This window comes from Trichosurus vulpecula, chromosome 3 (assembly GCF_011100635.1).
Source record: "Trichosurus vulpecula isolate mTriVul1 chromosome 3, mTriVul1.pri, whole genome shotgun sequence".
In the NCBI taxonomy this organism is placed as follows: domain Eukaryota; kingdom Metazoa; phylum Chordata; class Mammalia; order Diprotodontia; family Phalangeridae; genus Trichosurus; species Trichosurus vulpecula.
Window position 1 is genome coordinate 407591481 of NC_050575.1, and position 106386 is coordinate 407697866.

The 106386-nt window shown below is 41.2% G+C and overlaps 4 gene segments (V, D, J or C); all 4 read right to left on the minus strand.

The window, feature by feature from the left end:
• Window positions 1-1446: 1446 nt before the first annotated feature.
• LOC118842754 lies at window positions 1447-2045 on the minus strand. The segment is given in 2 exon segments: window positions 1447-1763; window positions 1991-2045. Coding segments are annotated over 2 exon segments (372 nt in total).
• A 14202-nt stretch (window positions 2046-16247) lies between these two features.
• LOC118842755 lies at window positions 16248-16839 on the minus strand. The segment is given in 2 exon segments: window positions 16248-16564; window positions 16791-16839. Coding segments are annotated over 2 exon segments (366 nt in total).
• Window positions 16840-22603: 5764 nt separating this feature from the next.
• LOC118842756 lies at window positions 22604-23201 on the minus strand. The segment is given in 2 exon segments: window positions 22604-22920; window positions 23147-23201. Coding segments are annotated over 2 exon segments (372 nt in total).
• A 6752-nt stretch (window positions 23202-29953) lies between these two features.
• LOC118842757 lies at window positions 29954-46802 on the minus strand. The segment is given in 2 exon segments: window positions 29954-30270; window positions 46655-46802. Coding segments are annotated over 2 exon segments (465 nt in total).
• Window positions 46803-106386: the final 59584 nt, after the last annotated feature.

The following is a 106386-nucleotide window of genomic DNA, read 5'->3' on the forward strand; positions in this document are numbered from 1 at the left end:
TCGAAGGAAGCTACTCTCACTCATGTGACAGGGAAACGCAGATAGCAGGGTTCCCCCAGGTGAGGTGATCTTGGCCTATTATAGATTTTTGTTTGATCCTCACAAGAACCCTGAGAGGTAAGTATTATTATCATTGCCATCTTACAGGCAGACAGGATGAGTGACTTGCCTAGGGTCACAATGCTAGTAAGTGTTTGAGGGTGGATTTGAACTTGGGTCTTCCTGACTCCAGGCCCAGTGTATGATCCATTGCACCAACTAGCTGCCTCTAGGTAATGATAGTTGTTTAAGTGTATAATTGATAAACTATTACTGGAGGCAACTATTTTTCCCATACTAGAGATTTTCAAGAAAAGGAATGAGTAAATGAGAGTCTTTTTGAAAGTATGAGTGATAAGACTTGGCAACAGGTTGGTTATCTTGGGTGAGTGTAAGAGAGGAGTTGAGGATGGCACTCAAGTTAGGATCCTAGGGATTGCATGGATGGAGAGGAATAGGAAAGCTTGAAGAGGAGGAATGGGAGTGGCAATGTTGGGTGTTTCTTCATCCAGGAGTTTTCTATCTCAGTAAAAGTACATGTGTGGCCATTCCACCATTTTATGGAAAATAAAATCAAAGCAGGAAACAGGAATGGTTACTTGGGGTAGGACCACCATGGGGACATGTAAGGACTGCCTTCAGGCATCCAATGGGCTGTTCCAAGGAAGAGGAGTGTGAGTTGTTCTGCCTGGTACCAAACCACAGAAAGAGGAACAAAGAGTGGAAGGCGCAGCGAGGCAGACTTTACATGTAAACTAAGAACAGACTCCCTGGCAATGAGAACCATATAAAAGTGTAACTGATGATCCATTGTGGGAGGGGGTAATAATAATAATAATGATAGTTAACAATTCTATAGTGCTTACTAAGTGCCAGGCATGGTGCTAAGCACTTTATCATTATTATCTCACTGGATCCTCACAACAACCATAGCAGTTGGTGCTATTATGATTCCCATTTTCCAGATGAGAAAACTAAGGTGAACAGAGGTTAAGTGACTTGCCTAGCATGACACAGGTAGGAAGTGTCCGAGGCTGGATTTGAACCCAGGTCTTCTTGACAACATGCCTGGATCACCCAGCTCCCTAGGCAGCTACCGTCCTGCTCTGGAGATCTTCAATCCAAATCTGAGGATTTGGAAAGTGGATTTTTCATCAGGTAAGGGTGAGCATTAGAGAAACCCACTTCTGGGGTGTTTTCTCATTATTTAGATTGCATCACTCCACGATTCTTGGCTGGCAAAGAAATCCCAGTTAAACAGCCTGTCACAGCCACAGCTTCTTCCTTTGAGACCTAGAAACCTCCCCCTGAGGCAGCCCAGGCAAGCTGCCCCTGACACAACTGTGGCGAAGGAGAAGACCCTGGGCAGTAATGCCTCCCTCAGCAGCTGCCTGGACAGGTTTTTGTTCAGAGCTGTAGCACTGTGGGAGGCCATCTATATTCCTGGTGACAGTAGCAGACTGCACCATCCTTAGCTTCCACATTGCTGATTGTGAGAGAGAAATCTGTCCCATAGCCACTGCCACTGAACCGCGATGGGGCCCCAGAGTGCAGGGTGGAAGCATGTCTAATGATGAGCCTGGGAGCCTGGCCTGCTTTCTGTTGGTGCCAGTGTAGGTTATTGCTAATGCCCTGACTGGCCCTGCAGGACAAGGTAACTGTCTCTCCTGGAGACACAGACAGGGAAGCTGGAGACTGGGTGAGCTCAATGGCCCCTCTGGCATCTGGAATCACAAACACAAGATAAATAGTGAGAAAATGAAGGTCTCTACTGAAAGCAGGAAGAATCTCTCTGACAGTTTTGAGAATTAAACTTTCCTGTACTGGACCTTGCCAGACCCATGATCACCAGTGAAAAGCCCCCTTTTCTCTCTGACCCTCAGAATCCCACACATTCTGAGTTCTCCCCAGAGGGACAAAAGGCAGGGTTGTCTCTGCTCTCCTGGCTCACCTGGGATCAAGAGCAACCGGACAAAGAGCAGCTGAGCCTGGGACCCCATCTCCATGTGCCTGAGCTCTGAGCTGCCCAGTATCTTCCTCCCCAGCTGCCTTTTTGTAGCTGCTCTCCTCAGTAGTTTCAGGGCCTGGGAGTGAGCCATGCAAAACAGCTCAGGGAGGGAGGCTTCTGCCCAAAGGACAGGCCCCAGTGATCTGGCCTCTTGGATAGCCCAGAAGCCTGAGCTGTGTGAGTGCAGCATTGCCCTTCTGGCACTCTGGGTTGGGGGTATCACTGTGGTGTTAGATCCTACCCTGTCCCCATGATCCCTGAAAACCCCAAAGATGGCAAGAAAGCTCAGGACCAGCCTGGGACCAGCCTGGAAGTGATTCACATGTGTGTCCAGTGACTTCAACAGGGTTACCCTCCTCTCTAACCTCAAGTGCCCTCCTACCACTCATGAGTCTTATTACCCACCCTACTAATTCACAGTGATTGTTATGAGTGTCTGATCATCATGAAGCATTTATAGGCACCAGAGTCAGTATGAGAGAAGAGAGTCATTTCCTAGTGTTTATATAAATATTGTAGGATTTTCTGCCCACGTGCACCATTACCTCAGCTACTGAAGAAAGTTCTTGTTACCAAAGTCCTTGGCAATGGCACATGGTTTGAGCCTCAAACGTTGAGGTAGTTTGATTAGGAGAAATTGCATTAATGAAGGGGAATTACCATCACTTTGCTGCTGCACCCTGAGAACCATGAGAACTTTCCACGTACCTTGCGGCTGAAATCTCCACTATCAGATTTCTTTCTCTATTGCAGCATGAGCTCCTGGAGAGCAGGGGCCATCTCACTGCTCCTCTTGGGTCTCTATCTCTCAAGAAAGTGTTTTGTCCATCAAAAATGGCCTATAAGAACACAAGCTTTGCTTGGCTCCCTATACACTAGGGAAAACTCATTTTTCTTCCTCATTGACTCTACCCGGATGATCTGGGAACATTGGGGCATGAATTCTCATGCCAACAGAGTAGCCACAGGGTCCTTTAAAAAGCATGTGGGTAGGGCCACTGGGTGGCACAGATGATAGATCACCATCTTTAGAGTCAGGAGGACCTGAATTCAAATGTTACCCCAGCCATTTACTAGCTGCCAGGCTGTGTGACCCTGGGCAAGTCACTTAACCCTGAATGCCTTAAAAAAAATTTTTTTTAAAAGCCCCTAGGGTCACATGATTCACAATTTAGAATTTGATATACATGTTAAGGGAAACTTCCCTCACCTAGACCATAACATTCCCCATCAGTCAGTGGCCTCTCCCCAGAAACTTGGCCAGGTTTCCCCCAGGTCATTACAGCTTCTCTCAATCACTGCTCCTTTCTCTAGCCCCTCAGTGGTTCCCTGGTGCCTGGTCATGGCTGGTCCCAGTAGCTGTCCAGTAACTGTCCCTCATTGCTTCTCCCCATCTTTGTTTCCTGTCTCTGTGCCCCCTGCACAGCCATCCGCAGCTCACAGGAAATGAGAGGCCTTTTGTTACAGTCAGACACTGGCCCCTGGTGTCAACAATCCTCTCCTCCTCAGCCTCCAGCGGACAGTTTTCTCTTTTGCTCCAGGATCAGATCTATTACGCTACTGGGTTGTTGGCAAGAATAGAGAGGGTACTTTTACAGATTAGAAATGTACCCCCAAAGAAGAGTATGTCCAGTATTTTGAAACCAAGGCTGACTAGATATGCCTAGGTGATGCAGTGGATAGCATATTGGACCTGGATTCAGGAGGGCCTGAATTCAAATCCAGCCTCAAACACTTCCTGATAGTGAAAACCTGGACATTTTTCCTCTGTCTATTTCAGCCTCGTCATCTCTCTATTGGGGTTAAAAATGGCACCTCCCTCCTGGTGTGCATGGAAAGACTTAAAAGACTTAAGAACACGTTGCAAACTTTAAAGCACTATAGACATGCCGTTGTTTTTGTTGTTTTTATTATAATTTTTGTTTCAAAAAAGTACCCATAGAGCAATAAACTCCATACAAGAAATATTCGTTTTGATGTCTGATCATTTTAATGTTTTCTTTTGCTTTTTAATCGTATTTACTAATAAATATATCCTTGTCACCTTCTCGGGTCAGCAAGACCTACTTCACAAAGATTTTTTTAAAAAGGAGAAAAAACAGCTCAGCAAAACCAAACAGTGTTCACTTCTGACATTATGTGCAATATAATGTAAGGCAGTAAAGAAACATTGTTGCTCATGTGTAGAAAAACTGGAGGGTTGATGATAAAAGTAATCAATGTTACACGTTTAAATGTTACAAATAACTTTAAAAAAGGAGCAGGACACACTTTCACATTTAATCTTCATTACTACCACTCTTCATATCACTTTCTTAAGTGTAGATCAGGGTTGTCCAAAATGTGACCATGAGACCCACTGTGGGATTTATGCGGCCCGCCTACAAGCATAGAAATTTACATAAATGCTTTAGTAAACAAAGCCGAGCTACTGGAGAGCTCTCGCTAAAATGGCAAATCAAAATATATTGTCTATTGTTTCCATAAAAACCTGGGCTAGACAATCAACAAAACAATAAATCAAGCACTTATTTTGCTGATATCAGAGTTGAAAATGTTCATCCTGAAAATTGAACAACCAGCTCATGAGGCCCAGTTTAAGGTGGCTTCAGCACAGCCCTGAATACAATCTGAGCTCTGTTGCTGTTGGGAGAGATTGCCCAGCCTCGTTGTGTCCTGGATTCTGCCCACCTTCCTAAACCTCTGTCCCAGACAGGCAGCTACTGCTGCCCCAAGAATAACTCTCCATTTTTATTTCACAAGGAGAGGTTGGACATTTTACAGAGGGGTACATGTGAAGAGCATCGTAGTAAAACAGCAACAGTTTATCTGCTCACTACTATTTTGGAGAAGAAATTGTAGAGAAATACTAGGAAACTAGAGAAGTCTCTCTAAACTAAATCAACATATACTTAGCTACTCATTGCCTTCAATTCAAAACTGGGAATCCCTTAAAATGGTGGAAAATATCTTAGAATGTGTGGATTAGGCATGAGGAATGAAAGAGTTAAGGAATCCTCATACCTCATGCCTTCATATTTTCTTTGAGAAAAGACATAGTAGGAGCTGGACACTTTAAAGTCACAAAAATAAGATGCTTATCATATTTTCCAGAGACAGGAAATTATTCATTACTGATGTAAGACTCCTGGTCAGACTCCTGATTTGTTTGAGCAAAGGTGAAAGGTGAGACATGTATTTAATCCCATTCCATCTTGACATATTTAAATGAATTATTGACAGTGAAAGTAAGGTGGCAGAAAATGACAAAGACATCAGTTACAATGATGTCATATGAACGTTCAACCCATGAAACTCTATTGTCAGACAAAGAAGACCAAAAGAGACTAAAAAGTGCCCCGAAAGGCAGCAGATATTTAATTTCATTGACAGTCAAGGGCAATAACAGTTGGATTGTAAGTATATTTGCAGAATTTTCTGAAGAAGAATTATGAGCAGTATCACCTCATTGATGATGATGATGGTGGCGGTGGTAGTGGTGGTGAGAGAGAGGGAGAAGCAGATTGAGGAAAAAATGAGCTCAAGACACAATTTGACAACGTCCAGAGGCTATTTAGGGATAAGAGTAGATGGAGAGAAGGCAGGAGTTAGACTTCATCCTTATTTTAGAGATGAGAAATCTGATGAGAAGAATAAATTTGCCTAAGGTCTAGTAAGTGGCTGGCTACTCATTCAAACCCATTTCTTTTACCTTCAAATCCCTGCCCCCCCTCCCACCCATTCCCACTGCCTCATACTGGAGATGGAGTGCCAGGTATAGGCCATTGCATGTAGACCAGCTTCACTAGAATTTGGAATTCATGAAGGAAAGTAATGTGCAATAAGCCTTGATTAATAGGTTGGAACCAGATTGTGGAAAACCAAAGAAATGTGTCTTTTTGGTGGGGAGTGGGGAATGGATATGGATAAAGGAATGAGAGAGAGGGGAAGGGAGAATATTTATATTTTAAAAACAGATCATTATTGACATCTTTTATTTCTATAACTCGTAACTTCTTGGCTAGTCTCTATATTACACTGGTGTGATTGTGATGCCAAGAGAGTGAGGAAGGGCCCATGAGATTGACCCTTGAGATGAACTTCTGTGAGGACAGGACAAGGGGAGTATCATAGGATTAATCGATTCACAAATCAATTAACATGTAGTAAGCACCTAATGTGTGCTAGGCTGTGCTAAGCACTGAAGGTTCAAAATGAGGCTCAAGACCCCCTGCCCTCAAGGAGCTTTAGTCAAACCCATTGGTTTGGTTCTTTCTCCCCTAGCATTTAGGCAGACTGTGTATGTGGGAGGGGAGGAGTAGAGGATGTTATTTTTTTCCAAAAAGTTACTTACAAGTACATATTCTATCCTATGAATATTTTGCTTATTTTGCTTTTAAAATTTTTTTATTTTTACATTAAATTTTTAATATTTATTTACAAATGTATCCCTGCCTTACAGCTACTCAGTAAGATACTTCTTAAAACAAAAACTAAAAAAAAGGGGGGGGAAATATTTTTAAATTGCTTTTCTTTTCAACCAGGAGGATCCATCCATATGGATCCATCAATGAATTACATATTATGCCTACTTCATTTTGATTTAAATATTTTATATCTTTTATTTTTACATCAATTTACAAATATATCTTGGCCTATTCCTATACTCAAAGGAATGTAACAAATACTAAAAAGTAAGAAGTCGGAGGAGACAGTTCAGTAAAACCAACCAGTAAATCAACACAATATGATACAAAGGCAGAAGGTCCAATTTCTCAACTCCTTTTCCAGGACAAGCTTGGTCAGTCCAGTGATGAAGCATTTAGTTTTGTTGTGATGTTCTTGTTTTCATTTACATTTACCATGTCTCATTTTCCTCATGGTGCCTAGAGAAGTCAATGGAGAGACACATGGCAGGGAAGCAGAAACAGAAACAAGGAATTATTAAGAAGGAATAGATTAAAACAAGTCATCCAAATGTCAGCTTAGAAATTATGGCATGTGGCAAGAGAACAGGACAATGGCTGGATGATCCATATGTCCCACTGTGTTCTAGTGAATTCCATCAAAGTGAAGAAGGTTCCATTGGTTTGGGGGGCTTTGCAGTGAACCTAGGAAGGACATGACAAAAAGGTATAATTGCATGGGCATGCGTGGCAGAGTTGTCATCTCCAGAGCTGGAAGGACCAGAATGCAGTTGGAGAGACTGTAATGTTTGTGGTATTCTGCATAAGATAAATCACAACTAAACATAGTCAAACAAAATGAATCCACAGAGTAGCCATGCCTGAAATGTGTGTCTCTGTCTTTTATGTCTATCCCTTCTCTGTCAAGAGGTGGGCAACCCACTTCCTCATGGGTCCAGGGTGTTCTAGTCTTGCCCTGGTGAGAGCAACTCTTGAATAGTGCTTTCCCTCCTGGGTGCCCCATTTTAGAATGGACTCAGACAGGCTGGTGTCCAGCCAGAACAAGGTAGCCAGGATGGGGAAAGGACCAGAGGCCAAGAGGAGGAAGGTTGTCTGAAGGAAAGAGGAATGCTTACTTGGGGGAGGATCACCATTGGGACATGTAAGAACTGCCTTCAGGAATCCAATGGGCTGTTCCAAGGAAGAGGGGTGTGACTTGTTCTGCCTGGTACCAAACCCCAGAAAGAGGAGCAAAGAGTGGAAGGCACAGAGAGGCAGGCTTTAGATGTAAACTGAGAACAGACTCCCTGACAATGAGAAACATGTAAAAGTGTAACTGATGATCCATTACTGGAGGTCGTAATGGTAATAATGGCTAACTTTTATTTTTTTGTCTTTTTTATTTTTAGTTTACAACACTCGGTTCTATATAATTTTGAGTTCCAGATTTTCTTCCCCCTCTCCCCACCTCCCTCCCCAAGACGTCATGGAATCCAATATATCTTCTACAAATAACTTCGCATTGAACTTACTTACAAACTAGTCAAGTTGTGAAAAAGAATTATGACCAATGGAATGAATCATGAGAAAGAAGAAACAGAACAAAAAAAACCCCAAAAAACTAAAACAAAAGAGAGGAAAAAAAGGGAAAAAAGGGGAAAAAAGGCTGGTATGTAGTGTGCCTCAGTCTGCATTCATACTTCATAGTTCTTTCTCTGGATGTAGATAGCATTCTCCATTGTGAGTCCTTTGGAGTTGTCTTTGCACCTTGTGTTGCTGAGAAGAGCAAAATCTATCAGGGTTAGTCGTCACAGAATCCATATGTCTGTGGTTGTGTATAATGCTCTCCTGGTTCTGCTCTGCTCACTCAGTATTATATTGTGTAGGTTTTTCCAGGTTGTTATGAAGTCCATATCATCCCCATTTCTTATAGCACAGTAGTATTCCATTACATTCATATACCACAACTTGTTCAGCCATTCCCCAATTGATGGGCATCCCATTGATTTCCAATTCTTAGCTACTACAAAAAGAGCCGCTATAAATATTTCTGTACATATGGGACTTTTTCCCACTTGTGTGATCTCTTTGGTATACAACCCTAGAAGCAGCGTTGCTGGGTCAAAGGGTATGAACATTTTTATAGTCCTTTGTGCATAGTTCCAAATTGCTCTCCAGAGTGGCTAGATCAGTTCACCAACTCCACCAGCAATGTAACACTGTTCCAATTTCCCCACATCCTCTCCAGCATTTATCATTTTCCTGTTTTGTCATTTTAGCCAATCTGACAGAAGAGATGTGGTACCTAAGAGTTGTTTTGATTTGCATTTCTCTAATCAGTAGTGATTTAGAGCATTTTTCATATGCCTATAAATATCTTTAATTTCTTCCTCTGAAAACTGTCTGTTCATATCCTTTGACCATTTCTCAATTGGGAAATGACTTGTATTCCTATATATTTGGCTCAGTTCCCTGTAAATTTTGGAGATGAGGCCTTTATCAGAGACACTGGTTGTAAAGATTTTCTCCCAATTTTCTGCCTCCCTCCTAATTTTTGCTGCATTGGCTTTTTTATACAAAACATTTCAATTTAACATAATTAAAATTATCCATTTTGCGTTTTGTAATGCTCTCTATCTCTTGTTGTGTCATGAATTCTTTCCTTTCCCATAAATCTGACAAGTAAACTATTCCTTGCTCTCCCAAATTGCTTATAGTATCAGCCTTTATTCCTAAATCATGAACCCATTTTGACTTCATTTTGGCATACAGTGTATGATATTGGTCTATGCCCAATTTCTTCCCTACCATTTTCTAATTTTCCCAGCAGTTTTTTTTGAAATACTGAATTCTTAGCCCAGAAACTGGATTCTTCTGGTTTATCAAAGAGTAGATAGCAATAATCATTGACTACTGCATCTTATGTACCTAACCTATTCCACTGATCCACCACTCTGTTTCTCAGCCATTACCAAGTACTTTTGCTGCTTTATAGTACAGTTTAATATCTGGTATGACTAGGCCACCTTCCCTAGTATTTCTTTTCATTAATTCCCTAGATATTCTGGACCTCTTGTTCTTCCAGATGAATTTTGTTATTATTTTATGCAGCTGTGTAAAATAATTTTTTTTGTAGTTCAATTGGTATGGTGCTGAATAAATAAATTAATTTAGGTAAAATTGTCATTTTTGTTATATTAGCTCAGCCTAACCACGAGGAATTGATGTTTTCCCATTTATTTAATTCTGACTTTATTTGTGTGAAGACTAGTTAGTAATTATGTTCATACAGGCCCTGGGTTTGTCTTGGCAGGTAGACTCCCAAATATTTTATAATATCTACAGTAACTTTAAATGGAATTTCTCTTTCTATCTCTTTGTTAGTAATGTATAGGAATGCCGAGATTAAGTGGGTTTCTTTTTTATCCTGCAACTTTGCTAAAGTTGTTTATTGTTTCAAGTGTTTTTTTACTTGATTCTCTAGGATTCGCTAAGTAAATCATCATACCATCCACAAAAAGTGACAATTTAGTTTCTTCTTTGCCTATTCTATTTCCTTCAATTTCTTTTTCTCCTCTAATTGCTACAGCTAACAGTTCTAGTACCAAATTGAATAATAGGGGTGATAATGGACATCCTTTTCTCACCCCGATCTTATTGAGAATGCCTCTATCTTATCCCCATTACAAACAATGCTTATTGATGGTTTTACATAGATGCTATTTATAATTTTAAGGAAGGCTCCATTTACTCCTATGCTTTTCAGTGTTTTTAATAGGAATGGGTGGAATATTTTGTCAAAGGCTTTTTCTGCATCTATTGGGAAGATCATTGGTTTCTGCTAGTTTTGTTGTTGATATGATCAATTATGCTGATAGTTTTCCTAATGTTGATCCAGCCTTGCATTCCTGGAATAAATCCTACCTGGTCATAGTGTATTATTGTTGTGATAAGTTGCTGCAATCTTTTTGCTAATGTTTTATTTAAATTTTTTCGCATCAATATTTGTTAGGGAAATTGGTCTATAATTTACTTTCTCTGTTTTGACTCTTCCTGGTTTGGGTATCAGTACCATATTTGTGTCATAAAAAGAATTTGGTAAGACTCCTTCACTTATTTTCCCAAATAGTGTATAAAGTATAGGAATTAATTGTTCTTTAAATGTTTGATAGAATTTACATGTTAAACTATCTGGCCCTGGAGATTTTTTTCTAAGGAGTTCATTGATGCCTTGCTCAATTTCTTTTTCTTAGATGGGGTTATTTAGGTATTTTACTTCCTCTTCTGTTAACCTGGCCAATTTATATTTTTGTAAATATTCATCCATTTCCTTAAGGTTGTCAAATTTATGAGCATGCAGTTGGGCAAAATAATTCCTAATTATTGTTTGAATTTCCTCTTCATTGGAGGTGAATTCACCCTTTTCATTTTTGATACTGGTAATTTGGTTTTCTTCCTTCTTTTTTTTAATCAAATTGACCAAAGATTTATCAATTTTATTGGTTTTTCATAAAACCAGCTCTTGGCTTTATTTATTAATTTAATAGTTTTTTCATTTCAATTTAATTAATCTCTCCTTTGATTTTCAGTATTTCTAATTTGGTATTTAATTGGGGGTTTTCAATTTGTTCTTTTCCTAGCTTTCTCGGTTGCATGCCCAATTCATTGGTCTACCTTTTCTCTATTTTATTCATGTAAGCATTTAGAAATATAAAACTTCCCCTAAGAACTGCTTTCACTGCATACCATAAGTTTTGATATGTTGTCTCATTGTTGTCATTTACTTGACTGAAGCTATTAATTGTTTCTATGATTTTTTCTTTAGCCCACTCATTCTTTAGAATTAGATTACTGAGTTTCAAATTAATTTTTAGTTTATTTTTCCATGGTTCTTTATTACAAATAATTTTTATTGTATCATGATCTGAAAAGGATGCTTTGACTACTTCTGCCTTTCTGCAGTGGATTGTGAGGTATTTATGCCCCAGTACATTGTCAGTTTTTGAGTATGTGCCATGTACCACTTAGAAAAAAAGTACATTCCTTTTCATCCCCATTCAGTTTTCTCCAGACGTCTATCATATCTGTCTTTTCTAAAATTCTATTCACCTCCTTAACTTCTTTCTAGTTTATTTTGAGGTTAGATGTATCAAGTTCAGAGAGGGGGAGGTTGAGATCCCCCACTATTATAGTTTTGTGGCCTATCTCTTCCTGTAACTCCCTTAACTTGTCCTCTAAGAATTTGCATGCTATACCCCTTAGTGCATATATTTTAAATAATGATATTGCTTCATTGTATATGGTGCCTTTTAGCAGGATATAGTGTCCTTCCTTATCTCTTTTAATTAGATCTATCTTTGCCTTTGCGTTGTCTGAGATTAAGATTGCTACCCCTGCTTTCTTTACTTTGGCTGAAGCACAATATATTCTACTCCAGTCTTTTACCTTTACCCTGTGTGTATCCCCCTGTCTCAAATGTTTCTTGTAAACAGCATATTGTAGGATGATGGTTTTTAATCCATTCTGCCACACACTTCTGTTTTATGGGAGAGTTCATCCAATTCACATTCACAGTTATTATTACTATCTGTGTCTTTTTCTCCATCCTATTTCCCCACTGTTTACTCTTTTATTTCTCCCTTCTCCCTTCTACTCCTCAACAGAGTTTTGCTTTTGACCTCTGCCTTCCTCAGTTTACCCTTCCTCTTGATTCCCCTCCCTTATCTAACCTTTTTTCCCTTTCTACTTCTTCCTTCCCTTCTGACCACCCCCCTCCCTTTTCTTTCCCCTTTCCCCTCCTTTTGCTTGTAGGACAAGTTTGATTTCTATACTTATGAGGGTATCCGATGACAGTAAAGTTCGAATACTGCTCTTCTCGCTTCCTTCATTCACTCTACTGTAATGTGTTTTTGTGCCTCTTCATGTTATGTAATTTACCCTTTTTCACTACCTCCTTACCTCTTCTCCCAGAACCATCTCTTTATATCTCTTCATTATATTTTTATCATTATATCAGTTATTTTATACTGACACCCACAGTCTATGTATATCCCTTTCAACTGTCATAATACCTGTACTATTCTCAAGATTCACACACACACACGCACACACACACACACACGACATATGTAAAACAAAATAATCCTATTTAAGGATGTAACTAATTTGCCTTATTGATTAACAAGGGGTTCCCCCCTCCCATTTTCCTTTTTATGTCTCTCTTGAGTTTTGTATTTAAAGATCAAATTTTCTATTGAACTCTGGCCTTTTCATCAGGAAGGTCTGGAATTCCCTTATTTCATTGAATGTCTGTCTCCTTGCCTGGAAAATTATGTTCAGTTTTGCTGGGTAGTTGATCCTTGGTTGTAGTCCAAGCTCCTTTGCCTCTCGGAATGGTATATTCCAATTTCTCCTGTCATTTAATGTTGAAGCTGAAAGATCCTGCATGATCCTGACTGTAGTTCCATGATATTTGAATTGTTTCTTTCTAAGTGCTTGCAGTATTTTTCTCCTTAACCTGGTAGTTCCGGGATTTGGCTATAATATTTCTTGGAGTTTTCAATTTGGGATCTCTTTCAGGGAGTTTCAGGGAAGATTCTTTTGATGATGATTTTACCCTCTGGTTCTAGTACCTAAGGGAAGATTTCCTTAAGGATTTCTTGGAAGATGCTGTCCAGGCTCTTTATTTCATGGTGGCCTTCTGGTAGGCCAATAATTCTTAGATTGTCTCTCCTGGATCTGTTTTCCAGATCAGTTGTTTTTCCAATCAGATATTTCATGTTTTCTTCTATTTTTTCATTCTTTAAATTTTGTTTGACTGATTCTTGAAGTCTCATACAGTCATTAGCTTTTACTTGCTCAATCCTAATTTTTAATGTAATGTTTTCTTCCTTTAGCTTCCCTATCTTCTTTTACATTTGGTTGATTTTACTTCTCAATGAGACATTTTCTCCATTTGTATTCTGATTCTCCTTAACCATTTGGCTGATTTTACTTTTTAAGGATTTGTTTTCATCAGTGAATTGTTTTTCCATTTTTTCTTTTACCTCCCTAATTTGGTTTTTAAAGTCCTCCTTGAGTTCTTCCAGGAATGCTTTTTTGTCTGGAAACCAGTTCACTTTCCGTTTTGAGGTTTCAGATGTGGGTATAGGGTCCATGCTGTCCTCTTCTGAGGTATTTTGATCTTCCCTGTCTCCATAATAGGAATCAATGGTCTTTGAAAGGTTCTTAGTGTGCTTTTTCATGGTGGTTTTTCCCTCCTGTCTTCTAAACTGGATCTCTGCCTCTGGGGCTCAGAGGGCTCTGTCTCAAGTTTCTTGTGTTGGGATCTGTGGGCCTGCTCACTGGCTTTATGTGCTATGGCCTCTGGTTTCATGAGGTATGGGGGAGGGGTGGTCTGGCTGCTGGCAGTCTCCTCTTCCCCAGGACTACTCTACAGCACAGGTGGCCTCAGCTGTTATCTGTGCTGGTGTCTGCCACTTCCCCTGGCTATGTGAAGGCATGTCTAGGGTCCTGGTGTTGACATTTGCTAACTCCACCCCTCCCCCTGCTCCGAGGCTCAGTTACTCTCACTGTTCAGCTGAGGTTAGGGCTGCTGGGACATCTCTCTTCCAGCACTAGTCTCCTTCCTCCACCACAAGAAGGGCCCTGTCCCCAACTTCTCTTGCTATATGGCTACTGAAGTCCCACTTCTGGCTCCTATGTGTCCCAAGGTAGTGTTCCCTGCATGGTGGGGGGAGGGAAGGAGAGCCAATTTACCTGGCCATTATGACTCCTAGAAGTTCAAGAAGGTGAGTTTCAAACCTTTAGTCTGTATGTGGTGTGGAGGCCTCCAGGGTAGTTAGTCAAGAGTCCACAGGCTCTGTGCTGGTGTCACCTGTAGCTCACACAGACTCCCGTCGTGGGCTGAGAGGCCTGGGGCTCGATCGCGGCTGTAGCTGGTACTTCTGCCCTGGGTTTGTTCCTGCTCTGGTGTTTCCCTAGTCCAGCTCTCTCCCAGACTGGTGCACTGGCTGGATTCCTCTGCTGTTCCTCATTGGTTTGGTCTTGTACCCTTCCATGTGACCAGTGCACCTGCCTCTCTGAGTTGACTAGAGCTCCAGTAGTTCCTTCCTTTTACAGCGCCATCTTGGCTCTGCCCCCTTGATACATTTTTCCACATCAGCTTATAAATTAATCTCTGCCTGTTCCTATACTCAAAAATATATAACAAATACTAAAAGCATAATAAGCAGGGGGGGAACAGTGCCGTAAAACCAACCAGTACATCAACACAATATAACACAAAAGGCAACATGTCCAATTTCTCAACTCTACTCCCAGGACAACCTCGGTCTTTCCTTTGATGAAGCATTTAGTTTTATTGCGATGTTTTTGTTTTCATTTACATCTTTGAAGTCCTTATCTGTCTTGTTTTCCTAGTGTTGCTTACAGAAGTCAATGCAGAAGCTTATGGCAGGGAAGAACAAATGGAAACAAAGAATTTTTAAGAAGGTGTAGATTTAAGTATATCATCTAAATATATTGGATGATCCATATGCTCCACTTTATCCCAGTGAAGTCCAGAAAAGTCAAGAAGGGCCGCAATGGTTTGAGGGGAGTCCTGGAAGTGCACTTAGGAAGGACATGACAAAATGGGCATCACCGTATTTGCATGATGGTGGGGTTGTCATCTCCATAGCTGGAAGGACCAGATTCCAGTTAGTGTTGGACAGACCACAATGTTTTCATGGTATTCTTCTTTAGTGAAACCATAAAACAACATAGTAACCCACTTCTTCATAGGTGCCAGGGTGTTCTAGTCTTGCCCTGGTGAGAGCACCTCTGGAATAATGCTTTCCCTCCTGGGGGCCTATGTTAGAATGGACCCAGACAGGCTGGTGTCCAGCCAGAGCAAGGAACCAGTACAGTGAAAGGACCAGAGGCCAAGAGGAGAAAGATTGTCTGAAGGAAACAGGGATGCTTAGCTTGGGAGAGGACCACCCAGGGGCCATGTAAGAACTGCCTTTGAGCATCCAAAAGGCTGTTCCAAGGAAGAGGGGTGTGATTTGTTCTGCCTGGTACCAAACCACAGAAAGAGGAGCAAAGAGTGGAATGTGCAGAGAGGCAGGCTTAAGATGTAAACTGAGAACAGACTCCCTGGGAATGACAACCATGTAAAAGTGTAATTGCAGAGCCATTACTGAAGGTGGTAATAATAATAAAAATGGATATTTCTATAGTGCTTACTAAGTGCCAGGCACAGTGCTAGGCACTTTTACTGTTATTATCTCACTGGATCTTCACAGCAAAGCCAGGAATTGATCAAATTATGATTCCCATTTTCCAGATGAGAACACTAAGGCAAACAGAGTTTAAGTGAGTTGCTCAGCATGACACAGGTAGGAAGTGTCTGAGTCTGGATTTGAACTCAGGTCTTCTTGATAACATGCCTGGCTGTACCCACTGCATCACAAAGTGCCCTGGGTAGGTAGTCCTTCATCCCTGGAGGTCTTCAAGCAATATCTCTATGAATTCTTGCTGAAGATTTAGAAAGGGGATTTTTGATCAGCTATGGGTTAGAGAAACCCACCTTTGGGATGTCATCTCATCATATAGATTGTGTCACTCCATGATTCTTGTCTGGGAAAGAAATCCAGCTCAGAAATGGTCATGGCCACAGCCTCTTCCTCTGAGAACTAGAAACTGCTCTCCCCTGAAGCAGCCTAGACAAACTGCCCCTGACCCAGCTGTGGGGAAGGAGAAGGCCCTGGGTAGTGATGCCTCCCTCAGCAGCTGCCTGGGCAGTTTTTTGTTCAGAGCTGTAGCACTGTGGGAGGCCAGTTATTGCTCTGCTGACAGTAGTAGACTGCAGCATCCTCAGCCTCCACATTGCTGATTTTGAGAGAGAAATCTGTCCCAGAGCCACTGCCACTGAACCGTGATGGGGCCCCAGAGTGCAGGGTGGAAGCATATCTAATGATGAGACTGGGAGCCTGGCCTGCTTTCTGTTGGTACCAGTGTAGGTTATTGCTAATGCCCTGACTGGCCCTGCAGGACAAGGTAACTGTCTCTCCTGGAGACACAGACACAGAGGCTGGAGACTGGGTGAGCTCAATGGCCCCTCTGGCACCTGGAATCACAAACACAAGACAAATAGTGAGAAAATGCAGGTCTATACTTGAAGGCAGGAGGAATCTCTCTGACACTTTTGAGAATTAAACCTTCCTTTACTGGACCCTAACCCCATGATCACCAGTGAAGAACCCCCTTTTCTCTCTGACCCTCAGAATCCCACACATCCTGAGTTCTGCCCAGAGGGACAAAAGGCAGGGTTGTCTCTGCTCTTCCTGGCTGACCTGGGATTGAGAGCAAGAGGACAAAGAGCAGCTGAGCCTGGGACCCCATCTCCATGTGCCTGAGCTGTGAGCTGCCCAGCATCTTCCTCCCCAGCTGCCTTTTTGTAGCTTCTCTCATCAGTAGCTTCAGGGTCTGGGAGTGAGCCATGCAAAACAGCTCGGGGGGGGGGCAGGCTTCTACCCAAAGGACAGGCCCCAGTGGTCTGGCCTCTTGCATGGCCATGAACCCTGAGCTGTGTGAGTGCAGCATTGCCCTTCTGGGACCCTGGAATGGGGGTATCCCTGTGGTATTAGATCCTACCCTGTCCCCATGATCCCTGAAAACCCCAAAGATGGCAAGAAAGCTCTGGCACCAGACTGGGACCAGCCTGGCTGTGATTCACATATATGTCCAGTGACTTCAACAGGGTTACTCTCCTCTCTAACCTGAAGTGCCCTCCTACCACTCATGAGTCTTTTTACCCACCGTACTAATTTACAGTGATTGTTATGAGTGTCTGATCATCATGAAGCATTTGTATGTGTTAGAGTTGGCACAAGAAAAGGAAGTCATTTCCTAGTGTTTATATAAATATTGTAGGATCTCCTCCCCATTTGCACAATTACCACAACTACTGAAGACATTGCTGGCTACCAAACTTCTTGGCAATGGCACATGGTTCAGCCTCAGCCATTGAGGTAGTTTGGTTAGAAGAAATTACATTAATGAAGAGAAATTGCCATCACTTTGCTGCTGCACCCTGATGACCGTGAAGCCTTTCCATCCAAGTTGCCGCAGAAATGTCCACTGTGGGACATCTCCTCATAATGAGGGTGAGCTCCTGGAGAGTAGGGAGCTTCACCTGGGTCTCCAGCTCTTAGCACAGTCTTTTTTCCATCACAAATGCCTAATCAGTATTTTTTTTTGATTCGTTGACTTATTAATTTATGAAAAGTGCCCTGTCTTTGGATGGGCCCTTACACTAAGGGAAAACTCATTTTTCTTCCTCATTAACTCTATACAGAAGATCTGAGAACATGGCTATGAATTCCCATGTGAACAGAGTAGCTTCAGGATCCTTTAAAAAGCACGTAGGTATGACTCCTGGGTGGCACAGATGATAGATCACCATCTGTAGAGTCAGGAAGACGAGAATTCAAATGTGACCTCAGCCATTTAGTAGCTGTCAGGCTGTGCCACCCTGGGCAAGTTACTTAACCATAACTGCCTCAAATTTTTTTAAGAAACCCCTAAGTTCACATGTTTCATAGTTTAGAATTTGATATACAAGTTAAAGGAAACTTCTCTCACAGCAGCCTCTCCTCAGAGACTTGGCTAGGGCTCCCTCAGGGCATCAGAGCTTCTCTCCATTACTGCTCCTTTCTCTTGTCCCTCAGTGGCTCCCTGGTGCCTGGTCATGGCTGGGCTCAGTAGCTGTCCAGTAACTGTCCCTCATTGCTCCTCCCCACATTTGTTTCCTGTCTCTGTTCCCCCTGCACAGTTCAATAGCCATATTCCGCTCACAGGAAATGGGATGCCTTTTCTCACAGTCAGACACTGGCCTAGTCCTCTCCTCCTCAGCCTCCAGCAGACAGTTTTCTCTTTTGCTTTAGGGTCAGATCTATTACTCTACTGGGATATTGAGAACAATAGTGGGGATACTTTTACAGATTAAAAATGTACCCACATACAAGAGTGTTTCCATGATTTTGAAACCAATGCTGTCTAGAGATGGCTAGGTGGTGCAGTGGATAGGGTACTGGACCTGCAGTCAGGAAGGCATGAATTCAAATCCATCCTTAGACACTTACAGGGTGTGAAATCCTGGAGGAGCCACTTTATCTATTTCAGCTTCCTCATATCTATATTTGGGTCTAAAATGGCACCTGCCTCCTAGTGTGAATGAAAGGAGCTAATATTTTTAAAACACTTTGTAAACTTTAACTTTAAACTCCTAACCCTCTCCCTCAGTCAGCCAGCTGCTGGTACCCCAGGAGTAACTCTCCATTTTTATTTCACAAGACTGGGCTTTACAGTGGGGGATGTGTAAAGAACATCATAATGAAACAGTTGCAGTTTTTCTATTCACTATTGTTTTGGAGAATGAATTGTAGAGCAATTCTAGGAAACTTAAGAAATTCATCCTAACTAAATCAACATATAATATGATACTCATTTTCTTCAATTAAAAATTGGGAATCACTTAAAATGGGGGATCATGTGTTAGAATATGTGGATGAGGAATAAAAAATGAAAGAGTCAAGGATTGTAGACTACAGAGAATCCTCCTCCCTCTAGAGCCTTTGTATTTTGTTTGAGAACAGATGTAATGTAGGAGCTGGACAGGATAGGCACCAAATAAAGTGACATAAATAAGATACTGACCATAATTTACAGAGACAGGAAATTATTTATTACTGATGCAAGACTCTTTCCTGTATCAGTTCCCTGTATGGTCAGAGCACTTTTTGTCTGAGCAAACAACAGAGGTGAGATATGCATTTAAAACAATTCCATCTCGACATGTTCAACAACTTATTGACACTGAATAATCAGGTGACAGAAATTGATGCCTTCATCAATTCCAATGACTTCATATGACTGCTCACTCTATGAAACTCTATTGTCATATGAAGGAGACCAAAAGAGTCTAAAAAGCACCCCAAAGTGGGGAAATACTTCATTTATTTGCCAATTGGGCAAAGATGGAAGTCAGCGGGCAATAACGGTTTGGAGTATAAGGGCATTTACAGAATTTTCTGAAGAAGAATTATAAGCCGTATCACCTCATTGATCATGATGATGATGATGATGATGAGAGAGAGGAAGAAGCAGACTCAGGGAAAAACCAGCTGAAGACAGTATTTGACAATGTCCAGAAGTTATTTAGGGATAAAAGTGGGTGGAGAGAAGGAGGAGGAGGAGAAGGAGGAGTTAGATTTCAGCCTCATTTTAGAGATGAGAAAACTGACAAGATGAAGAAATTTTCCCAAGGTCTAGTAAGTGGCTGTGCTACTAGTTCCTTTACCTTCAAATTCTCCCCACCCTCTGCCACCTTTTCCACTCCCCTTCCCTGGAGATGGAATACCATGTATAGGCCATTACATTTAGACCAGATTGACTCGAATTTAGAATTTATAAAATAGAGTAATGTATAATGATCCTTGATTAATAGGTCACAACCAGATTGTGAAAAACCAAAGAAATGAGTCCTCTTGGTGGGGAGTGGGGGAATGGGTATGGAGCAAAGAAAGAGGGTGAGGGGGAGGGAGAATACTTATTTCTTAAAAACAGATCTTGATTGACACCTTTGTTTCTATAACTCTTAAGTTCTTGGCTAGTCTCAATGTTACACTGGTGTGATTGTGATGCCAAGAGATTGGGGAAGGGCCCATGAGGTTGACCCCTTGAGATGAACTCCTATGAGGACAAGACTAGGAGGGCAGTACAGGATCAATCAATTCATAAATCAATTATCATGGAGTAAGCATCTAATGTGTGCTAGGCACTGGAGGTTCCAAATGAGGCTAAAGACCCCTTGTCCTCAAAGAACTTTATTCAAGCCCCATGTGTTGCTTCTTTTTCCTCTACCATTTAGGCATGCTGTGTGCATGGGAAGGGAGGAATGGAGATTTTTTTTTCAAAAAAGCATATACAACTACTTATAAATTCTATCATATGACTATTTTTCTCATTGTGCTGTTTAAATTTTTTATTTTTACTTAAACTTTTAATATTAATTTACAAACATATCCCATCCTGTTCTTCTGCTCAGTAAGACCCCTCTTAAAACAAAAACTAAAAAAAGAGAAAGGGGACAATGTCTTAAATTTGTTTTTCTTTTCAACCAAGAGAATCCATCCATATAGATACATCCATAAATGCTATATTATGACAAGTTTATTGTGACTTAAATTTTTTGATATCTTTTTTACATCAGCTTATAAATTTAGCTCTACCTGTTACTATACTCAAAGAAATACAAGAAATGCTAAATGGTAAAACCAAGCAGTAAAACAACACAATATAACGCAAAGGGTAAAGGTCCAGTTTCTCATCTCTTCTCCCAGGATAACCTTGGTCATTCCAATGATGAAGCATTTCTGTGTGGCTGTGATGTTTTTGTTTTCACTTACATCACTGAGATCCTTATCTGTCTGGTTTTCCTAGTTTTGTTTAGAGAAGTCAGGGGAGAGGAATCTGGAAGGGAAGAAGAAACAGAAACAAAGAATTATTAAGAAAGGGTAGATTAAAATATATCATGCAAAATCTCAGCTCAAAACTATGGCAGGTGGGGCAGATAGGTGGCACAGTGAGTAGAGCACCCACCCTGGAGTCAGGAGGACCTGAGTTCAAATCCGGCCTCAGACACTTGACACACTTACTAACCATGTGACCTCGGGCAAGTCACTGAACCCCAATTGCCCTGCCTTCCCCTCTCCAAAAAAAAGTAAAATAAAAAAAGTATGGCAGGTGCCAAGAGAACCAGACAATTGTTGGATGATCCATATGCTCCACTATGTCCTGGTGATGTCCAGAAAAGGGAAGAATGGTCCCAATGGTTTGGAGGGAGCCCTGGAAGTGCACTTACGAAGAACATGACAAAAGGGGCATCATTGCATAGGCAGGGCTGACAGAGTTGCCATTGACACACCTGGAAGGACCAGACTCCAGTGAGTGTTGGGCAGACTGCCATGCTTTCATGGTATTCTGCCTTAGTGAAACCATAAATCAACACAGTCAAACAAAATGAATCCACAGAGTACCCATGCCTTATATGTATGTCTCTGTACTTTGTGTCCATCCCTTCTCAGTTGAGAGGTGGGTAACCCACTTCATCATAGGTCCCAGTGTCTAGTCTTGCCCTGGTCAAAGCACCTCTGGATTAATGCTTTCCTTCCTGGGTGCCCCACTTTAGAACGGACTCATACAGGTTGGCGTCCAGGCAGAACAAGGCAGCCAGGTTGGGAAAAGGACCAGAGGCCAAGAGAAGGAAGGTTGCCTGAAGGATACTTGGGGGAGGACCACCAAGGGGCCGTGTAAGGACTGCCTTCAAGCACCCAAAAGGCAGATGGATATGACTTCTTCTGCCTGGATGCAAACCACAGAACAGATAAGCAGAGAGTGGAAGATGCAGTGAGGCAGGCTTTAGGTATAAACTGAGAACAGATTCCTTGGCAACTGAGAACCATGTAAAAGTGTAACTGATGATCCATTACTGGAGGATGGCAATAATAACAACAGTGAACATTTCTCTAGTGCTTACTAAGTGCCAGGCACAGTGGTAGGCACTTTTACTGTTATTATCTCACTGGACCCTCACGACACCCCTAGTGGTTGGTGCTATTATGATTCCCATTTTCCAGATGAGAAAACTAGGGCAAACAGAGGTTAAGTGACTTGCCTAGCATGACACAGCTAGGAAGTGTCTGAAGCTGGATTTGAACTCAGGTTTTTTTGATAACAAGGCTTGCTGTACCCACAGCATTACCCAGCTCCCTTGGTAGCTAAATCTCCTGCACTGGAGGTCTTCACTCAATGGCTGTAAGAATGCTTGTTGAAGATTTAGAAAGGGGACTTAGGGTCAGCTGTGGGTTAGAGAAATGCACTATTGGGATGTCATCTCATCATTTAGATTGTGTCACTCTATGATTCTTGTCTGTGAATGAAATCCAGCTCAGAAATGGTCATGGCCACAGACTCTTCCTCTGAGAACAAGAAACCTCTCCCTACCTGAGACAGCCCAGAGAAGCTACCCCTGACCCAGCTGTGGGGAAGGAGAAGGCCCTGGGCAGTGATGCCTCCCTCAGCAGCTGCCCGGGTAGGTTTTTGTTCAGAGCTGTAGCACTGTGGGAGGCCAGTTATAGGCATGCTGACAGTAGTAGACTGCAGCATCCTCAGCCTCCACATTGCTGATTTTGAGGGAGAAATCTGTCCCAGAGCCACTGCCACTGAACCGTGATGGGGCTCCAGATTGCAGGGTGGAAGCATATCTAATGATGAGCCTGGGAGCTTGGCCTGCTTTCTGTTGGTACCAGTGTAGGTTATTGCTAATGCCCTGACTGGCCGTGCAGGACAAAGAAACTGTCTCTCCTGGAGACACAGACACGGAGGCTGGAGACTGGGTGAGCTCAATGGCCCCTCTGGCACCTGGAATCACAAACACAAGGTAAATAATGAGAAAAATGTAGGTCTGTACTTGCTGCAGGAGGAATCTCTCTGACAGTGTTGAGAATGAAACCTTGCTGTGCAGGGCCCTGCCCTCTTGATCACCAGTGAAAAGCCCCCATTTCTCTTTGACCCTCAGAATCCCACACATTCTGAGTTCTTCCCAGACGAATAAAAGACAGGGCTGTCTCTGCTCTTCCTGGCTCACCTGGGATCCAGAGAAACAGAACAAAGAGCAGCTGAGCCTGGGACCCCATCTCCATGTGCCTGAGCTCTGAGCTGCCCAGCATCTTCCTCCCCAGCTGCCTTTTTGTAGCTGCTCTCATCAGCAGCTTCAGGGTCTGGGAGTGAGCTATGCAAAACAGCTCAGAGAGGGAAGCTTCTGCCCAAAGGACAGGCCCCAGTCATCTGGCCTCTTGAATAGCCTGGAACCCTGAGCAGTGTCAGTGAAGCATTCTCCTTTTTGACCCTTGGATGGCAGTGTCCCAGTGGTGTTAGATCCTATCCTGTCCCCTTGAGCCTGAAAACTTCAATGGTACCAAGAAAGCTCAGGACCGGACTGGGACCAGCCTGGAAGTGATTCACATATGAGTCCAGTGACTTCAACAGGGTTACCCTCCACTCTAGACTGAAGCACCCACCCATTATTCATGATTCTTATAACACTCTCTACCAATTCACAGTAATTGGTATGAGTGACTGATCATTCTGAAGAATTTGTAGGTATTAGGGTCAGCACTACAAAAGGCAATCATTTCCTAGTGTTTATATAAATAGTATAGGATGTTTTCCCCCATTTGCACAATTACCACAAATACTGAAGACAGTTCCTGCTACCAAAGTCCTTGGAAATGGCACATGGTTCAGTCTCAGACACTGATGCAGTTTGAATATAATAAATTACAGTAATGTCGAGAAATTACAATCACTTTCGTGCTGCATCCTGAGGACCTTGAGGCTTTGCCATCCAAGTTGCAACTGAAATCTCCACTGAGGGACATGTCCCCATATCATAGATTGACTTGTATCTCCAGCAGCACAGTGTTTTGTCCATCACAAATGCCTAATTGGTATTCTTTTAATTCATTGATCTATTCATTTATGAAAAGTGTCCTAGAGGAAGATGATCTTTGGATGGGCCCTTATACACTAAGGAAAACTCATTTTTCCTTCCTCACTGACTGTACACAGTTGACCTGGGAACATTGGGATTTGAATTCCTGTGTGAACGGAGTAGCCACAGGATCCTTTAAAAACCATGTAGGTGAGGCCACTGGGTGGAACAGATAATAGATCACCATCTGTGGAGTCAGGAAGACCTGAATTCAAATGTGACCTCAGCCATTTAGTAGCTGTCAGGCTGTGTGACCTTGGGCAACTCACTTAACCCTATGGCCTCCAATTTTTTTTTAAAAACCCCTAAGGTCATATGTTTCACACTCTAGAATTTGGTATACAAGTTAAATAAAACTTCCCTCACCTAGACCACAATGTCAACCATCAGTCAACAGCCTCTCCTCAGAGACTTGGCCAGCACTCCCCCAGGGCATCAGAGTTTCTCCATATCACTGCTCCTTTCTCTTGCCCTTCAGTGGCTCCCTGGCTCCCAGTCATGGCTGGGCTCAGTAGCTGTCCAGTAACTGTCCCCCATTGCTCCTCCCCATCCTTGTTTCCTGTCTCTGTCCTCCCCTGCACAGTCCAATAGCCATCCTCAGCTCACAGGAAATGAGAAGCCTTTTCTCACAGTCAGACACTGGGTCCTGGAGTGAGCAGTCCTCTCCTCCTCTGCCTCCAGCTCATAGTTCTCTCTTTTGCTCCACGATAAGATTTATTACTCCACTGGGATACTGAGAAGAATAATGAGGATACATTTATAGATTAAAAATGTACCCCCAGAAAGAGTGTTTTCATGATTTTGAAACCCAGACTATCTAGAGATGGCTAGGTGGTGCAGTGGATAGGGTATTGGGCCTGGAATGAGGAAGGTCTGAATTCAAATCCAGCATCAGACACTTACAGGTTTTGAAACCCTGGAGAAGTCACTTTTCCTCCGTCTATTTCAGCTTCCTTATCTCTATATTTGGGTCTAAAATGGCCCCTGCCTCCTAGTGTGAATGAAAAGAGTTAATATTTTAAAAACACTTTGTAAACTTTAACTTTAAACTCCTAACCCTCTCCCCCAGTCAGCCAGCTGCTGGTGCCTAAGGAGTAACTCTCCATTTTTATTTCACAAGACTGGGCTTTACAGTGGGGGATGTGTAAAGAACATCATAATGAAACAGCTGCAGTTTTTCTATTCACTATTGTTTTGGAGAATGAATTGTAGAGCAATTCTAGGAAACTTAAGAAATCCCTCCTAACTAAATCAACATATAATACACTAATTTCCTTCAATTAAAAATTGGGAATCACTTAAAATGGGGGAACATATGTTAGAATATGTGGATGAGGAATAAAGAATGAAAGAGTCAAGGATTATAGACTACAGAGAATCCTCCTCCCTCTAGAGTCTTTGTATGTTCTTTGAGGAAAGATGTACTAGGAGCTGGACAGGATAGGCACCAAATAAAGTGACAAAAATAAGATACTGACCATAATTTCCAGAGACAGGAAATTATTCATTACATGCCTTTTCACAGCCAGGGGAAATGGCAGATACCAGCACAGATAAGAGCTGAGATCACCTGTGCTGTGGAGCAGTCCTGGAGAAGAAGAGACTCCCAGCAGCCAGACCACCCCTCCCCCACACCTCATGAAACCAGAGGTCATAGCACATAAAGTCAGGGAGCAGGCCCACAGATCCCAAGACAGGAAACTTGGGACAGAGGCCCCTGAGCCCCAGAGGCAGAGATCCACTTTAGAAGACAGGAGAAAAAAAAACACCATGAAAAAGCACACTGGTGATGTCCAGAAAAGTGAAGAAGGGCCCCAGTGGTTTGAGGGGAACCCTTGCAGTGAACTAAAGAAGGACATGACAAAAGGGGCATCATTGCATGGGCATGCATTGTGGAGTTGTTGTCTCCATAGCTGGAAGGTCCAGATTCCCATCAGTGTTAGGCAGACTGCAATGCTTTCATGGTATTCTGCCTTAGTGAAACTATAAATCAATATAGTCATACAAAATGAATGCACAGAGTACCCATGCCTGGCATGTATGTCTCTGTACTTTGTGTCTATCCCTTCTCTGTTGAGAGGTGGGTAACCCACTTCATCATAGGTCCCAGGGTGTTCTAGTCTTGCCCTGGTGAGAGCAACTCTGGAATAATGCTTTCCCTCCTGGGTGCCCCATTTTAGAATGGACTCAGACAGACTGGTGTCCGGCTAGAACAAGGCAGCTAGGATGGGGAAAGGACCAGAGGCCAAGAGGAGGAAGGTTGCCTGAAGGAAACTGGGATGCTTAAGTTGGGGGAGGACCATGATGGTAACATGGAAGAACTGCCTTCAAGCATCTAAAAGGATGTTCCAAGGAAGAGTGGTGTGACTTGTTCCGCCTGGTACCAAACCACAGAAAGAGGAGCAAAGAGTGGATGTTGCAGCAAGGCAGGCTTTAGATATAAACTCCCTGGCAGTGAGAACCATATAAAAGTGTAATTGATGATCCATTACTGGAGGTGGTAATAATAATAATAACAGTGAACATTTCTATAGTGCTTACTAAGGGCCAGGCACAGTGCTAGGCACATTTACTGTTATTATCTCACTAGACACTCACAACAACCCTTGGAGTTCATGCTACTATGATTCCCACTTTCCAGATGAGAAAACTAAAGCAAACAGAGGTTGAGTGATTTGCCCAGCATGACACAGCTAGGAAGTATCTGAGGTTGGATTTGAACTCAAGTCTTCTTGATGACATGCCTGGCTATACCCACTGCATCACCCAGCTCTCTAGGTACCTAGCGTCCGTGCTCTGGAGGTTTTCAAGCAATGTCTATAAGAATACTTGTTGAAGATTTAGAAAGGGGACTTTCGGTCAGCTATGGGTTAGAGAAACCCACGTTTGGGATGTCATCTAATCATTTAGATTGTGTCACTCCATGATTCTTATCTGGGAAAGAAATCCAGATGAGAAATGGTCACAGCCACAGGCTCTTCCTTTAAGACCCAGAAATTGTGCTTTGTAAACTTTAACTTTAAACTCCTAACCCTCTCCCTCAGTCAGCCAGCTGCTGGTGCCCCAGGAATAACTCTCCATTTTTATTCCACAAGGCTGGGCTTTACAGTGGGGGATGTGTAAAGAACATCATAATGAAACAGCTGCAGTTTTTCTATTCACTATTGTTTTGGAGAATGAATTGTAGAGCAATTCTAGGAAACTTAAGAAATTCATCCTAACTAAATCAACATATAATACACTACTGATTTCCTTCAAATAAAAATTGGTAATCACTTAAAATGAGGGAACATATGTTAGAATATGTGGATGAGGAATAAAATTGAAAGAGTCAATGATTGTAGACTACAGAGAATCCTTCTCCCTCTACAGCCTTTGTATGTTCTTTGAGGAAAGATGTACTAGGAGCTGGACAGGATAGGCACCAAGTAAGGTGACATAAATAAGATACTGACCATAATTTACAGAGACAGGAAATTATTCATTACTGATGCAAGACTCTTTCCTGTATCAGTTCCCTGTATGGTCAGACTACTCATTTGTCTGAGCAAACAACAGAGGTGAGATATGCATTTAAAACAATTCCATCTCGACATGTTCAACAACTTATTGACACTGAATAATCAAGTGACAGAAATTGATGCCTTCATCAATTCCAATGACTTCGTATGACTGCTCACTCTATGATACTCTATTGTCATATGAAGGAGACCAAAGGAGACTGACAAGCGCCCCCAAAGTGGGGAAATACTTCATTTATTTGCCAATTGGGCAAAGATGGAAGTCGGGGGCAATAACGGTTTGGAGTATAAGGGCATTTACAGAATTTTCTGAAGAAGAATTATAAGCCGTATCACCTCATTGATGATGATGATGATGATGAGAGAGAGGAAGAAGCAGACTCAGGGAAAAAACAGCTCATGACAGTATTTGACAATGTCCAGATGTTATTTAGGGATAAAAGTGGGTGGAGGGAAAGAGGAGGAGGAGAAGGAGGAGTTAGATTTCAGCCTCGTTTGAGAGATGAGAAAACTGACAAGATGAAGAAATTTTCCCAAGGTCTAGTAAGTGGCTGTGCTACTAGTTCCTTTACCTTCAAATTCTCCCCGCCCCCTGCCACCTTTTCCACTCCCCTTCCCTGGAGATGGAATACCATGTATAGGCCATTACACGTAGACCATATTGACTCGAATTTAGAATTTATAAAATAGAGTAAAGTATAATGATCCTTATCTGTCTGGTTTTCCTAGTTTTGTTTAGGGAAGTCAGGGGAGAGGAATCTGGAAGGGAAGAAGAAACGGAAACAAAGAATTATTAAGAAGGGGTAGATTAAAGTATATCATGCAAAATCTCAGCTCAAAACTATGGCAGATAGGTGGTGCAGTGAGTAGAGCACCCACCCTGGAGTCAGGAGGACCTGAGTTCAAATCCGGCCTCAGACACTTGACACACTTACTAACCGTGTGACCTTGGGCAAGTCACTGAACCCCAATTGCCCTGCCTTCCCCTCTCCAAAAAAAAGTAAAATAAAAAAAGTATGGCAGGTGCCAAGAGAACCAGACAATTGTTGGATGATTCATAAGCTCCACTGTGTCCTGGTGATGTCCAGAAAAGGGAAGAAGGGTCCCAATGGTTTGGAGGGAGCCCTGGAAGTGCACTTATGAAGGACATGACAAAAGGGGCATCATTGCATAGGCAGGGCTGACAGAGTTGCCATTGACACACCTGGAAGGACCAGACTCCAGTGAGTGTTGGGCAGACTGCCATGCTTTCATGGTATTCTGCCTTAGTGAAACCATAAATCAACACAGTCAAACAAAATGAATCCACAGAGTACCCATGCCTTATATGTATGTCTCTGTACTTTGTGTCCATCCCTTCTCAGTTGAGAGGTGGGTAACCCACTTCATCATAGGTCCCAGTGTCTAGTCTTGCCCTGGTCAAAGCACCTCTGGATTAATGCTTTCCTTCCTGGGTGCCCCACTTTAGAACGGACTCATACAGGTTGGCGTCCAGGCAGAACAAGGCAGCCAGGTTGGGAAAAGGACCAGAGGCCAAGAGAAGGAAGGTTGCCTGAAGGATACTTGGGGGAGGACCACCAAGGGGCCGTGTAAGGACTGCCTTCAAGCACCCAAAAGGCAGATGGATATGACTTCTTCTGCCTGGATGCAAACCACAGAAAGATAAGCAGAGAGTGGAAGATGCAGTGAGGCAGGCTTTAGGTATAAACTGAGAACAGATTCCTTGGCAACGAGAACCATGTAAAAGTGTAACTGATGATCCATTACTGGAGGAGGCAATAATAACAACAGTGAACATTTCTCTAGTGCTTACTAAGTGCCAGGCACAGTGGTAGGCACTTTTACTGTTATTATCTCACTGGACCCTCACGACACCCCTGGTGGTTGGTGCTATTATGATTCCCATTTTCCAGATGAGAAAACTAGGGCAAACAGAGGTTAAGTGACTTGCCTAGCATGACACAGCTAGGAAGTGTCTGAAGCTGGATTTGAACTCAGGTTTTTTTGATAACAAGGCTTGCTGTACCCACAGCATTACCCAGCTCCCTTGGTAGCTAAATCTCCTGCACTGGAGGTCTTCACTCAATGGCTGTAAGAATGCTTGTTGAAGATTTAGAAAGGGGACTTAGGGTCAGCTGTGGGTTAGAGAAATGCACTATTGGGATGTCATCTCATCTTTTAGATTGTGTCACTCCATGATTCTTGTCTGTGAATGAAATCCAGCTCAGAAATGGTCATAGCCACAGACTCTTCCTCTGAGAACAAGAAACCTCTCCCTACCTGAGACAGCCCAGAGAAGCTACTCCTGACCCAGCTGTGGGGAAAGAGAGGGCCCTGGGCAGTGATGCCTCCCTCAGCAGCTGCCCGGGTAGGTTTTTGTTCAGAGCTGTAGCACTGTGGGAGGCCAGTTATAGGCATGCTGACAGTAGTAGACTGCAGCATCCTCAGCCTCCACATTGCTGATTTTGAGGGAGAAATCTGTCCCAGAGCCACTGCCACTGAACCGTGATGGGGCTCCAGATTGCAGGGTGGAAGCATATCTAATGATGAGCCTGGGAGCCTGGCCTGCTTTCTGTTGGTACCAGTGTAGGTTATTGCTAATGCCCTGACTGGCCGTGCAGGACAAAGAAACTGTCTCTCCTGGAGACACAGACACGGAGGCTGGAGACTGGGTGAGCTCAATGGCCCCTCTGGCACCTGGAATCACAAACACAAGGTAAATAATGAGAAAAATGTAGGTCTGTACTTGCTGCAGGAGGAATCTCTCTGACAGTGTTGAGAATGAAACCTTGCTGTGCAGGGCCCTGCCCTCTTGATCACCAGTGAAACGCCCCCATTTCTCTCTGACCCTCAGAATCCCACACATTCTGAGTTCTGCCCAGAGGAATAAAAGACAGGGCTGTCTCCGCTCTTCCTGGCTCACCTGGGATCCAGAGAAACAGAACAAAGAGCAGCTGAGCCTGGGACCCCATCTCCATGTGCTTGAGCTCTGAGCTGCCCAGCATCTTCCTCCCCAGCTGCCTTTTTGTAGCTGCTCTCATCAGCAGCTTCAGGGTCTGGGAGTGAGCTATGCAAAACAGCTCAGGGAGGGAGGCTTCTACCCAAAGGACAGGCCCCAGTCATCTGGCCTCTTGGATAACCCAGAACCGTGAGCTGTGTGAGTTCAGCATTGCCCTTGTGGGACCTTGGGATGGGGGTATCCCTGTGGTATTAGATACTACCCTGTCCCCCTGAGCTCTGAAAACCTCAAAGGTGGCATAAAAGCTCTGGACCAGACTTGGACCCGCATGGCAGTGATTTACATATATGTCCAGTGACTTTAACAGGGTTACCCTCCATTCTAGACTGAAGCACCCACCCATCATTCATGATTCTTATTGCACTCTCTACCAATCACGGTAATTAGTATGAGTGCCTGATCATCGTGAAGAATTTGTAGGTATTAGAGTTGGTACAACAAAAGGAAGTCATTTCCTAGTGTTCATACAAATATTGTAGGATTTCCTCCCCATTTGCACAATTATCACAACTACTGAAGACATTTCTGGCTACTAAAGTCCTTAGCAATGGCACATGGTTCAGCCTCAGCCACTGAGGTAGTTTGATTAGAAGAAATTACATTAATGAAGAGAAATTACCATCACTTTGCTGCTGCACCCTGATGACCGTGAAGCCTTTCCATCCAAGATGAAGCTGAAATCTCCCCTGTGGGAAATCTCCCCATATTGCAGGGTGGGCTGCTGGAGAGTAGAGACCATCTTAGAGCTTCACTTGGGTCTCCAGCTCTTAGCACAGTGTTTTGTCCATCACAAATACCTAATCAGTATTTTATTTTTGATTCATTGATTTATTCATTTATGAAAAGTTCCGTGTCTTTGGATGGGCCTCCAATTTTTTTTTAAAAACCCCTAAGGTCATATGTTTCACAATTTAGAATTTTATATACAAGTTAAAGGAAACTTCTCTCACAGCAGCCTCTCCTCAGAGACTTGGCTAGGGCTCCCTCAGGGCATCAGAGCTTCTCTCCATCACTGCTCCTTTCTCTTGCCCCTCAGTGGTTCCCTGGTGCCTGGTCATGGCTGGGCTTAGTAGCTGCCCGGTAACTGTCCCTCATTGCTCCTCCCCATGTTTGTTTCCTGTCTGTTCCCCCTGCACAGTCCAATAGCCATACTCTGCTCACAGGAAATGAGAGGCCTTTTCTCACAGTTAGACCCTGGCCCCTGGTGTCAATAATCCTGTCCTCTGCCTCTAGCTGACAGTTCTCTCTTTTGCTCCAGGATCAGATCTATTACTCTTCTGGGATGTTGGGAAGAACAGTGGGGATACTTTTACAGATTAAAAGTACCCCCCCCCCACCCCAGACAAGAGTATTTCCATTATTTTGAAACCAATGCTGTCTAGAGATGGCTGGGTGGTGCAGTGGATAGGGTACTGACTTGGAATCAGGAAAGCCTGAATTCAAATCCAGCCTCAGACACTTACTGGTTGTGAAACCCTGGACAAGTCACTTTTCCTCTGTCTATTTTAGCTTCCTCATGTCCATATCGGGATAAAAATGGCAAACACCTCCCAGTGTGGGTGTGTGGAGGAAAAGTATTAATATTTTATAGAATATTTTGTAAACTTTAACTTCAAACTCCTAGCATTCTCCTCCAGGCAGCCAGCTGCCAGTGTCTCAGGAGTAGCTCTCCATTTTTATTTCACAAGAATGGCCTGGGCATTTTACAGAGGGGCATGTGTAAAGAACATCATAGCAAAACAACTGGACTTTATCCACTCACTATTGTTTTGAAGAAGAAACTTTAGAGAAATTCTAGGAAACTTAAGAAATCCTTCTACACTAAATCAACATATGATTACCTACACATCTTCAATTAAAAATTGGGAATCAATTAAAATGGAGGAAAATATGTTAGAATATGAGGAATAAGGAATGAAAGAGTCAAGGATTGGAGACTACAGAGAATCCTCCTCCCTCTAGAGCCTTCGTATTTTCTTTGAGAAAAGATGCTGGAGAATCAGGATATTATTAGCACCAAATAAATTAAAAATAAAATACTGATCATATTTTCCAGAGACAGGAAATCACTCACTCCTGAGGTGAGACTCATTACTGTTTCACTTCAGACTGCTTATTTGTTTGAGTAAATGAGAAAGGTGAGACATGCATTTAATCCCATTCCTTCTTGACATGGTCAAACCTGCTGTTGACAGGAAATAATCAGATGGCAGAAAATGACACTGGCTTCAACTGAAATGAGTTCATATGAACGTTAATCCCATGAAACTCTATTGTCATATAAAGAAGACCAAAAGAGACCAAAACATGCTAAAATAAGTGGGGAAATATTGAATTTACTTCCGAAGTGGACAAAGAGGAAGTCAAGGGCAATAACAGTGTGGATTATAAATTCATTTCCGAAGGAGAATTTAAAGAAGTATCATCTCATTGATGGTGATGATGATGATGATGAGAAAGAGCAAAAAGCAAATTAAGGAAAAAACCAGCTCAAGACACAATTTGACAATGTCCAGAGGCTATTTAGGGATAAAAGTAGATGGAGAGAAGGAGGAGGAGGAGGAAGAGAAGGAGGAATCAGATTTCAGCCTCCTTTTAGAGGCAAGAAAACTGACGATGAAGAAATTTGCCAAAGGTCTGGTAAGTGGCTGTGCTACTGGTTCAAATCCAGTTCCTTTACCTTCAAATCGCCACCCCACCTCCCCTCCCCCCCCATCCCCAACCCTTTCTCAGTGCCCCACCCTGGAGATGGAAGGCCATTACACCTAGACCAGATTGACTAGAATTTAGAATTCATAAAGGAGAGTAATGTGCAATAAACCTTGATTAATAGGTTAGAACCAGATTGTCAAAAGCCAATTGAATGAACTCTTGGTGCAGACTGGGTGATGGATATGGAGAAAGGAAGGAGGGGGAGGGGAAGGAAGTATACTTATTTTTTAAAAACAGATCTTTATTGATACCTTTTGTTTCTATATCTCTTAAGTTCTTGGCTAGTCTCTATGTTACACTGGTGTGATTGTGATACCAAGACAGTGAGGAAGGGCCTTGCACAGTAGATTGACCACATGAGATGAACTCCTATGAGAACAGGGCAAGAGGGGTGGCATAGGATCAATCCATTCATAAATCAGTTATCGTGGAGTAAGTACCTAATATGTGCTAGGCACTGGAGGTTCAAAATGAGGCTAAAGAACCCTTGTCCTCAAAGATCTTTAGTCAAATGAAATGTGTTGATTCTTTCTCCTCTAGCATTTAGGCAGGGTCTGTGTGTGGAGGGGAGGAATGGGGATTTTTTTTTCCAAAAAAGGTGTATAACTACTTATAAATTCTATCATATGACTATTTTGCTTATTAATTTTTTATTATGTTAAATTTTTGATATTAATTTATAAACATATCCCATCCAGTTCTTCTACTTACTAAGACTCCTCTTAAAATAAAAACTAAAGAAAGAAAGAAGGGGCAATGTTTTAAATTTGTTTTTCTTTTCAACAAAGGGAATCCATCCATATGGATCCATCCATAAATTCTGTATTATGAATACTTTATTTTGACTTAAATTTTTGATATATTTTAATAAATTCTTTATATTTATTTTTAATTACAATTTTTTTATTTTTAGTTTACAACACTCAGTTCTGCATGATTTTGAGTTCCAGATTTTCTTTCCCCCCTTTGTCCCCCTCCCCAAGACAGCATGGAATCTGATATATTTCTACATATAACTTCGCATTAAACTTATTTACACAGTAGTCAAATTGTAAAAGAAGAATTATGAGTAATGGAATGAATCATGAGAAAGAAGAAACAAAACCAAAAACACAAAAACAAAAGAGAAAAAAAGACAAAAGAAAAAAAAGGAGAGCAAATAGTTTGCCTCAATCTGCATTCAGACTCCATAGTTCTTTCTCTGGATGTAGATAGCTCTCTCCATCATGAGTCCATTGGAGTTGTCTTTGAACCTTGTATTGCTGAGAAGAGCCAAGTCTATCAAGGTTAGTCATCACAGAATCAATATATCCATGGCTGTGTATAATGTTCTCCTGGTTCTGCTCCACTCACTCCGCATTATATCACATAATCTTTTCCAGTTTATTATGAAGTCCATACCTTCCCCATTTCTTATAGCACAATAATATTCCATCACATTCATATACCACAACTTATTCAGCCATTCCCCAATTGATGGGCATCCCCTTGTGTTGGCAATTTCATCTTGCCCACCTGGCACACGATATTGCTTCAAAGTAATTATTTTAGAAGGTTCGGGCAAAGTGATTGGATCCATCTTGATTTTCCCCACTAAGACTGCATTAATGCCTATTTTCCTCACAGCAAATTGGTATTTCCCTTCGGGTAAATTTAAGGTCATACCCTTCAATATATCTATTCCAATGATGTATTCGGGAATAGGCACAATAACCACACTATATTCTTTGTTGGGCAATTGCCCAATTTTCATCATTAATTTAACTTGCCTGGCTGATATTTCAGTCCCTCCTAGTCCTGTAATGGTAATAGGAGTTCCATGGCTGAACTTGTCTGGATTTCCATAAATAAGGGTAGCCTCGGCCCCAGTATCTATTAATGCCTCAGTTACCATACTTGACCCATTTTTCCAATATATGGTCAAGTTAATGTGAGGTCTGCAATCCAGCCTGTGTATCTCCTTAACTTGGACTGGGGCTCGGCCTGTTCCCTAGTATTCCCTTTCTTGTGATTCACTTGGGTATGAAGGTTCAACGTCTGTAGCATTTGCAGGAGCAGTTCTTATTTCCCTATCTCTCCTGTTATCAAGTCCTTTATCCTGGTACATTCTGTACAATTCATTGGTTGGAATGCCATCTATCATTTCAAAACTTACCCCTGCTCTCAATAGAGCAGTAAACATTTCTTTCCTTGTTACTCTCTTTTGGCACCAAGTTTGCTGGTTATTCACCCTTCTCTCTCGAGGAGATCTATCCCTTCCCCAGTCACCTAAGTCATGTAACTGTAAAATCTTATTTATCACTGTTGTAAGATGGCTCCCTACTTCCCCAAGTAATAAAATCAAAATTAGTTGTTTATAAGCAGGGGGAGCTGTCCTAATTATTAAATTCCTATGAGGCAGTCCCATTGGATCATTGTAATATTTGTCTGCAGTTCCTATCATGATAGCAGTCTTCATTACCTCCTCCTTTAGTCTCATGATACAATCTCTAAGTGAATACCAGGGTCTGTGCTCAGTGGGCCACATAGAATCAGTAGCATTCTTATTGCATCCCACAGCGGCTAACGCCAACAGAGTAGTCCTGCTATCACCATCTCCTTGCTGATGATGTTCCCTAAAAGCTTGTTGAACTAGAGGATCATGGCTGATACCTATGAATCTCATACAGTCCCTCTTATCTACTGATATTCCACTGGCCCCTTGATCACTGAGTCTTACCATCCAAGGTATTAATGGTTCTCCTATTCCTTGGCTGAATCTACTCAAAATATCTGTGACCTCTTGCGGTGAAAAATCTTCCTGAATTTCCCTTGTAACTGAATCTTCACCTGGGGTTTCTGTCTTCCTCCTTTGTATGGGTCAAGCCCTTGTCTGATCATTTAACCATCTCCCATTCTCTGTGTGAGGGATGTCCTGAACCCTAGTAGTGTTTTGTGCCTCAGCCCCTAACGTTGTCTCATTTTCCCCCCACTCACTTCCCCTGCCACCATGGCAAGGACGAAGCAGGCAGTCAGGCTCTGTCTGGGCTGGGTTGGAATGCACTCTTGGCTTATTTGGTCTCCTGTTGCTCCTAGCCACATTAATAGAAAAGTTCTCATTTGAGTCAGTTTGTTCTCCTGCTATCTGAGATTCCCCTTCTTGCTGTGGGGTAGGAGTGCCCCCATCTCTTTCACTTAATCTCAATCTTTTGTATACTAGCCGGTAGGCTGATAACACTATCCAGCTTTGCCTAGATAGTGATGCCCCTGACTGAAACCCAACTTCTTGTAAACACCTTTCCAAATCCCTAGGATCTCCCCTCTGTAGCCTTGGTTCCCAGTTTTCACAGGGTCCAGCTTTTTTAGCCAATTCTTTTGCTAGGGAGGAATAAATTAGATCCTCCCACCCTGGGATATTCATCTCTTCTTCTGAAATTCTTCTGCTTCTAAATAGAGATCTTATACCTAGCGATCCCATCCTCATCGCCAAATGTATTAGGAGGGCAGAGTTTATAATCTCAAAGAGGATCATATATATATATATATATATATATGTCTGAAAGGTTTGGAACCGCTGGATATAAGAAACTCTCAAAGTAGGAGGCAGAAGAATCAAAGCATATATTTAGGCTCCACAGTAACCAACCCATGAACCAGCATCCCCATTTTTACGTATTGATCAAAAGCTTCCAGGCCCAATAAGTACGCCTCACAAGAGTAACCAGGAGGCTACAGAGAAGCATGATGGTGTAAAACAAAATCATGCTTCCCCCTCTATGGTAAAAAGATTACCCATTGGCCTCAAGTCCTTGTTCAGCTTCTTCCCGTAGGTCAGCTCTGCTACTGGCAGCTCCTGATTCAGCTTTGGCTGTGGCTGTAGCTATAGCAGCCTCTGGCTCCAACGGAAGCTGTTTTTAACCATCCGGCTTCTGTGGGGGTGTAAGGTTTGCCGGGTTAAGCACAGGTTCGTTCAATCTGCTTAAGCAAGGTGAAGGGGTTGACCAGGAAAGCACAGGTTCTTTCCATCAGCTTAAGCAAGGTGAAGGGGTTGACCAGGAAAGCACAGGTTCTTTCCATCAGCTTAAGCAAGGGAAGCAAGGTGAAGGGGCCGACAAGCTTACTCCAGTCCAACATACAAACAGCATTCAGTTCAGGGGAAAAAGCCAAACTAGTCAAGGGCACTTGTTGACTAAGTGCTAAGGAGCCCATTTTTGGTTGCCAACACACCCCTTGATTTCCAATTCTTTGCTACCACAAAAGAGCCACTATAATTTTTTTTATTTTCTATATTTCTAATAATACATTATATTTGTAGCTTTGTATTATATTATATATTATATTGTATTTATATATTTTATATATTTTTAAAAATACATACAGGTCCCTTTGCCACTTGTGTGATCTCTTTGGGATACATCCCTCGAAGTGGTATTGCTGTGGCAAAGGGCATGCACATTTTTTTTCCCAAGGGAAAAGGCAAAGTTTATTAAAGGTTTGCCATAATGGGTTGTCTTAAGAAATCCCACCCTTTGTGACACCTGTTTTCACAAGCGGGCCAGATTCAATCTGCTGAGCTAGATTGAATCTGAGCTTCTTCATGGAGGCAAGATGAGACTTATATACACAAAGATTGTGGGAGGGATTGAGGGGTGGTCTGGGGTGACTAGAGGAAGGGTTTAGGGAGCTTCTTGAGGAGGAGTCTAAGGAGGAGCTTGATGGGACTAAGATGAAGTGAGACTCCAGGGTGGGAAATAGTTGAAGGCTACCTGGTGATGAGACAATAAGAGAGCTAGGGTAACTGGGCTAGGGTATAGATATTTTGATCAGGATTAAGTGTGGGAAGCAGCTGGACAGTGGAAGGCTAGGCTAGGCAGAGACTTGGACCCAATGATAATGCAAGGCCCGTGGCCTTAGGGAAAGGCCACATCCAGTTGGAAGACTCAAAGAGAGTTCAAGGGGCCTCCCAGAGACTGTAATCCATCAGGTTCAAAGGGGTTCCCAGATACTGTAACCTCATCATTCCCCCCTCAAACAAATAGGACCCAAAGTCTTTTGGGGTACAAGGGGATTCCTACAGTCTAAACCCCATCATTTCCCTCTTAAACAAATGGGACCCAAATTATTTTGGGGTAAAGGGCAAAAGTCTCAGTTTATGAAATTTCTTCCTGCTGGCAAGGAGGGGTAGAACTGTCCCTGTCTCAATGGGTCCCATTCAAGGGGTACATAGTCTGAGCAGTCATCTGGAAGTTGATGTCTTGGAGCCTGCTGGAGTGATCCCTTTGTGATACAGCCCTAGAAGTGGTATTGCTGGGTCAAAGGGTATGAAGATTTTTATAGCCCTTTAGGCATAGTTCCAAATTGCTCTCCAGAGTGCCTGGATCAGTTCACAACTCCACCAGCAATGTAACAGTGTTCCAATTTTCCTAATCGTCTCCAGCACTTATCATTTATCAGTTTTTTCATTGTTAGAAACATACTCACATTGTCTAGGAATAAGCAAGACTCGTTGGGAAGTCAGGAACTTTTTAATTATAGTTTACATTTATTGCCCCCTGAATAAATGGGTACCTCCCTGAACAGAGTACAGGAGAAAGTACAAAGGACTCAGATGGAAGCCAGTCCTTTAATAGACCCTCACCTTGAATCTCCCGTCAGGCTTTTCATTGGCCAGATAGAACCCCCTGACTGCCTAGGTCATGGTCTCCTCAAATGGCTCATTTAAGCATGCATAAAAGCCTCTGACCTTTCACCTGACCCACCTGAGACCAGGTTTCTGCTAAAGCTGGAGTGGGGGAGGGGGGAAAGATACACCTTCAATTCTGTGGAAACAAAACCCGTCCTCCCATTTCTTACAGTCATTTTAGCCAATCTGACAGGAGAGATGTGGTACCTAAGATTTGTTTTGATTTGCACTTCTCTAATCAGTAGTGATTTCAAGCATTTTTTCATATCTCTATAGATATCTTTAATTTCTTCCTCTGAAAACTGCCTGTTCATATCCTTTGACCATTTCCCAATTGGGGAATGACTTATATTCCTATAAATTTGGCTCAGTTCCCTGCATAGTTTAGAGGTGAGGCCTTTATCAGAGACACTGGTTATGAAAATTCTTTCCCAAATTTCTGCTTCCCTCCTAGTCTTTGTTGCATTGGCTTTGTTTATACAAAAACTTTTCAATTTAACATAATCAAAATTATTCATTTTGCATTTTGTAATGCTCTCTATCTCTTGTTGTTTCATGAATTCTTTCCTTTCCCATAAATCTGATAGGTAAACTATTCTTTGCTCTCCCAAATTGCTTATAGTATCATCCTTTATTCATAAATCATGAACCCATTTTGACTTTATTTTGTTATATGGTGTAAGATATGAGTCTATGCCCAGTTTCTGCCCTACTGTTTTCCGATTTTCCCAGAAGTTTTTGTGAAATAGTGAATTCTTAGCCCAGAAGCTAGATTCTTTCAGTTTATCAAAGAGTAGATTGCTATAGTCGTTGACTACTACATCATGTGTACCTAACCTATTCCACTGATCCACCACTCTGTTTCTTAGCCAGTACCAAGTACTTTTGATGACTGCTGCTTTATAGTATAGTTTAATATCTGGTATTCCTAAGCTACCTTCCCTAGTATTTTCATTAATTCCCTAGATATTCTTGACCTCTTGTTCTTCCAGAGGAATTTTGCTATTATTTTATCCAGCTCTATAAAATAATTTTTTTTGTAGTTCACTTGGTATGGTGCTAAATAAGTAAATATATTTGGGTAAAATTGTCATTTTTATTATATTAGCTCGGCCTAACTGTGCGCAACCGATGTTTCTCCATCTATTTAGATGTGACTTTATTTGTGTGAAGTGTTTCGTAATTATGTTCATACAGGCCCTGGGTTTGTCTTGGTGTGTAGACTCCCAAATATTTTATATTGTCTACATTAGCTTTAAATAGAATTTCTCTTTCTATCTCTTGCTGTTGGGCTTTGTTAGTAATGTATAGGAATGCTGAGGATTTATTTGGGTTTCTTTTATAAACTGTAACTTTGCTAAAATTGCTTATTATTTCAAGTAGTTTTTTACTTGATTCTCTAGGATTCGTTAAGTAAATCATCACATCGTCCGCAAAAAGTGACAATTTAGTTTCTTCTTTGCCTATTCTACTTCCTTCAATTTCTTTTTCTTCTCTTATTGCTACAGCTAACATTTCTAGTACCAAATTGAATAATAAGGGTGATAATGGACATCCTTGTTTCCCCCCTGATCTTCTTGGGAATGCATCTAGCTTGTCCCCATTACAAATAATGCTCATTGATGGTTTTAGGTAGATGCTATTTTTAATTTTAAGGAAGGCTTCATTTATTCCTATGCTTTCTAGTGTTTTTAATAGGATTGGGTGTTGAATTTTGTCAAAGGCTTTTTCTGCATCTATTGAGATGATCATTGGTTTCTGCTAGTTTTGTTGTTGATATGATCAATAATGCTGATAGTTTTCCTAATGTTGATCCAGCCTTGCATTCCTAGAGTAAATCCTACCTGATCATAGTGTATCATTCTAATGATAAGTTGCTGCAATCTTTTTGCTAATGCTTTATTTTAATTTTTTGCATCAATATTCATTAGGGAAATTGGTCAATAATTTTCTTTCTTTGTTTTGACTTTTCCTGGTTTGGGTATCAGTACCATATTTGTATCATAAAAAGAATTTGGTAGGACTCCTTCTCTGCCTATTTTCCCAAATAGTTTAAAAAGTATAGGAATTAATTGTGCTTTAAATATTTGATAGAATTCACATGTAAAACCATCAGGCCCTGGAGATTTTTTCCTAGGGAGTTCATTGATGGCTTGCTCAATTTCTTTTTCTGAGATGGGGTTATTTAGGTATTTTACTTCTTCTTCTGTTAAGCTGGGCAATTTACATTTCTATAAGTATTCATCCATTTCCCTAAGGTTGTCAAATTTATGGGCACACAATTGGGCAAAATGATTCCTATTGCTTTAATTTCCTCTTCATGGGAGGTGAATTCACCCTTTTCATTTTTGATAGTGGTAATTTGATTTTCTTCTTTCTTTTTTAAAATCAAATTGACCAAAGATTTATCAATCTTATTGGTTTTTTCATAAAACCAGCTCTTGGTTTTATTTATTAATTTAATAATTTCTTTTTACTTGAATTTCATTGATCTCTCTTTTGAGTTTCAGTAACTCTAATTTGGTATTTAATTGGGGATTTTCAATTTGTTCTTTTTCTAGCTTTTTCATTTGCATGCCCAATTCATTGATCTAGTTTTTCTCTATTTTATTCATGTAAGCATTTAGAGATATAAAACTTCCCCTAAGTACTGCTTTTGCTGTGTCCCATAAATTTTAGTATGTTGTCTTGTTGTTGTCATTCTCTTGAATGAAGTTATTAATTGTTTCTGTGATTTGTTCTTTGGCCCACTCATTCTTTAGAATTAGGTTATTTAGTTTCCAATTAATTTTTAGTATATTTATCCATGGTTCTTTTTTACAAATAATTTTTATTATATCATGATCTGAAAAGTATGCATTGACTATTTCTGCCTTTCTGCACTGGACTGTGAGGGTTTTATGCCCCAGTATATGGTCAGTTTTTGAGTATGTGCCATGTGCCACTGACAAAAAGTATATTCTTTTTTATCTCCATTCAGTTTTCTCCAGAAGTCTATCATATATGCCTTTTCTAAAATTCTATTCACCTCCTTAACTTCTTTCTTGTTTATTTTGAGGTTAGATTTATCAAGTTCAGAGAGGGAGAGGTTGAGGTTCCCCACTAGTATAGTTTGGCTGTCTATTTCTTCCTGTAACTCCCTTAATTTCTCCTCTAAGAATCTGCATGCTGTACCACTTGGTGCATATATGTTGAATAATGACATTGCTTCATTGTTTGTGGTGCCTTTTAGCAAGACATAGTGTCCTTCCTCATTGCTTTTAATTAGAACTATCTTTGCTTTTGCTTTGCCTGAGATTGGGATTGCTACCCCTATTTCTTTACTTTAGGTGAAGCACAATGTACTATACTCCAGCCTTTTACCCTTACCCTGTATATATCCCCCTGTTTCAAATGTGTTTCTTGTAAACAACATACATTATGGCTTTTAATCCATTCTGCTATATACTTCTGTTTTATGGGAGAGTTCATCCCATTCACAATCACAGTTATGATTACTAACTGTGTCTTTTTCTCCATCCTATTTCCCCTCTGTTTATGCCTTTATTTCTCCTTTCTCCCTTCCCCTAATCAATAGAGTTTTGCTTTTGACTGTGGCCTTCCTCAGTTTACCCTCCCTCTTGATTCCCCTCCCTTATCTAACCTTTTTCCCCTTACTACTTCTTCTTTCCCTTCTGACCACACCCCTCCCTTTTCTTTCCCCTTTTCCCTCCTACTGCTTGTAGGCAAGTTTCATTTCTGTACTTATCAGGGTATGTTATTCCTTTCTTGAACCAAATCCGATGAGAGTAAAGTTCAAATACCGCTCTTCTCCCTCCCTTCTTTCCCTCTACTATAATATATTTTTGTGTCTCCTCATGTGATGTAATTTACCCTTTTCTACTACCTCCTTAGCTCTTTATATCTCTTAATTATATTTTTATCATTATATCAGTTATTTTATACTGATACCCACAATCTATGTATATCCCTTTCTATTGTCATAATAACTGTATTATTCTCAAGATAGACATATGTATTAAACATACATAAAACAAAATAATCCTATATAAGGATGTAACTAATTTGCCTTATTAGTTGACAAGAGTTCCCTCAACCCCCATTTTCCTTGAGTGTTGTATTTGAAGATCAAATTTTCCATTGAGCTCTAGCCTTTTCATCAGGAATGTCTGGAATTCCCTTATTTCATTGAATGTCTATCTCTTTTCCTGGACAATTATGCTCAATTTTGCTGGGTAGTTGATCCTTGGTTTTAGTCCAAGCTCCTTTGCCTTTCAGAATACCACATTTCAATTTCTCCTGTCATTTAATGCAGAAGGTGAAAGATCCTGTGTGATCCTGACTGTAGTTCCATGATATTTGAATTGCTTCTTTCTGAATACCTGCAGTATTTTCTCCTTGACCTGGTAGTTCTGGAATTTGGCTATAATATTTCTTGGAATTTTCAATTTGGGATCTCTTTCAGGGGGTGATTGGTGAATTGTTTTGATGACGATTTTGCCCTTTGGTTCTAGGACCTTGGGAAAGTTTTCCTTAAGGATTTCTTGGAAGATACTGTCGAGGCTTTTTTTATCATGGTGGTTTTCCAGTAGGTGAATAATTCTTAGATTGTCTCTCCTGGATCTATTTTCCAGATCAGTTGTTTTTCCAATCAGATATTCCACGTTTTCTTATATTTTTTCATTCTTTAGATTTTGTTTGACTGATTCTTGATGTCTCATAGAGTTCCTAACTTCTACTTCCCCAATTCTAATTTTTAAAGTATTGTTTTCTTCCTTTAGCCTCCAAATCTCCTTTTCCATTTGGTTGATTTTACTTTTCAATGAGACATTTTCCCCATTTGTATTCTGATTCTCCTTAACCATATTACCGATTTTACTTTTTAAGGATTTGTTTTCATCAGTGAATTTTTTTTTCATTTTACCATTTTTTCTTTTATCTCCTTTATTTTGTTTTTAAAGTCCTCCTTGAGTTCCTCCAGGAATGCTTTTTGGTCTGGGGACCAGTTCACTTTCCCTTTTGAGGTTTCAGATGTGGGCATAGTTTCCATGCTGTCCTCTTCTGAATTGGTATTTTGATCTTCCCTGTCTCCATAATAGTCTTTGAAAGCTTCTTAGTGTGCTTTTTCATGGTGTTTTTTTTTCTCCTGTCTTTTAAAGTGGATCTCTGTTTCTGGGGCTCAGGGGCCTCTGTCCCAAGTTTCCTGTCTTGGGATCTGTGGGCCTGCTCCCTGACTTTATGTGCTATGGCCTGTGGTTTCATGAGGTGTGGGGGAGGGGTAGTCTGGCTGCTGGGAGTCTCTTCTTCCCCAGGACTGCTCTACAGCACAGGTGGTCTCAGCTCTTATCTGTGCTGGTGTCTGCCATTTCCCCTGGCTGTGAAAAGGCATGTCTGGGGTCCTGGTGTTGACGTTTGTTAGCTCTATCCCCCTGGGGCTCAGTTACTTTCATTGATCTGCCGAGGTGAGGGCTGCTGGGATATGTCTCTTCCAGCAATAGTCTCCTTCCTCCACCACAAGAAGGGCCCTCTCCCGAAATTCTCTGGCTTTGTTTCTCCCTTGGTCATGTTCTCTTGGTTTATTCAAGGGGGGGATGAGAGCCATTTTACCTGGCCATCATGGCTCCCAGAAGTTCAAGAAGGCTAGTTTCAGACGTTTAGACTGTGGGTTGGAGGCCTCTGGGCTAGCTGCTCCCACAGTCACAGGCTCTGTGGTGGTGTCTCCTGTAACTCCAACGGACTCCCATCCTGGATTGAGAGGCCTGGGGCTCGATCCTGGCTGTAGCTGGTACTTCCACCCTTGGCCTGTTCTTGCTCCAGTGTTTCCCTCATACAGAGCTCTCCCAGACTGGGATGCTGGCTGGATTCCTCTGCTGTTTCCGGTTGGTTTGGTCTGGTTCTCTTCCATGTGTCCAAGTGCTCCTGCCCCTCCCAGTCTCCAAGTGGCTTCCAGCTTTCTCAAATCTGCTCAGATTCACTTTTTTAGATGTATCTGACAGAATTTGTGAGAGCTCCAGTAGTTCCTTCCTTTCACAGCACCATCTTGACTCCTCCCCCTTGATATCTTTTTTACATCAGCTTATAAATTTATCTCTACCTGTTCCTATATTTTAAAAAAATATACCAAATACGAAAAAAATAATAAGTAGGGGGTAACGGTTCAGTAAAACCAACCAGCACATCAACGCAATATAACAGAAGAGGTGAAACATCCAATTTCTCAACTGTACTCCCAACAACCTCTATCTTGCCATTGATGAAGCCTTTAGTTTTGTTGTGATGTTTTTGTTTTCATTTGTATCATTGAGGTCCTTATGTTGTTTACCTAGTGTTGCTTAGACAAGTCAATGGAGAACCATATGGCAGGGAAGAACAAATGGGAAGACAGAATTTTTAAGAAGGTGTAGACTAAAGTATATCTTGCAAAATGTCAGCTCAAAACTATGTCAGGTGGCAAGAGAACCAGAAAACTCTTGGATGATCCATATGCTCCACTGTGTCCTGGTGATGTCCAGAAAAGTGTAATTGATGATCCATTACTGGAGGTGGTAATAATAACAATAATAGTGAACATTTCTGTAGTGCTTACAAAGGACCAGGCACAGTGCTAGGCACTGTTTGGTATTATTATCTCACTAGACACTCACAACAACCTTAGGAGTTCATGTTATTATGATTCCCATTTTCCAGATGAGAAAACTAAAGCAAACTGAGGTTGAGTGACTGGCCCAGCATGACACAGCTAGGAAGTATCTGAGGCTGGATTTGAATTCAAGTCTTCTTGATGACATGCCTGCCCGTACCCACTGCATCACCCAGCTCTCTAGGTAGCTAGTGCCTGTGCTCTGGAGGTTTTCAAGCAATGTCTATAGGAATGCTTGTTAAAGATTTAGAAGGGGGACTTTTGGTCAGCTATGGGTTAGAGAAACCCACGTTTGGGATGTCATCTAATCATTTAGATTGTGTCACTCCATGATTCTTATCTGGGAAAGAAATCCAGATGAGAAATGGTCACAGCCACAGGCTCTTCCTTTAAGACCCAGAAATTGCACTCCTCTGAGGGAGCCTGCACAAGCTGCCCCTGACCCAGCTGTGGGGAAGGAGAAGGCCATAGGCAATGATGCCTCCCTCAGCAGCTGCCCAGGTAGGTTTTTGTTCAGAGCTGTAGCACTGTGGGAGGCCAGTTATAGCCCTGCTGACAGTAGTAGACTGCAGCATCCTCAGCCTCCACATTGCTGATTTTGAGGGAGAAATCTGTCCCAGCGTCACTGCCACTGAACCGCTATGGGGCTCCAGATTGCAGGGTGGAAGCATATCTAATGATGAGACTGGGAGCCTGGCCTGCTTTCTGTTGGTACCAGTGTAGGTTATTGCTAATGCCCTGACTGGCCCTGCAGGACAAGGTAACTGTCTCTCCTGGAGACACAGACACAGAGGCTGGAGACTGGGTGAGCTCAATGGCCCCTCTGGCACCTGGAATCACAAACACAAGACAAATAGTGAGAAAATGCAGGTCTGTACTGAAAGCAGGAGGAATCTCTCCGACACTTTTGAGAATTAAACCTTCCTTTACTGGACCCTGTCCCCATGGTCACCAGTGAAGAACCCCCTTTTCTCTCTGACCCTCAGAATCCCACACATTCTGCCCAGAGGGACAAAAGACAGGGCTGTCTCTGCTCTTCCTGGCTCACCTGGGATCCAGAGCAACAGGACAAAGAGCAGCTGAGCCTGGGACCCCATCTCCATGTGCCTGAGCTCTGAGCTGCCCAGCATCTTCCTCCCCAGCTGCCTTTTTGTAGCTTCTCTCGTCAGTAGCTTCAGGGTCTGGAAGTGAGCCATGCAAAACAGCTCGGGTAGGGAGGCAGGCTTCTGCCCAAAGGACAGGCCCCAGTGGTCTGGCCTCTTGCATGGCCATGAACCCTGAGCTGTGTGAGTGCAGCATTACCCTTCTGGGACCCTGGAATGGGGGTATCACTGTGGTGTTAGATCCTACCCTGTCCCCATGATCCCTGAAAACCCCAAAGATGGCAAGAAAGCTCAGCACCAGACTGGGACCAGCCTGGCTGTGATTCACATATATGTCCAGTGACTTCAACAGGGTTACTCTCCTCTCTAACCTGAAGTGCCCTCCTACCACTCATGAGTCTTTTTACCCACCGTACTAATTTACAGTGATTGTTATGAGTGTCTGATCATCATGAAGCATTTGTATGTGTTAGAGTTGGCACAAGAAAAGGAAGTCATTTCCTAGTGTTTATATAAATATTGTAGGATCTCCTCCCCATTTGCACAATTACCACAACTACTGAAGACATTGCTGGCTACCAAACTTCTTGGCAATGGCACATGGTTCAGCCTCAGCCATTGAGGTAGTTTGGTTAGAAGAAATTACATTAATGAAGAGAAATTGCCATCACTTTGCTGCTGCACCCTGATGACCGTGAAGCCTTTCCATCCAAGTTGCCGCAGAAATGTCCACTGTGGGACATCTCCTCATAATGAGGGTGAGCTCCTGGAGAGTAGGGAGCTTCACCTGGGTCTCCAGCTCTTAGCACAGTCTTTTTTCCATCACAAATGCCTAATCAGTATTTTTTTTTGATTCGTTGACTTATTAATTTATGAAAAGTGCCCTGTCTTTGGATGGGCCCTTACACTAAGGGAAAACTCATTTTTCTTCCTCATTGACTCTACACAGTTGACCTGGGAACATTGGGATTTGAATTCCCATGTGAACGGAGTAGCCACAGAATCCTTTAAAAACCATGTAGGTGAGGCCACTGGGTGGCACAGATAATAGATCACCATCTGTGGAGTCAGGAAGACCTGAATTCAAATGTGACCTCAGCCATTTAGTAGCTGTCAGGCTGTGTGACCTTGGGCAACTCACTTAACCCTATGGCCTCCAATTTTTTTTAAAAAACCTCTAAGGTCATATGTTTCACACTCTAGAATTTGATATACAAGTTAAATAAAACTTCCCTCACCTAGACCACAATGTCAACCACCAGTCAACAGCCTCTCCTCAGAGACTTGGTCAGCACTCCCCCAGGGCATCAGAGTTTCTCCATATCACTGCTCCTTTCTCTTGTCCTTCAGTGGCTCCCTGGTTCCCAGTCATGGCTGGGCTCAGTAACTGTCCAGTAACTGTCCCCCATTGCTCCTCCCCATCCTTGTTTCCTGTCTCTGTCCTCCCCTGCACAGTTCAATAGCCATATTCCGCTCACAGGAAATGGGATGCCTTTTCTCACAGTCAGACACTGGCCTAGTCCTCTCCTCCTCAGCCTCCAGCAGACAGTTTTCTCTTTTGCTTTAGGGTCAGATCTATTACTCTACTGGGATATTGAGAACAATAGTGGGGATACTTTTACAGATTAAAAATGTACCCACATACAAGAGTGTTTCCATGATTTTGAAACCAATGCTGTCTAGAGATGGCTAGGTGGTGCAGTGGATAGGGTACTGGACCTGCAGTCAGGAAGGCATGAATTCAAATCCATCCTTAGACACTTACAGGGTGTGAAATCCTGGAGGAGCCACTTTATCTATTTCAGTTTCCTCATATCTATATTTGGGTCTAAAATGGCACCTGCCTCCTAGTGTGAATGAAAGGAGCTAATATTTTTAAAACACTTTGTAAACTTTAACTTTAAACTCCTAACCCTCTCCCTCAGTCAGCCAGCTGCTGGTACCCCAGGAGTAACTCTCCATTTTTATTTCACAAGACTGGGCTTTACAGTGGGGGATGTGTAAAGAACATCATAATGAAACAGTTGCAGTTTTTCTATTCACTATTGTTTTGGAGAATGAATTGTAGAGCAATTCTAGGAAACTTAAGAAATTCATCCTAACTAAATCAACATATAATATGATACTCATTTTCTTCAATTAAAAATTGGGAATCACTTAAAATGGGGGATCATGTGTTAGAATATGTGGATGAGGAATAAAAAATGAAAGAGTCAAGGATTGTAGACTACAGAGAATCCTCCTCCCTCTAGAACCTTTGTATTTTGTTTGAGAACAGATGTAATGTAGGAGCTGGACAGGATAGGCACCAAATAAAGTGACATAAATAAGATACTGACCATAATTTACAGAGACAGGAAATTATTCATTACTGATGCAAGACTCTTTCCTGTATCAGTTCCCTGTATGGTCAGAGCACTTTTTGTCTGAGCAAACAACAGAGGTGAGATATGCATTTAAAACAATTCCATCTCGACATGTTCAACAACTTATTGACACTGAATAATCAGGTGACAGAAATTGATGCCTTCATCAATTCCAATGACTTCATATGACTGCTCACTCTATGAAACTCTATTGTCATATGAAGGAGACCAAAAGAGTCTAACAAGTGCCCCCAAAGTGGGGAAATACTTCATTTATTTGCCAGTTCGGTAAAGATGGAAGTCAGCGGGCAATAACGGTTTGGAGTATAAGGGCATTTACAGAATTTTCTGAAGAAGAATTATAAGCCGTATCACCTCATTGATCACGATGATGATGATGATGAGAGAGAGGAAGAAGCAGACTGAGGGAAAAACCAGCTCAAGACAGTATGTGACAATGTCCAGAAGTTATTTAGGGATAAAAGTGGGTAGAAAGAAGGAGGAGGAGGAGAAGGAGTAGTTAGATTTCAGCCTCATTTGAGAGATGAGAAAACTGACAAGATGAAGAATTTTTCCCAAGGTCTAGTAAGTGGCTGTGCTATTAGTTCCTTTACCTTCAAATCCTCCCCCCACCCCCACCACCACTTTTTCCACTCCCCTTCCCTGGAGATGGAATACCATGTATAGGCCATTACACTTAGACCAGACTGACTAGAATTTAGAATTCATAAAGGAGAGTAATGTGCAATAATCCTTGATTAATAGGTCACAACCAGATTGTGAAAAACCAAAGAAATGAGTCCTCTTGGTGGGGAGTGGAGGAATGGGTATGAAGCAAAGAAGGAGGGTGAGGGGAAGGGAGAATACTTATTTCTTAAAAACAGATCTTGATTGACACCTTTTGCTTTTATAACTCTTAAGTTCTTGGCTAGTCTCTATGTTCCACTGGTGTGATTGTGATGCCAAGAGAATGAGGAAGAGCCCATGAGACTGACCCCATGAGATGAACTCCTATGAGGACAGGACTAGGGGGTAGTATATGATCAATCAATTCATAAATCAATTATCATGGAGTAAGCACCTGATATGTGCTGGGCACTGGAGGTTCCAAATGAGGCTAAAGAGCCCTCATCCTCAAAGAACTTTATTCAAAACCCCATGTATTGGTTCGTTCTCCTCTACCATTTAGGCAGGCTGTGTGTGTGGGAGGGGAGGAATGGAGATTTGTTTTTTTCAAAAAAGGGTATAAAACTACTTACAAATTCTATCATATGATTATTTTGCTTATTGTGCTTTTTAAATTTTTTATTTTTATGTTAAACTTTTAATATTAATTTACAAATGTATCCCATCCTGTTCTTCTGCTCAGTAAGACCCCTCCTAAAACCAAAACTAAGAAATGAGAACGGGGACAAGGGTTTAAATTTGTTTTTCTTTTCAACCAAGAGAATCCGTCCATATAGATACATCCAGAAATGCTGTATTATGACTCCTTGATTTTAACTTAAATTTTTTGTTATCTTTTTTACATCAGCTTATAAATTTATCCCTGCCTGTTACTATTCTCAAAGAAATATAACAAATACTAAAAAATAAAAAGTATGGGGAACAGTTCAGTAAAACCAACCAGTACAACAACACAATATAACACAAAGGGTAAAGTTCCAGTTTCTCATCTCTTCTTCTAGGATAACCTTGGTCATTCCAGTGATGAAGAATTTCCATTTTGCTGTGATGTTTTTGTTTTCAATTACATCACTGAATCCTTATCTGTCCTGTTTTCCTAGTTTTGCTTAGAGAAGTCATCAGAGAGGCATCTGGCAGGAAAGAACAAATGGAAACAAAGGATTATTAAGAAGGGGTAGATTAAAGTATATCATGCAAAATTTCAGCTCAAAACTATGACAGGTGGCAAGAAAACCGGACAACAGTTGGATGATCCATATGCTCTACTGTGTACTGGTGATGTCCAGGAAAAGGAAGAAGGGCCCCAATGGTTTGGAGGGAGCCCTGGAAGTGCACTTAGGAAGGACACAACAAAAGGGGCATCATTGCATGGGCATTCCTGGCAGAGTTGCCATCAGCACAGCTGGAAGGACCAGACTCCAGTGAATATTGGGCAGACTGCCATGCTTTCATGATATTCTGCCTTAGTGAAACCATAAATTAACATAGTCAAACAAAATGAATCCACAGCGTACCCATGCCTGATATGTACGTCTCTGTACTTTGCGTCCATCCCTTCTCAGTTGAGAGGTGAGCAACCCACTTCATCATAGGTCCCAGAGTCTTCTAGCCTTGCCCTGGTGATAGCACCTTTGGAATAATGCTTTCTCTCCCGGTTGCCCCACTTAAAATGGACTCAGATAGACTTGTGTCCAGCCAGAACAAGGCAGCCAGGGTGGGGAAAGGACCAGAGGCCAAGAGAAGGAAGGTTGCCTAAAGGAAAAATGGATGCTTAGCTTGGGGGAGGACCACCATGGGTACATGTAAGAACTGCCTTCAAGCACCCAAAAAACAATTACAAGGAAGAGGGATATGACTTGTTCTGCCTGGTGCCAAACCACAGAAAGAGGAACAAAGGATTGAAGGTGCAGAGAGGCAGGCTTTAGACGTAAACCAAGAACAGACTCCCTGGCAATGAGAACCATGTAAAAGTGTAACTGATGATCCATTACTGGAGGTGGTAATAGTAATAATGGTGAACATTTCTCTAGTGCTTATTAAGTGCCAGGCACAGTGCTAGGCACTTTTACTGTTATTATCTCACTAGACCCTCACAACAACCCTAGGAGTTCATGCTATTATGATTCCCATTTTCCAGATGAGAAAACTAAGGCAAACAGGCATGAAGTGACGTGCCTAGCATAACACAGCTAGGAAGAGTCTAACTCTGGATTTGAACTCAGGTTTTCTTGATAATATACATATCTATACCCACAGTATCACCCAGCTCCCTAGGTAGCTAATCCCCCTGCTCTGGAGGTCTTCACACAATGGGTATAAGAACACTTGTTGAAGTTATAGAAAGGGAACTTTTGGTCAGGTAAGCGTTAGAGAAACCCACCTTTGGGATGTCATCTAATCATTTAGATTGTGTCACTCTATGATTCTTATCTGGGAAATGAATCCAGCTGAGAAATGGTCATGGTCACAGCCTGTTCCTCTGAGAACTAGAAACCTGCCCCTGAGGCAGCCTGCATAAGCTGCCCTGACCCAGCCGTGGAGAAGGAGAAGGCCCTAGCCAGTGATGCCTCCCTTAGCAGCTTGCTGGGCAGGTTTTTGTTCAGAGCTGTAGCACTGTGGGAGGCCATCTATATTCCTGGTGACAGTAGTAGACTGCAGCATCCTTAGCTTCCACATTGCTGATTGTGAGAGAGAAATCTGTCCCAGAGCCACTGCCACTGAACCGCTATGGGGCTCCAGATTGCAGGGTGGAAGCATATCTAATGATGAGCCTGGGAGCCTGGCCTGCTTTCTGTTGGTGCCAGTGTAGGTTATTGCTAATGCCCTGACTGGCCCTGCAGGACAAGGTAACTGTTTCTCCTGGAGACACAGACATGGAGGCTGGAGACTGGGTGAGCTCAATGTCCCCTCTGGCATCTGGAATCACAAACATAAGTGAAATAGTGGGAAAATGCAGGTCTGTATTTAAAGAAGGAGGAATCTCTCTGACAGTTTTGAGGATTAAACCTTCCTGTACTGGACCCTGCCAGACCCACGATCATCAGTGAAAAGCTCCCTTTTGTCTCTGACCCTCAGAATCCCACACATTCTGAATTCTGCCCAGAGGGACAAAAGGCAGGGCTGTCTTTGCTCTTCCTGGCTCATCTGGGATCCAGAGCAACAGGATAAAGAGCAACTGAACCTGGGACCCCATCTCCATGTGCCTGAGCTCTGAGCTGCCCAGCATCTTCCTCCCCAGCTGCCTTTTTGTAGCTTCTCTCATCAGTAGCTTCAGGGTCTGGGAGTGAGCCATGTAAAACAGCTCAGGGAGGGAGGCTTCTACCCAAAGAACAGGCCCCAGTGATCTGGCCTCTTGAATAGCCTAGACTCCTTTGTGAATGCAGCATTTCCCTTTTGGGACACTGGGATGGGCGTATCACTGTGGTGTTAGATCCTACCCTGTCCCCATGAGCCCTGAAAACTTCAAAGGTGTCAGGAACACTCATGACCAGCCTGGCACCAGCCAGAAAGTGTATGTATCCAGTGACCTCAACAAGGTTTCCCTCCATTGTAGCCTGAAACATCCACCCATCACTCATGATTCTTCTTCCCCTCCCCACTGGTTCGCAGTGATTGCTATGAGTGTCTGATCATCAGGGAGGAATTTGTAGGCATTGGATTCAGTATAAAAGAAGGGAGTAGGTTTTGGGGGCGGAGCCAAGATGGCAGCTGGAAAGCAGGGACCAGCCTGAGCTCCCTGCCGAGCCCCTCCAAAAACCTATAAAAAATGGCTCTGAACCAATTCTAGAACGGCAGAACCCACAGAACAGCAGAGGGAAGCAGGGCTCCAGCCCAGGACAGCCCGGATGGTCTCTGGGTGAGCTCTATTCCACACGGAGCTGGGAGCTGGGAGCTGGGAACGGAGTGGAGCAGAGCCCAGTCTGAGCGGCGTGGACGATCCAGACCAGAAGCCGGGCGGAGGGGGCCCTAGCGCCCTAAATATGTGAGCTGCGGCAGTTACCAGACCCCTCGACCCACAAACACCAAAGACTGCGGAGAAGGTTAGTGGGAAAAGCTGCGGGAGTGGAAGGAGTTCGCGGTTCGGCTTCCAGCCCCGGGGGCAGCGGAGGTGGGGCAGCTACAGCTGTTGTTACTTCCGGCTCCAGGCCCACCTGGTGGGAGGAATTAAGTGGCGGATCACAGCAGGGGTGCACAGCTTGCCGAAGATCTGAGCCCAGCCTGGACTGGGGGTCCTTGGGGAAGGAGGAGTGCGGCTCTGACAGAGCTGGCACCTCCCCCCCAAAACGTAGAACATAGAACTCTGTAATCTACAAGCAGTCATACCCCACTGAAAAACTCAAGAGTCAAGTTAGTTGGTTGGGAATATGGCCAGGCAGCGAAAACGTGCCCAGATTCAGTCTCAGACTTTGGATTCTTTCTTTGGTGACAAAGAAGACCAAAACATACAGCCTAAAGAAGACAACAAAGTCATAGAGCCTACAACCAAAGCCTCCAAGAAAAACATGAACTGGCCCCAGGCCATAGAAGAACTCAAAAAGGATTTGGAAAAGCAAGTTAGAGAAGTAGAGGAAAAATTGGGAAGAGAAATGAGAAGGATGCGAGAAAACCATGAAAAACAAGTCAATGACTTGCTAAAGGAGATCCAAAAAAATACTGAAAAATACACTGAAGAAAACAACACCTTAAAAAACAGACTAACTCAAATGGCAAAAGAGCTCCAAAAAGCCAATGAGGAGAAGAATGCCTTGAAAGGCAGAATTAGCCAAATGGAAAAGGAGGTCCAAAAGACCACTGAAGAAAATACTACTTTAAAAATGAGATTGGAGCAAGTGGAAGCTAGTGACTTTATGAGAAACCAGGATATTATAAAACAGAACCAGAGGAATGAAAAAATGGAAGACAATGTGAAATATCTCCTTGGAAAAACCACTGACCTGGAAAATAGATCCAGGAGAGATAATTTAAAAATTATTGGACTACCTGAAAGCCATGATCAAAAAAAGAGCCTAGATACCATCTTTCAGGAAATTATCAAGGAGAACTGCCCTGATATTCTAGAGCCACAGGGCAAAATAGAAATTGAAAGAATCCATCGATCGCCTCCTCAAATAGATCCAAAAAAGAAATCTTCTAGGGATATTGTTGCCAAATTCCAGAGCTCCCAGATCAAGGAGAAAATACTGCAAGCAGCCAGACAGAAACAATTTGAGTATTGTGGAAACCCAATCAGAATAACCCAAGATCTGGCTGCTTCTACATTAAGAGATCGAAGGGCTTGGAATGGGATATTCCGGAGGTCAATGGAGCTAGGATTAAAACCTAGAATCACCTACCCAGCAAAACTGAGTATCATGTTCCAAGGCAAAATATGGAGTTTCAATAAAATAGAGGACTTTCAAGCTTTCTCAGTGAAAAGACCAGAACTGAATAGAAAATCTGACTTTCAAACACAAGAATCAAGAGAAGCATGAAAAGGTAATCAAGAAACGGAAATTGCAAGGGACTTACTAAAGTTGAACTGTTTTGTTTACATTCCTACATGGAAAGATGATGAGTATGATTCATGAGACCTCAGTATTAGGGTAGTTGAAGGGAATATGCATATATATATGTATATATGCATATATACATGTTTATGTATATATATAAGTGAATGTGTATGTATGTATGTATCTATGTGTATATGTATGTATGTGTATGTATGTGCATATATATATATGTAAAAGAGAGAGAGCAGACACAGGGTGAGTTGAGGATGAAGGGAAGATAGCTAAAAGAAATAAAATGAAATTAAGGGATGAGAGAGTAACATACTGAGAGAGGGAGATAGGGAGAGATAGAATGGGGTGGATTATCTCCCATAAAGGTGGCAAGAGGAAGCAGTTCTATGGGAGGAGGGGAGAGGGCAGGTGAGGGGGGAATGAGTGAACCTTGCTCTCATCAGATTTGGCCTGAGGGGGAATACCATACATACTCAGTTGTGTATCTTACCCCACAGGAAAGAAGAGGGAGGAAGATAAAAAAAAAATAAAAGGCGGGGGGGGGGGGATGATGGAGTGGAGGGCAGATGGGGGTGGAGGTAATCAAAACAAACACTTTGGAAAGGGGACAGGGTCAAGGGAGAAAATTCAATAAAGCGGGATGGGTTGGGAAGGAGCAAAATGTAGTTAGCCTTTCACAACATGAGTATTGTGGAAGGGTTATACATAATAATACATGTGTGGCCTAGGTTGAATTGCTCAACTTCTTAGGGAGGGAGGGTGGGAAGGGAAGAGGGAAGGGAATTTGGAACTCAAAGTTTTAAAATCAGATGTTCAAAAACAAAAAAAGTTTTTGTATGCAACTAAAAAATAAGATACACAGGCAATGGGGCGTAGAAATTTATCTTGCCCTACAAGAAAGGAAGGGAAAAGGGGATGAGAGGGGAGGGGGGTGATAGAGGGGAGGGCTGACTGGGGAACAGGGCAACCAGAATATAAGCCATCTTGGAGTGGGGGGGGAGGGCAGAAATGGGGAGAAAATTTGTAATTAAAACTGTTGTGAAAATCAATGTTGAAAACCAAATATGTTAAATAAATAAATTGCATTAAAAAAAAATAAAAAAAAATAAAAATAATTGGACTACCTGAAAGCCATGATCAAAAAAAGAGCCTAGATATCATCTTTCAAGAAATTATGAACGAGAACTGCCCTGATATTCTAGAGCCATGGGGCAAAATAGAAATTGAAAGGATCCATCGATCGCCTCCTCAAATAGATCCAAAAAAGAAATCTCCTAGGAATATTGTCGCCAAATTCCAGAGCTCCCAGATCAAGGGGAAAATACTGCAAGCAGCCAGAAAGAAACAATTTGAGTATTGTGGAAACCCAACTAGAATAACCCAGGATCTGGCAGCTTCTACATTAAGAGATCGAAGGGCTTGGAATGCGATATTCTGGAGGTCAATGGAGCTAGGATTAAAACCTAGAATCACCTACCCAGCAAAACTGAGTATCATGCTCCAAGGCAAAATATGGATTTTCAATAAAATAGAGGACTTTCAAGCTTTCTCAGTGAAAAGACCAGAACTGAATAGAAAATTTGACTTTCAAACATAAGAATCAAGAGAAGCATGAAAAGGTAATCAAGAAACAGAAATTGCAAGGGACTTACTAAAGTTGAACTGTTTTGTTTACATTCCTACATGGAAAGAGGACATGGATGATTCATGAGACCTCGGTATTAGGGTAGCTGAAGGGAATATGCATATATATATATATATGTTTATGTATATATATAAGTGAATGTGTATGTATGTATACATCTATGTGTATATATATGTGTGACACAGGGTGAGTTGAAGATGAAGGGAAGATATCTAAAAGAAATAAAATGAAATTAAGGGATAAGAGAGCATCATACTGAGAGAGGGAGATAGGGAGAGATAGAATGGGGTGGATTATCTCCCATAAAGGTGGCAAGAGGAAGCAGTTCTATGGGAGGAGGGGAGAGGGCAGGTGAGGGGGGAATGAGTGAACCTTGCGCTCATCAAATTTGGCCTGAGGAGGGAATACCATACATACTCAGTTGTGTATCTTACCCCACAGGAAAGAAGAGGGAGGAAGAAAAAAAAAATAAAAGGGGGGGGATGATGGAGGGGAGGGCAGATGGGGGTGAAGGTAATCAAAAACAAACACTTTGGAAAGGGGACAGGGTCAAAGGAGAAAATTCAATAAAGCGGGATGGGTTGGGAAGGAGCAAAATGTAGTTAGTCTTTCACAACATGAGTGTTATGGAAGGGTTATACATAATGATACACATGTGGCCTAGGTTGAATTGCTCGACTTCTTAGGGAGGGTGGGTGGGAAGGGAAGAGGGGAGAGAATTTGGAACTCAAAGTTTTAAAAGCAGATGTTCAAAAACAAACAAAAAAAAGTTTTTGCATGCAATTAAAAAATAAGATACACAGGCAATGGGGTGTAGAAATTTATCTTGCCCTACAAGAAAGGAAGGGAAAAGGAGATGAGAGGGGAGGGGGGTGATAGAGGGGAGGGCTGACTGGGGAACAGGGCAACCAGAATATAAGCCATCTTGGAGTGGGGGGGGAGGGCAGAAATGGGGAGAAAATTTGTAATTCAAACTATTGTGAAAATCAATGCTGAAAACTAAATATGTCAAATAAATAAATTTAAATTAAAAAAAAAAAGAAGGGAGTAATTTCCTAGTGTTTATGTAAATATTGTTGGATCTTTCCCCCCTTATCTCCACAATTAACGCAGCTACTGAAGAAACTTCTTGCTACCAAAGTCCTTGGAAATGTGCATGGTTCACAAATGGTTTCACTCAAAGTAATTACATTAATGAAGAGGAATTACAACCACTTTGCTGCTGTACTCTGAGGACTATGAGGACTTCCCATCCAACTTGCAGCTGAAAACTCCAAAATGGGACATCTTCCCCCTATAGCAATGTGAGCTCTTGGAAAGCAGGGACCATTTCATAGGCCTGCTTGTTCTCCCTCTCTTAGCACAGTGTTTTGTCCATCACAACTGCCTAATCAGTATTTTTCTAATTCACTAATTTATTCATTCATGAAAAGGGCAGTAAAACAACCCAAGCTTTGGCTGGGACCCTATACAGTAGGGAAAACTAATTTTTTTTCCTCACTGACTTTACACATGCCATCTGGGAACATTGGGGTATGAATTCCCATGCAATGGAAGTAGCCACAGGATCCTTTAAAAAGCACTCAGATTGGGTGGCACTGGCCTTAGAGTCAAGATGCCCTAAGTTCAAATCTGGTTTCAGCCATTTACTAGTTTTTCGAGAAGAAAGAAATTCTAGGAAACTTGAGAAATCCTTCTAAACTAAATCAACATATAATAATTTACTCATTGACTTCAATTAAAAACAGAGAATCTCTTAAAACGGGGGAAAATGTGTTAGAATACTTAGATCAGGAATAAGGAATGAAAGAGTCAAGGTCTGCAGACTATGCAGAACCCTCATACTTTTTAGAGCTTTCATATTTTCTTTCAGAAAAGACATAGCAGGAGCTGGACTTGAAAAGCACCAAATAAAGTCACAAAAAAGATATTGATCATATTTGCATAGACAGGAAATTGTTCATTACTGTTGTAAGACTCCTTCCTGTATTAGGTCTCTGTATAGTCAGACTACTGATTTGTTTGAGGAAACAAAGGTGAGCCATGCACTAATTTCTTTCTTTCTTTATTTAGTTTCTAATTTATTTTATTTATTTAATATTTTTAGTTTTCATCATTGATTTTCCCAAGAGTTTGAATTTCAATTTTTTTCTCCCCATTTCTACCCTCCCCCACTCCAAGATGGCATATATTCTGATTACCAAGTTCCCCAGTCACCCCTCCCTTCTGTCACCCCACTCCCTCCATCCCCTTTTCCCTTACTTTCTTGTAGGGCAAGATAGATTTCTATGCCCATTGCCTGTATATCTTATTTCCTAGTTGCATGCAAAAACTTTTTTTTTGAACATTGGCTTTCAAAACTTTGAGTTCCAAATTCTCTCCCCTCTTCCCTCCCCACCCACCCTCCCTAAGAAGGCAAGCAATTCAAAATAGGCCACATGTATATTAAGTAAAACCCTTCCACAAGACTCATGTTGTGAAAGACTAACTATATTTTGCTTCTTCCTATCCCATCCCCCTTTGTTCAATTTTCTCCCTTGACCCTGTCCCTTTTCAAAAGTGTTTGCTTTTGGTTACCTCCTCCCCCTATCTGCCCTCCCTTCTATTGTGCCCCCTTTTTATCTCTCTTCTCCTTCTTTCCTGTGTGGTAAGATACCCAATTTAGTGTATATGTTATTTACTCTTCAGGTCAAATCTGATGAGAACAAGATTCACTCATTCCCCCCACCTGCTCCCTCTAACCTTCCTACAGAACTGCTTTTTCTTGCCACTTTTATGCGAGGTAATTTACGCCATTCTATCTCCCCCTTTCTCAGTATATTCCTCTCTCATCCCTTAAATTGATTTTTTTAAGATATCATCCCTTCATATTCAACTCACCCTGTGCCCTCTCTCTCTCTCTCTCTCTCTGTATATATATATATATATATATATATATATATGTGTGTGTGTGTGTGTGTGTGTGTGTGTGTGTGTGTGTGTATGTGTGTGTGTGTGTGTGTGTGTATATATATATACACACACACATATATATTTGTAGTGGATTTTACCCTCTGGCTCTAGAATATCAGGGCAGTTCTCCTTGATAATTTCTTGAAAGATGATATCTAGGCTCTTTTTTTTAATCATGGCTTTCAGGTAATCCAATCATTTTTAAATTATTTCTCCTGGATCTATTTTCTAGGTCAGTGGTTTTTCCAATTAGATATTTCACATTGTCTTCCATTTTTTCATTCGTTTGATTCTGTTTTACTATGTCTTGATTTCTCATAAAGTCACTAGCTTCCACTTGCTCTAATCTAATTTTTTTTTGAATATTTAAATGCAATTTATTTATTTAACATATTTGGTTTTCAGCATTGATTTTCACAACATTTTGAATTACAAATTTTCTCCCCATTTCTACCCCCCCCCCCACTCCAAGATAGCTTATATTCTGGTTGCCCTGTTCCCCAGTCAGCCCTCCCCTCTATCACCCCCCTCCCCTCTCATCCCCTTTTCCCTTCCTTTCTTGTAGGGCAAGATAAATTTCTACACCCCATTGCCTGTGTATCTTATTTTTTAGTTGCATATAAAAATTTTTTTGTTTTTGAACATCTGATTTTAAAACTTTGAGTTCCAAATTCTCTTCCCTCTTCCCTTCCCACCCACCCTCCCTAAGAAGTTGAGCAATTCAACCTAGGCCACACATGTATTATTATGTATAACCCTTCCACAATACTCATGTTGTGAAAGGCTAACTACATTTTGCTCCTTCCCAACCCATCCCGCTTTATTGAATTTTCTCCTTTGACCCTGTCCCCTTTCCAAAGTGTTTGTTTTGATTACCTCCACCCCCATCTGCCCTCCCCTCCATCATCCCCCCCCCCCGCCTTTTTTTTAATTTTTTTTTTTATCTTCCTCCCTCTTCTTTCCTGTGGGGTAAGATACCCAACTGAGTATGTATGGTATTCCCCCTCAGGCCAAATCTGATGAGAGCAAGGTTCACTCATTCCCCCCTCACCTGCCCTCTCCCCTCCTCCCATAGAACTGCTTCCTCTTGCCACCTTTATGGGAGATAATCCACCCCATTCTATCTCTCCCTATCTCCCTCTCTCAGTATGTTACTCTCTCATCCCTTAATTTCATTTTATTTCTTTTAGATATCTTCCCTTCATCTTCAACTCACCTGTGTCTGCTCTCTCTCTTTTACATACATATATATATATACACATACATATACATATATATGTATATATATACATACATACATATATAAACACACATATACATATACACATACATACACATACATACATATACACATAGATATATACATACATACACATTCACTTATATATATACATAAACATATATACACATATACATATATACATATATACACATATATGTATGCATATTCCCTTCAACTACCCTAATACTGAGGTCTCATGAATCATACTCATCATCTTTCCATGTAGGAATGTAAACAAAACAGTTCAACTTTAGTAAGTCCCTTGCAATTTCCGTTTCTTGATTACCTTTTCATGCTTCTCTTGATTCTTGTGTTTGAAAGTCAAATTTTCTATTCAGTTCTGGTCTTTTCACTGAGAAAGCTTGAAAGTCCTCTATTTTATTGAAACTCCATATTTTGCCTTGGAACATGATACTCAGTTTTGCTGGGTAGGTGATTCTAGGTTTTAATCCTAGCTCCATTGACCTCCGGAATATCGCATTCCAAGCCCTTCGATCTCTTAATGTAGCAGCTGCCAGATCTTGGGTTATTCTGATTGGGTTTCCACAATACTCAAATTGTTTCTTTCTGGCTGCTTGCAGTATTTTCTCCTTGATCTGGGAGCTCTGGAATTTGGCAACAATATTCCTAGGAGATTTCTTTTTGGGATCTATTTGAGGAGGCGATCGATGGATTCTTTCAATTTCTATTTTGCCCTGTGGCTCTAGAATATCAGGGCAGTTCTCCTTGATAATTTCCTGAAAGATGGTATCTAGGCTCTTTTTTTGATCATGGCTTTCAGGTAGTCCAATAATTTTTAAATTATCTCTCCTGGATCTATTTTCCAGGTCAGTGGTTTTTCCAAGGAGATATTTCACATTGTCTTCCATTTTTTCATTCCTCTGGTTCTGTTTTATAATATCCTGATTTCTCATAAAGTCACTAGCTTCCACTTGCTCCAATCTGATTTTTAAAGTAGTATTTTCTTCAGTGGTCTTTTGGACCTCCTTTTCCATTTGGCTAATTCTGCCTTTCAAGGCATTCTTCTCCTCATTGGCTTTTTGGAGCTCTTTTGCCATTTGAGTTAGTCTGTTTTTTAAGGTGTTGTTTTCTTCAGTGTATTTTTCAGTATTTTTTTGGGTCTCCTTTAGCAAGTCATTGACTTGTTTTTCATGGTTTTCTCGCATCCTTCTCATTTCTCTTCCCAATTTTTCCTCTACTTCTCTAACTTGCTTTTCCAAATCCTTTTTGAGTTCTTCTATGGCCTGGGGCCAGTTCATATTTTTCTTGGAGGCTTTGGTTGTAGGCTCTATGACTCTGTTGTCTTCTTTAGGCTGTATGTTTTGGTCTTCTTTGTCACCAAAGAAAGAATCCAAAGTCTGAGACTGAGTCTGGGTGCGTTTTCGCTGCCTGGCCATATTCCCAACCAACTAACTTGACCCTTGAGTTTTTCAGTGGGGTATGACTGCTTGTAGATTACAGAGTTCTATGTTCTACGTTTTGGGGGGGAGGTGCCAGCTCTGTCAGAGCCGCACTCCTCCTTCCACAAGGACCCCCAGTCCAGACTGGGCTTAGATCTTCCGCAGGCTGTTGCACTCCTGCTGTGATCCGCCACTTAATTCCTCCCACCAGGTGGGCCTGGAGCCGGAAGTAACAACAGCTGTAGCTGCCCCACCTCCGCTGCCCCCGGGGCTGGAAGCCGAACCGCGAACTCCTTCCACTCCCGCAGCTTTTCCCACTAACCTTCTCAGCAGTCTTTGGTGTTTGTGGGTCGAGGGGTCTGGTAACTGCCGCAGCTCACATATTCAGGGCGCTAGGGCCCCCTGCGCCCGGCTTCTGGTCTGGATCGTCCACGCCGCTCAGGCTGGGCTCTGCGCCACTCCGTTCCCAGTTCCCAGCTCCGTGTGGAATAGACCTCACCCAGAGACCATCCAGGCTGTCCTGGGCTGGAGCCCTGCTTCCCTCTGCTGTTCTGTGGGTTCTGCCGTTCTAGAATTGGTTCAGAGCCATTTTTATAGGTTTTTGGAGGGACTCGGGTACGGAGCTCACTGTAGTCCGTGCTTACCAGCCGCCATCTTGGCTCCGCCCCCTCTAATCTAATTTTTAAGGTAGTATTTTCTTCAGTGGTCTTTTGGACCTCCTTTTCCATTTGTCTAATTCTGCCTTTCAAGGCATTCTTCTCCTCATTGGCTTTTTGGAGCTCTTTTGCCATTTGGGTTAGTCTATTTTTTAAGGTGTTCTTTTCTTCAATATTTTTTGGGTCTCCTTTAGCAAGTCATTGACGTGTTTTCCATGGTTTTCTCGCATCACTCTCATTTCTCTTCCCAAATTTTCCTCTACTTCTCTAACTTGCTTTTCCAAATCCTTTTTGAACTCTTCCGTGGCCTGAGACCTGTTCATGTTTTTCTTGGAGGCTTTTGATGTAGGCTCTTTGACTTTGTTGACTTCTTCTCACTGTATATTTTGGTCTTCTTTGTCATTGAAGAAAGATTCCAAAGTCTGATTCTGAATCTGAGTCTGTTTTCACTGCCTGGCCATGTTCCCAGCCAACTACTTCACCCTTGAGTTTTTCATTGGGGTATGACTGCTTGTAGAGTACAGAATACTTTGTCCCAAGCATGAGGGGATGTGCTGTTCTTTTCAGAGCTTTTTCTACACAGCAATCTCTGTCACGCCAGCACTCCTCCAACCCCAACAACACCAACCCTGACCTTGACTCAGATCTGAGCAGGCTCTGCACTCCCGCTGGGATCTGCCACTTAATTCCTCCCATAAGATGGGCCTGGGGGTCGAAGCAACTGCAGCTTTAGTCCTCAGAGCTGCACCACCTCCGCTGCCCCCGGGGCAGTGGCCAAACAGTGAACTCCTTTCACTCTGTCCTCGCAGTTTTTTCCCACTAACCTTCTCTGTTATCTTTGGTGTTTGTGGGTTGAAAAGTCTGGTTACTGCCACAGCTCACTGATTCAGGGTTCTCGGGCCTGTTCTGCCCAGCTCCCGGTCTGGTTGTTCCGGGCACAGTCCACCCTGGGCTCTGCTCCACTCTGCTCCCAGCTCCCTGCAATAGACCTTACCCCACGACCATCCAGGCTGTCCTGGGCTGGAGCCCTGCTTCCCTCTGCTATTTCGTGGGTTCTGAAGTTCTAGAATTTGTTCAGAGCCATTTTAAAGGTGTTTGAGGCGTCGTGGGGGAGAACTTTAGGCCAGTCCCTGCTTTCCAGCCGCCATCTTGGCTCAACCCCCTCTGAGCCATGCATTTAAAACAATTCCATCTTGGCTTATTTAAATGAGCTATTGACAGTGAGAAATAGGATGGCAGAAAATGAGAAAGGCATCCATTACAATGAGTTCATATGAAAGTTCACCCTATGAAACTCTATTGTCATACAAAGGAAACCAAAGAACAAAAAAATGAGCAAATATTTAACTTGCTTGCCAAGTGAAAAAGATGGAACTGAAGGGCAATACCAGTTTAGATTATAAATTCATTTGCAGAATTTCCTAAAGAATAATAAGCCTTATCACCTCATTGACTATGATGATGATAATGATGATGAGACAGAGAGACAGAAAGACAGAGCAGTAGCAAGAGTGAGAGCAAGAGCGAGAGACAGAGAGAGAGAGAGAAGAGAGAGAGAGAGAGAGAGAGAGAGAGAGAGAGAGAGAGAGAGAGAGAGAGAAGCAGATTAAAGAAAAAAACCTGCTCAAGGCACTATTTGACAGTGTCCAGAGGCTATTTAGGGATAAAGTAGATGGAGAGAAGGAGGAAGAGGAAGAGCAGAAGGAGAAGTTAGATTTCAGATTAGAGATGAGGAACCTGACAAAATGAAGAAATTAGCCCAAGGTCTGGTAAGTGGCTGTGGTTCAAATGCAGCTCCTTTAACTTCACATCCCCAACCCTCTCCTTTTTCCCCTGCCCCACACTGGAGATGGAATGCAGTGTAACCTAATGTAACCTAAACCAGTTTGACTAGGATTTAAAATTCAGAAAGCAGAGTAATGTACAATAATCCTTGATGCATAGGTTACAACCAGATTATGAAAAAACAAATAAATTAGTTTTCTTGGTGAGGAGTGGGGGACGGGTATGGAGAAGGAAGGAAGGGAGAATATTTATTTTAAAAATAGATCTTTACTGACATCTTTTGTTTGTATAACACTTAAGCTCTTGGCTAATTCCATATGTTATACTGATGTGATTGTGATGCCAAGAGAAAGTGCCTAGCACATGAGATTGACCCCCAGAGATGAAACTCTATGAGGACAAGACAAGAGGGGTACCATAGGATCAATCCATTTATAAATCAATTAACATATACTAAGCACCTAATGTGTACTAGGCACTTGAGGTTCAAAACTCGGCTAAAGACCCCCTGCCCTCAAGGAACTTACAATCGGGTGAGGGAGACAGCATGTAAACTAATGTGTACAAAGCAAGCTGTATACCTGATGAATTGGAAATAATTATAAGAGAGAAGGCACAGAATTAAGAGGAATTAGAGAAGGCTTACTGTAGAAGATGGGATTTTAGTTATGACTTAAAGGAAGTCAGGGAAGTCAGTAGTCAGCATAGAGGAGGGAGAGAGTTGCAGGGCTGGGGGATAGCCAGAGGAAATGCCCACAACTGAGAGATGGAGAGTCTTGTTCTTGCATCAGCCAGGAGGCTGCCATCGTCAATGGTGTCACTAGATAGAAAAGTATGTGGTAGGAAGTGAGTTGTAAGAAGATTGAAAAGGTAGGAGGGAGCTGGGTTATGAAGAGCTTGGAATGTCAAAGTGAGCATTTTGTATTTGCTCCTGAAGGCAGTAGGGAGCACCTGGAGTTAATTGACTTGGGGGATGATGAGTTTGGTTACAAGATCAGATCTGCACTTTAGGAAAACCTCTTTAGTGCCTGAATGTCAGGTGGACATGGTTGAGTTTTCAGTGTATTTTACCCTGTCCTAAACAAAGATAGCAATATCTCATGGTCCTATGCTTTAGTTAAACCCAGTGTGTTGTATTCTTTCCTGGGCAGGTCATCTCTGGAATACTTTGGGTTTTTTCCAGTTCCAAGTGTCCCATGGTAGGAGGAACTGGGAAAAGCTGGAAGGCAGCCAGAGAAATAGTCAGGATGGTGAAAGGATTGGAGCCCATGTTGGGTGAAGATCACTAGAAGGAACCAGGGTTGCTTAGCCTGCAGAATCTACATGGGACAACAGAAGAGACTGGAGGGTAACCTTCCAGCATTCAAAGGTTTATCATGTGATGGAGGCATATGGCTTGTTCTGCTTGGCATCAATGGCAGAAAGTCAGGCATTGGGGAGAAGCTGAAGAGAGGCAGATTTCATAGTTGAAGTAAGGACAAGGTACCTATGGAAGAAAACAAGCCTTTCCTAAGCACCTACTATGGGCCAGGCACTGTGCTAAGTGATTTACAAATACAACAGTAATTGCCCTGGTCCCCACAGCCTGAAGGCCAGGTATCTTATATCTCCTCCCTTTCCCAGAATTCTCTGGTACCTTTAAGGTGTGTTGGGTGTGTCTAGGCTCTCTGCCATTGGCTCTAGCCCCCATGGATGATATTACCTGCACATGTAAGATGGTCTTCTACCCTCCAGTTTCATTTAGCCATTAACAGTCAGCTTAGCTTTTCCAAAGAAATATTTACTTCAAATACATAAATATATCATATATATATATATATCATATAGGGCTTCATCTTCTCTTTCCCTTCTTCTTACACACAGACACTCACACACACACACACACATACACACACACATTCACATACTCTCTCAGTCTCTGGGGAGGGGCATAGGTTCATAGTTTAGCTTAATTCCTATAAAATACAGTCCCTAAACCCAAATCCCCAGTCCCAGTTGGGCTCACATCCCTTGACCCATGGCATCTGAGGGTTTCCTTGCCAGGTTGGCAGGCTGCCAGATCCTGCTTGGGATCCTGGATCTTTAGACACCATGAGTTGAACTCCTGATCCAGTAGAGATCACCACCTGCCCCTTGAAGAAGATCAATGCCCCAGGCCTGAGGGCAAAAGACGGGCAGAAGAAGGAAGCACAGCCTCCTTTGCTTTCACCCCTTCAGCTCATTGCACCCAAGCAATGGATGAGCAGTAAGCTTCACCTTCTGGTGAGCATCTCAAAAGAGCAGCACCAGGAAAGAGAGGCACTATTCAGTGTGGCCCCTTTCAAAGTTGCAGCATATTCCTATAATTGAAGGAAGCTACTCTCACTCACATCACAGGGAAATGCAGATAGCAGAGTTCCCCCAGGTGAGGTGATCTTGGCTTGTACAAAGAAAGCTGTATTATAGAAATACTATTTTTTCTTTGATCCTCACAACAATCCGGGGAGTAACCATTATTATCAATTCCATCTTACAGTGGAGGAACCTGAGACAGATAGGGTGAGTGACTTGCCCAGGGTCACAATGCTAGTATCTGAAGGTGGATTTGAACTTGAATCTTCCTGACTCCAGGCCCAGTGTTTGAGCCTTGTTCAAATTAGCTGTCTCTAGGCAATGATAGTTGTGTAAAGGTGTAATTGATAAACTATTACTGGAGGTAATTATTTCTACCACATTGGAGGTCTTTAAGAAGAAGGGTTAGCATGTAAGAGAGCCATTGTGAAAGTATAAATAAAACCTGGCAACAAGTTGGTTATCTTGAGTGAGTGTGAGAGAGGAGTTGGGGATGGCACTCAAGTTTCATCATTTTATGGGAAATAAAATCAAAGCAGGAATTTGTCAATCTCAGTATTTTCATCAGGGGCCTGAAAAATTCCCCCCTTTTAGCAGCCCAGACAATCTGTCTCTATTCCAGCTGTGGGGGAAAAACTGAGCCATGTCTCTTCATTCAATAGTCCTCTATTCCAATAAAAGTCATTTTTGTACCCTGCATGATTAAACTCAGATTTGCAGAATAAGGTGTCCCTGGGGGTTTTCAGATTATTGCCTTTTGGAATATTGTTTTCTGAGATTTTCTCTGCTTTTTGCTAGAAGCTGCTAGGTCTTGTGTGATATTGAGTTCCTTGGGACTTGAAATGCTTCCTTTCTGGAGTTTTGGCACATTTTTTTCTTTCATATGGATGATATGAATTTTAGGCATGATATTCCTTAAACTTTTCTCTTATGCTACAAATCTGAGTATAACCATGCAGGGCACAAAATGGATCTTTAATGGAATAGAGGACTATCAAGTATTTTAGATGAAGAGATAGAACTGAGTAGAAACTAAATAATTAAACATATGAAAATGCTACATGAATTCTAGTTGCAATTATTATTATTATTAAATCTGGTGGGGTTAAGATCCTTGCTTATGAACACAGGGGCAATAGAATTAGATTGAAACCATTTCATATGCCTAAAATCCAGTGATCTATCAACCAAGAGACTCAGCCCATTGAGTTCTCTTTCAAAATATACTTTCCAGAAAGAGTTGCCATCACTTGTGAACTCATATTTACCTAACAAGAAGGAATGAATACACACCCCAGAATCAATGTGTCTTCAATGCAGCAAACAGTCCATGTTGGGGAATAAGAAGGGATAAGGATGTTGCAGTAGGGGATGAAAAGTATGGGAGAGAGTTCATGGCAATGAAACAAGAGAGTTTGCAATGACTACAGGGGGTCTTTGAGAACCAAGAGGGCTTCAATTTGATATGGGATGGAATAATATTTGACGATGGTGCTGATATCCTCTGGGTAGGAGGCCTGAAAGGGAGAGTCCCAGAGCTGGGACCATGCAGTAGACTTCTTGGAAACCCTCATTGTTGTCAAAGCCATTCATTCTTTAGCAACTATAAATCTTTGCTAAACTGCTCCATAATGACAAGTTAAACTAATCCTTAGGATGGGGTTCGAGGATTCAGAAAGTATCTAGAAGCAGTAAGACAGCCCTTCCTCTGTCAATGCAATTTGATTTCCCTAGTACTCGGGGGGGTATCAAGCACAAATAATCATGAATGCCCACCTGGCCCTGAAGGTGAGCACAAGGATGTGGACAGGAGCAGGTAGAAACTATCCACAGGAGAGTAAATGGGGAGGTGAACCCAGAATAAAGCCATGGGACCCTAGAGTCTCCCAGCACTTTACGGTCCTGCTTATTTAATGGATTCAGCCATACAAAGAGCCAAAGTCATGAATGTAGACAGAATAAATTTGTCCCTCATAAGTAGGGGTATAGGAGGTTATGAGATAGGTGATTTGTGGAAAATTTCAAGCTAAAGCTGCCTGATTGAGGCCACTTTCAGGAAGAGTTTTTGATAAAGCCCTGGCTACAATTTTTATGCCTCTGGATCCTAATATTTTCTGAGTCATTGCCCACTTATCTTCAAGCCATATTTAATGGCAAGTCTACAACAAGCATTTATCAAGTGCTTACTGTGGGCCATGGACTGCGCTATGTTCTGCTGATACAAATACGAGGAGTAAGGGCCTGCCTTCCAGCAGCTTACTTTCTAATGGGGGGGGGGGAGACAAGATATAAAAGAAAGCTGAAAAGGGGAAGAGGTAGGAGGAGGAGAGAAAAGTAAAAAAATTCAGTGTTTTTAAGGTGGATTTTAGTGTGTGTAAGGGGATTTTTATTATTCTTTCTTAGAGGTTAGTTTCCAGGACCCATGTCCATAACGATCTCTAGTTCCCAGGTGTTAGATAATATTTCCTGGCTCATAACTTGTACACATCTCCACCGCACTTGCCCAGTGTTATATAGTGATAAATAATATAAACATTTGTGCTTAAATTGTAAATACCCACTATGACTGTGCAGTGAGATATAGGGGTAAGGAAATATAAAATTGTGAGGCTAATGTTGGCAAAATGCCTTCTTTGTTTATTGCCCTATAAATCAAGTGGGCACTGGGCGATGACTAGGGATTTTGGATAATGCACAGAGGAATTCATGTATTTGCCTCAACCGGACCCCATTGAAGCTTGAGGGGAGTTAGGTGAGTGCACAACCTGGAATGCTTTGCCTGCCTTGACTGACCCCATCTAGATGTGAGGATTGTTGGCCTCCCTTCTTGCCTGCTCCTGAGAGATGGATGATTAGGGGATCTTGTAGGCATTGCTCCTCCCATTATCAGGAATCCATTGAGAAGAGTAGACTAGAATAAAGTCAGCTTATTTAACCCCTTCAGAGTTGTCTGCCTGTCTTTCTGGCTGCCCAGATCAAGAGTGAACCTGTGCTAGAACACCTGGTAGCAGCCCTCCCTTTACCTGCCTTACGTTTGGCGTAGTCAATGCAACCTGTGTGTTTACCTGTTGGAGGTTGGAGTCCAAAAACTCCTGTGCCTACTATCCAACATTTAGATTGCATCCTGGAGAGGAATGAAAGTCTGGCAGACCTGGGTGCCTTCAATGGAGGTTCTGAGAGGAGCCATCCAACCAGAGGAAGAGGCCCCCTGGGGCAGTAGCTAATTCCAGTGCATAAATGCCAGGGTTAGAGTGAGCTTTCAGGATGAAGAGGTTCCTGGGGCATGGGAAGGAAAGTCTGGAGTCAAGTCTGCAGAGTCCTTTAGGTTCCTGAAAGCATCCTCACAAAGACTGGTTCTTAGATTCTGGTGAAATGAAAGGCTCATGGGAAAGAAGTGAACCTTATTTAACATAGGAAAAAAGAAAGAGTCAGTTTGAAATTGCTGAAGTGAAAGAAGACAGTTCTAGGCCACTGCATCCCCCAGCCCTTCTTCTTTTAAGCATGGCCCTTGTTCACAACTGCCAAGGAAGAAGCCCCAGCTGGGGGAGCTAAGCAACAAGGAGTTTTTGGTTGTGGCCTGAAGCACTGTGAGAGGCCAGTAATGGTCCTGCTGACAGTAATATCCTGCAGCATCCTCAGCCTCCACTCTGCTGATTCTAAAGGTAAAATCTGTCCCAGAACCACTACCGCTGAACCGAGCAGGGACTCCAGCATGCAGATTGGTGGAATGATAAATCAGGAGCTTGGGAGCCTCCCCTGATTTCTGTTGGTACCATTATAATTCATCACTAACACTTAAACTGGTCTTACAGTGAATGGTGACTCTCTCTCCTGAAGACACTGACAACCACTTTGGAGAATGAGTCAATACGACAACCCCCATGGCACCTGGAATAATAAATGGAAAGATAGAAAATGATCAATATGATTTCATGGTCCTGGACTGTCACCTCAGAATGAGCAAAGAGGTGAATAGGACAGATTTTCTTCCTCTCTCATAACCTCCTATAGATACATTCTCTTACCTGAGATCCAGAGCAAAAGACACCAAAGGAGTTGGGCCTGACACCCCATCTCCTGCTCTAGCCTTGGATGCTGTGGAACAGAGACCCCACCCATGATCTGGCATTTATCAGGGTCTAAGCAACTGGGCCTGCCCCTGAGGAAACATGCAAATCAACAGATGTGGGGAAGGGAAAGAAGAAAGGCAGAATGAAATGAAGACCTTTTCTTTCAAGCATCAGAAATATCAATAGTTTTAACTCATGAAAGAAATTATAGTCCTGTCTATTCCCCACAACAGTGGTGTCAAACTATGGGCTGTCTAATAACTTCATTTTAAAATGGAATGTTATCAATATTTTATTGCAATTTTCATTACATCTTAATAATATAATCATATTATATAACATTTTTATGCTTTAATTATGTCAAAGTATATTTTATAATGTATTTACATAATTCCATCTCAATTACATTTTTAATCTTTCCCTTATCCTCTACTTTTTATTAATTATTTTTTTTAGTTTATAGCACTCAGTTCTACAAGTTTTTGAGTTCTAAATTTTCTCCCCCTTCCACTCCTCCCCCCTCACCCCCCAAGATGGCATGTAATCTGATATAGCTTCTACATATACCTCACATTAAACTTCTTTCCCCAATAATCCAATTGTAAAGAATTATAACCAATGAAATAAACCATGAGAAAGATGTAACAAAACCAAAAATAAAATAAAATTTTAAAAAAGAGAGCAAATAGTTTGCTTCAATCTGCATTCAGATTCTGTAATTCTTTCTCTGGATGTGGATAGCTTTTTCCATCATGAGTCTTTTGGAGCTGTCTTAGAACCTTGCATTGTTGAGAAGAGTCAAGTTTATGAAAGTTAGTCATCACAGAAGCAATGTCTGTGTGGTTGTGCAATATTCTCTCAATTCTGCTCCCTTCACTCATCATCAGAGTACATAAGACTCTCCAGGTTCTTATGAAGTCCATCTGCTCCTCATTTCTCATAACACAATAGTATTCAATTACATTCATATACAACAATTTGTTTAGCCATTCCCCAATTGATAGACATCTCCTTGATTTCCAATTCTTTGCCACCACAAAAGGGCTGCTATAAATATTTTTGCACATACAGGTCCTTTTCCCCCTTGTATGTTCTCTTTGGGATACAGCCCTAAAAGTGGTATTGTTGGGTCAAAGGGTATGCACATTTTTATAGCCCTTTGGACATAGTTCCAAATTGCTCTCCAGAATGGTTGGATCAGTTCACAACTCCAACAACAATACAATAGTGTTCCAACTTTCCCACATCTTCTCCAGCATTTATCATTTTCCTGTTTTGACATGTTAGCCAATCTGACAGAAGAGATGTGGTACCTGGGAGTTGTTTTGATTTGTATTTCTCTAATCAATAGTGATTTAGAGCATTTTTCATATGCCTGTAGATCTCTTCAATTTTTTCCTCTAAAAACTGCCTGTTTGTATCCTTTGACCATTTCTCAATTCGGGAATGACTTGTCTTCCTATAAATTTGACCCAGTTCTTTGTATATTTTAGAGATGAGGCCTTTGTCAGAGACACTGGTTATAAAAATTCTTTCCCAAATTTCTGCTTCCCTCCTAATCTTGGTTGCATTGGCTTTGCTTGTACAAAACTTTTTAATTTAATGTAATCAAAATTATCCGTTTTGCATTTAGGAATGCTCTCTATCTCTTGTTTCGTCATAAATTCTTCCCTTCTCCATAAGTCTGACAGGTAAACTATTCCCTTCTCTCCCAAATTGCTTATAGTATCAGCCTTTATATCTAAGTCTTGAACCCATTTTGACTTTATTTTTGCATATGGAGTAAGATATTGGTCTATGCCCAATTCCTGCCATACTATTTTCCAGTTTTCCCAGAAATTTTTTTTTTTGTGAAATAGTGAGTTCTTATCTCAGAAACTGGACTCTTTGGGTTTATCAAAGAGTAGATTACTATAGTCATTGACTACTGGGTCTTGTGTACCTAACCTATTCCACTGATCCACCACTCTATTTCTTAGTCAGTACAAAGTACTGATGACTGCTGCTTTGTAATACAGTTTAATATCTGGTATGGCTAGAGCTCCTTCCCTAGCATTTATTTTTATTAATTCCCTTGATATTCTAGATCCTTTGTTCTTCCAGATGAATTTTGTTATTATTTTATCTAGGTCTATAAAATAATTTTTGGTAGTTTGATGGTGTGGCACTAAATAAGTAAATTAATTCAGGTAAATTGTCATTTTTATTATATTAGCTCAGCCTAACCACGAGGAACTGATGTTTTTCCATTTGTTTAGATCTGACTTTATTTGTGTGAGAAGTGTTTTGTAATTGTGTTCAAATAGTTCCTGGGTTTGTGTTGGCAGGTTGACTCCCAAATATTTTATAGTGTCTACAGTAACTTTAAATGGATTTTCTCTTTCTATCTCTTGCTGTTGGGCTTTGTTACTATTATATAGGAATGCCACAGATTTATGTGGGTTTATTTTATATCCTGCAATGTTGCTAAGGTTATTTATTATTTCAAGTAGTTTCTTACTTGATTCTCTAGGATTCTCTAAAAATATCATCATATCATATGCAAAGAGTGATAGCTTAGTTTCTTCTTTGCCTATTCTAATTACTTCAATTTCTTTTTCTTTTCTTATTGCTAAAGCTAACATTTCTAGCATCAAATTGAATAGTAGGGGTGATAATGGACATCCTTGTTTCACCCACTGATCTTATTGGAAATAAGCTTATCCCCATTACATATAATGCTTGCTGATGGTTTTAGGTAGATGCTACTTGTCATTTTAAGGAAGACTCTGTTTATTCCTATGCCTTATAGTGTTTTTAATAGGAAAGGGTGTTGTATTTTGTCAAAAGCTTTTTCTGCATCTATTGAGATAATCATATGGTTTCTTCAAGTTTTGTTGTTGATATGATCAATAATGCTGACAGTTTTCCTAATATTGAACCAGCCTTGGATTCCTGGAATAAATCCTACCTGGTCATAGTGTATCATTCTAATGATAAGTTGCTGTGATCTTTTTGCTAACATTTTATTTAAAATTGTTACATTAATATTCGTTAGAGAAATTGGTCTATAATTTTCTTTCTCTGTTTTGGCTCTTCCTGATTTAGGAATTAGTACCATATTTGTGTCGTAAAAAGAATTTGATAGGATTTCTTCTTCACCTATTTTCCCAAATAGTCTATAAAGTACAGGAATTAATTGTTCTTTAAATGGTTGATAGAATCCACATGTTAATCCATTTGGCCCTGGAGATTTTTTCCTAGGGAGTTCATTGATGGCTTGCTCAATTTCTTTTTCTGGGATGGGGTTATTTAAATACTTTGCTTCCTTTTCTGTTAATCTGGGCAATTTATATTTTTGTAAATATTCAACCATTTACCTAAGATTATCAAAACTTATGGGCATACAGTTGGTCAAAATAATTCCTAATTATTGTTTTAATTTCTTCTTCATTGGAGGTGAATTCACCCTTTTCATTTTTGATACTGGTAATTTGGTCTTCTTCTTTCTTTGTTTAAAAATCAAATTGACCAAAGGTTTATCAATTTTATTGGTTTTTTTCATGAGACCAATTCTTAGTTTTATTTATTAGTTCAATAGTTTTCTTGATTTCAATTTTATTAATCTCTCCTTAGGTTTTCAGTATTTCTAATTTGGTATTTAATTGGGGATTTTCAATTTGTTCTTTTTTTTAGCTTTTTCAGTTGCATGCATAATTTATTGATCTCCTTTTTCTCTATTTTATTCATATAAGCATTAAGAGATATAAAACTTCTCCTAATAACTGCTTTCACTGCATCCCATCAGGTTTGGTATGTTGTGTCATTATTGTCATTCTCTTGAGCAAAGTTATTGATTGTTTCTATGATTTGTTGTTTGACCCACTCATTCTTTAGGATTAGATTGTTTAGTTTCCCATTAGTTTTTAGTCTATCTTTCCATGGTCCTTTATTACAAATAATTTTTATTGCATCATGATCTGAAAAGGATGCATTGACTATTTCTGCCTTTCTGCACTGGACTGTTAGGTTTTTATGTCCTAGCATATGGTCAATTTTTGTGTATATGCCATGTACCACTGAGAAAAAGGTATATTCCTTTCTACCTCCACTCAGTTTTCTCCAGAGGTCTATCATATCTACCTTTTCTAAAATTCTATTCACCTCTTTAACTTTTTTCTTGTTTATTTTGAGGTTAGATTTATCAAGGTCAGAGAGGGAGAGGTTGAGCTCCCCCACTAGTATAGTTTTGCTCTCTATTTCTTCCTGTAACTCCCTTAACTTCTCCTCTAAGAATTTGCATGCTGTATCACTTGGTGCATAGATGTTAAGTAATGATATTACTTCATTGTCTATGGTGCCTTTTAGCAGGATATAGTTTCCTTCCTTACTGTTATTTAATTAGATCTATCTTTGCTTTTGCTTTGTCTGAGCTTAGGATTGCTACCCCTGCTTTTTTTAACTTCAGCTGAAACACAATATATTCTACTCCAGCCTTCTACCTTTACCCTGTGTGTATCCCCCTGTTTCAAATGTGTTTCTTGTAAACAACATATTGTAGGATTATGGCTTTTAATCCATTCTGCTATCCACCTCCATTTTATGGGACAGTTCATCCCATTCACATTCACAGATATGGTTACTGTCTGTGTCTTTTTGTCCATACAACTCCCCACCCCATTTATGCTTTTATTTCTCCCTTCTCCCTTCCCCTCCTTGAAAGAATTCTGCTTTTGACCTCTGCCTCCATCAGCCTCCCCTCCCCAACAACCCCCTTCTTTATCTTACCCTTTTCCCCCAATATTTCTTTCCTCCCTTCTAACCACCCCCCTTTTCCCCCTTTCCCCTCCTACTGCCTATAGGACAAGTTGGATTTCTCTACTTATCAGAGTATGTTATTCCCTCCTTGAACCAAATCTGATAACAGTAAAGCTCAAACACTGCTCATCTCCCTCCCTTCTTTCCCTCTACTATAATATGTTTTTGTGCCTCCATGTGATGTAATTTACCCTTTTCTATCTCCTTACCTCTTCTCCCAGAACAGTCCCTTTCCACACCTTAATTATTTTTTTATCATCACGTCAGTTAATTTATACTCACCCTCTCTGTTCTATGTATATCCCTTTCAATTGTCATAATAACTGTACCATTCTCAAGATTGATATATATAGTATACATACACATATAAATAAAACAATATAATCTTACATAAGGATATAAACAATTTGCCCTTATTTAATAACAAGGTTCCCCACCCCATTTACCTTTTTATGTCTCTCTTGGGTTTTGTATTTGAAGATCAAATTTTCCATTGAGCTCTGGCATTTTCATCAGGAAGGTCTGGAATTCCCTTATTTCATTGAATGTCCATCTCCTTGCCAGAAAAATTGCATTCAATTTTGTTGGGTACTTGATCCTTGGTTGTAGTCCAAGCTCCTTTGCCTTTCAGAATATCATATTCCAATCTCTCTGATCTTTGAATGTATAAGGTGCAAGGTCCTGTGTGATCCTGACTGTAGTTTCACGATATTTGAATTGTTTTTTTTTCTGGCTGCTTGCATTAATTTCTCCTTGACATGATAATTCTAGAATTTGGGTATAATATTCCTTGGAGTTCTAAATTTGGGATCTCTTTCAGAGAGTGATTGGTGGATTCTTTCTATGACTATTTTACCTTCTGGTTCTAGAACCTCACAGCAGCTTTCCTTGATGATTTCTTGGAAGATGCTGTCTAGGCTCTTTTTTTCATCATGGCTTTCTGGTAGACCAATAATTCTTAGATTATCTCTCCTGGCTCTGTTTTCCAGGTCAGTTGTTTTTCCAATGAGACATTTTACTTTTTTCTATTTTTTCATTCTTTAGATTTTGTTTGATTGATTCTTGATGCCTCATAGAGTCATTAGCCTCTACTTGGCCAATTCTAATTTTTAAAGAATTGTTTTCTCCTTTTAGCTTCTGTACCTCCTTTTCCATTTGGCCAATTTTGCTTTTCAAGGAGTCATTTTCTCCAATTAGGTTCTATACCCCCTTAACCATTTCACCAATGTTACTTTTTAAAGATTTGTTCTCAACAGTGATTTTTTTTTCCATTTTTTCTTTTACCTCTCTAATTTGGGTTTTAAAATCCTCCTTGAGCTTTTCCAGGAATGCTTTTTGGGCTTGAGACCAGTTCATATTCCCGTTTGAGGTTTCGGATGTGGGTATAGTGTCAATGCTGTCCTCTTCTGAATTGGTATTTTGATCTTCCCTGTCTCCATAATAGGAATCAATGGTCCTTGTTTTTCTGGATTGCTTCTTCATGGTGGTTGTCTTTTTCTAGCTTTTTAAGTGGATCTCTGCTTCTGGGACCCAGGGAGCTCTGTCCCTAACTTCTTGTGTTGGGAGCTAGAGGCCTGCTTACTGACTTTGTGTATTGTGGCCTCTGGTTTTGTCAGCTAGAAGCTACATACTGCTGCAGCTCACCTGATGCTGAGCTGAAGCTGGCTTGTGAGTGCCCGAGACTGAGGCCGAGTGAATTCTTTCTGAGTTTCCCTGGTGGGTCACAGTGTGAGATGTGGGGGTGGGGTGGTCTGGCTGGTGGAAGTCTCCTGTTCCCCTAGGGCTGTGCTATATTGCATGGGTGGTCTCAGCTGTAGGTCTACACTGGTGTCTGCCAATTCTTCTGGTTGTGCAAAGGCATGCCTGGGGTTTTGGTGATGGCACTTGTTGGCTCCACCCCCACTGGAGCTCAGGAACTCCCACTGGTCTGCCAAAGTGGGGCTTGCTGGGATACCTCCCTTCCTGCACTGGTCTCCTTCCATTACTGCAAGAGGGGCCTCTTGAGCTAAAAGACTGGTGAACACCTACTTCTGGCTCCTCTATTCCAGGGTTTCTCCTAGGGCAGTATTCTCTGGGCTTATTCGAGAGAGGGACTGGAGCTCTTAGAGTTTACTGAGTCATCATGGCTCCCAGAAGCTCAAGAAGGTGACTTTCAAACATTTTTACTGTGGGCTGATAGTACCAGTAGTAGTTGCTGCTGCTGCAGGTTCTACACTTCTGTCTCAGCTAGCTCCAAGTCCCGTCCTGGGCAGAGAGGCCTGGGAATCACCACCATAGTTGCCAATTTACCCCTGGGCCTGCTCTTGCTCCCGCTCTGGTATGGTTTAGTTCCACATGCCCAGTGCTCTCCCAGCCTGGTCTGCTGGCTGGGTTCCACTGCTACACCTGCTCTGGTATGGTCAGGTGTAGTTCTGTGCCAGGCACTCTCCCAGTCCATCAATCTCTCCCATCAACCCTGCAGACTCTCCATGGCTGGAAATCTGCCACACTGTCTTCTAGTGGCTTCTACTTCTCTCAAATCTATTCAGATTCACTTTTTGAGATGTATCTGACAGAATTTGTAAGAGAGCTCTTGTAAATCACTGGTTTTATGTTAGGGGCGCTCTGGACCTGGGCCCCCCCCGAGAGGGAAGTGAGACGCCAGGGAGTCTGGACCTGCTGACGCAGCAGTGCCTGTGTGGCTTCTGTCACGTCAGTACCGGGGCGGCTCCAACTGGAGGAGCTCCACCCTCGGGGAGGAACTAGGGAGGAGCCAACCCGAAACTCCCAATATAAGGCGCTCCCCAGAAAGGGTCAGTGGGATTTTGTGTAAGATTTCTGGTACGCCATTGCAATAAACCTGCTTGTCGCATTCCGGTGGCTGTCTGGTGATTCTCCTCTCGCGTCCCCCGGGAGGAGCCGGAGACGTCCGAAGACCCGTGGGCAGGGTGAGTGTGAGGCGGTAGTCGGGGAGTACGGGGTGCTATTGTGGGGCACACCCGTCCGGCCGCCGACAGTTTTACTCCGCAATCTTGGCACAGCCTGCCTCAATTACATTTTAATCTAATTTGAGATCTGCAGCTTCTCTGCAGATCTACTCTAAACAACTTTTCTTTATTTCTCTGGGTACTAAGTATAGACAGCTACAGGTAGAGGAAAGGGCATTCGACGTCAAATTAGAAGCCATCACTTCATATCCTGATTCTATTCCTGCCTGCCTGTGTGACCTTGCAACAGTTATTTCAACTGATCCTTATATTCATAGAATCATAGAGTTTGAGTATTTGAAGAGATCCCAGTGGCTCTCTTGTCTCATATACACATACAGAAATTCTCCCAATAATATATCTGGCAAGTGGTCATCCAATCTCTGCTGGATGACCTCCAAAGAAGGGACCCCAGTCAATACCTCATTCCACATTGGGATGACTCTAACTATTAAGAAATTTAATTATTTATTTTTGGTTCCTGATATCAAGATATAATGCACCTCTTTCCATTTCCTTGCTTTGTTCCTTGTTTTATGCTCTGGACTGAACAGCATAACATAATCCTTCTTCCATATGAGATCCCTTCAGATACTTAGTGCTAGCATGACATCCCCGCCCCCACCACCCAACACACAAAAAAATGTTTTTTTTCTCCAGATAAACATGTTCAGTTCCTTCAACTGATCCACATATGAAATAGACTCAAGCTCCTTTACCAGTGATGTTCACAGTAGGCCAGCGTTATTGAGTGCTGATTCTGTGCCAGGCCTTTCCCTCTGATACTTTAGCTTATTAATGACTTTTTCCAGCTAGGGCACCCAGATTGAATATAACATTCCAAATGAGATATGGAAAGGATATTTACCTCTTTAGTGGGGTTAGCACCTTCCCATTGCTGAAGGGTGATTTCTCTTTTTTAGTATTTTATTTTCTCCCATTTAGGTGCAAAAACAGTTTTTAACATTCATTTTTAAAACTTTAAGTTCCAAATTTTCTTTCTTCCTCCTTCCCCATTCCCCACCTGCCCCATTGAGAGGGAAAGCAATTCTATGTAGATTACGCATGTGTAGTTATACAAGACATGTTCATAATAGTCATGTTGTGAAAGAAAACATATACAAAAAACTCAAGAAGAATAAAGTAAAATAAGTACGCTTCAATTTGTATTCAGACACCATCAGTTCTTTCTCTGGGGTTGGATAGCATTTTTCATCATAAATCCTTCAGAGTTGTCTTAATCATTGCATTGCTGAGAAAAGCTAATTCATTCACAGCTGATCATCTTACAGCAATGCTGTTATTCTCTACACTGTACATTTCACTTTGCATCAGCTCATGCAAGTCTTTCCAGGTTTTTCTGAGAGCATTCTGATCATCATTTCTTATAGTACTACAGTATTCCATCATAATCACATACCTTAGCTTGTTCAGTCATTCCCCAATTGATGGACATCCCCTCAATTTCTAATTCTTTGCCCCCAGAAAAGAACTGCAATAAATATTTTTGTACATATAGGTCTCTTGTTTTTATCTTTTTCAGGATATAGACCTAGTAGTGGTATTGCTAGGTCAAAGGGAATGCATGTTTTTATAGCCCTTTGGACATAGTTCCAAATTGCTCTACAGAGTGGTTGAATCAGTTCACAACTCCTCTAATAGGGAATTAAAGTCTCATTTTTCCCATATCCTCTCCAACATTTACCTTTTTTGTTCTATTAGCCAATCTAACGGGTATGAGGTATGATCTAAGGAGAGTTGTTTACTACCCTCTTGGCCTGTGCTCTGGCCTGTGAGCAACCACAAGCACTCTTTTCTGCCTTATTCTGAGAATAGGTTCCCCCCTCCACTGCTGCCACAAACTCTGCTATGCCTGTGTTCATCCTTGCCTTGGGACTGCCACCCAGAGTATGGGCAAAGCAGCAGAGTCCTGCCTCAGTGCTAGCAAAGCGTCCTTTGTAATTTGACTCCCTTTCTGTCTGTGGGCTTAGCGCTTGGGAAGCAGCTGCTGCTGCCAGTAATTCAGTCACTTCCAAGACCTGCTCCATGTTTGCTGTGACTGGGGCTATGCTGGTGTAGCCTTTGACCCATAGATAGCCCTCAGGGCATTCTAAAAGCTCTTGGGATCACTACTATTATTGTATAACTGAATGTCATCTACCTTCTTACTGAGCCAACAATCCTGCATCTTTTTAAGCCTTGTTTGTACTTTACTTTTGAGGGAATTAAATGATGCCTTCTTTGAGACAGATGAATTAGTCTTCTGGTCAATTCTGTGATGTTTGTGAGTGTTCTGTCCCAGATGAGTAAATGCGGTGCTGTGCACCAAATCTCTGAAGGCCATACTTCTTTTCTGCTCCACTGTTGCCAATTGTGTATTGGCTCAGCTTTCCCTCCAAGTTAGCAATAAACTGTTCATGCATAAAGAAATACTTCAATCGGTTGAAATTAGTCTTCTGGTAGTCATCTTGCCTTGGTGACACCGCTTTGTTGAATGTGAATGTTTAGCTTGGAGAGGATAAGTCTATGATCAGTTCAGCTTTCTGCATTCCACATATGGCCTTTGTTACTCTCACATCCTGTCTCTTCTCCTTACAGTGACATCTCCAATAAATGCCAATGCTTGCTGGAAGGGTGCATCAATAAAGTTTTGTTTCAACCTTAAAAGCTGTAAGAGTTCTGATCAACACAACTATTAACCATGATTCTAAAGGATGAATGATAAAGTATGTGTTCTGTTTCTGACAGAAGAAGAATTAGTTGCATAATGTGTTATAAATTTTTGGACATGAACAATATGAGAAACTGTTTGACTTGTTAGAAAGGTTTTCTTTTCTTTTCTTTTTCCAGTGATGAGGATGTGAGGGAGAGAAAACCATTTTTTGTTCATTGAAAAAACACAATTTAATTTTAAATATGTTAAATCTAAGCTGTTTGCAATTCCCTGTTAATTCACACTGGTCTCTTTAGACAAATAGTTTTTCTTCCCCATTAAAAGTATTTCCTTTTGTGTGTTCAGTATTTCATCTTAAGCATCCCCTGTGACTCCTAAGATCACTTCCTCTATAGAAATTTAGTCCATGGTATCCTAGCTATGTGAAACCTTTAAAACACGTTTTCTTAAAATTTAAGGTATAACTGAGACTATCTCATAAATCAGGTATGTGTCCAGATTTCCTCTCCTACTTCATGGACTCAAGAAGGGATATTTCCCTTCCTTATAGATTTCCCATCATTTTCACCCCTCCCAGTTAGGGAGAATTAGACCTGGAATGGAGTTTCCTCCTTTTGGTTCCTCTGTCTTTTGAAAGATGAAAATTATCATTAAGGCCAGTCATGAAATTATTAGAGGCTCTGCTTTTGGCATATAAAGAGATTTCAAGCAGATATTCAGATAACTGAAGTCCCCCTGCCCCATTACTACATGGCATGCCTCTGAGCAAAGAATGTGATCTATTTCTCCATCTCATCTATTGCTTCTTTCTTGACAAAAATTATGGGGAAATTCAGAAGCTGCTAAACAAAAAACAAGAACTCCAGAGTTGACCAGTAGAACAATTCAGTTGTTTCCAAGAAAGCAGCATTTAAGTCCATCCAAAATAGACCAGGTGGTCTATTTTAATGGCAAAAACACTTGAGATTCTCCCTCTATTGACCTTTGCTCAAATATTCTCAGGAGTATTCCCCATTCTATTTCCTGGATTGCCTTACATTAGTATACCTTCTTAATATAAAATTTCATTCTATATATGCCTCTTCCCTAACTGCCCTGTTACTTTTGAGTAATACATAGTATAGTTGTGAGTTTTGTTCCACTATTACAGTGATAGCTGGGGACAAATTTGCTTCCTTTTGTTGTAGGTTTTTTTTTTTTCCTTATCTAAGCTTTGGCCTTTTGTATACAGACATTAGAAACCATGAGTTTTCTATTGGCTCTTTTGTAGAAGTTTACTTCTTATTTACTATTCATGCATATCTCAACTTCTAATCTTAGTTCATTTTAGCTACTCTCAATAGTATCTAGCTTGCTGCTGTTACTTCTGTTTGTTCTTCATTCTCAAAGAAGACCATGATATCAGGGAGGTGATGCCATGGCATTCAAGTGAATTGTATTTAAGTGAGGGAGGGCTGTGCAAGGTCACCAGCCTCACTTTCTCCTCTGGATATATCAAGCTTAAGGAATACATGAAGGTAGTTTTCTCCCTCCTGCATTCTTTTTAGTTTAAATCTTTTTTGATTCAGTTGCAAGATACTCATCAAATACATTTTTTACCAGCCTTGTTTAAGTATATTCCAACTCCAGCCAGGAATCTGTTATCCTTATATTCTAAGTGTTGGTCAAGAAGTTCAAATATCATTCTTAGGCACTATTTTTTTTAGTCTGCTGTTTACTTCCTTAATTAATTCTTCTCTTCTGCTTCTTTCGCTTTCAATGGACAACAGTGAGAAAAAAAACATCTGTGACCCCCATGACCTTTAGCTTCTTATCCAAGACTCCATGCTTGTGAAATGTTTTTTGGTTACTTCTGGAAGTATCATTGGTGCATCCATGAATCACCACAAGTCAGTACTTGTGTTGTTTGATAAGATTTGAGATAATTTCAGTTATATCTTGGATATGTGGCTCATAAAGGCAATAGGCAATATTACTGCTATCCATTTGATAAATAGCCATCTCAGTACCCCAGAGTAAGAAATGTTTAAAAACTACTTTTTTTCTCCCCATGATGGCTTAATTTATTGATGTCTGTGGCTTTACTATATATCATTGTTTTAGAGGACAAAGTTTTTTCCTCTTCAGAGGATATCTCTTCATGTCTGTCTTTCATTATGATCCTAATTTATGTAATGAAGATATTGTTGTTGATGCAGTATTAAAGGGTGTACTTAGGAATAAATGTTACCACTCCTGGCTCATGCATGCCTGCATTCTTTCAACTGCTGTTCTTTACTTCTTTTATATCTCTCTTTCCTCTTCTCTCCTTTCACTTTCCAATAACCTAACAAAGGTCAATGCTTCCATCTTCTATCAAAGATTCTAGACACACACACACACACACACACACACACACACACCCCTTCTTTTCCACTAAAGCTCTGAGTCTGTTACCTCTGGGAACATTTCCTTCTCCCTACTAAGGGTGCAGCAAGGTATTCTTCCAATCCCTATGCCTTCTCCTCCAAGGAGAGACCAGCCTATATCTGGAAGAGAAAAAACAGTCACTAAGCTGTGGTAGAAACACAAATCTTACCCATTCCCTGTAGGTCACTGCACAACTTTCCCTACTCTCCAAATGTGGGTATTGATGGGTTCAAGTCTAACTTTAAACATTTATAACCAATTATCTTGACAATTCTTTAATCTCAACAACTGCATATCCACACACCTCCTCCCCTATTTCTTTTTTTATGGAAGGTCCCACTAACTTTAAAATTACTCAATACTGCTTGCTTCTATTCCCTTCAGATCAGTGGGAGAAGGGCTGAACAGCAGGGAGTGAGAAAGAAACATCAACCTAACCTGTCATGATAATGTTTTGTTTTATGCCTTGCTTGAATTTCCTATGCTCTCTAACTCTATTAATAAACCACATGGCCATTAAGAATGAAATTTTCAATTCTCTGAACTTGAAGGATTATTGACTAAAGGAGTGATGCGAGCCCATAAGATGAAGGCTTGAGAAGGTGAGAAAAGATTTTGTATTTGTGTAATTTGGGGTTATGTTCATGTAATACTAGTAGACTTAAGATGAAAAGGAAGTTACCTGAATTACTGATCCTGAGAAAAGAACTGGTATTGCAAAAGGAGTGGAGTGGCTATTAATGTGTATCTGCAGCACCACCTGGTGGCCACATCACATACCATACCTCCTCAGCTAGTTAACTGAGGATAGCATCCTGTTGTCTAGTAGATAATAGAGGAATGAGACAGGAATAGTTATTTTTGGATATGAACAATTTGAGAAGCTGTTTGACTTGTTACAAGGGTTTTGTTTTCCTTTTTTCCAAGTGATGAGGATGTGAGAGGGAGAGAAAACAAATTTTTGTTCATTGAAAATTACAATTTAATTTTAAATGTTAAATATATTAGTATATTTTAAATATGTTAAATATATTGTACCTTTCAGTACTACATCTAGCACTCAACAACAATATCTTCATTACATAAATTAGCATAATAATTCTAGACCTGGAAGGGAGCTCAGAGCCATCTTGATCTAAGCCCTCATCTGATACTGTTCACCACCTTCTTCTTCCTCGAATCTCACTCCTCCCTTGATATTCATTACTCTACTCTATCTCTCTAGCTTCTCCTTTTCAAACTCTTTTCTTGGATTAAAGAGGCCTATTCACTGAATGGGGTTTGCCTCACTCTAAGTGAGTATATGAAAAGTCCTTAGCTTAAAAGGGCCAGGGTCTCCCATTGCATCCTGGGTCATCTCCAGTCATCCTGATGAATATATGTGGTCACTGGGTCCAGATGGTTCTGGAGGAGAAAGTGAGGCTGGTGACCTTGCACAGCCCTTCTTTACTCAAATCAAAGTCAACTGAAAGTCATGTCATTATTTCTGTAATGTCATGGTCCTCTTCAAAAACAAAGGACAAACACAACAATCCATGCCCCACTTTCTTGCACAGGCATACCCCTAGGTCCTATCCTGGGCACTCTTTTTCTTCTTTCTCAATATTCTCATCAACTCCTATAGGTTCCATTTTTATCTCTATGAAAATTGATTCCCAAATCTACATTTTTAGCCTTCGTATCTCTCTCTCTCTCTCTCTCTCTCACCTCAATCCAATATTATCACCTGTCTCTAGCATTTTCTCATGGATGTCCTATAGGTAAATAAAACACATCAGGTTCAAAATGGAAATCATTATCCCATCTCCTAAATTAGCCTTTCCTAATTTCCCTATTTCTATCAGTTGCATCACCAGGCTTCTGATCACATAACATCAGAGTAATACTTAACCCTTCCCTCATCTTCCACTCCCATATTCAATTCATTACTGGGTCTTATTATTTATACCTAAATTCTGTATCTCACAACCATTCCTTTTCCTCCTCTCACACAGTGGTCATGCTGGTTCAACCCTACATCATCATTCTCCATGTCTATTACAAGAGACTCCTAATTGGTCTACCGTTTGCAAGCCTCTCTCCTATCCAATCCATCCTCTAACAGAGCTATCAGAGTGATAGACCTACACAATAAATCTAATAATATCACTTCCCTGCTCAAAAACTTTCCATAGCTCTTGTTGCCTCTAGGCTAAATGATGAACTTCTCTGGCGTTTAACTATGCAAAGTGATCTCAGTTCCCAATTCCCAAAGACAATGAAGCCAATCAAGGTACAGGAACCCTTAAATATTCAGAATCCAAAAATATTCCTTAAAAATAGTCATTATCACTCTAAACATAACTTTCAACTCAAGATATGAAAGGAAAAATGTAATTTAGCATTAGTGTAAAAAAATTGACATCTAGAAATAAAATTCAGAATCAATATTAAAAATTTTATTATATATATATATGTATATATATATATATATATAAAATAACTAAACAATGCTGCAAAAATTCCACTTAGTAGTAACTGCCAACTGGCAACCTATACCACAGGCTTGATCTTAACCAGAGGTCTGATCAAAAGAACAAACAGAATTAAATTGCATGCGCGTGTTTATTTTTCTCAAAGCCAGTGATGTGTATGTGTCCATACTTGGGAGTCATTCAAAACTGAGTTCAAGGAAAGGAGTTTGAAGAGGACTTTACACGCTCAGAGCAAAGAAGTGTTTCCTTCTCCCTCCCTTCCTGACTCAGGATGCTTGTGTCATCCAAAATTACAGTCTCCATATGTGTTAACCATAATATGAGATAAGAATTTCTTAATGGGATAGATTCATAAAACATGGATGTCATAACAGGGTGTAATGCAAGTGTCCATAAGATAACAAGATAAAAAAAGTCCCATTATTTGAGATAGTGTCTAGTTCAAGACATCTGGTCCTTGGCAGAAGAATTTTCCCAGTCAGCAAAATACAGGAGAGCTTGGGTTCACTCAGAGAGCAAAGCAAAGCATGTCTGTTATGCCAGAGCAACCAAAGCATTATGGTAGGTTAAGCTCAGAGTGAGGCAAAAATGTCTTTCTCCTGATTGGTCAATCCAGGTTTTAGGCCTTTCTCAAGTCAGGGGCTCAAGTTGTTTTGGAGAAGGGGCAAGCTGGTTTACAAAACAAAATAGAAAAACTGGAACTGAATTGAAACACACAAAGCGCTGAAAAGAAAAATTATCCCAGGAGATTTCCACTTGTTGCCCGGCAGAGGTCACTGTGACTGGGTCAGTACATGACCGTATCTAAAGATCTCTACTCTTTCAGTAGGTGGAAGAAAACTCAAAGACAGCTCAGGAGAAATGACCTTTCTCCTTGAAGACAATAAGATTAGCCCAAGAGGGTTTTAGTGTAGGACAAAGATCAAGTTCCACTGAAAACTTCATTCTCTGCATTGTTGGGGGAGAAGAAACTCAAAAATTCAAACTGCAAATAGAATTCACAGAATGCTCTCAGACCCCAGCTGTTTTGTTAATTGTCAAATGTGGAGGGTGAAAGTAGTCCTGGTCAATTGAATTACCAATACCAGGTTTTCATTTCTCTTCTCTCTCAACCTGCACAACAAAAGTGGATGCAGCTAAAATTATCTAGCAATCCAGACCAAAAATGTAAATAACCAGTAACTGAGACTTTCAAATATCAAAGGAACCCTTAATGATTAAACTTGTTATCCATTGCAAGGGCAATTTTAAAATATGGGGTAAAGAGTATAGTAAATTTACCACAGTACCCATAGTTATTCCAAAAGTCAGGATTCAGTCATTCTGAGGGGATTCAAATAGAGTGGTCAATGAGAAGCCCATTATCTCAACTACCACTTAAAGTCACTTTAGGAAAGATTCTAATAGGTTGGTCAATAAAATACCAAAACAGGGGCCTCTTAGCCCCTCCATCCTGGGATGAACAATGAAAAATACTTGAAATCTCCTCCTATGTCAGGTTTTATTCTACAAGAATCCCTAGTTTCTCCCACTAGTGGGCATCTTCCTTCATCTGAGGGTGGTCCCCCTAAAGGGAATCTCCTTTTTAAGTGGAATGGAAATCTCCCTTGGGGTGGCTGGCCCCCTCTCCCTTGCTCCCTTGGTGGGGCTACACCCCCCCCCCCTTAAGCTAGGGTCTCCCATAAGCTGTGTCACTCTTAAGGGGTGGAGGAGCCTTTACTTGTTTGGAAACTGCCTGAGTAAATTCTTTCAGGACAACCTTGCACCCCAACATTTTGGGGTGCCCCTGAACCTCATCATTTCTCTGCCCAATTCTCTAAATAAACTGAGCTGCTGGCAGGGACTGGAAAACATCCTAGTGGCCAAAAGCTTTCGGGTTAGTTCTCTAGGAAGAGGCTGCTGCTGTTGCTGCTGCTGCTGTTGCTGCTGACCTCTCCAAGGAGACTTGTGGTACTTTTGATGTCAGAGTTAGGAGAATGAGGTTCACGTGTGAAAGAATTCACTTAGACCTTCTCTTTTAGTCAATGGAAACTTTTTATTTTACATGCAAAAACATCACTAAGGAGGCTAAGTTCTCCTTAGTAAAAAAACTAAATAAGACCCTGATATTTGGGGGAATTATGCTTATTTAGAAATGTTCAGGATAATGATGTAGTCTTTAGGGTTTCTTACAGGAGTTGAAAATTCGAGACAAAAAAAGGACAAACAGGATGAGGAAGATGTTTGCTTACAAGATAAGGAAAAATTATCATGATGCAGGTTGAGGAAGATGAATGACAGGATAGGGGAACACAGGATAAGGGAGACAAAAGCAATTATTTTGGTACAAGTTGTATGGTATTTAAAAATAAGGGGAAAAGGGCTTTAAGACACCCTCAAGTTACAGTGTTAGAAACATACGTAGTCTAGGAATAAACAATACTCATTGAAAAGCCAGGAAGGTTTTCATTATATTTTACATTTATCTCTCTGAATAAATGGGTACTTCCCATGTGGAGAGTTCAGGAGAGTACAATTTGTTCAGATGAATGCTAGCCTTTTATATTATTCAAATTTGAATCTCCTTCCTGGCTCTTCATTGGCCAGATGCAACCCCCTGAACTGCCCATGTCATGCCCTCCCTCAAACAGCTTATTAAGTATGCTTACAAGCCTTTAACTTTTTGCCTGATGAGAAGCCTTGTTATGCTGGATGACAGCTCTGTTTAGAACCAGTCACCTGACTTACATTCTCCTAAAGCTAGGAGTACTTTTAATCCTGTGGAAACAAAACTCCTCCCATCGTTTCCCACAATTGCTTTTCTTTTCTTTAATTAAAATTTTTGTTTCCCCATTTTTAATACTCCCTTACTCTCTTTCTCATATGAATTCTTCCCCTTATCCATCTCCCCTTTAAGTAAATGTGGGAAGGAAAGGGGGGGAAATGTTGATCAACACATTGACAAATCAAAAGGGGGCAGTCCCCTTTACAAATGATGATACAGAGACCCAAAATAAAACAATATTGCAATTATCCCTGTAAGAGACCAGGGGAGCAGTTTTGTTTCCTCCCCCTACCCCCTCAGCTTTAGCAGAATGTAAGTCAGATGACTGATTGGAACTAGTTCTAATCAGAGCACTGATCTACCAGAAACCAGGCCCCAAGTTGGTTGGGTGAAAGGTCAGAAGCTTGTATGCATGCTTAAACAAGTCATTTGAGAAGGGCATGACGTAGACAGTCAGGGGTTTCCATCTGGCCAATGAAGAGCCTGGTGGGAGATTTGAAGGGACGGTCTATAAAAAGACCTGAGTCTGAGTCCTTTGTACTATCCCATACTCTGTTTGGGGGATGTACCCATTTATTCAGACCGAATAAATGCAAAAAATATAATTGAAGTGCCCCCAACCTCTACCGCTTGGGTGGTGTCCCTTCTCACGAGAAAGAATAATAAATGTCTTTTCTGATTTCCAGCTTGGACTCCAAGCTCTTTATTGTGTTGTTGCACACATCCCTTTAAGATTCAGAAGATTCTTCTCATACAGCTGTCTGGTAGGGAACGTCATCCAATGAAGTCCTCTGGTCTGGGCACCTGTTCCAGCCATTTCAAACATAGCATCTCAGCATCTTCTTCTTGTCTTCTTGTAGGAACCAGCTTTCTTTTGTCTACTCGCCTACAAAAGTGACCTTGGCACAATTTTAAGTTCCCATTCCTAACCTTATATTCTTATGATTCTTACAAAATCAAAATTGTAACTTTGGCCAATTGTCATGTTCAAGAGATTCACATTAGAACCTAGTTTTTTTTTTAATATACTTTATATTAATCCATTATTAATTCCTCCACCAGAAGGATAAGATTTCTCTAAGGAATTAACAGGCTCCAGTACATACATAAATATCTTAAATAATCAATTTTTTTGATGGCAGGAACTATTTATTTATTGGTTATTTTTCTTTTTTTAAATTTAATTTAATTTAATTTTTATTTAATATATTTAGTTTTTAGCACTGATTTTCACAAGAGTTTGAATTATGAATTTTCTCTCCATTTCTACCCTCCCGCCCACTCCAAGATGGCATATATTCTGGTTGCCATTCCCCAGTCAGCCCTCCCTTCTGTCACCCCACTCCCCTCCCATCCCCTTTTCCCTTCTTCTCTTGTAGGGCAAGATAAAGTTCTACGCCCCATTGCCTGTGTATCTTATTTCCTAGTTACATGCAAAAACTTTTTTTTTGTAGGCTCCTTAAGAGCAGGGACCATTTAACTTGTGTCTTTGTATCCCACATGCACAGTAGGTGCTTAATACATGTTGATTGAGTTAACCTAGTCTATCTTCTAATTTTTAGATTTTAATCATCCAATTGTCATTGTAATATGGTTATTTTATCCCATAGCTTTTTCCTCACTTTCCTTTATCGCTTAGTATTTATTAATCATATTCTACAAACCTTCTGCACAATCCCAGTCTAGTGCTACAACATAGCATGGAGGTGGTTCTGGACTTTCTGGGCCATACCAGTAGAGGAAAATTTCTGAAAGATTCTACCATGCTCAAATGGCTTTGAATGCAGTGCCTAAAGCAGATTGATGTCTGTTTTCTGTGGACCAAGCTAGTTGTTTGGAAAGCTTATCTGGCTACTTGGTGTGATGAATCCTTTGAATCTGGCAACACTTGGGGGAAAAAAGACAAATACAAAATGACAATCAGACCAGTGCTGCCACCTTCTGATTCTGTAGTGAGAGTAACAGAAAAAATGACAGAGAATTGAAAATCAGTTTTGTGTTGTTTTTGTTTTACGACATCTTTAAACACTAACTTAGCTGTTAGTACTCTAAATGTAAGACCCTTATTCAATGACCAACTATTAGAAATGATACTGGAGGAACCAATCAAGTCACTCAATCTCTGTTATCTGTAAAATGGATAATAATAGCACATACCTTGTAGGGTTATTGTGATGATCAAATGAGAGACAGGAAAATTGATTACTTGAGGGGCAGAGCCAAGATGGCAGCTAGAAAGCAGGGACTTGCATGAGCTCCCCTCCAGGTCCCTCCAAAAACTTATAAAAAATGGCTCTGAACAAATTCTAGAACTGCAGAACCCACAAAATAGCAGAGGGAAGCAGGGATTCAGCCCAGGACAGCCTGGATGGTCACTGGGTAAGGTCTATTGCGACAGAGCTGGGAGCGAAGGGGAGCGGAGCCCAGCGTGGGCGGTGACAGGACCAACCAGACCAGGAGCTGGGCAAAACAGGCCACAGCACCCTGAATCAGTGAGCTGTGGCAGTTACCAGACTTCTTAACCGACAAACACCAAAGACAACAGAGAAGGTTAGTGGGAAAAGCTGCAAGGGACAGAATGAAAAGAGTTCGAGATTCGGCCACCAACCTGGAGGCAGTGGGGGTGGTGCAGCTACAGAAGTACAGCTGCAGTTGCTTCCGGCCCCAGGCCCACTCTAGCCTAATAGCTAGAGTTGCCTTCCTTCTGTGAAATGCCTGCCTTAGAAGCATGGTGGGTTACCCATCATTAGAGATCTTCAAGCAAAGGCTGGATGACCATATGGCAGGCACATTGTAGCAATGCCCTTTTGAGTATAGGTGGGATGAGATGGCTACTTGAGGTCTCTTTCAACTCTCCCATTCTGTGATTTTGTGAATAGCATATCAAAAGTCCTACTCAGGTCTAAAAATCTGTGATTCTAGAATTAGTTCATGCTGGGGAGTAAAAAAAAAAACAAACAAAAAACAAAAGGAAGAGTCACAGGGTTGGACTAAAACAGGGGTGGGGAACCTGCAGCCTCAAGGCCACACATGGCCCTCTAGATCCTTGAGTTCAGTCCTTTGACTGAATCCAAACTTCACAGAACAAATTTCCTTAATAGAAAGACAGAGCAGAACAGAGTCAGGCCTCTCTTCAAAAGCTCATAGCCTGCAATGTTGGAAGGAAGCAGCTGCTCTGAGCAAGCACAAAGAACAAGAGGTTTTTGTTCAGGGCTATATCACTGTGGGAGGCCATTTTTCACATTTCAGACAGTAATACATAGTGGCATCTTCAAGTTCAATACCGTTGATGATAAGAGTAAAATCCAGGTGACCGCCCCCATCAACAAACCTTTCTGGGACACCTCCCTTAAGGGAGGAATCTCTATAGATAATTGGCTTAGGACTTTGCCTAGGTTTCTCTTGGTACCATTGTAAACCGTTGGATATTCAGAGGCCAACCGGGAAACTCACAGGCTTACTGGCTTGACAAAACATGGTGACTTTTTCTCCCAGAAACACAAACACAGAGGATGTAGACTGGGTCATCACAATTGATCTACGTAAGTCTGAAATTTGAAGTAAGATGTGAAATAATATGTTTTTATAATTTTTTTGGCTTTTTTTCAAAGACCTGAAAGCAATCATAGGCATCAATATTATAGCCCTGTTGATTAGCAAATGAGTAAACTGAGACCCAGAAGAGATGAGAACACTTGCACCAGGTCACATAACAAAGTATGACAAAGGAGCCAAGGCTAGAACCCATGTCATCTTCCTCTCCTTCCTAGTGCTCTATCCATTATCCTTCTTTGCTTTCCGTTTCCAAACACTATAATTTCTGAATTTAGTTATAAGACAATAGATTTAGAGGTGATCAAATCCCCCCTCTCCTTTTTAAGGGAGGAAACTGGGCCCAGAAAGGTTGGTTGACTTGCCCATTGTCATACAAATAGTAAATCATATGATAATGGGATCATAGACCTAGAGTTGGAAGAGGTCTCAAAGCCCATTTAACAGATGAAGAAACTAAAGTCCATGAGTGACTTGCCTAAGATCACACCAGTAATAAATGGCATAGCCAGAACTTGAAACCCAGTCATCTAATAACATTCTTCCCAGCAGAGCTCACTGTTTTTCAATTAATTCTCAAAACTACTTCATTTTGTCTGTTTCTTAAACAATCATAACTATGTCTTCAGTGGTTATATAAGATTCCAGAATCATATCATTGACAGATCCCTTTCCTAGTCAATCTCAAGACCACTTCCCATCCCAGTTCCTGCATATCCAGATCCCCCACTGTCTCTCTCTGGGGTTAAGTAAAATGATCTCAGAGGACTTATCCAGCTCCAGAATCTAAAAGACAAACCCAAAGTCTCAGCCAACAGGACAGAACCAAAGGCCCTAACAGATAATGGTCTAAAGGCTTCAGCCCCAGCTTTCCTCCCACTTTCCTCCCTCTCTCCATCTCTTCTACAGCAGGAATCCACATCACTAACATCAACAGGATCTGGATAGAGGCACCATATTGTTAATAAAAAAATCAACATCTATGTCCTGACCCTTTTTCTGGCTTCAGGGCAGCTCAAGGAATTTTTCAGGACCTATTTCTGGAGAAGAACATGCAAAACACCTGGGTACATGCAAGGAGGTCTCCTTATGAAGGAAACAAACTAAGAGAAACCACACCATGTTATTGTCCTGTGACTCTCCCCACAGACTCTGGTCCTGTGGGATCTAACAAGAATGGGGGGAGTGATTGACTCCGCTGATCACAAAGCTGAGATGAAGGCCATCTTGCTTCCATGGTCCCTCTCCTTGGAAGGACTCAGACCTGACAGGCTCAGCACAGTTTGCTGATGCTTCAAAATAAGAATGTGAGCTTCTTGAGAGCAGGGATTGTCTCACTTCCTTACTTGTCTCTGCAGAGTTGAGCACAAGGCGTGGCACAGAAGTGCTTGATAGATGCTGTTCCATTCCATTGTTATGGTAATTACAGCGGGGCTTTTTTTTTTTTTTTTTTGCTGTTTTGCTCTTTTGGAATGCTAAGGCCATCAAGTATCTTTAATGAGTCTTGCCTTTGTTTGAATGGGGCAGGTGAAGTGGGACCCTTGCTATTTTTTGTTTCAGTGCTTCTCAGCACTGAGGCAATCAAGTGCCCCAGGGCCTTGAGACAGGTAAATAAGATCTGAGGTCGGCATTTTGTTTTGGGGCTCACTAACTGAAAGAGTGTCTTGTGATTTGACCAGATGAAACTCTGGGTTGCCGTTGGAGGCCCCTGGCTTTGAAAACCCAGATGTTGGTGCTTCTCTCTCTGGTAACTGTTTATGTATTACTTGGACAAACAGATAGAAGCCTGTCCGCTGATTTGTGTTATTTTGCTGTTTATATAATTTCTGCTTGTAATTTCTGCTTGTAATTTCTGTTTGTGTTTTCTCTGAAGTTCAGAGTTCTGGCTTTTCCCCCGAAACTAAGTGAATGATATAGGTATGTTTAATTAATTAATTAAATTGATAAATCATATTAAATATGATTATAATATATTAATAATAACTAATATTAATATATTAACTTAAATAAATGGAATTAATTAATTAATTGAGATTGTTAGCCCCTTAAAATTGCTTTCCTTAGAAAAGCAGATCAAAGGACTTGTGCTATCAGCCCTTCTGTGTGCTCTTGTTGTTTGTCTTTCACCCCACAACAGCTGCTAGCAACATTGTGGATACATCCATTCATTCCCCTGAGTGAATCCCAGAATACATACAACCCTCATACATCCCAGAATCAAAGGATTAGATTTTTGTCCCTGGGTCTGTCCCCTAAGTAGGGCCTAGAAGACCTCTTCCCACCAAAGGAAATAGAGTAAAACATAGCAAAGGCAGGAAAGGAAATATTTTGGGGCTATTTAAAAAAACAAGGGAAGTCTGAATGAAATACATGATTATTCCCTTCCCCCAACAAAAGAGGTCTTGACCCACTGTACTGCCCTCCTCAGTTCTAATATTTTCTCTCTTATGCAGTCCACTCTGGATAACATTGCTCTGAGACATGGATTCTTAACTTGAGGTCTACCTGAGGGGTCCATGGCTACATTTAGAAGGCCTATGAAATTAGAAGGGAAAAAGAAATGCATCTTTATTTCAACACAGTTTCCTTTGTAACCCTATGTATTTTATCTTATACATTTAAAAGCATTATTCTGAGAAGGGGCCCATAGGCTTCTCTAGACCGCCCAAGGGGTCTGTGATAAACAAAAGTTAATAATTGCTGTTCTAAGACTGTAAGTTGCAGCAGAGGTACCAATCTATATTAGTAGAAGGAGTTTCTTCACTGGAAATTCTCTGTATGAACAGAATCACTGGTCCAGACCAAAATAATATTTACCAAATAGGATTTTTGGAAGGCTTAAATGAGCCAATATAATACCCTTTGCAAACCTTTAAGTACTAGAAAACTGTCAGCTAGTCAGTTATATAATAAGAGTTTTGTTGGTTGGACTTTCTCTACCATGCCTTAGAAACCTCTTTTTCCTGGAATTCACCCCAGCCCTGGAATTCACAACTTGGAATTACCCTACCCCCTTATAGCCCCTCCTTCTGACTGGATGTGTCTTCCCCGAGCCTCCATTTAAGGAGGGGGCCAGTCATGTCTCTTTCTTCTTGAGGTTATGCACTGCACTCTTCTATCATCTCCAGGTGTGTTTTGCTCTCACCTAGAGTTTCTTCTGGGAACCTCAGGCTACAGCTCTGAATAATTGGTAGCTCATGTCTAGATCCCTGCATATAAGGATAAAATGGCCCCAGATCCTTCAATCACTGAAGGTATCAATGCGTATTGGGTACAGGAAAAGTTCTATTTCACCTAACATGGCATCCAACACCACATAAAGGTTTCACAAAAACCCATGAATAGCATCCTCTCCTTTTTGGTGAATCCTACCTTCTACTGTAGGGATACATCCAGTCTTATGGCACTACCTTGACTATGAGAACTCCCAAGTCTGCTCTTGGTTTTGATGTAGTCTCCTTTCATCCTCTCTGATCCAGTTTGCCAAACACTCACCTTTAATAAACCCAATACAAAAATATGTCTCTGATTCATAATAAACAGATCCAATAAAAGCATGGCCAAATATTGACTTATTCACTCATCCTCATTTATGTATGAATGGTCCAACACTTCCTGGGTCAAGAGATGTCCTAAAAAGTCTCAACAAAGTAATATTGGGCATGTCCATACCCTGCATTGGGAGAGCAATCAAAGTCACAGTTGTTCAGACTTCCCAGTGGTTACCACAGGATTGTGAAGGAAGGGCCTTCAATGCCAAGCAGAAGAGTTTGAGATTTACTCATTTGACAACAGGAGGAGAGACCAAAGAGAATAAATCACCTACCTTGGCTGGTAATGACTTTATGGCAAAATAAGATTCCCTTTTCCTTCTCTCTGTCTTTCCTAGGGTGATTGTGAATGAAAGTGCCGGGGCTCTCAGACACTGGAGTATGGCAATATAATAGAAAGAACAATGACCCTGGAGTCAGAGGATCTGGGTTGAAATAGTGCCTCAGTTACTTATTAGTTGTGTGACCCTAGGTAAGTGCTTAATCTCTGCTTGCCTCAGTTTCCTCATCTGTAAAATGGGGGTGATAATAGCACCTACCTTCCGGGGTTGTTGTGAGGATCAAATGAGATAATATTTGTAAAGTGCTTAGCACAGCATCTATCACATAGTAGGTACTTAATAAATGCTTGTTTCCTTCCTTTTTTCTTCCTTTCTTTCTTCCTCCCTACCTATGTGACCTTGGGCAAGTCACTGAATCTCCAAGGCTTGAGTGTCCTCATCTCTAAAATGAGGGGATTAGACCAAATGATCTCTGATGGCCCTATCAGCTAGAGCTCTATGGTCTAAATGGTCATTTCTAATTTTAGTCTAGTTTCCTGTGCTTCAGTGACCTTTAAAATCTCACTGCCCTCCTGATCAAAAAGCAACCATCTACTGGAAATCAAATGATTTCCCAAGACCTCATTAACCCTATATAACATGCTCTGTGCTGTGCACTGCTTTGTTTCAAGGGGAATTTTCTTATTGCTATCTCTGGAGATGGGGGTCTATGGTCAAATGGTGGTTTGCTAGTTGTTAGCTCCCTAACCTTTCCTCCCACTGACTCAAGTTAGCTTTCTTGAAGGTCAAAGAGACTGGGTAGATACTCTATCTAGCTGCAACTGTGGGCCCATGGGTAATTCTGGTAAATAACAACAATAACAATTTCCTAAGTTTTGCGAAGTGCTTTAAATGCATTATTTCATTTGAACTATACAATAACCCACTAAATGAGGTCCTGTCATTAACCTAGTTTTATACAGATGGGGAAATTGAGGATCAGAGAATTTCAGTGACTTGCCCAGGGATATACAACTAGTAACTGCCTAAAGCAGAATTAAAACCTATGTCTTCCTGACTTCAGGTCTAGCATTTTATCCACTACATATATCTTCAGACTCCAACTTAGGAGAAAAATCTTACTGAAATAGAGACAGGACCTATGATTTCATTGATAAAAGGAACTCCCAGGTGAGAAAACATGCCCTAAGAATATATAAGCTATATGTAATATATAATATATAAGCTCTATAAGCTGTAGTCTGAGACAATTGCCTAGAGCATTGAGAGGTCGAGGGTTAGAGTCACTCAGTTACTATGTGTCAGAAAGGGCTCAAACCCAGGTCCTCCTGGCTCCATGGCCAGTTCTCCATTCACTCTGCTATAGCTGCATCTCTCACTGGGAGTTGTCTACACTAATAAAATCATAGGTCCAGTCCCTTGTCTATACTGGTGACATATCTAGTACTTTGTATGTCTCTGTGTTATGAGCAATGGCAAATCAGGGGATCAACAACAAATGTGAGGGATTTGCCAACGGATTTACCAAGAGGAGAAGTGAAACCCCAAACCATTGATAAAGCATCATGTGTGGGTTTCCACTTCTGGGTTCTTTGACCATCTCCAGTGAGTTTCCCTAACCTCATATGGTGACAAGGAGGAAGTCTTCCTTCCTCCCCTCCCCCACACCTTTCACCTGTCTTTCAGCTTCTTCACTTGTCCCAACGACATTCTATTCCTGTTCTCTGAAAAGTTATACTCCTGCCAAAAGCTTCCTTTATTGAACTATATAGCTTCCAGATTTGGCTTCTCCTCATGGAGGAGAAAATCTCTAAGTCTCTAAATCTCAGATCTAGAACTGGAATGCATCTAGAGGATCATCTAGTCCAATTCCTTCATGTTGCCTGAGTAAAGGCCTCATCAATTTCTCTTCGGTTGTGAACTTTCCTGGCACTGCCTTAAAGATCAGTCTTATGTGGGAATCAGGTGAACCACACTAACTCCATCTTGTAACTCAATTCAAATCTAGCTCAGATCCCTTTCCATTCAATTATGGGTCTAGTCCAATTTCTGCCTTGGGAGAAAACTTCATTCAATTATGGGAATTGTGAGAAAACTTTATGACGTTGTTTGGACCTAGCCCTGTATGTAAGGGAAGCTGGACCACCTCTACCTATTGCTTAGAGGCCCTTAACTAAGGACCTCTGTTATGCAGACCAGAAATCCAGTCAGATGCAGAGATTGATGCAAGAAATTTTCTCACAATTATACATCTCAAGAAACCCATATGTCTTATCTGGAAACTGGCCCCATACCAGTCAATCAGTTACTGTTTCTAGCTTCCTTTGATTGATTACAAACACTTAGGGGGAGTGGGACACCTCTTTTTCTGATTTCAGGAAATTGTACCTGTTTGCTCTTCCACTCCCAACTTGGAAAGTCCTCCAATTAGAAATCAGATCACCTAATTTTGTTTCTTGGTTATTTTTTTCTTTTACTTGTTTTTAATGTATAAAAATCTGTCTCCCCCTGTATTTGGGGTCCACTGACAAGCTGAGGAGGCATGGTCCCAATTTGTTATGCAATTGACTTTTATTGCTTAATAAATCAATATGCTTGAAAGCTTGAACCTTTGTTTCCTCAGAAATTTGAATCAATCCACACACAATATTTAGAATCATAGCATTTAGAGTAGGAAAGGACCTTAGAAATCATCATATCCAACCCATTTACATTACACATGAGGAAACATAGGCCCAGAGAAGCGAAATCCAAGGTCACATAGCAAATGAGTTGTAGATCTGAGATCTGAACATTGTCTCCCTATCTCCCCCCACCAATTCCAAATCTACTGCTCCTTCTACTACACCACACTGTCCTTTGTATTGGACTTTTCATAGTTAGCATTCTGAACATGCTTCTCACTATAGTCCAATTGATACCCCAGGCTTATACTTTGAAATCTCTGCATGGCGAATGCTACCTGCATTATTAACAATTTTAAAATGTAGCCCTAACTTATATAATACTACTAGTTTCTCATTAAACACCTTGTTGCCCATCATATTTATATATTCAAGGCATGAATTTAGGTAATGCCCTCTAGACTTAGCTTTGTACTCCTTCAAATTTATTTTCATGGTAGGTCCTAAGCATCTCGAGGCCATTAAAAAACACATACACATGCACAGTGAGTTGACCCACTTGACTCTGTGAAGGTTCTTTGACAGATGCCACCTGAAATGGATTCAGTGGTCACAGGATTCAGCTAAGGGAATTGAACAGCAGGTTAACAAGGACTTTCTGACCCTGTCAGACAGAGACATAGACCTTAGTAAGTAGGAAGTCAAAACTAAGAAATAGACTTAAGTCTATAGGCACTATTTAGCTGGGACTGTTTGAATTCCCTGCCTTAAGCCTCTCCTTCCTCCAAGCAATCCTCTACTTACTTAGCTGTCAGATTGATCTTTAAAAAAAAGTCTGACTGTATCACTTCCCTATTCAATAAATTCTGGGCATTCCCTATTGCCTCCAGGATCAAAAACAAAATCCACTGTTTGGCATTCAAAGACCTTTACAACCAGCCCTCTCCTATCTTTCTAGTCTTCTTAGTCTTCTTATACCTTACTCTCCCTCACCATGTAGTACATGATTCAGTGACATTGGCCTCCTTCCTGTTCATCATATAAGCCAATCCATCCTCTGACTCCAGGCATTTTTATTGTCTATCTCTAATATCACCCCCACCCCCACCCCCATCTGCATCTCCTTCCCTCCCTGTCTTAGGATTGGAAGGATTCAAGTCCCAGCTAAAATCCTACCCTCTATAGGATGCCATGGCCTAGACTTGCCAAAACCAATGATAGAGACTATCTTGACCAAAGTTTCAGGATTGAAATCATAAGGACAGGAGAGTGGAACAGAGAAGCAGGAGCAACTCTCTCCAGCCTGCACCACCCACTTCATAGTACTTTCTCTGCCATGCCTAAGTGCGACGCCGCCGCCTCCCGTCCCCCACCCCCCCCCCCCCGTCCCCCTCCCCCCCCCCCCATATTGGGAATCAAGATGGGCTCTTAGCACTTATTCAACTAAGTGCCCTTGAAGAGTTTGGCCTTTGTTTCCTTGATTAAATTAAGAGTCTTCCGATGACCTCCTTGCCTCAAGGGAAAAGCCTAGTTTACACAGGTTTGAGTGACATGTTTGTGACATCAGAGACTTTTAGACCACGTGGGTTTAAGTTGCATTTTTGTGGCTCACCTTTGACCCTGAACAAGATATGTAAAACCAGAGGTTGGCTTTCTTTTTTTAGGAGCTCTGAGCTACAGCAGTAGTGATAAGTGACTCTGGGCCAGCCTTGTTGAGCTTCTGGCTGAACCCAGATGTTGGTAACTATGAATTGTATCTGGTCTGTTTATAAATGTATGTTTGTAATTTGTTTGTATTTGCTCTGAAGTTCAAGGTGCTGGCTTTTCCCCCTGAACTAAGTGAATGATATTTATATGCTGGATTAAATTGAGATTGTGAACCCCTTAACGTTGCTTTCCTTAGTAAAGCAGATCAAAAGATCCTGGGCTTGCAGCATTCTGTGAGCTGGTTGTTGTTGGTTTTACACCCCCACAGCAGCTGCTAGCTGGATTGTTACAACACCCCCTCATTTTCAGCTCCTTTTTATGTGCTGTCTTCCCCAAGAATAGAAGCTTCTTGAGAGTAGGGATTGTCTTTTCTGCTTCTACAGTATTTGTATTCCCAGTGATTAGCACAGTTCCTGGCACATTTGATGTTGTTCAGTCATTTCAGGCATGGAAGACTCTTCTTGATCCCACTCAGGATTTTCTTGGCAAAGATGCTGGAGTGGTTTGCCATTTCCTTCTCAAGCTCATTTTCAGATTTCAAATCTATGGCCAGATTTGGACTCATGAAGATGAGTCTTCCTCACCCCAGGCCTGGCACTCTTTCCACTGCACTACCTAACTGCCATCTTGGCACATAGTAGGTACTTAACAAATGCTTGTCGACTGACATTTGAAATGAAAGAGAAGGTAAGCTTTTTAAACATGGTAGAATTCTAATCAAGGAGTAATGGTTTGGGTGAAGCTTAGAAAGGAAGAATAACTATTTAAGAGGGGAAAAAGATCTGAGCAGGCAAATAGTTAGAATGATTGGCTCTGTCTATCCAAACAATTCTACATTGGCCATGATAGACAGAATGATAGAGTGATCAAGGATATTCTACACTAGCTGTGGCCAATATATTGGATTGAATATTTGAACTGAAGAAGTCAAAGGGGAGTTAGTCAGTTCCGTAAACCTCAAATCACATTCAAGAAACTGAAAATCTTCATTATTCCCATCTTTAATTCATAATATGATAGTTATAGAGCCAGTAAAGATGTCAGAGCCCCCATTAAAGCTGAAGAAACTTACACCAGAGGGTTTGTGATACGCTCAATGTCACATAAGCATTTGAACCCAGTTCTCTGACTCCAGAGCAAGTAGTCTTTCTACAGTAACATGCTACTTCAATTCATGTAACATGTTTTAAGCCCTTTCTCTATGTAAGGCACTGTTAGGCATCACAGTCATTCCCTTAAGGAGGAATCACCAACTGGAGGATAAGACTTTAGGGACAATCAGCTATTGTATGATGAAAAGAGTGCTAGATTTAGCAGAGAATCTACTTGAAACTATATTCTCCCAACTCATATTTCTGCATCTTATCAACAAGAATCATGGTGGGGTGGGGAAGTGGGAGAGAGAATGACAATGACTTGTTTGAAATCATATAAGGAAGAAATTCAATCTATCCCTGCCATGTGGCCAATCCATGCCATATGGCTAATTTAAGCCATTTGAAATAATATTCCACATCAATAATAAGAGAAGTCCAAATTAAGACAACTCTGAGATTCCATGCCCACCATATTGATAAAGATGAGAACTCCCACAAAAGAGAAAATAGCAGTTGTTGGAGAATTTGTGGTAGGGGAGGCACTCGATGCACTGCTGGGGGAACTGTGGATTGGTACAACTATTCTGAAAAGCAATTTAAAACAATGCCCCAAAAGTCATTATAATATGCAAATACTTTAACTCAGCAATATTCACTACTAGACCTATATACCCCGGAGAGATCAGAGAGAGGAAAAGGTTCCATGAGCATATATTGCAGAATGAGACATATATATTTGGACATGGGCAATGTGAGAAATTGTTTTGTTTGTCTTTGCAGATGTGTTATACATTTTTTTTCTTTTTCTTTCGGTTACTTATTTGAGAAAAGGAGCAAATGTGAAGGAGAGAAAACAAATATTTTTTAATTGGAGGAAAAAAACCCCAGTAAAATATGAAAGTGTAAGGTTTCCACATGTCACAATCAATTTTATGCTATTTTGCATAAATTGTGGTTGACTTAATTATGTTTGTTGGGGTTATATGGTGTGAAGATACAAAATATATTCATAAAAGGGGTAGCTAGGTAGCACGGTGGATAGTGTGCTGGGCCTAGAGTCAAGGAGACTCATCTTCCTGAGTTCAAATCTGGCCTCAGACATTTACCAGCTGTGTGACCCTGGGCAAGTCACTCAACCCTGTTTGCCTCAGTCCTTGATCTATAAAGTGGTCTGGAGAAGGAAATGGCAAACCACTTACCAAGAAACCCCAAATAGGGTCTCTAAGAGTCAGACATGACTGAAGCAACTGAACAGCAACAACAAATATTCATAAAAATAAGAGAAATACATAAAACCAGTTCCAAATGATTAATGCAAATAGAATAATTATTACCTCCATATAGTTCTCACAACATTTATTGTTGTATTAGCAAAGAACTGGAAACAAAGCGGGTGCCCGTCAGTTGGGTAACGGATAAACAAATTACGGTATTTGAAAGTAATTTTGTGTTATTGTATTTGCTTGGTTGGTTGGTTGTCTCTCATTCTCAAAGAGGATCAAAACGACATCACTATGCTAGAGTCAAGTTTCAGTGTGTCCAACTGTTACTGATCAGACCAATATGGGATCAGAATGCTCTACCACAGGTTGGGAACAAGTAGTCCATATGAACATTTGGGGTGGATGTTCTAAATTTGCGCATCCTGTGTTTTCTTTGAGCTGTTTCAATTCTGCTTTGCTCATAGAGCACAGCACCTTCTCTGATGTGCGAATGCCATGCTGAGAGGTTCTGTGCCAGTGTCTCCCATGTCACACAATCAATTCCAAAGCTCTTGAGAGAGACCTAGAGAGTGTCCTTGTAATTATTGTATTTAAGAAATAATGGAAGATACAGATTCAGAGAAATCTTCAAAGATTTGTATGAATTGATATAGAATGAAGTGAGCAGAATCAGAAAAATTTATTCAATAACTACAATATTATAAATGTTTTAAAAAATTGAAACATTTAAGAACTCTGAACAATGCAATGACTATTCATGACTCTAGAAGGCTAATGATGCTTCTCATTTCTTGGCAAAGATGTGATCAATTAGAAGCTCAAAGTGAAACATATTTGAAGACACAAACAAATGTGGGAATTTGTTTTGACTGTATTTTTTTAATAAAGGAGAGGCTTTATGGAGGTGAACAGTAAGTAGTGATAAGGATACAAAAAAAGAAAAAAAGAAAGAAAAATGTCAATGAAACATTTTAAAAATACACGGAAGAGATTAGAAGGAAATTCACAGACCCAGACAAGACCACCAAGTTCAATTTAATACTTTAAAACACAAAACCAAGATGTACATGATAGATTCACAGTTTCATATATAACTCTAATTTTCTATTCCTTACATATGTTCATGTTTGTTGATATTCATCGAGTTCACAATAAAAAATTTAGGTTAAAAAGAGAAAAGCTCTGTTGTCCCTATGGAATTCTCCTGACTCTGTAACTCCATCAAAAGAGGAGGAAATCATGAATTTCACATTTTCACATTTGCCCCCTTTCCTAAATAAGCTACTAAAAGTAAAGGAAAAAATTACAACAGATCTGCAAAGTCAAGCAAAACAATTTCTCACATTGCCTATGTCCAAAAATGTATGTCTCGTTTTGCAATATAAATATGTTTGTGCACATGGAACCTTTTCCTCTTTCTCTGATCTCTCTGGGCTATAGGTCTAGTAGTGAATATTGCTGAGTCAAAGTATTTGCATATTATAGTGACTGTGGGGACATAGATTTAAACTGGTTTTCAGAATAGTTGTACCAATTGACAATTCTACCAGCAGCTCATTGAGTGCCTGTCCTACCACAAACCCTCCAACATGTCATCCTTTGCCCTTATGAACTAATATTGTCTCCTAAACTTTACTGTCTTCCTTTGTAAACACTCACAAACCTGATATTAAGTCAGAAGACTGGGATTGGCTGAATATCTTACTACCTGCCCACATCATGTTGGATTTGCTACTTACTACCTACCTGGGTGACTGTGACCAAGTTTCTTCCCCTCTCTGAGCCTCACATTCCTTAATGTGAAAGATTCAACTCAATGACCTCTAAAGTCCTTTTCATTTCTGGATTCTGAGAAATATAAAATCACCTGGTTAGGAATCTTTTCTAAACCCAGTGTTTCCTTTTCTCACTAATGCAGGCTTCAAGGTGGATCATCATTTATGTCTAAGGTTTCTTCCATCATGTCAGTGTCATCGCCAAATCTTCCATGTTGGTCAAAATCATGCCCAGAAAAAAGCAGTAGAATAGTAATATTCCATCTTGCATTATAGGGTTGCCCTTTGCACTGAGCCCATCCACCTAACAGGAAAAGAAAGGCTAGAGAGAAACTTCTTTTCCTCATCTAATCTTCTCTTTGAAATGAAGGGGATGATACCAGGGCAAAGGTCACCACAGCCTTTTCTGAGGGAGTAGGGGAGCAATTACAAAAAGAATCTGTCAATGGCATAGAATCATGGGCTTTTAAAGTTGGAAAAGGCAGTAGAGATTTCCCTTCTGCTCATTTTCCCCATATCCACAGCTTCTCCCATGATCACCACATTTGGACATTTGTTTGTTCTGCTGAATGTTGTCACAATGGCTTTTCTTCAATCTTTATACCCCAATTCCCATAAAGCTGAAGGCTCCCTGCCAGAATAAATACATTGGGAAACCTGTAAGAAATATTCAAGTGAGAGCCAAGAATTCATGTTTGCACTCCCCTGCTTTCATCATTCTCAACCTTGCAAGGAGGGGAAGGGAAAAGAACAATAGTTTACATAATATCTACTATATGCCAGGCACTATACCAAGCTCTTTTTTTTCTTTTACAAATATTATCTCATTTGATCCTCCCAGTGGAGGTAGCTGTAAGGTAAATGCTTAAATTTTCCCCATTTTACAGTTGAGGAAACTGAGGCAAACAAGTTAAGTAAGTTGCCCAGGGTCTCACAGCTAGTAAGTATCTGTGGCTGAATTTGAACTCATCTTCCTGACTTTAGGCCCAGAACTCTATCCACAGCAAACTGGTACAGATGATTGACATGACAGCCAACCGCTTCCCAAGTCTGGCAGAGTGACAAATTCTATTTGCATTTACCCTCTTATATCCAAGGCCATCCATTT